The following is a 144,179-nucleotide window of genomic DNA, read 5'->3' on the forward strand; positions in this document are numbered from 1 at the left end:
TTAGTAAAACCAAGTATTATATCCTAAAGTCTTCTTTCAGAACTTCAGCCATATTGAAATAAGAGTTTTTGAAAAAAAAACTCGAAACATAGATAACATGAAACATACGTTACCTAGATTTCAAAGTCGGACACAAAAAAAGTATTCTTTTTTAATCTAACAAAATATTAATTACAAGTTTCAGCTGAACAAACAAGATCATTACTTAATACCGCTATAAATTATAAAACTACTTACTTTTTAAAATGAAATTCTATGACTCCGCTATATGACAGCACTACCTCGATAATAGTAAATTGAAACTAAACAAAAAAGTAGGATAGACTTGCAAAATTCAAGGAAAAGATACTATTAGCCTAATCCATTACAGGCTCGTAACGAGGCCGGGCGGCCATTATTTATTATAACAGTGAGCGATTCGTCGAAAACGAATTTAAATTGAACATCGAAGTTTAAAAGATACGCATACTTTGTTTACGTTTGAAAGTTTTTCGCTGAAATATCCAGTTTATATAGATACCGGGTTATTTCCTAATTCACGCTCGGGAACTCCAAAACATATTACTCATGTATTTTATTTTTGACGATAAAATAATTAACTTAAAACACAGAGCGTTTTAAAAAAAAACGTTTTATACATCATTTTGAAATATTCTAAATAAAAGTAGGTTGAGGTCAATTTTAATGGGCAATTAGCGATAATATGAAACCGGAAGTACTAATGTCATGAATAATATTATATTCACAGAAATCCAATTAATATTACTTTACTAGTTATAGTAATGCTTTACAGAGAACTGTATTTGCAATTTTCATAGCTAATAATAAGTATTAGCGACACAAAATGCATATGCATCATTTTATTCTAAATAATAAAACATAATTTACTTTAAACCATAAGAAGTGCCAAAAATAATTTAAAAAATCTTATGAAGTAGAATAAACATAATTCTAAATATATTTTATTAATAAAATTAATATTAAACTTGGTAATATTTTTAAAATAGTCTTTTTGAAAGATAATATTATCAAATCGGATAATTGTGCAATCATTAAAATAAATACCATCCCTATTAATTGATTTAAAATTATTCAGTGGTTTTAATAAATTAAAAGCAGTTTTGAAAAGAAACTTATTTATTCTATGCTCTCAAAATCAGCTGTGACATTATAATGAAGTCGCAGAAAAAAGGGCACAGAATATAGAATATGTGATTAAAATAAAAATATAAGAATGTACCAAATTAAAATTCTATGACTCGTCAACTTCATGTACAAATGAAAACAATGTAATGTATATATTATAAGCGAAAACAACTATACATTATAACGTTGTTATCGGAATAAATAATCCTAAAGACGAAAATTTCAATCTGAAATTTATATGAGTCTTCTATGGATTTTAAAAATAAGATGAAAGAAAAAATATTTTTTCGCATATTTAAATTAAAGATACTAAAAAATATTAGTCTCAATTGTCTCCGGTTATTTATAATGTCAAATGAAATTTGCTTAATAGATGGCGCGAAATAACCTACATTCACAAACATAATTGACACTTCATATAATTTTGAGGCATTCTTTAAAGTTCAATCTTTAGAATTGTAAAATACACGTGGACAGCATCTGCTGGTATGTACAGACAAATTGAAAAGTTATTTATTATAAAAATTGAAAGAATTGTCATGGGATCGAAAACCATATTTTAAGATAGGGTAGTACTTTTAGTATCTTATCTTAAAATATGAGACTAGACATAATCAAGATTAGACATAAGCAGCGTTGATCTTTATCTACGCTGCTTATGTCTAGTCTTGATTAATTTAGACATCTGTTGTTACAGAGGAGGTTATAGAAAACTAGAAGGACTGATTTGATTTTGAAAGATGGGAGCTTTTAAAATTAAATCAGAGGAAATTTAGGACCTCTTCAACCACAATACGTCTGGAATCAACTATCGTTCTTGTAAAACGTGTAGAATTGACAAAATATTATATTTAAATCTTAGAAAGTGTAAATCAAGATTAAATTTAATAGTACTGCATTGCATCAGTCAACTCAATATCATATTAAAAGATTCGCGATCACGTTAGCTTTAGTTATGTATATTATGTTATATATATGTAGACCAACTTGTGTTGTTCAGTGTACACACAATGAAGAAACGTTCATTCGAAGAAGCGTGGCGCATGTCACACGCATCGCCTTTCATGGAATCGCGATTATCTTGAGTAGTATTGATTGTCCTCTTTATAAGATGTATGACTATTATTAAAAGAAAATTTTGCAAATTTATCTCAGTTTTATGTTAATGGATATGAAATATTGATTTTCTCTATTCATATAAAGACATAAACAAAGTATTTATTTGTTGCCTTATGTAAGTTCATTCTCACTATACAACTTTTCGCTAGTAAAAACTTCATGGTTACAGGCTATAAAATTTAATGGCTATTTTATGTTATGATTCATGTAAAATTTTATAAAAATTTTATCTAAATTTATATTTTATATTGAAGTTATAAACTGCAATACTAAAAGCTTAGGATACCGGCTGCCATAAATTTAATATAAAATTCCTATAACAAAGTTGGTAGTTAAAGATTTGAACATTTGCGACTTAAAATTTTAAGAGGTTTAAATCCACAGCAAACTTTGTAATCAAGCTGGTCCTTGTCTGTAGGGATTTAAAAACACGTTACTATGATATTAACTACCGTAATAGAATAATAATGTTTGTTATAGAAGATACTATAGTGGAAGGTATTATGTTTGAGCGAGTGTTGATTTAGAAAACTATTTTCGACGGCATTGAATGATTTAATCCATTAACGGATCATTTGGTGGCCGCTTTCAGAACACGCTCAACAGAAAATAGACCATGGAGTTGAATGACCTTTAACTTATTACCACAATTCATATGAAGCGTAGACAACTTAACATCTGTATATAGAATATATATCAATAATAGAAGGACCGACAACAATTATAATAGGCCAAAAAAATAGTATAACGCCACGCCAGCTGTGTGCAAGCTGGCGTGGTGTGGAGAATACATTTTATATAAATTAGTGACAATGCCTTGAGTTATTTCTCGGAAACACCAAGGTTGGTAATTCTGGGAAGTGCGGGCGCGAGTTACGTGTAGTGTAGGCGAACGACGCGCTAGAGTCGCGACTCTCGACTCGTGTGTTTACATCTGGTCTGCGAACAGCGCGCCGAATGTCGACTGCGGACGGCCGTAGCCCGTAACTCATCCGACGGCCGACAGTCGACTACGGTTCGCGTTAGAAGCACTACGTCGCGTCGGCCCTCACTGCCGAACTTTCACCTTTCGCGATATCTTAATCTGTAATAAAACCATCGGCATTGAGTGAAATTGAATGTGCCATTTCTTAGAAGAATTTCTTGCGGACGGACGCCCGCCGGCGTCGATTTCTGCAAATTAATTTCTCCAGTTCATTTCGCTTCTCCGAAGCCGCATATATAGTTTTACCAAGAAGCGATACAGTAGTAAAGTGCTGTTGAAGAAATATAAGTGAACTGTGTTTCCGTATATTGTTGGTATTCAAAGCGTTTACATTGGATCCCAATCACCCAATCACACCTTCAATGGTGGTCAAACTACCAGGTGAGCTTGACTTTAATATATAAATATCACCTTTCACACTTCGATAGAAACGATAAAATATGTCTGGTTGAAAAATAAAACAATCTCTAAAATGGCGCCAAACGCTATCTAAATAAGGTCTTCAGGTCATCATGTTGTTTCGTCACATATTTCATTCTACTTATTTAAAAAAAGGTTTGCCTTTTTCATTCATAGTAATATTGTTTAAACATTCCTTACACTCAACTTTATATAACTTTATTTACTTATTTTAAAACTAATGGAGAAGATTTATGTTCTTGTTTTAGGGATCACAAATACATCGAAATATTATTTAAAATAACAGAAATACGTTAAAATGAATTAATTTCTCATAATGTCGATGTTGTTGGCCCATGCTCTTATCATTATTTACATTTGCGATTGGATTGAGATAAATTTATGACAAATTTCGGAATACTTTTAATACTTTCAATACCAATAGTCCGTAGAGAAAGTATTTGAAGTGTTATTTGTATAAATCACTTTTGTATACTTTCTCTTTTGCACAATCAAAAATTCTATGTCTGTGTGATAAAAATTTCATTCTGGGAACATGAATGTTTAGAATTGAGCGCCTTAGTTACTTATCTGTACGGAGTTTAAAATACACAAAGTTGTCGACCTCAAACCTAGTAGTCAGGTCAAAATGCTTGGGTAATACTTAATTAGAAACACGCGTACCTATTCTCAAGTCGCGTGTGTATTATGTACACGTATGTATATTATGTAAACGTATGGCATACGCTTTGTTATTGAAATCGAAATATTATCAAACTTTTATCGCATGCTATTAAAATTTCTGTTTAATATTATAACACCGTTCAATGGGAACAAAACGATTGTGTCAAATAGAATTAATGAGGCTAAATACATTATGCATGTGCATAGTAAGTTATATTTGTAAATTATATGTTATTTTAAACGTTGTTATATACGTCTAAATAACTAATGAAGATATTCTCAATTATTTTAATTCAATACGAAATAAGCTGACGATATTTTATATTTCGGTTAGTTGTAAACCGGCAGATTAAATTGAGAATTTCTAACTTACATTACACATTGTTTTCATTCAAAACCTCCTTGCAGTAGAACCTCATTAGTGCTTCCATTAAATGCGAACTTGATCAAAGCCCACTGCTATCAAATGTATATGGGTATGTTATCAAAAGTTATATTCTGACTACTCACCCTTAATCCGAGCTCGATTCATAAAGGAACGTGCTTTAAAATATTGAAATTCTACTCCTTACTAATATTACAAATGCGAAAGTTTGTTAATATTTATGAAAATTTTGATTAAACTACAGTAATACAGCACAGACATCAGATTAAGGCAGGATGTTTTTTAGTCTTTATTCCATGTTACAGAATCAAGGAATGTAACAGTTGTATTTTATATGCAGTCACGTGACACAAGACGTTAGATAGATGGTTAGCATACCCTTTGTTAATACACATAAACATTTCTCTCTAATTCAAAAGACCATGTTAAAGAAGTCGCAGGCAAGAACTAGTAACCTAAAATTAATACCTATGTCTTATGCTCGAGAAATATATTAAATTATATTATATTGCTAATGTAATAATGTGTATAGTATTTGCGAAGCACGAATTATGTACTAAGTGCAGACATAATTAAATCATATTCAAATAGCGCTTAAGTTGGCTACCGGTTGGCTTTGAACAATTGCACATTGTTCTTGTTTTACCTGGAACATCAGAGGTAACTCGTCTACCGGGAACCATTTGTTTTTATTATGAATACAATGGCGTTTTTTAACAGCCATTTTTATTTTTTTTTTTAAGTGTCATCAACTCAATTACTATTTTCTTGTTCATTAAACATAATTGGGTTAAGGAAAACGGTTCTTGAAATGTTTAAGCAAAAAAAAAAATATAATTTCTTTTAAATTATCTCGTACAAATCGTTTTATCTTCTAAGAAAAGTGAATAGATTTTAATTTAATATATTTAAGCTTTACTCAAAGTTAAGTACAAGGTTTAATGTTTTTGTTTCACTTTTAAAAACAAAAAAATTAAATAACTTACGATAAAATAAAAATCCCATACATTCCTTAAACATATAACGAATTTCCTAGCTAGCACAATATTGCACTTGGAAATTGTACTGAATATTATATTAATAATGTGATTAAAGGCAACATTAAAATACAATATTGTAATCATCTTTACCATGGCTCTATGGAACCGCTTGCATAATATAGTAATTCCTGGAAATCGTCCATCGACAGAATTCATAGTACACCTATTTAATTCATGCATACTATTCCTCTTAATGTAGGCTTTTGTTCGTTTAAAATCTGATTATTATAAACAGTTAGTTTCAAGCTTGGATAATTGTGATAATTTATAATTTCCTTATGAAATAACATAACGTTTCAACGTGTATTAATAATAAATAAAATAATAACAAAAAAACTTCAAAATGAATCACATAAAAAAATAAAATAAATCTAATACATACAAACACGATGTGAACAACGGGAGGATGAAATAAAAGAATTAAATACAGACGCTACCGAAAAACAGATTAAAACTCACAGCGGATGTTACGGAAGGTATAAAAGATTATTTGGTTTTAGGAATGACATATTGAATAATTACTTACAGGTAGTTAAACAAGTGTCCTCTCATTGTATAAACTTTAAGCAACATAAATATATATATATAATTAATAAAAATTAATTAAACAAAAAAATGCTATTAAAACTCTTATGTTTTATTAGATTCAAGAGATTATAATTATGAAATTAACAGTGGAATGATTGAATAAAACAATTGTAGTGTACAGGAATATGAAAAAGATACATTCAAGTAGCAAGTACTTGGAAAATGTGAGTTGGATGAAACGTTGAAGGTAGGCTGGGTGCGCGGGCGCAGGCAGGTATGCGTGTTGTGTTCTCGGAACAAGACGAGTGCGTTTTTGCTTCTTTTTCGATTCGAGTTTACCGAGAAACGAATGGCCCGGTGGGTCTACTCGGAACACGTAATTAATCCATGGAAGCCTCCAGAGGGTTGTTATAAGAAAACGCCAGTATACTCTGTATTATTTTTTGCTTCTATATTGTTCCACTGACAAAAGAATTGACATGTTGCTCTTCTTCCCTTTGACCCGCTCGCGATACAAATCGTTGAAACATAGCTCTAATTACTTATCACACTCTTTCATTGGAACTTAGTCAGGTATATTCTGTTTATTAAATATATTGTGTATAAATACAATGTAATTTTACATAAACCATAGCATTATATATAGAATAAAGTAAATTATAAAAGTGACTTTATGACAAATATGATCCTATTTTATTTATAAAATTTTACTTTTAAATTTATTTTGTGCGAGCAGCGTATCATAACAGTTATACTATCTAGTGGGATCTATTTTTGGCACCCTATATATATTTTTAAATCTCTTAAAACATATGAAGGTAGTACAATATAATTAACATGTGTTTTGTTTTTCGACGAAGCGTGGGTGAGTTGTACGATTTATTGAAGATCGCGCTTATAGCTGGTAACAAATTATCATGTGGAAGTGTCGGTACTGTTACAAACCAAGATAAAAATCTACATTATAATCTTACATCGGATAATATTTATGCGGCGAGATATACAGATCAAATACGTGACATTGTAAAATAAAATTTAATTATTACCGTAACCTAATTTTATATTCATTTAGTTCGGCGGATTCCACGTCAATCGAAGCTAATGTTCACATATTCTTCTTAAAAACAAACAAAACAAACAGTTCATGGTGAATTCCAACAGGCGTCCCTAATGGTTGAACATAGATCGTGTCTCCCATATAACAAATGATGGTAATAACCTACCGCATGCTTCACGGGATAGCCTTAACGAATCGTCCAATTAAAAAAACCATTGATTTGAAACAATTCGTTATGCCAAGAATAGATAGTTCCGCACCTTTATTGTACTGTATAATATTATTGTATTGAATCTTAAATTATTCAAGTCATATTTTGTGCCTTATTGCAAGTAGTTAGGTTGGTTTATCTCTGAAGTCGGACACAATATAAGGCGTTGGCCTAGGACGGGGATAAACACAAAAAGAGACCGGTTCCCAGAAAATGAACTGCTTTATATTTATTAAACAGAATACTAAGAAGTCTGTCGTTTGATTAGTCTAACGAACAGATTGAAATACTGTTCCGATTTTAGTTATATGTATTGGGAAGTAATCTTTATTTTGCACAGCATTGAACCTCCTTTCGGATAACCTTCACTGAGGCTCGTATTTTCCTTAACTCGTTATTTCCCTCGGTCTCGAAATATAAGTTGAATAATTCATAAGAATGGAACGAAGTGGAAATAGTCGTACTTAAAATACGCTTTCCAATTAATATATTGTTCTTTTCATTTGACTGAATTTGAAACTGATTATTTTAACTATTATATAGGGTGTAGCAGAATATTAAATTAAATTTATAGTCAGTTATAACTGTAAATAACGGTTAGCAGACGGAACTACAAAAGCAATTAGCGAATACATTTAACTAATAAATCAGATTTCCCACGTAATGCAAACTAAGTGGGACGTCATACTGATAAAGATGGTAATGAATCATAGTGAATGTAACTATTATTGTCCGTAAACTACGATATTACAACACATTTTATACTTTATTACGTAAAACGTAGACTGGTTGCGGTTGAAAAAAAGCCTTGAATCGCGACAAATTTGTCATCCAGAAACCAGTTTGACGTCTCACGGAATCCCCTTTCACTAGGAAGCATTGGCGTGAAGTAAAAACAGTTTCTATGATAAAACGAAAACTATAAGTTGAATTATAACGGTACAAGTTTATTTAACAATATCAAAACGGCAGCGGGTCGTCGTTCCAAGAAACGCGTCAACTACCAACCGGTCGCCAAAGTTCCCAGAACAGTCGAAGGTTGCTTAACTAAACTAAACTTTTACATCGCACCGGTACGTTAAAACCGTCGTATAAGTGGAAACGGAATCGCAATCATTACAGTCTTTGTTATTTTAACGAACCAAATATAAAAAATTCGAACAATTAAGACGGCAACAAATTTGATACAAAAATAAAAATTGGCATGATTGCTCTACCTGATATCTTGTTTCCATGTTTTCGAAACGTTTTTTGTTGCCAAATTACTCAAATGTGGCCATTATATAAAATTATATAAAAATGTAAATGTAGTACTTTATTTTAATTAAATAATAACAATATTAATTCTTAGTTTTTATATTAAATTGCGTTTAGTGAAATTTAATACAAACATACAACTGCTCAAGATCTTTGATATAATGTAAAACAAACATCAATTTAGAGATGATTTTACCATTTTATTTAGTATTTGGTGGACATCATCGGTGTTATAAGAATCGGTGTTATTCCTCGAATACCAATAAAATCATATGATGAACGGTTGAAGATAAACAATTTTCATTTAACAATACGACGCCATAAGCGAGATTTTAATACCAAGAGAAATTTCTGTTCGGATGGCTTCTGACAGATAAATCTTTGTACAAATAAGAGGTAACTGAACCGAGTTCCAATAAAGTATTGTATTCTTCGATAACAACGATATGAAAAATATTGTAGTTTGCCATCAATACCCTTTCCTAGATTCCTCGTACTTTGTTACGTGGAAGCGACTTTTATTTGGTAAAGGTGTATTTCATGTATAAATAATATATAACCTATATTATAGTCGAAAGTTATAGCGGAGGCTTTTATTAAAAATGAGAGAAAAATGAGAAGATTCTTCTTTCAATGAAATGTTCGTCCTTAGTTTTTGGTACAATTTTTGCTCAGTCATTCTTTTTCAATTCATTATTTCTTTCAATCTCGTATCTTGAATCTTTTTGATATTGACAGATTTTATCGTTAAATTGGACCAATGTTATATATTTTGAGTTTCTTGATACCGTTACAACTGAAGGAAATAGATAATCATTACATTTTCATATTTTTACATCTTTTATAAATAAAATATATTTGATTTCTTTAACGTCCTGATTCGTGTATCGACGGCTCGGTAGTTGCAAAACTTTTATAATCAAAGTTGTGTTACTGTCACAAATTTTAAGAAATATAAGCAATGCTATTGAATATTGAGTCTTTGAACGCGTCGTAACCTTTATATTACAATGCGGCTACAAAATATAGACTTCAATCAAAAATTTCATGTATTTCTCAATGTATCGGCTACAGCTTGATACTTTGTAATTATATCTACGTGTCTAACTTCAAGGAAATACGCCGTTCTATTTATACATGAAGCTATTTCTGAAATCATAAAATCAAGGAAATAATGTATTAATCATGAATAATATTGCGAAGATAATTAAAATCTTTTCATACTTTGAGGTCTTTATTAATTATTGTATTGCACAGAGTAATAATAGAAACTTGAATCAGACACGAAGTATTTAAGCGTAGGGTAAGTGAGAAACATAACACTAAATGTCAATTCGTAACGTCGTCACCGAGTAAGACGTTAAAATTAAAACATTTTCCCAAGAAAACAATTCGATAATCGAAATAACATGGCCGTTCCCGAAATAAAATGCGTCCGACGAAAAATAGCGCCGACGCCGTGTGGGAACTTATTTGAAACGAACAACTATATTTCTTGTTCCCATCCGACAGCACACTTTGGAGGTGTTAAAACCGCTCTCATCTTGGAGATAAATCACACCACAGATGCGGTGAGACGTGCTAGGTATAAATTAAGGCAATTCTATTTTTCATTCTTCCTAAATTTTTCTTTCACACAAACTTTATGAACTGTACGTACGGTTGTCTATTCATAAGCTGACTATATAAGCGGCGATGATGCCTTACCTGTTAATTCTCACCTGTTATCAGATGACCGTCTTCGTAATTGGATTCGAACTCTAAGGTTTCTAAGCAATCAAGAGCCTAGATAAGCCTTGACTACGCAAGCAATGCATTATATATTGCATTTTTATTGTTTATGTATATCGCATAAATTCAAATTAATAATGATGATAAGTTTAAAAAAGGATGTATTGGCATTAAACCACTGAGATTATATCATGTAATTTCCGTGACAGCTTAATTCTAAAACTAATAGGACCATTGAACTTTCGTGAAGGGTGATCCAACCCTCACCCCAGAATAATTCACCAACGAAATATTGGTCCGACAATCATTATCGTTATCAAGGCAATATAAGTAGAACGTGAGTTAAAAGTTTAAGCAATATCGAGTTTATACACCGATTACAAATAAATAATTCTTTGCTCTTAATATTTCAGGCGAAAATCCTAATTCTCCATCTGTGATCGTTTTATATTATATGCAATATCAAAAGTACACTTATATTTCTTCTTCGATTATTATATTTAATAATTTAATATCATTAATTAAAACCACAATGTCACATAGTTTGTTATAATTTACCCAAAACGGTTATTTCGTATACCTCAATAATTTTAATCAAGCAATCAAATCAAAATAAAAAAACTGCCAAATATTTTAATCCGGTCCCATCTGTCATCACAGATGTAAATTAGTCGAAATGACAACTAAAATGTAATAAATTGCGCGCTAAATTAAATAGCTTAAATCTTATATAAAAAAGTTTCGCTTGAAATAAATCTTAACTGTCATTAGTTGTCATAATTATTTTATATTATAATTGGTATGCTTACATTGGGAATAAATTTTTTAGATTGGACCTCGATCTACTTTCGTATAAACGAGTGGTTTTTTTCTTTTTACTATGTTAACTAGGTATTGGGAAATATTGTAAATTTTTCATGTTTTTTGTTGCACTTGAAAGATAACAGCCATATCATATTTGTATGCATTCAGTTTTCTAGTTTTATACTATCATATTCATATAATCATATTTGGTAAATAAAAATTTTTAACACGAAATGTGAAACAATTTATATTATCAAGGCTATAAAACGATGTCTGATTTTTATCGACGCATAATTTATATATTAATGTAAACAATACATCGATTTTATTAATCAATAACTTAACTTATAAAAAATCAACTGTGGAAGAAAATAATCTCGAGATTTTAGACATTTTATTGTAAATTACAAGTTTGAAAATGTTTGGTTCAAGAATTATACACGCTTGTTAAATGCTTGTAGAGTTATGTGTATTTGTTTTTTTAAAAACCAAAAACTATTGAACTATTATTTATCAAACGTACTTAAAGTTACATACGTGTATACTTACTAAAACTAGCACGTAAATAATGAACCGATTACAAACGGTAGTCGAATAAATGTATCGAAATCGAAAAGATTAATTGAATCGATTCCACTACGTAATTATTTTTTTATATGCAAAATTTATTAGGCATCCTTCTACGAACGAGCTCATAAAAACATATATATATTGCTATAATGGCTTTAATATCGATACTGTCTTCTCGGAACATCTGAATTTGTTTCCACGTATCTACAGTTAATGTTGCCAGGTCTGATATCGCAATGTCATTACGGCTTTTCGCATAATGGCAAAATTTAATGCGTGTAATAAATTCTCAATTTTTAACCTAATTCGATTTTTTTTTATTATTTAAATTTAATTGCGGTTAAATTATTCAACCTTTCTGTTTAAGTTGCCATAGAGTGGTATTTTTTTTATGTTAGCACAATAATCTTAGACTATTAGATAATTTAACATAATTATAAAAAAGTAGAGCTCTGAATGGTACGAATTATACGAACTTTAGAAATGTATATCGTTGTCAAAATATAAAACGCAACATAAACTTGTTATAGAACATTACTTGGCCGCATGTTTTAAGCAAAGCTATCAATAATTAAATAAAATAAAGAAAAAATGAACAAGCCTCTACAACATGCCATAAATAAGAAAATCAGTGACAAAGAGCATAAAATTTTAATGTTTTAAATTTAAATCCTGCTTCAATATCCTGTTAAAAGGATTAATCGTAATAGTATACCTTTCACTTTTATACATTAACACTAGCTGTTTCTCGCGACATGCCCGCGCAAACGGAATTCATGGACAGATACAACTTTAACTCAGTCCTTATAAGATATATTTAAGATAGCATGATTCAGCTTCTTAAGAAAATGTTAATTGTTTTTGCCTGAAGTATAGAAAAAATCTAATTAAATTTCTCACAAGCTTGTTCACAAATTATTAAATATGAGGAAATGGCAACAAATTGAAATATATTTTTTTATCTCTCAGTGTACTATACAATAAAGTTGGTATGTAGAATGTCATGTAGCTTTCACAACAAGGCCGTTTAAAAATAAAACAAAGCTCCGACAATATTAGCCCTGTGAGTCAGTTTTAAGTATTATACTTGTAGGCAGTTCAAGAGAAACCGCGGTAATTGTATGACGCGTATTTTCCTAGTATTGTGCCATTAATACACGAGCTCATTGCGTTTCTTTTCACGCAACTAACAACTAACCTTTTTAGAATGCTTTCGTTCTAAGAACTTATGGAGAAACGTTCAAAACAAACGGAATGTTTAACTTTTAATCTGTGTTTTAATTGTTTTAAATTTTACGATTTGTACTTGTAATTCTTATATTTATTTTAATATAAATTCATATACACAGTTCGAAAACATATTAATGTTTCTAAGCTAGAAATATTTTTAATGGTTTTTTAGTTTTCATGTTAAAATTAATAATGAAAATTATTCATAGATACTTTAATTAGAAAATGTATAACAAAAATAAATTAATTCAAACACCCAAGCAGTTCTATGGAATTGTAGATGACAATTGATAATTTGTATGCAAAATTTATTAAAACCTTTATTATTTATTAAGAAGAGATTATTACAGTCAATGCATTATCAAAGTGATATTTTATAGATAAGACAATCGACATTTATAAAATGGCACCGTAATCACATTTCTGAGTATATAAATTAGCGGCACAAAAACAAGACAAAACGTGTTCTCGGAATGATAACGTCATTGAAGAATTTCAAGAAAACTTCTTAGCAACAATAACAGAATGGTCGCAAAACAATGTGGGCGTATCCTTTTGTGGAATTAGTATTGCTTTGAGAAACTTATCAGTAATAGAATTTTCATTGTAACGACAATAAACTACAGTTTATATTTCCATGTAATAATGCATTATAATTAATGCTTATATGTAAAAACTAGTCATTTATAAAGCAAATTTCTCTTCATGGTACGTTTGTTTAAATTTGATTCGTTATATTTATAATATTATGAAATAGTTACCAAAGATTCAAAATATTTGATGTTTTATCACTGAAATCGAGAAAAAAAATTTTGTTGATTTAATTTTAAATTGGCGTTTATCGAAGAATATAACTAATTGTAAGACTTGACAGATTTTGTACTAATCATTACTTTTGTTTTATAAAATATAAATATATTATTTTATGTAACGAATCATAATAATTTCATATTCTATGTATTATCTACGCTATATTTATACTCTAAAAATCACTAAAACTAATTATTACAAATTACTCTTGCAAATGTATATGATTTCTTTATTAACAAAGTCAACATCTTAAACAATAAAAAAACTGAGTGTCTATGATTTAGGTTGAAAGCTAGTACTTTAGAGAAAATAGGTTAATAAAAATATATAACAAACGTCAAAATGACAGACAAACTTTTTTCAATTCGATGTGTATAACGAATGTTATCAGGACAGATTAGAATGGCGCCTCCAGTAGCTGGTAAATATATTATCTTAGATTAAATAATCTCTATACAATTAAATGAAAGATAAAAAATATATATTTAAGATGCACTCCTTGCGTGTAAATATCTTTTTAAATTCTATACTACATACATTATTATTACGGATCTCTATATAAGTTATTCTGTGCTTAATTCTGAGAATAGATATATCAATTATTAATTGATTAATTAACCTACTGAGAAACGGTGTTCAGAAATGTTAAAAGTGTGCCCAGTACCGCAAATGATAGTGACCTTCACAAACTGAACAAAATGATATGTTTGCAATAAAAGTGATTACAAAGGAAAAAAAAGCACGCTTCAATGATAAAATACAGCTATCATTAAGTGGAATATTCAAGTCTTTTGTACGTTAACAGTTTGATATATGATGATAAATCGTATGAGGATTTTTCCGTGCGACAGATGTGACGTACTCATCCATGGTTTCTATAGATATTAATTCGTTATAAACATTTGAACCCAAATAACAATACGTGTATAGGCAGCTGCGTATGAAATGGGTGCAACTGCGCGCGCGGCAGATGGCTCATCGCTGTGAAAGCTGCGCAGGTAGGGGATTCCGAGAACGCCAAATATAATCGCGCTACGGGGAACTGGCTTTCTATGGCGCGTTCGAATTTCGAATACGAATTGAAAACTAAAACACCTGCATGTTCTAAGATTGCATTTATTTTAATAATCAGAACGGAATTTTACGTTGGCTTTATTCTGTGATACTTTCGATTTGTGCAACATTTAATTCATGTCCATTTTCTATTTACTGTACCGAACCATAATATAATTTTGTATATTGAAACAACATAGAATTTATATAAAAAATATATTATGTTATCCTATCGCTTGCGTCAAGGTCAACTGACGTGTTCTTATTATAATATCTATAGTACGGAATTGAATTAATAAACTGATAACGATTGCTTAACATATTGTATAAGGAAAAACTATGATGTGTTGTATCTTTGGAATAAGTCACGAATTGTATGTCAAAGAATTATATTTTTTGTTTGGTGATTAAGTTTTCCAGATAATATGATAATTATTCGTTCTTATGATGTTATATTAAAAACTATATTATGAAAAAAGTAACCAGTCAAACAAAAATTTCACATTGAAAGTAAATTATTCAATAAAGCTCTTTTTGATCTGCCTTATTATAATTTTTCGTTTATTCTTAATGCCTTAATAATATCCAGAGATAATAAACACTAAACAGTATATACTGTGGTGCTAGAATAATATTCTATATATACCTAGTTATATATATAAATATTAAAGTAAGTAAAATATTGGTCTATAAATTGTCTTTTATGAAAAAATATTCGCTTGTTTCCATGAATCAGGTTATCACAGATAATTGTAAATTTTAAAATCGTAATGATTTCTCGTAAGCGAATCTTATTAGTTAGAATATCAATTCCTAAAAAAACATTAGCGTTTATCGTGTCTCGTTATAAATTCATTTGTATTGATTGGTATGATTTAAATAGACATGTATGTTAGATTACGTAGAATTGCGTGCCATGTATAAATAATGCCGAACGATAACCAGATGATTTTATTGTTGGTTGGTGATGGTGAATGAATTCTCGGAAGTAGTGAACGTTTCATATCAGTTGTATGTAGCTTGCTTCCATCTCGCTCGCTCATGGTCGACGACGTCCGCACATATATCCCCACTTTTCATAGTTTATGCGAGGTTCGGAAATCGCGGTTGAGACTTGAGAATCTCAGTTAAGTTGTTGGTCGTTACTCGTTGTTCTCTTTACTCAGTTTCCACACGTTCATTGCGGAACGAAATTTAAAATTAATAATATTTTATTTCGTTTTCAATTTAAGTTGTAAATTTTTACAAGTTTCTGGTTTACAGTTTGTTCTGCCAACAAAAGTCCGTCACGGCTAGATGGATGTGACCAGTTTTGCGACGCCAACGTAATTTTGCTTAGAATCAATTAATACTTGGGAAGTTATCACCCAATTTTTAGGACTACCTATTCGTACAGTAAATTCTCAGACTTAGTGTGTGTGGTTATTTCTGTTCGTTTTTACGATACGTAATAAAATCGTGGCCTCGGAAAACGCGTCTAGTGAAACAAATAACTATCCACCAAAAAGGGAACGCCAAATGTGCCTTATTGAAAGACGTGATAAAAAATTGTATCCTTTAAATATGACAATAGCAACGAGAGTTTTGCCACAAAGTGAGTTGAGAAGGATTTTTTTAAAATATGTTCATTATTTTTATTCGCTAAAACCCAAAATACGTATTCATATAATAAATACTATAATGTTTTATATTGAAATTTGTCGTTATCTATATGAAATAACAATATTTGTGCCTGTTATTATCATCATGCCATTTGCGTATATCACTATCATATGATAAGAAATGGTTTTACTTGGTTCTGAAAATACGTTTATCTCTCATGAGAAATACATGTTTATCACTTGACACTATGATGGTTATATCTCCCTAGTAATTTAAAGTTTATTGTAGAAAGGTATTCATGCCATTCATTAAATTTTATATTTAAGTTATAGCTTTAAATTGTGTATTGTATGTATAATATTATTATTATTATATAGGAAAGCCTATGAATTTGATGTATGAAATCTACATGGAATATTTTTCACAAATAAATTGGTTATTAAAAATAAATTTAGATCAATATTTTACAAATTTATGATTGAAATCTGTTGGCCCTTTTTCGTTAATCAATTTCAGTGTTTTAAATTTAAATTTCATTATTTCAGATGCATGTGTGGAGGTGGGAGGGGTGCTCAATAATTGGTCAACAGGCATTGCTTGTCCCAACTGCCGGCATCAATTACGTGTGTCACTGGCACATACCAAGACCACACAGAACCCAATCAGCCCTCTGACACCACCATTCACAATTCAGCCCTCATTCTTGCCACATTCACCACTGTATGCAGCACCATCACCTCCAGTTATATCCTCACCATATAATGATGAGCTCCGACGGTTAGCTGACACTCTCAGAGCTCTGAGGCTTTCTGGATGGTATTATGGAAATCTAGATTGGCAGGTTTGTTTGTTATATATTGCATATAAAAGAATTAATGGATAGTTCATATGTTTAAATATATTTTAAAATCTGATATCATATAATAATGAATGTTGTTTTTTTTAGGGGGCTCGAAGTTTATTGAAAGATGCCAGTATAGGTGCCTTTGTAATACGGGATTCTGGAGATAGAAATTTTATATTCTCGCTTTCTGTTCAGACTGAAAGAGGGCCAACTTCTGTAAGATTACATTATGAACAAGGTTCCTTTAGGTAAGCACAATATATAATCTTCTCTACAACAAATCTATTCAGATAATCTTAAATTAATTATATTATGTTAGATAAATTTTAAAAACGAGGAATATAATCAATATATCACATTTCACCTTCAATATACTGTTACCATGACTTAGCTTTAATTATTGTAATTTTTAATGTGACTTAAAACCCAATGAAGTCATTAAGTAAATCATACTTATTCAATACTATGCATATTAAATTATTATATTCTGTGATAACTATATGATTTGGTTACATACCTACTGCAATTATAATAAACATATATATAAATCAAATATTATGTGGTTTCCATTGTACATAGTTGTTTACCACACAAGTAACAAGTGATACTATTTATATTGAATATTCCATTCTTTTATACTTTGTTTACTTTATAAAGAAGTGTCATTGCTCTCTCCATTGTTGTTTAAATTGTAATGTAATTAAGCATTACTTTACAATAACAGCGTTAACAATAGTACATATATGTAAAAAATATAAATAAAAAATTCTTACTTAAATGAAACTAATATTTTTTCGGATTACTATGCCAATTTTATTATTTTAAAATCTACATACTCCCGATGTTTCAGTAACTTTGCAGCAAACATGATCACAGGCAGACGAGATGTGAATAGTAATTGGAAAAATATTAGTTTCATTTAAAAGAATACTCGCAAAAGTCTCCGATCTCATTGTAAAAAATCTTTCTTTTTATTTCAGGTTAGATTGTGATAGACCTCTTGCCAGGTATATGCCTAGATTCAGATGTGTTGTGGAATTGGTGCAGCATTACACCCAAGTAGGAGAAAGAGGACCAGCTGGTACTGTGTGGGTGGATCGAGAAGGATGTCCACACTCACCTGTACTTCTGAAAACACCATTAAGGAAATCACCGCCTTCTCTCCTCCACTGTGCACGGTTAGCAGTTCACAAGGGACTGGACTCCAATCCTCTAACACCCAAATTGTGGTGTGCCCCTAAACATAGGTTGTTACCTCTTCCCTCAACACTCATAGACTACCTTGGGGAGTATCCATACTCAATCTAACTCCAGATCTGTACTTTGTTTAGTCCAATAGCGTCTCTATGATGCCTAGTGAAGATATTAGCCTATTAGTAAAATATATCACCTTAACAATATTGAATTAATGATAGATAATGTAGTGTTCATAAGCGATTGCATTATGACTAAAAAAATAATCTCTTTATTATTTTTAATCTGTTTTCTAGTACAGGGTGCTAGATAAAGGGCGGGCACCTTTAAATACTAACTGTCATAAAAGTTATACTAGTAAAATTGTAAATTCTGTATTACTTTTAAGTATTGAATATGGGACTCAACTATGGTATTTAGCTAAATGTGTATACAGATGCTATCGTTAGGTATAACTCATGTCTGTATATAGAGATGTTTTGAATGTAATGCAAGACTGAATCCAATCATCTATGGAAGCATGTGCTATTTCACTTAAGTTATTGTCAACATTTTCTTTTAAGTCAAACTAACCTGTCATTATAAATATTATTCATTAATGCCTCATCTTGTCCATAATATTAAGTATTCATCACACTATTTTATAGAGATATATTATTATTTATTACATAACTAATGATATAGGATAGATACTGATACTTTCACATGTTTATTTTGTTCCTATCTGGAGTTGATCCTTTTGTTACAATTATTATTAAGAAACACATATACTAAACCTATAGTTTGAACATAAAACACGTATAAGTATTACTATGAAATAGTAAAAGTTGTCAGAAAGCCAGGAGATAATGTTCATGGACTAGAATTGTACTGATGTGCCATTAACATTATGACACGAACAATATTTATTTAAGGGAGGTATTTTTGAGGCTGAGTTTGTATATAGTTTGTTTTGTTTTCCTATTTATTTTTAAATAGTTAGTTTAGTAAATTTTTATTCGTCAAGTGGTGGCCATTTAATGGTTTTTTTAGACTAGTGTGGGTTTGGCTAGTGATGTTCACTAATCTAGAATACATTATGTACCTTGAATAATCTCAATTAGATTAATTTTTGCTGCTTTGAAGTTTATTTGCATGAGCTATTTTGTAACTATGCAAAATTTTTTTGGTATGTCAGCCTCAAATTTATTGCATTTCTATTACTTTGTGTAACATACTTAAATTGTACCATTTCTATAAGGATAAGAACACCAATTTAATAAGTATGACATAATAGAGAAATGTGTTATAATGTACACTATTGTATGAAAAGAACTGCAATTTTATATACAAAAAATATATACATTCTGCCTATAATTTGCTGTTTTATTACAGTGTCTAGCCATAAAACCTCGATAGAAAGATTAAATACATCATCCAATTGTTTCATCTTATTTCAACCAAAGATCAACCAAGTTTTGTATTAGCTAAATTAATGATGACATAAATCAATAAAAATGAATACAATGTTCTTTTGTTTAGGATTCACACTTGTGACATTGAAAATTAACGACCGCTTTATTCACCCAGCAATGTCAGAAATTTAAATGAGTAAAACTCGCGAAAGTCTTAGATCTCATAATGTCAAAAATGTTTGTGTAATTCAACACTGAAAATCGAGAAACAACTTTGTTTTAGTGACATAAAATTTAAACCTTAAAGCAATGTCGTCTTTATCATATGGAGCATGGGTCACACATTATAAGGTGTAAAATTTAAAATTGTTATTCTTGCGGGAATGACTACCGTCCTATTTCAATTAAGATCCAGCGGTAAGGTCTGTTTCCACTTTGTTGAATGATAGGTAGATATTTATACAGACATTAGTTTATATGCCGGTAAAGTGTCAGAATCTGAAGTTTAAAAGCAAGATTATGTAGTATTTGTATTTCCAATTAATTTCTTGATTAAGAATGGAGGAAGATAAGGAGTCTAACAATATATACGAAAAGGATATTTAAATGTCCATAAGTTTTTATTTTTGTTTAAGTTAACCTAAACTAAATTACTACTAATATAATACGATCACTTATTTTAAATGTTTTTATTCTTTAATCAAATTAAAAAGACTTGTGTTCCCGCCAACTCGTTACTGAAGACTAAAAATATTTGAAGTAATCAAAAATTTGCAGATTAAAAATATTTTTAATACCTTTGATCACCATTCGTATTAAGACAAATATTAGTATATAATTAGAGAGTGGTAAATATATACATATTTGTCGATTTAAGTAAAGCTTTAGAATTACTGCTAAATTAGCCTTATATTACTGTAATTATTACTTATAAGGCTAATTTAAAAATGGTAAATTTTCATATAATTTCTTATTTAAAATATAATTATTCCTAAATTTATAACAATAGTTCAAATATTATTTTGTTTTAAATGTCTTGTTTGTAAAATAGATATTGTCTTAATAAGTCAAATATGAATTATATCAAAATTCTATTACTATGATAATTGAAAGTTTTTATTTTCAATACAATTTTTGAATATTTCACACTGAATTGCTGATTATCAAAATATTCTGAAGATAATTTTATAAGTATTTACAATTTCACGTGTTAACAATCTAAATATCTTTTCATTATTAAGTATTCAAATTGACACTTGACATTTAGTGTTTCGTTTGTCTAATTTTTGTAGTTAATTGAGGCATCATCCAATAAGGTCAGTTAAACTGACAGCTGACTAAGTTTACAACAGTTTGGGTATTTTCAGGTTAGGTACATGAGCCCTATGTTCTTATAAGTTATAACAATAAAATTCCTTTGAAACATTTAAGTGAGCTTTTATTAAAAAATGTCTAACAAACAGAACCTTGAAAAACTAGCATTAGATCTATTTAATATAAATGCAGTTAAATTTGGAGAATTTATGACGAAAAGTGGAATAAAGTCACCGGTCTACTTTGATTTAAGGGTCATTGTTAGTTACCCGGAAGTTATGGTACGAAATGTCTTTTTAATATATATCATTTTGAATAAAATAATTCTATTTAATAAATTTTCATTTTGCAGGAGTTAATTACCGATTTACTTTACGATTTAGCTCTCAAAGATGATCAGTATGACCATGTGTGTGGAGTTCCATATACAGCTTTACCAATAGCAACATTGTTAGGGGTTAAAGCGAGAAAATCTATGTTAATGAGAAGGAAGGAAGCAAAGGCTTATGGAACAAAAAAGATGATAGAAGGACATTTTAAAAAAGGAGATTCATGCTTAATAATAGAAGATGTTGTAACCTCTGGATCAAGCATACTAGAAACTGTAAGTGATTTAAAAAGAGAAGGACTAGTTGCAAATCAGGCTGTTATAATATTAGATAGAGAACAAAACGGGAAACAGAATTTAGCAGCCAATGGTGTTTACATAAAATCACTTTTCACTATGTCAGAGATACTAAAAATTCTGGTTGATAACGAGAAAATAACAAAGCAAATGGGCATTGATGTTATTAACTATTTGAATGATGTTAAAGCGCCTGCATCAGGTAAATATAATGATATATTTATAATTGCTATTCTTTGTAATATTCCATTAATATGAAATTTTTCATTTTAGTTCCAGTTGTAGACAGAATAATACTTCCATACGAGGAAAGAGCGAAGTTAGCAGTGAATCCTGTTGCAAAACAATTGTTTTCGATCATGGCCACAAAAAAATCTAACCTGTGTCTATCTGTTGACCTGACTTCGGCAGTTGATATACTTGATTTATTGGAAAAAGTTGGTGAACATGTATGCTTAGTGAAGACCCACATTGATATTATTGAAGATTTCTCTGATAATTTTGTAACGCAACTAAAACAGTTAGCACAAAGATTTAATTTCCTAATTCTGGAAGACAGAAAGTTTGCGGACATCGGGCATACAGTATCATTGCAATATTCAAAGGGTGTATATAAAATAGGAGAATGGGCTGATTGTGTGACATCACACTCTCTACCTGGAGATGGTATCCTGAAAGCTCTAAACAATGTAATGGATTGTGCTAATAGGGGTGTATTTCTGCTAGCTGAAATGAGTAGTGCAGTAAGTTTTTTTCTTCGACTTTTTACAGAAAGTATTTCATAATAGCATAACTGATGTATCATTTCATTTCAGGGTAATCTCATTTCTTCAGACTATACTGAGGCAACAGTTAAAATGGCTGCCAAATATCCCGAGGCTATAGTTGGATTTGTTTGTCAAAATAAGAAAACATTTAATGAACCTGGTTTCATCCAACTCACTCCAGGAGTTCAGCTCGAAAGTTCAAAAGATGAGCTTGGACAAGTCTATAACACTCCAGAAAAAGTTATATTAGAAAACGGTGCTGATGTTGTGGTAGTGGGGAGGGGGATAGTAGCTGCTAAAAGTCCTGAAACTCAAGCGGTAATCTATAAGGATACTCTATGGAAATGTTACATGAAAAGAATTTCTGGCAAATTGGAGTAGAGGAATAAGTTACAGAATTCCAAGTTTAAATGTTATTCTAAGTTTAAGTATTTTTATATTGTTCATATTTTATTCTTATATAAGACTCCTGTATGGTTGTCAGCCTTACTGTTTTTTATAATCAACTAAAAGATCAATGGGTGCTAGATGAAATCGTTATTTAAGGTACAGAGTCTTGTTGACTTCTATTTACAAGTTAAGTAAAAGTTTAGTATTTTACATTCCATATTTTGGTAAATATGTTCTGAAGCTAATAAACAATTTATAGAATTTTATTTTACTTAGCTTATTTTTTTTATTTTAGTGATCCTGATTAAATGAATATTTGTATATATGTCCTACATATCGAGGGAGATATTAGTATGAAACAATAAAATAAACTTTCAGTTAATGCATATATAAACTTCTCTACTATATAATTTAAAATTAAACAAATACTCTATAAAAAAGATAAAACCTCGTTTTTGGATGTGATTTGCGTATTTTATATTACATTTAAATAATATCTATATACAAGTTTACTAACTCCTGAAAATCTTGGGAATCAGTAATAAAATGTATCGATTTAATTTACAAAATAATTAATAATTATTCCATAAAATTTTACTTAGCAGTACTTACACTATTCTGATTTTTTTTAAAGACCCAACACATTTTTTTCCTTTGTCCGTGAAATGATTGTGTACAATACTTTTCCTTTTTTTTTTGTGATTTAAGTATTTTCAACAAGAATTTTATCTGTAAAAATATTACTTACCCTGAGGAAGTTTTAAGTGCTTAATATAGAATTTTAGTAAATGAAAAGAATTTTAAAATAAAAAGAAAAGTACGTAATTTTCGTTTAATTAAAATACACATATTAGAAAAATAAAATTGTTTCTGAACTTTTATCTCTGATCGAAGGTATCTGTCAAATGGATAACACTAAAATGTCAAACTATATTGATAACTTCTACTAAACAAAACAAAGAACATAAATGCAAATAGCAATGGAAGACATAAGTAAGGAATTAAATATAAATAGCAGAAATATATTTACCACAGCATCATCAAACTTATTTGCCGTCGTTGTTCATAACACTTGGTTAAGAAAGTGGTTAAAAAATGTAGAAATAGATGCTTGTGTAAATAATTTAGATTTTACATTGCAACCTGGTGAAAGTGTTCCTTATCCATGGAAAAAAATATTTATTAAGGTATGTCAATAACAGTTATTTTGTTTTACGAAATTTAACTATACATTTCGTCCGTTTTGTATGATGGTTTTGCTTTAGGTGTTAAAAAAACGACCTTCTAAAGTGTTACCGTTACCGAGGTATAAATTAAATGAGAACATTGTGGAAACACCACTAACCTTCGCCCAGCTGCTCCAGTATGTATCACAAAGTAACCAGAGGAATTTATGGAAGGAGTCTTATAAGAAATATTGTCAAAATAATGACACAGTAAAAGAGAGTACTATAGTCAATCTGCTAGAGCATGACCAGTTATTATCAGAAATAATACTTAGATTGTATGGCTGTAATATAATAAAATTAAAATCAGATACACCATATAAAATTAATGACTACAAGGATATTGGTAATAAACATGCTACCAAAACTTATGAGACACATGTTAATCTTTTAGCAGCAATGTTCACTTTAGAAACTGACAATAATTATTTTATTGTATACAGATGTAATTACGAGAACAATCTATTAGACTGCCTAAATTTTAGTCCAAATTTAATTGATAAGACATATTCAAGGGGCTTGTTTATTGTATACCAATTATTGAATGTGTCCAAGGCATTATGTGATAGGGGCCTTAGCTTAGGTAAATTGACACTGCATGATATTTATTTATCCGAAGATCTGTGGCTGCAAATAATACCACCTATGACAAATAACATCCACTGCTTGGATTCCGCATTGATTTGTGAACAGAGTAGGTATAAACAGACACAACAGAATAGTATTGTCAGTCAGAGCTGTCATAAAAGGGGCGAGGAATGGTGTTGGCGTAGTGATGCTGTACAGTTGGAAAAACTCTGTATGTTATGGGTGAGAGGCAGAATATCAAACTTGGACTATTTGTTGCATTTAAATGTCTTGGCTGGAAGATCAGCCAGTGATCCACAAGCTCATTTCATGGTGCCCTGGGTAACTGATTTTACTTATAGATGTGGTGAGACTTCCTTATGATTTTTATCTTTTCTTCTGGTACAAATATATTAAGTAAATTTCAATTGGTTTTTTTACCATAAGAAAAATATGCAATTGTATAAAATCATTCATTTTACATATTATTAGTAAAAATGCTGATTTTGTTCATAATACCAGAATAAATTTATATTTTAATTGCATATACTGTAGAATCAAAGAACATGGTTTTAAAATTATTAATCCATCTGTTTTGATATTATGTTCATATGATAAGGCTGATATTAAATAAATATACAAGGTCAATTATTAGGATAAACAAGCATATTGTATTTCATTAAAGTATTGAGAAATATTATAATTATAAAATTATTTGTAGGTCGTAACTGGCGTGATCTCAGCAAGTCCAAGTACCGTCTCAACAAAGGTGACCGTCAGTTGGATATGACATACGATGTGACTGGCTGCGATGGACAGATTCCACATCATGTTACTGATGCACTCTCCGATATCACCTGTTACGTTTACTTAGCTCGGAGGTCAGTCTTAGTTAGTCAGTTATGAGATTGTAGTACATATTGTATTACTCGAACATGGGTTCGACTGGGGAAGTACCACCATCTCACAGAAAATCGGCGTGAAGTAGTCTTTAATGGCTGTGTTTCGTCCGATGAGTCCGAGAGACCCGGTTGCCCTTTAGCTGTTCCCACCCTTTCCTGCCATCTCCCTATTCCCTCCCCTTCCTCCTCAACAACAAAGGTCGGTAACATTTCGTATGTTGCGGATGTTCATGGGCGACGGTGACTACTTCCTATCAAGTAGGCCATCTGCTCGTTTGCCACCTTTCTCATAAAAAAAGTTATAGTAGTGGATTTTGACTTAAATTAGAGGTAAAAAATATTGAAAGATAGTTATCGATAGATCTTTTGTTCAATAAATTTGTGATGTCAATTAGGCATTTATACTGTGTTATGTATTCTTTGCATTAATTTTTGCATGTAATTTTCCAAAAAGTTTAACTGATTTTTTTTTAAATTTATCTTGAAAAGTATTGAATAATAATCAAATAATATCATAATATCATATCATATATAAGGTGTCAAACATCTGTCAAAAACACAGGCAATATTAGTAAGATCTAATGTACTAAAAGGTGTTATCATATACATTTTTTTAGGACTCCAAAAGACATACTGTGTAAGTACGTCCGCAACAAGTGGGTCCCAGCTGAGTATCCAGCTTCTATACAGAGGATGCAGGAGTGGACACCAGATGAATGCATACCCGAGTTCTACACAGACCCTACAGTCTTTAAGAGTATACATGAAGATCTGCCGGTGAGTTTCATTATTCATATAGGGGTTGGTTTTAGGTTTAATACTCAACGCTTATAGTAAGTTAGGTGCAAATCTATAATTATGGTCTTGAGATATCTGTTCTTTAATATATAATACGGTGGAGTTTATTTGAGCATCTGTTTGATTATACAGATAAAGATTATACAGATACAGATACAGATTATACAACATACAATAGAAATGTATTTAAATAATATGATAATTTATACTTACTATTAAGTTATTGTTATTTGTTCGGCTATGTAATGAAACATTCATATAAAACCATCGTTATTCCTGTGACTCACTTATATATCTCATAATATTCTATTTAGAAATGGCCTTTTTTCCCATTACACTTTGACGGGAAAATATCACAGCAGTTTGCTACATAATTTTATACAAAATTAAAATACTTTAGTCAATTGAGTTAAAAAAAATGCTATGTCATTCATACTGAACTGAGTACTAAATAACGTCTGTAGAAAATACATGTTTTATTCGACTCACAATAGGGAGGAGGTTTTGATCTCTGTTAATTTTTTTAGGATCTAAGTATACCGTCGTGGGCTACCTGTGTGGAAGATTTCATAACGAAGCACAGAGAGGCGTTGGAGAGTGCGCATGTATCAGACAACCTTCATCACTGGATCGATATTACCTTTGGTTACAAGTAAATAAATATTATAAGACATATATTCTGCCATTTATTGTATACGTTGTTGAATTGTCCTACTTATTGTAGAGAATCTAAGGGAAGTATAATCATTTCAAAAACCTGTTGACTATATCCGTGTGTATTTGTATGAAATCAATGTAAAATTCGCCTTAAAAGGACAAAACGGAGTAATTTTTCTACAAATTAGGTTCTCAAATTCATATGCTAATCAAATATATGAAGAGCTAATAGTAATAATAATAATAGTCTATTCAAGATTATATACCAAATGTCCATAGATTATCCGGTTCATCGGCAGTGAAGGCTAAGAACGTGTGCCTCTCGCTTGTGGACGGTCACTGCCGCACTCGGCGTGGCGGCACCGTGCAGCTGCTGTGCGCTCCCCACCCTCCCCGCCGCCCGCGCGCCCCCCCTCCACTGCCGCTCAGGATGAGGTGGACCACACCAAGGGACCCACGTGAGTATATATATTTATAGGTTCAGAAGAATAAAAAAATACTAATTACAAAAAAAATAATAATTCTTAAATTAAAGAAATAAGAAAAGCAATAAGGTTTATTAATCACAGTAATACACAATGATGTTTGAAACCTCACAGAATCTAACAATGTGATTATAAAACGACTCCCGCTGCCGAATTTACCTACACAGCTCCGACTGTTGCGACCGTTCACAAGTAATTGAAAGACTACAGATCTTTTAAAAAAATAATTAGTGGGTACTTTGGTAAATCAAAGAGGGGGGTTGCTTATAGTATTATATTTTTTTTACCTTTCTTCCAGCATTTAAACCTTATTTATTTGTTTCTCATGATTTATCACATCTTTTAAGTCTTAACAGTCCATAACTTTCAAAACTATTTTACCATCAATATGGCAATAAAAGTTTTATATTAACGTGAGGAGGGTGCCTTATGGCGGTCTTGGCGCTGTAACGAGTGTAACTCATAAAAAAACGCACTTGTACTGTCCAATATCTTATTAGTCGATTTCTTTATAACAGTATTTAAAATCACACTCAAATAGTAAGATGAAAATGGATTACGAGCCAATCGGTGAGACTTGTGCACTTCGTTTGACGGCTGCCAGTAGTATGACCCCGTCCTCGCTCTTAGGGACACTAACAACCCTATTCGGTACTGACCGCTCATAATCATGATATTAACCATCTAATCGACTGAATTTCTTATTACATTTAAAGATTACTCACAATACTGACAAAACCTAAACAACGTTATTATAATCAACAATAAATTGTAAGGCAATGATTGCAAACTTGATTATTAAAGTAATTTATAATCGGCGCGCTGTCATATATATATAAACATTAAATACGCTATACATATACATAGATACCTTCGTTTTGATAGCTAAATAATTTTTAAAGGAAACTGAGTCAATTCGAACCTAGGCTATGAATGGGCTGCAGTAACTATATTTGCTTGGAAAAATGCTATTTACGCTATTATAAACTGACATTCAATACAGATGTGTTTTTACTTTGGTGGTTTATATAACATTTCGACTGTTACGTGCTTTACTAGACATAATGCAATGTGTTAGCTTGCAATATTCGATGGATGTGACACAGATTATATTAATGAGCATTTTATATAATTTAAACAGGAATTGACTTCTCTTACCCATTTATTGTTAATGCTTCGCTTATATTGCTGTAGGAAAATCCGTCCATGATAGTTCAGATGAAGTTACTGATGAGGAGGACGAATCGAGCAGTCTACCTCAGCACGTTTCCCGTTTGGCAGTCCCTTCTCAAAGACCCCGAAGACAGAAAAGCAGCAGTCGAGGGCGGTCCTTAGGCAAGGGACAAGAAGAAGATGGTCATAACGAAGGTAGAGCACCTTCCAGCTCGAGGCATTATAGAGTGCAGCGTTCCGAACTCGGCAAAGGAGTTATATACCTACCAAAGGAATTCAACCCTGCAGCATCAATACAGGCTCTGGAGGCTTTAGACAATTTCCGCTTAAGATGTTTCTTCAGCGCCGCAGAGAGCAGCGAAAAGGAAAAAGATAACATCACATTAAATTTATGTGCAGTGCAGCAAGAGTCTAAATCGAATTCAACAACGAGTAATAAAGATGGCTCAGAGGAAACTGCCTTCACAAATCATATGTTTCAAGCGTCCTATGATCAGGGTTATTTGAAGAAATTCAGTCAAAATAATTTAGAAAGCGTTCTCAAGGAGCGGAAGAATAGAATGTTCAACGCTCGTTATACAACGGATGCTGCGATTTACAAGCAATTTATAACTGAATGTAGGAAACAGGATATGCTAGTGATCGGGTGCCTTATAGTCGAGATCTTCCTGCACACTCTCATGCGTCCATTAAGATTAAGTAATGGCAACTTCGTTGAAAGGTATAATAGCTGTCGCACTATTCTCAGGTACAATTTTAATGCTATGCCTAAATGCGTTAGCTATATTGCGTCCATTCTACTTAACGTAGAACCGCCATATTTAAGTTTCAAAAGTGAGTTAGGTGTTAAAAGAGAAGATTTTGTAAAAAACGTCGTAACCGACAAAGGTTTGCCACCAGCTACGGCATCACAGTTACTCCAGCCTCTATTAATGCAGAACTTGATACCTTTCCCACAAAGTTTTAGTATTCTATACAGCCTTCTGAGCACTTTACATGAATACGAGTTGACCAGTAACGAATTGGACATATTGTATACGTATGAATGTGATGGTACAGAATGTGAGAAATATCAAAATGTTGATAAAACAAAACTATACTTCACGCAGAAAACGGCTGAAGGGAAAATCCAGGCTTGCATCACACATCTGGGATTGCTGCTCAATCAAGTCACATACGATAACCAGTTTAACGTTCTTGATATATTTCTCCAGCACTACATACAGCTATTGGAGAACAAGGATACCTCAGTGTTAGCTGCTTGGCACTTATTTGACGTGGTCAGTAAGGCCCTGGGTCCGGAGGAGACGAAAAACAAACTCTTGAAACACATTCTTAATCTATACGAGGACGACGACTATGCTTACGAGCGGTCCGAACACAAAATGACGGACGTTGATGCTATAACCAATGCCCGGTATGTCAGCAAGCAGAAGTATGTAAAGCTGTATCATCATATATTTCTGCTGCAATTGATGGTCAGGCTTGGGCTGCAATGTTTCTTGGACACTTTCACTCAGCACTTGGTCGAAGCGGTTGGCGGCTATAAGGATATGTCTCCTGAAAGCGGATCTCCGGGACACGTTTGTTTAAATCGTGTTGTTATGAACAAAAAGCCGAGGTACTCTGACGACAACCTGAAAAACGCTTTAACCTCCACGAGCGATATATTCTCACCCGACACGTCCTATGGTTCAGAAAACGTCGCTACGCCGAGTGTAGAAAAAAGTATACTAGAAGTGAATGACGCCATGAAAGACAAAGACCAGGACAGTAGAAGCGAGAACGAGCTGTTTCATTTCGAGTCGGATAAAGACAGAAATCCTAGTATCAGTAGTAGAAGCAAGTCCCCGACCGGATCCATGGATTCAAACACTGTCGTCAAGGACACAAACGCGTCACAGACGCCGTCACCTTCCGCAGATATTACATCACCTGGTAATTCTAGATTCTTCACAAACATTAAGTCACCGAATTCCAAAGATACGATTATAATAACAAAAGACGACAGCCAGAATGTATTAAATAAAAAATTGCCAACGTCCCCCACCATAGACATACCGAGACCGATGTTCACGAGCTACTTGCATTTCGCTGACGATGTGTCACGATCAGAAGGAGATGAAAATATGACTGAGTATAACGTTCGTCAAATCAAGAGTCTGGAACTGACTCGCAATAATGTAGGGAAGAATTACAGTGCGCTTGACATTAGCGAGGAAGATAATGATTTCGGCAAAGATAGAGATAATAAAATTTCCGATATGAGTTCGGAGAGCCTCATCTGGCTGGCGCATCGACTGGGCCCGGTTCTTACATGTAGATACATAACAAGGAACTTGCTCAAAATGCTCACCTTGTGTTACATCGGCAAAGAGAACCTGTCGTCATGGGACAGCGATGACAAAGACGAATTCGACAAGATGTCCATTGTCAATAGCAAAGTGGTTGGTGACAAAAATGCTATAAAGGTTATAAAATGTCTCACGACCATTGTTGGTGAGTGTAATTACTTGTTAACTTTAATATTAAATTAATAATTGTTATTGAATAAGTAATTTAATATTTCAGCTATGTACGGCGAGCATTTGATAATTTTTCAATATTTACCCCACATGGGTGAACTGATAGCGTCTTGCAGGAGACGATTGTCGACGCCGCTAGAGGGAGGTGTTGTTGCGTGCTTACAACTTATCAAATATTTAATGCCTTTTATATCTGACGTTAAGGTTATGGAACAGTTACAGGTAGGGAAATGACCTGATTGACATGATTGTTTAACGTTACTTCAAGGTTTCAAACATTTTGATAAAAATGTTTTTGTTTAATTTAACCATTTATATTATATATTAGTCAGGCAATTCGATTGTTTTGTAGCTTTTCCCACGGCTAGGATGACCTTAGAGTATAAAATATAACTATTTTGATTTATTTCATAACAAATTAAGATTAATTTAGTAACATACTATTGAAAATACATCAATGATCGGATTCGAACCCGCAAGGAGTGGGATCTTACGTTCAAGATCATGTGACTTATAACTTTCACTAATTTTCATTAGATGGGTAGCATATTCTGTATACCAATACAAAAGTTAAGACATATGTATTTCGATAAGTATGAAATAACATTGTAAAGAAACCGCAACATAATTATATCTTCCAGGATACATTTTTGAAATCAATTCTCCAACCTGCGTTGCGGTTGGCGTCTACCACGCGCTGTTCCTATCCTAGCGGCGCGGCCGCACGTTGCGCTCTCACTAGGAAGCTATTAGACGCCATGTACGTGGTCGCGGTGAGGATTGGACCGGAAATGACCAGGAAACATCTATGCGTACCAGCGTTACAGAGGTACAGTCGGTCCTTATGGGATATCAATGGTCCTATGGGATTTTGGTGTACTAAAGATCGCTATTTTGCAGATTTTTCCTAGCCTTCGATAAAGCTACCGGCAAAACCGACAACTGGCCAAAGCAGGACGAGAGTAGCATAGATAAGGTGCGTATTATTCCGAGTTGAGATTTCAAATATTATAATCATTCGAAATATATTTGACTTCCGTTACACACATATATCTTGGATACATCTTATCAAAATCAACACCCTTCACCACGCCCACACTCTGACTCATAAATAATTTACCTGAGCGTGGATTATGGATAATTTCAAATCACTAAACTCCATTAAAATTCCTTCTAATCCTATAAAATAAACTCACAATTTTATTAAGGAATAACTTGGACTCTGTATATATGTGATGTTTTTATAGTCCTCAGAGCAGGATTCGTCCGATCCAAAGATGGAGGGTTTCTTGGAGATATGTCGCGATGGCAGTACGGCGGAGTGGACGGTGAGGGATGGTCGCGTGGTGAGAGCAGACTTACCCGAGTTGGCTTGTACTCCACCATCCTTACCCGATAGACAGGACGCCACCGCGCTCACAGTAAGTAACGGATCTTCAGATTTGGTTGACAATTTATATCTCCGATATTAATTGCAATTCTTCTAATCATCACCCTTAGCCTTAAAAATTTTGCAATTATATTTAAAGCGTTGTGAATCCTTCAGGCCTTGGCGCTATACTTCTTAGGTGGCATCTATAGCGCTCCTATGAAACCCTACCTTTTATTTGCTCCAATTTCCTTGCTAAATGAAAAATATTTTTCGCGCAGACTTGTAAGCCCATCCCTTTACTGTACGGTAAACTTTATATCATTGCTCCAGGCGCAAGAAGAGCTTCTGATGGTCTTCGATGAGGAGTTCGCATATCATTCGTACAATACTTTTTCTAAGTTGATCGGCAGTGAGACATTGGAGAGGTGTCTCAAGAACAGCGAAACAATTCGTGCCCTGTGTTCTAAGTACAGACAAAATCATTACATTAGGTACGTATATCAAGATAACGTGCGGTAAGGTTTTTATATTTCATTTAAATTTTGACCAGAATAACAAAGTTATTAGTTTTTGTTCATTTAAAAACTTTAATTCCTCTGACTCGAGTCCAAGTTTTAATTTTTAAACCTCACATTATGAATTTTACGTTTCACTTTGTATGCAATCATGCAAACTAGGGTCTCAGCAAATATCGAAGGTATAATGCACTTTCCAGTCCACCGCTAAATATACATCAAGACCAACGGGTCCAATCATCGCAGAGCGACGAACCCCTGAACACTAGGACAAAGGACATCACTCCGACGAGAGGGGATGTTGTCATGGACCATTTATCGAGTTCCAATAGTTTCGGCTCCAACGTTACTCTGGTGGGCAATAGGATAGACGTGTCTAATGTCTGTGAGGCCCGACAGGTTGATGGGTTTGACGTGGTGGCGTATAAAATGGATGGCATTAAAAATGACAGGTGATATAATTGTTAAATATATAATGAATAGCCAGACGTAGTTGTCGTTTCCTCAGTGAGAAATGATATGAAAAAAAAATCAGGTTTGTTACAACTAAACTTGTATCATGCGATTTTGTTGCAGACACCTCCGCGGAGACTGGCTTATTTACTGGGAACATGAAATCGGCCGCGCTGACAAGGACACCAGGTTCAATCTCAAACAGATCAAACTTCAGTCGTTCGTGGGTCACACGCATTCAGTTAAATCAATACACTGTCTTGACAACGAGAACAGTTTTATGAGCGGCTCCAAGGATAAGACTGTGAGGCTGTGGTCCTTGAGGAATCAGGTTGGACTTTAATTACAATACGATCAGGATTTAAGTCAATAGTGTAGGAAATATCTTATTGAAAAATATTAATAGAGAAAAAATATATATCAATTTATATTGATTTTTTTTTAATGTCATTGAATCCCCTGTATGTCTGTTATTAATAAACAAACAAGAAAAAAAATTGTTTAAATATAATCACCCTTTATATATGTTGTGTTATACAGGGTGAGGGCAAGGCTACCACTCAGTGTATCTGGACGTACACTGGACACAAGAAGGGCGTGTTGTCGCTCACCTTCCTCGAGTCATTAAGACTGGCCGTGTCCACCGACTCCGTGGTGCATTTATGGGATCCCTTCATGGAAACTGTTGTTTCACAGGTTTCCTTGATTATATTTTTTCCATTCGATCATAAACACATATATAATAGACCCATTCTCATTCACTCACTCCTCACACAAATTGTAATGGGTAATTTACATACGGGTGTCACCCGCATTCGCGATTGGTAGTAAATTTATTGTTTGAAATTTTTGATTTTTTATACCTTTGTTATCATAATGCGGTATACTTATAAATAGAGAAGTGTTAATTATATTTTATAGAATATTTTTTTTATACTGAATACGGAATAGATTTAAGAATAATTAATGAAGATTTTTTTTTCCATCCGTAAATATCTTAACATATTGCTATTGTTCTATAGTACAGAACAAAATATCTTTACATAGATAGACATATTACAAAGATAGACATTAATTGCAGTTGGATAACATAAAGTCTCCAGTGAGTATAGTCCGCACGCTCCCGGGACCCTCGTGTTCAGTGTTGGCAGCGACCACGGACGCTACGCTCAGGGTCATCGACGCCCGCGCCGCCAACCACTCGTACGACTTGAAGGTACTCACGAAATATATAAACAGGAATGTGATTTGGTAGTAGTAGTTGACATTGACTGGCTAGGTATTAAGACCTATTGTAATGCGACATGCGATAGATAGATCAAAAACATTGAGGCTATGTAATGATTTCAACTTTTGTCTTCTATAAGTTAAATAGTATATAATAGATTTGGTGATGTAGTTTTTGTCTCTTGTTTTAGGTGTTAGGCGGAGGTACGTCGTTCATCCGCTGTATGTGCGTGAGTCCTGACGGCGCCTGGGCCTGTGTGGGTCTGGCCAGCGGGTACGCGGCCGTCATAGACACGCGCACAGGCACGCACAGGGCTACTTGGCGTGCTCACGACGGGGAGGTTCGATATACACACTCACAAACTCACTAGCACACACAACCACAAATATACATAATATATCCTCTGTCATATGTCCCAGGTGCTCCGCCTGGCCGCCGTAGATGACCACCGCGTGCTGAGCTCAGGCCTGGACCAGGTCACAGCGATGTGGAGCGCTGACGACGGCGAACTCATAGCACATCTCAAGTAATCCTACTTACATACTATGTTTATTACATAGAAGACTACGTTCTCTACTATTATCTTATTTATCGGCATCTTATATGTCCTGTATTCGTTAACGAGCCAACGAAAATAGTTTAATGATTTTTAGCTAATTTTGTTATATGAACTAGTTTTTGCTCGCGCAATCGTCCGCGTTGATTTAGGAATTGGACTCAGAAGGAAAAGTATAGTGTGTTATCTACAGATGTGGTGACCAATCAGCAGCGACATCTATATATAATTAGTAACAGGTGACGTCATACACAATGAAGATATCCTATTATCCCGTGGGAATTTCCTACGAGATTTTAGCCTATGCCTTCTTCGGATATCTAAGCTGCATTACTGTAAAAGAAAATGGTTCATTAACATAGATTAATATTCCCCAGAGGCAGCACGGAGCCGGTGCACTGTATATCCGTCTACTACAACGAGCTTATATCGGGAACAACCAACAATAGGATCGGTGTCCACACGTCCTTGGGACAGGACGCGTCGTTCTCCAGCACGAAGCTCCGGTCAGACACCTTCAAGGGTATAATGACGTGTATGTCCGTGCTGCCCCTCAACAGACTCCTGCTGCTCGGCAGCGACAACGGTACAATTAGCTTACTATGTTGATCTCCATAGTGTATACAAGTGAAACGCATTCCATAGTTTTGTATCCGCATTTATATAAGGCAACTTTGTTTTTTTTTACTTATATTTGTATTTTATTCGCTAGATATCTAAGTGTAGTTATTTCAATGAAGACTTATCGTATCGATACACCATTCCGGATGCATAATGAAAAATACTTACATATAGTTGTGATGCATAATACGAGGCGTGATAGTACAAATAGATTGTTACCAAAGAGGTGATAACGGATCGCGTGTGAAATGATATTATATAACGTAAATATTTGTTACAGATATGATATTAATATTATATGATATTGAATATTTATTATTTATAGAACCTGTGTTAATATATTAATTACGTAGATAATAGTATTCCGTTTAAATTACACGGAATATCTGTTCGTGTGACCTGTAGTTACTTATACTGTGTTTTTATAAGTAAAAATACATACAAAATATAAATATATAGAATATTTAAAAAACCGTCTTTTTTTAAGGTTTTTCTTTTTTAGTTTAATTTTAATAAGTACACAACATTTTAATCATGTACCTCAGGATGAAATCGAGATAAATAAAGATAAAATGATTTAAAAACAAATGTTTAAAATATGTACGAATCTTTAAACAGATGTTAATCCTAAGTACGAGTTATATGAGTAACGAAAACCATAAAAGTATTTGTTTTGAATGAAGTTCTACAGTTTTAATAACAAGTCACTCAAAAGCGCTGTAGAGACGAAACCTCTCAGCATTCCATGGATTCGCCGTGCGGGTGCCGGGTCCATCGTTGCAGGGAGAGGAGCTTCAACAGCGCCTGGGACTTGCGACCCAGGTGTAGGTTAAGGGGCAGTTCACCTCCACCGTCCAAGCTCCTCTCTCTGCTGAGTCGTTTATATATTAAGTGATATCAAAAGATGTATGTATATTAAGACTAGATAAGTTAATTTTGCACATCGAAATTATTAATTTTTTTTTCACTCAATAATTAATTTTTCATTATATTGTCATTCAATTTTCTGTGCCAAAAAAGTGAGCCCTTAAGATATGTACAATTCACTAATATCAAAGGCTTCAACCCCGTTACTTGCTTTCTATGCATTTTTTTCCATAAATAATCTTTGTACGTACATTTTACAAACTTCTTATGTTATTTTGTTAAATGGAAAGCAGTAAATCGAAAATGAATGAACAGAATCAACTCGAAGTTGACTTTGTATGCGAGTGGAATAATAATGTTGTTTTATTAAATTACTTAAAAAATGTTCCTTCACTGTCTGGTTTTTGGCGCGACGCTGCCAACGCCGTAGACATTAAAGCGGAACCCTTACAAAGAAAAAAAATAAAAAGGTCCTTTTACAATCCAACGATGATTGAGTCTGCTGTTTTATTTGAATTGATTCCTTGATTGATTCCTTGCTTACGACCGTCCTCTTTTTGATATTTAATGTCATTGGTCCCATACAAATATTATTGTTATCGGACTAATTGACATTAAAAACTAAAATCTCTTTAATATCTATTTTCTGAAATAGAATGAAACACAAATGCACGTGGCGCTATCCTGATGCTTATCCTCAGTGCTTTGCTAGAGATTTGGCAGTTTTAACGATCATAACTAATTTTTTTTTGTTTGTCTTTGAAAATATCGAATACGTTTTAACATTTTGTTCACAAAAAAAATCTACATTGATTTTGTAAATACTTTGACTATAACAGGACCGCAAGAAAATACTTACCGTCAAGTGACATAAAACAAAGTTTTTGGAATTTGTGAGCTTCTAAAAATGGCCGATGGATTTTAGCTGTAATTTCTATTTCTATATTACTACAAAAGGAATAAAACAAATCCCACTTTATTTCTTTAGGCTAGTTACCATTAACTAGAAAATTATGTCAAAAAGAACTATTGATTGACCTAAGTGGTACTTAAGGTGTATTTATTTATTCTGTCATACAATTTCCATACTAAGGTAGATAAATCCGCACCTTAGACTAGCCAGAGACGTTTCTAGACTATTCTATAACATAAGCGCCGTTTAGTAAGAATGACATCTTCTACCTTATATCCGATGGTGGGAAAAAGTTTGACAGAAAAAGTATTGTTGACTAAGCTGTTAGCTGTTAACAGTAAAAGTTGTAAAAGAACGTAATTTTCGTATTAATCTGATCGGGTTGAAGAGTAAATTTGAATGGGAGGTGTCGTTTTTAAGTACAATTTCTATTTGTTGATATATTGGAAAAGATGTTACTATGAAAATCTCGTCTGCCCGTGATCACGGTTGCCGAAAAGTAACCGAAACGTTGGGATTATGTAGTTTTTTAAAATAATAAAAATCCGCGTAGTTTATCCAAAAAACATTAGTTTCATTTAAATGAATAAAACTCGCGAATATCTTAGATCTCACTACTATGAAAAGTCTTTGTGGAGTGCCTTACTCTGCTACCAGAGTAAAAGAGCTTTTGATGCTCCAAATAGTATGAACAAAACGATGCCCTATTAAGTATCGTGGTTGCTGGTGACGGTACATACCCGCCGGCCGCCATATATAATAAAGCCTCTGCAGATAATGTTATAGGTACAAAGAAAAGCAAATATGTGGCAACTTGTAGCTATAGAACAACAGCTAAATACATGGCCCAGTTATATTTTGATACAACAATTTAACATTCTAATGTAAAGGTCAATAGGTTTCTATAAAACTTGTGTTTTTGGTATCTAAATGATATTTTAAAAAAGCAATAAAATATATTGTATGTATCAAAGTTAATTAAAATCGAACTATTCATATAAAGTCTCTGACGCTATCAACAATTTAATTCTATATTTTTTGTATTTTTTAACATTATGTACTTATGTTTCATTACCTCTTATTTAATTTTTCTTGCAGACAAGAATGAAAACGTGGATTGTTTATAAAAAGTGTTATTATTATATTTACTGTTACACTGTAAGTTCAGAGTAAGTATAAAAACAGTCAAGAGCACTCTTGTTTGAGGATTGTGAAATTCCGTCAGAACGTCACGATCCCCTAGCTATCTGCTAAGGCGATTGGGGTAACCGTTGGGAATTAGGGTGTAGTTGCGTGTCTTTGGTGGGGAGTCGTGAATACCTTACCGGCTCCCCTTCAGGGTCGGAGGTAAGTAATAAATTACATTCATAACGTCAAAAAACATATAGGAAGTCACGAGATAAGGGCAAAGTTGGAAAATGTTTATTCATATATATAAGACATTTTGAAATCTGTCAGACGACGTTTTGCGCTAATCATACCACTTCATCAATTAGCGTAAACAAATATCCATAATGTTATAACGCAATAGAATATCTAGGTAACGAGTTAAACTTCATTATAGTTCTAGACTTGCTTTTCGAATTGGATTAGGACACAGATTTCGAAACACCACCCGGTATTTATGACGACAAATTTTACTGACGTGAAATAAACGCTTCTCTGATAGCGTTTATTTACTTTGATTCAGGTTCTATACTGAATAATAACGAAAACAACTAACTAAAAGCTCATTTAATTTATATTTAACTCATACAAAAATTAAAAATATACGCAATGAATTATAGCAATAGCGCGGTGAATTTCTTAAAGCTCATTAGCACAAATTATACGTGTAACACATGAATGGGCGCGGCCCTTATATATGAAATTGAAACTAGTTCGCACATGGGCGCTGCACAAGTATGCAGCATAGATAGTGGCAACCTACCTACACTCTAGATATCCATAGATCTATGTGACCCACATTACTTATTGGGCCGATCGTAAACATTTGATCTTTAAAGACTACAAAACGTTAATATTCACATTTAATTTATTTTTATACACAAAATAAAATTAATGTACATTTTAAATATAATATTATTTTGTTTATTTCATCTTACATCATGTATTTTTGCTTTGGAAAAGTAATCAAATTTAATTATAGGTACCTACAACTTAGAATCCTTATCGAAATATCTCACAAAGGCACCAACATTATTAAAACTGATCTGATCTTCTGTAATTAAAATTTAATTTGTTATAAACCAAGATAATATATTTAACAAAAAAGTCTCTGCCTAAAAAATAATCGTGTATAGTTAACCTAAGTCTTTATTTTTTCCATCGACCTCTGAGCCTAAGCTTGTATGTGATTTGTGGTTATACAATGTTATTGTTAGTAATGTATTAATTAGAACGACCTTATCATATATATTTTATTTCAAAAAAATTCAAGTCCAGGCCGGTCATAAATCATTCGTCCGTTCTTTTAATAAAACGAATCATAGATAATTCTGTTTATATTATATATATTAATGTTTGTCAGTGTGGATATGTGTGTTAATAATATTTTGGTTAAACTCATCCGAAATTACATATACCTCTCGCTGGATCACATCATAACAGATTTAATTTTAATGAAGTGACGATAAATGTCTTTAGCGATGGCTTTTGTAGCCAAAGCATTTTTGTGGTTGTTTATCTGTGGTGGCGATCCGTAGTTATAATGTTCTGGATAACATTTCTAATTCATTTATTTTCCAACAAAGAAATTATATAAGCAATTTAACACTTATATTCAGGCTGATAATACAAGGCAACAATTTCGACGTATTTTTTTTTATTAACACAGAGTTGTTTGGTTTTTGCCGTTCTATATAATGTTAACTTGTCTATTAATATTAATTTAAGTTAAGATATCAGTCTTAAATGTGTGTCGCATAGCAACATGTCGCCGGTAGCGAGCTGACCAGTTGTGGTTCCGGCGAAAGATTACCAAGCGCAATCAAATGTCACATTGCGTCAGAAAAATGTTAACTATTATATGTTTATAATCTCATAATAAGATAACTGATAACTGGAGAAGCAAGTGCAGTATATATTTAAGTTAATAAATATTAAAGAAATAAATTAAGATGAGCATTTTAATAATTGTACGAACTACCGATTCCTAGAACCGAACTTACACAACAGTTGTATTAGAAGATTTGATCGATTAAAGTTTCATTCAAATAATATAAAAGATATTTATAAAGTTTATAAGAAATTGGAACTGCAGTTTAAAACACGATAGAATAAAGTGATAATTGACAAATTTATATCATTAACTAATTAGAACTTTACGCAATCAATACCAATGCGGGTCAAAAACGGAAAGCTCTTTTTGGACTTTACGAAGGCTTAAAAAAATCGGAATCTTTAATACCTCAGAGGAAAATTGTCGAGGCATACCTATCCTACGGTTAAACAATTATAGACGATTTATGACAACTTTTTGAATTCCTACAGACATAGTTAGATCTAAGACTTTCGAGAGTATTCATTTAATTGAAACTAATATTTTTCGGATTACTACGCGTATTTTATTATTAAAAAAAAAAATATATACTCCCGAAGTTTCGGTAACTTTGCAGCAACCGTGATCACTTGCAGACAATACGCGTGTTTCGCCTTTGACATCTCGTCTGCCCGTGATCACGGTTGCTGCAAGTTACCGAAACGTTGGGAGTATGCAGTTTATAAAATAATAAAATACGCGTAGTAATTCGAGAAATATTTGTTCCGACGAACGTATTCTATAGTTTTAGACTTAAATTAACATGGTCGGTAACTTTTCATAATTTTGTTTTTAATTTATCGTAAATTTACATAAAGATGGTACATAAGTTTTCGTAAGTCTTTTGTTTTAAGTCGTAAGTAAGTCGTAAAACTTTTTGTAATATTTATAGACATTGGATACAATAGTATCTGCAAACAATAGTAGCAGGTCATTTTAGTACTGTTACTCGTGGTCTAAAAAGGTCAACTAATGGTTTAAGTATTAATTTGCAATTTTACTATCTAAAAATAAATTCCGTTAGGTATTATCAATGAGTAAATAAGCTCGCAACTAAATTTCTCACACGGAGTTCCGAATAAGAAAGTACGATATCATAAGAGCTAATGATATTATAATAAAAGTACTTAAAACTTATTTTTTGCTTGGAAACGTCGGTGAACGGAGCCTCACTATCATCGTGACCGGAGATGCCGTTTAAGCCTACTTTAAACATACATAAATCAAATAATTGCAATAGTTTTTGTGATAATTGCGAAAATAAAATTCATAAAATAAATTGGAGAAAATTGAATTAATGTCATCGAATTGTTACCGATTTAGAAATTCAATATATTAATGATCCTCTTGAATGTTGTCCATACTTATTTAGTTTGCGTACATACAATTTTGTTCTTGTTTTCAATTAAAATATTTGACGGTAGAACATCTTTTTGTTTTCCAGAACATAAATAAATTTTAAGTTTATTAGGTACTAAGGTAAGTTATACTTAACAAAAACAAGTGTAGGTGAATACAAAATATTTCTAGTTTTCAAAAACCACATATTTCTTATCAGTATACGTATGTGAGAATTGATTATTACATGTACTTATTACTTTTAGACAGATCTAGATTCAATAGACTCAACTTAGTAATGTATTCTATATATGTTCAAACGAGTATCGGTCCAATATTACTAAATACACCCCTAATCCATATATTATACTTTCATGCTGGGGCCTAACGTAGGGCAAGTGTGTCGTATCCTTGGTTGCGAAAGTGTATCAAGTGTCCAATCCCGCGCAGATTTATATACGCGCTCAGGACACAAAACGCCACAGTGCTTTAGACCACACGATAAGCGCACGCGACAGTCATGTACGCCAAGGTATTGGACTATGTTTAAAACACAATTTGTCACAATTTAGTTATTTTTATAATTTTGATTATATTGCCTAATAATAATTTACTCTCCTGTTTATTTCCAGCATATTTGTGTCATGTATCGAAGTAATAGCTGCTTTTTTTAACAGTTATTTATCTTATGCTGCGCGTGCGCCGTGGCGACAGCAGCACCCGGTATTCTGGATGGTGGCTATGGTGGTCTATCTTACGGATCCCTGGGATCTTTAGGACTGGGACTGGGACACTCCATCGCTGCTGCCCCAGTAGCTGTGGCTGCACCAGTCATCAAGACCTACGCTGCACCAGTCGTTAAAGCTGTTGCAGCTCCGGTAAGTTGTCAAAATCCGCAGAATAACTATATTGGAATTATTGTTGTTATGAAAAACAAATCCAAATAAAGTTAAAACCTTGTAATATATGTCCTACGTAGGTGGTACAGGCAGAACCTATTGACCCGAACCCCGCCTACAGCTACGCTTATGGTGTAGCTGACCCCTCAACTGGTGACCAAAAGGAAGCCAAGGAGACCCTCCAGAATGGTGTGGTTCACGGATCCTACAGTCTGGTGGAGCCCGACGGTCACGTCAGGAAAGTTACATATACTGCCGACAAAATAAACGGCTTCAACGCCGTCGTTGAAAGAAGTGGTGCCAGCCACGCTGTAAGTACCTTATTACTATAATATCTCAAAATTTAGCTTTCGCTTAAAAATCGCATTGGTTTATTTTCATTAAGTCAATTTAATATTTTTTATATAAAATTCTGTTTATAAAACAGTATGGCTTATACAAAATTATTGAAGTATATAATTTGAATGAACTAAAATATATCAGTTTGCGGGCGAAATTGTCGAGACTTTTAATTAATTTTTATAAGTAAGTGTTTTGTGTATTTTATTTTCAGGCACCCGTCGCCATTGCTGCCCACGCGCCTGTAGCCTTGGCCGCTCCCGTCGCTGTTGCTGCGCCTGTTGCCAAACTCAGTCTGGGCTCAATCGGCCACCCATGGCGCTAGTCATTAACTTAAAAACTCTCTTGCTGCTTCGCTGACTGACAAACGGCCTGACACTTCTGCTCTTTAGACGGGTTGAGTTAGGAGACTGGGTTTTACCAGTACATCACTATTTCAAACTTTAGTTTAGAGACGAAGGTGAAGCTGATAAGGCACACAGTAAAAAATATGAATGTAGTTTTTTTATCGGAATGGGATAGACAAACTGATTGCTACCATTTTCTGCTGTGTAGGATTGGTTCAAATAAGTTTTGTGTTTTGGTTTAGTATTTTTAATGGCAATGGTTTTGTAAAATGGTTTAAGGGTATGTTCCCACATGTAATGTGTTTGTTAAGACAGCGATTCAGTAAGGTCGACCTCGCCCGTGCGCCGAATGTAACTCTCCTATTGTTTATTTATTTAGTTCTACTTTGACTGTTGCTACGGACTTGATCTTGACGCGTTGTATTACATAAATGTAAATATAATGTGTACTTTAGTTGATAAATAAAAAAACCATTTTACGGTATACATTTTTTTATTTGAACATTATCTTTTGTCTACGGATCCTGATTAATTATAATAGCATTCGTTTCGAAGCAAAATTTCTCTAATAAAATGTTTTATATCGTGCATAGAATTTTTTTTTCTAAATTTCATGAAAACCATTATTATTTTGTACAAAACTAGAAAAATAATAAGTAAACCACTCGTACTTGGCCAATCTCCATACTTTTTACAGCCGTCGTATGATCTGGATTGCAAAATGAACACCCATTATCGGAAAAGTATGCCTGTTTTTTTTTTAAATATATATTTATAAAAAAGTGAACACGTATATATGGACATTGGCACTTAAATACTTCTTACATAAATTAGCTTTGGCACAGTTTCATAAATCTATTTATAGAATAAATATATCGATCACAATATTATTAGACTAGACAAAATGATAGAATTGTTAGCAAATACCAGTACTTTTACGGCAGGGCTCCCAATATTTTTTTTATATTTATATAAAAATTCCATAGTTTGAAAGTTTATAATATTTTAATTTGAAATGAAGCAACGCTTTCAACCAGCATAGCATCGTATGGATATCGCAATAGGAATTTGCGTCGCCTTATCGTAAATCAAATCTGTTAAGAACTACATGAAATATTTTAAGAAAATTACTGTGTAATGTCAACTCGTTTCCGTTATGTGCTCGATACTTAGGGTATGTGGGTTAATTGTATACCATTATAGTATGTATGTAAACGTTATATAAACTGGATAAGGGCTTGGATCGCGATCGTTTGTTGGAAACATACAGGATAGGAATAATTAGTAGGTATTGGTCTAAAATAAAAGTCTCTCATTATTTGAGTAATTTGTTGCTTGGTAATTTTTGAGTGATTTATGAATAAAATAATTTAAAACGCTATATTTTAAATTTAAAGTAAAAATAAACAGTACTCAGTGAAAGTTATTATAAAAATATGTCTAAATATTAAATTAGTCTTGGACATTGTTACAAATAATTCTTCACATACATTCTGCTTGCTTAATTGCTATATTTAAACAAAATAAAAATTTGCGTCACGTCCTCTAGGGAAAGGGATAGCAAATACAAATAAAATGACAACATTTCTTGAACCAATAAGCTATTTAGAAGACTTTCAACGACAAATACTATACTTTTGACCTGAGGCTGTTAAAGAGTATTCTAAAACAACATAAAGTATTAAAGATCTGCTTATTCACACTAAACTACGTCCATAACAAAAAATCTATTGATTTTTAACTTATGTATATAGAAGAAAAAAGTCGTCACAAAGATTTAGAACAAAAAACAACGTGATTTATATTTGGAAAACATATTACAATATGATGAAAACGAAAAAAAAATAAATTTAAATATAAAATTGTCCTGCCATGAAGCTTAGATTTGCGTAGACATTAGTAAAATTACAATATAACTATCAACATACAAATCACATTTGAAACTTGCACCATAGGTTAAAACGTTTTTTATAGGCAAACATTTTAAGAGAAATATAGTCTAAGAGACATGTATACGTCTTAAAATCTGTTTTAAATATATTTATGTAGGTATGTTAGGGACTATATTATTTACGTATATTAATTCTTCTCCAATTGCAGTGAAGTCAAAAAGGAGTATTATGATTTTAAAATGTACGTGTGTATGCATTTAAAACAATAATTTAAACTTAATCACTTAATGTGATACAGCGTTTTTGTCAAAACGCATATAAATTTTTTTGTAGGTACATCATTACTTGATAAATTAAATAATACATTAGAGTAATTTTTTATCGGCGCAATAGGCTTTATTTTATAAAAATCATTTAATAGAAGTCAAAATATAAGATAAAAAATCTAAATCAGAATAAAACACTTTTAAGGCATTAAAAAAATTATGACACGATTAGGTTGAAAGGTGAGAAATAAGAAAAAATAAAAAATGCTTAGAATAAAAAAGACAGCTGAAAGTTACAGATATGTTCGCAAAAACCAACAAAAACGGGTTACTACGGAAAACTTAGTGATTCAACGAAAGCTTGTTAAATTTAATCAAAAGGAATTTGTAACAACTACATGACCATTTTCTGAGACAAGGGAAAAACATATATCAACGTTAGTTATGTTTCAATTACTAGCCTAACTAATGTTGTGGAGAGTATCACATATACCAAGATTATTAACGTTTGTTGATCATCTTATATATAAAATTCTCTTGTCACGATGTTCGTTCCCGTACTCCTCCGAAACGGCTTGACCATATTGATTATATGATTGAACATATTGAGTAGCTCTGAGAATCGGCCAACATCTATTTTTCATACCCCTTAGTGATAAGGGTTGTTCACTCTTAAACTTTCTTTTTTTGATTTTTGAACGAAATGTAAACACAATGTGAGTGTATGTTTGTTTCGGCTAATTTCTAAAATGGCTGAACCGCGTTTAACGGGACTTATTGGCTGGTAACTGATGTAATAAAAAGTAACTTAGGGAGGCAGGGCGCTTACGGGGCTTTAAAGTTTTGTCATAGTTTCTTATTATTTTTCTTACGCAGACGGAGTCGCGGGTAACAGCTAGTGGTATGTATATTTCAGCCTTGTAACATTTTTGGCACTGTCGCGGGTATTTGTCATTTTAGTCCATCATTCAGTTTCACACTGAAAAGATACAATTTTTCTGTTTTCCCTATTATGAATTTATCAAAGGACCTATGTCGAACAAGACGATATTTATAAAAAAATCATATTATTATATGCTAGTATTGGACCGCTTTCTATGTACTTATTTTTTTCTACAAGCAAATAATACCTACCAAGGTTTTTTATTTCTTTTTTATTTCCGAGGTGGGTAATGTTTTTTTTATCGGTAATGGTTTAATCATGGTGTTGTCATTATTTATATTATTAGTTTATTTGCTCACGCATCATTATCATTACGGTTTACGAGCACTTTTAAAACGATTTGATATTTTGGCACACATGTTGGGAATTAAGTAGAAGGTTGTAGATTTTTTAAAAATTATGGAAACAAGGGAAATAATACGAAGGACTTTGGAAGTTCAATTTGCTTTTAGCACTATATTTCTTTACCTTGATTTTACAGGTTATTTATTTCCACCACAGGCCATCGTGAAGGGTGAGTCTGAATACTGTCTTTTTGTACCTAGGTACGTAAATAAAAACTTAAAATAAAGACTATTTAGTCGTGCTATATATATGCTATATACGTAAATAAGCATTTCACAATAGGTAAAGTTTTGCGAAACAAATGAATAAATTGGGCAACTTTAAAAGCACACAAAACAAGCACTTTCATCTTTAGTTGCATTTTTGTGTCTATTAATCACACTAAAGGATTTCGTATCAATTGTAGTTTCTTTAGCTTAGTCTGAAATTAAAAAATCATATTAATTCAGTCTTCTTTCCAGTTTCTCTCCATAAATACAACAATATAGTAGGAACAGCTTTATTTGATTTGCACAAAAAATAATGAAGGGTATTAAAAACTTTAGGATATAATACAAGAAGTAAATTTTTGATGTTTTCCGATAATATCCGAAATTTCGGCACAATTTATTTACTGTTTGAATATAAAATAAAAGAATGTTTGTAATTAAAAATAAATAATGTATTAGAAATAAGATTTGAAGCCTACACAATCGGGAGAAAAATAGATAAAGTAAATTTGCGGAATATGTATAAAAGATTTGTCTATTTCTTTTTTCATCTCTTTTTCTTTTACTAGTAGGATGGATTTAATTAGTAGTTATAATTTTATTGTTTAAAAATAAGTACGTAAGTCAGTGGACTTATATATCTACTTATTTCACTGGCACTGAATGATTTCATACTAATTTCTAATATGTTGTTTTATTTTAAAATGCTTATATTTTGAACTATTCCAAAAAGATATAGACATATGTTTAACCATATTCTTACTAATTAATGAGATCTAAGACTTTCGTGAGTATTCATTGGAATAAAATTTATATTTTTCGGATTTACTATGCGTTTCTCGTCTGCCTGTGATACTCCCGATATTTCGGTTTAAAGGAGACGAAACCTCTTAGTATTCAATGGATTCACCGTGCGGGTGCCGGGTCCATCACGTGGTAGGAAAAGGAGCTTCAACAGTGCCTAGGACTTACGACCCAGGTGTAGGTTTAGAGGGCCCCTATCTAATGAATGCTAAACACTCACCTCCACCGTCCAAGATCTTTTCTATACCTAACCAAATTTAAAAACAACCTGCCAGGGCTGCCTTCGAAGTACGTTTCGAGATTTAATTGATATTGGTTCTGGACAAGCCAAGACCAAGTCATTTAGTAGGTTGTAGAGAGATTTAGCCGTTATACCTCTCGCTCCTATTTCTACCGCGTACAAATCTACGACGAACATATTCCTAGTGAGTATTAACGCGTAGTAAATCCGAAAAATATTAGTTTGATTACGTACTTATTATTTTAAGAATATTTTGCATTTTTACGTTCAGACCGTAACGTCTATGATTTCATTGTGGTGGGAGGGGGAACAGCTGGCAGCGTTATAGCGTCGAGACTTACTGAAGTCAAGGAATTCAATGTTCTACTGATTGAAGCTGGTTCTGTCTCTCCACTCCAATGTTTAGTCAGTATTTTTTAAACATGTTTCTTAAATATTTATTATTACAAACGTTCTTATTAAAATTGTTCACTCTTTTAAGATTCCCGGATTGGTCCAGTATAACCCGAATTCCATAGTTGACTGGAACCATACCGCTCAAAACGATGGTTATGCAGCACAATGTCACAAAAATGGTGTGATGAGGCTGCCGCAAGGCAAATGTTTAGGAGGGACCAGTTGTTTTAATTACATGTTTTACAACCGTGGTAGCAAATACGACTACGATAGTTGGGCAGAAATCGCTAAAGACAGCACTTGGAATTGGGATAATGTGCTACCATATTTTATAAAAAGCGAAAATTTATTGGACAATGATATACTAAAGTCACCTGATAGAACCCTTCATGGTACAAAAGGTTACATTAACGTGACAAGGGAATTAAGCGATAGAGCACTCGAATACCTTAAAGCCCTCGAAGAAGTCGGAGAGTCTTCAGTTGAAGACGTTAATGGGCAAGAATTTATTGGTTATACTCAGCCAATGTTAACATTATCAGGCGGCGTAAGGCAAAGTACGAGTGTTTGCTATATTACACCTGCCAAAGACCGCCAAAATTTGAAATTCATGAAGAATTCTCTAGTATCAAAAATTACAATTGATGAAAATGGGAGGGCGCGTGGTGTCGAAATAATAACAAAAGATAATAAAAAAATATCTGCGTACGCCAAAAATGAAATAATTGTTACTGCCGGAGTTATAAACAGCCCGAAGCTTCTTATGTTGTCAGGCATTGGTCCTAAAAGACACCTTAAGTCGTTAAACATAAAAGTTATTTCAGATTTACCAGTAGGCCGCAATTTGCAGGACCATAATTTAGTACCATTGTATATTGAAATGGAAGAATCTAAAGAGCCCCTTATACCTCGCAACCCTCACAAACATCCCTTTGATATGGTCAATGGCTTCGCATCTTTAAATAAGGATAAACCATATTATGCAGATTATCAAACACAAATATTTATAGTACCACACGGTTCACAAATGCCTGTACAGTATTTTACTAATGATTTTATGTACGAGGAAGATGTCTCCGAAAGGTTAAATGAAGGTAGCAACAGAGGAAATGCTGCCGTAGCCTTGATTGTCAACCTCCATCCAAAATCTAAAGGACAGATTCTTTTAAAAACCACAGACCCAAATGACAGCCCTCTAATTTATTCAGGAATCTTTTCTAATAGAAGAGACTTAGATAATACCGTTAAATATGTGAAAGATTTTGTAAAAGTTATGAATTCAGAACACTTTAAAAAAAATAACGCTAGTGTGGTGGACTTGTCAAATAAGCGTTGTGGACCTTTTGACCTTAATAGCACCGTTTTTTGGGAATGCTACAGCCGTTGTATGACAAACATTGCTTTTGATATGATTGGCACGTGTGCCATCAGCAAAGTTGTAGATAGTCAATTAAAAGTTATTGGGGTGGATGGATTGCGAGTGGCAGACGCGAGCGTCATACCCTTACCGATCGGCGCAAATCTGTATGCTCCGGTCGTGATGGTTGCTGAAAAAGTGTCAGATATGATAAAAAACGAGTACCAGAGCCAAAATAAATAACTTCGTGAGCAATAAACTGCATTATCTTATGGTTACAAAAAGCCTCGTAAACAATTTTTGGGTTTATCTAATAATTTTATTAACAGATCTGTGTTGTAAGGTTTTAAAAAGAATACAATAAATCTTTAAAAAACAGCTTGTTATTATCTAAACTTGAATTCTATTCTGGTGGGCCCACCGCACTATGGGTCTTACTATATGTTCTGCCCGCGGATGTGCGCCCCTCAGGAGAGCGAGTGCCTCTCTCAGCTGTCCGGACCGAGCACCAGCGGCAGCACTTTGAGCACAGCCGCACACCGCCCCACGAAGACCCTCCCACATCTCTGGACCACCGTCTAATCTAGTATAATATAGATTTTGTTTCAACTTTATCACTTCGGATTACTTTACTATTTTAAGACTTTTTATAGAAATGTTTACAAAATAGTATTAAGGATAAAATATTACTTATGTTTAGTACACAATATCGCTTTGTGCGTAGTAAGTTCTTAAGTATAGTTTATGTAATATTGTACCTGTCCAACATATGGAAAGCCTTAGCGGCGACAAGAAACTGCCCCATTCGATAACTATCGTTGGCTACCAGTTGAAGAAGCGCGAAGCTGTCTGGGGTTCCGGCTGACTGTCGATATAATTTTGACAGTTCTTAACTTATACAAAATTAACAAAATTATCATAAATTTATGTTTACCTTGACACAAATTTCCCATGCAAGATGAGCCTCTTTATTCATTACATGACATCGACAAAGACAAGCAAGATAAGTAAAAGAGTTGCGGATGTTCTCATCTTGGATGGCTAGCAAGCTCTCCTCTGCTTCGCGATAAAAGCCAGTTGCTACTTTTGCCTGTTTCAACAATAAATTGATTCATAAGGCGCCAGGCATTTATGGACACAATTTGGATATTTCACAAAAGAAAATTTTAATAAGACAATAAAGTCATTTCATAATAATAAATACTTTCAACAGAATAAACATTGATTTATCTATAAGAGAAGATTCCAGGTATTCGTTTGGGCTAAGAAACTGTAGGTTACGATTTATTAGAGTACAATATATTTTTACTTTCAAATTAGTCTTTAGATCAGCTCCATAAATATTTATTACCTGTCCGTAGTTGAAGTTAAATGTGTCATCGTTAACAAAGAAGCTTTTAATTGAGTTAAGGTACACCAGCACTTCCTCAAACTGGCCAGCCAGAAAGTATGAGGATGCCATGCATTGACGTCCAGGAATTGTATCGCATTCTGAAGCCGAGCTGCCAACAATGTGGAAACTCTGTTGAGCCAACTTCATCTGCTCTTCCTAGAAATAAGCATAACAATGAAAATCTACATTCTGGCATAAATACAATCGCAACATTTTTCGTTTGTCAGTACATGTAGATAAAATCTTTATATAAATTATTAGTTTAAAACTATGAGTAATAAACGGTTACTCTATTCATATGTTACGTTGGTTGTTTTAAATATGGCCTTCATCCGTGCAAATACGTGCAAAGTATATTCTGCAAGTGTCGTGTAGAATGGAGGAGTCACGATCCGGGATTAACTTATGAGTGTAATAAAATTTAACAACTTCGACTGAAATGTATGTTAACTTATAAGACTGCCTAACAATTACTATGACTTTCTGTTGAAGACTTCCGAAACGATAAAGTTCATCTAAAAATAAGTATACAAGTGCGATTAATAAGACGATTCATTTTCCTTACATCATTGGTTTCGTTATATAGTCTTACAGCCACCACAGCCCTAAGTATATAGTGCAGAGGAGATGTCGGTTGCAGTGGTTCTAGTAACATCCTCGCCTCCAACGGCTCTCTGTGTCTAAGTTTGTAACCTGCTAGATTTAATCTTGCTTCCGGCACAACATCTACTAGTTCTGGTAGGACCTAAAAGTAAAATTATATAACGTAACTTTAACCAACTTACCTTATCTTTTAACTGTTCGATTACATTAATTATTCTGGCAAAATTACTTAAATATTATTATGTTAAAATTCGTAGTAAGAAAAGCATAGTCTTCAATACTCGATAGATATTAGCGTCTAAGCGTTTGTAACAAAATATTTTAAGTAAATACGTTTTTTTACTAAAGAAGGTATCTCATGGCGGCTCTATGCAGATATTTACTTTGATGATTTCTTAGGACAACCAAGATAGAGTGCTCAACTGTACTTTACCCTCACGGACACTCTACAAAGTAATGTTCTGGAACACATTCATAAATTTTTTTCAAAGCTTTAGCATTTGTACTTACTTTTAAAGCTCCTTCGCCATTTTTAAACACAACTAAATTATGTTTCACTAGATCTTGTCCGAATGTATGTTGTTCCGAAGATATTTGCTTCAATTCATTCTCAGCTGCTTTGCCGTTGTATAACCTGAATGATTGGATAATTTCAATTACAACGAACGAAAATAAAATAAGATACATAAATATATAAATATAATTACTTAAACAAATTGCAAGCCTTCAGATTTCCAGCAACGGTTGATGTCGGATACTGAGCTAAATATATACCCAAAACCTCTTGTGAGACATCGTAGTAGTCGAGTTTGTAATAACACAGCGCAACGTATACATTTAACGCCATGTATGTGCTGAAAAAACATGTTGAACTAATGAAACCGGGACAATTACTTTTATATGTAATTATTCTGATTACATCGACATTAACTAATCTTAAACTGGAATTTCAGTCATTATATACCTAGGCAGACTTGGCAATATCTTCAACCAATCTTTACCATCACTCTCGTATCTTTTAAAACTGCAAAATTTTTATAAATGTTTAAGAACCGTTTCATGATTATTTATAATATTTTAACGAACCGTCTGTCTAAAAGAAGTTTTTTATAAACATCAATAGCCTCTTGGTAGTGAGCACGCAGGTAATGGACTGAGGCTAGGCTAAGCTGGTCCTCGGGAACGTCTCTCAAGGTCGCGTGAACTTGCATCAGAGCATCCTCATCCCCGAGCTTGTGGGAAAGATGAAACTGAAGGCGATTCTACAAGAATTGCTTTGTTTAATGCAACACCATTGAATCTCGATTACAGAAAATATCATGTTAAAAGAGAACCTTCAAAGGGCAGCTGGGCGCCTTCTCGACGGCTGTCTGAGATTCTGGATACATCCCTGCAAAGTATTTTTTTTTGTTTTACATTTTCAGTTTGTGTACTTATATAATTGATGTTCAGTTTGAGGTTAGCTCAGCTGATTTATACCTCAATTTTACATAGCTACCTAAATACTTTAGTCTGCGTTCGATCTATATATAATTTAAAACCGATTATTTCGTTGAGTTTTATGAGCACTTTATGCGTATATGTCATACATATGTAAGCTAGTTCTCATAATATTATGAAGACTAGGAGGATATTAAGTATCATTATATCTACTTGTTTAATTGCAATTAAAAATGTACCTAAATAAAAGTAGCAAACAGCTAAATCCAGTGCTATGTTATCTGCCACGGAGTCTTCAAGATTATTACGGGCTTCGACTTCCAGGTAAAGATCCAGAGCCCGTTTATATTCACCGAGATGGAACCAACACCACGCTGACCAAACAACCACCCAAACATCTGTATTACCATCGTGTCTCAAGAACTAAAAAACAAATTTCCTTTTTGTGTAACAATCATATTTAAGAACACATTGAAGGTATTTAAAGAAATAATAGATGTGGGAAATTTAAAAGGATACGATAGACCTAAGTATCAAGATCATTCTAAACATATTGTGTTTATGTGTTTATCACCTCCAGCATGGTAATGGCCCCCAAATAATCCCTTTTCAAGATAAAGTCTTCTAGTTCTGGGAATGACCTTTTGGATGAATTGCTGCTTTCACTTCTTTCGTTTGCTGGTTTTGATCGACTTAAAATCTAAAGATTTGTCCATAGGTTATTTAAGAAAAATATGCTAAGAGACATTGCTGTTGAAAACAAACATTTTCAGGATGTGTGAATGCTACTTACCATTTTTATAATCGCTACTCTTTGATATATTATTAACTTTAATTTTCAGTATATGTTTCCATACACTCACTTTCTCATTTAGAAATATATACGTTATGAGTACTGCTGACAATCTTTGCTCTGAATTAAACACGTTTTGGTAACCATAGTTACGTACAAACAAAGCTATATTCGGGCTTAGCTTTAATAAGGGAGCCAGTGGTGCAAAATCGTAGTTTAGTAGCGTGACGTTTGTATTTTAAACATTTTGAAAAAAGTTATGAAATGAATAAATATTTTATTTTTTTTTCTTGTGAGGGTTATATTGTGAAAAATCTTTTTCTTTTTTTTTCATATCTCTTAATTCCAAGTACCTAAATTTTGAAAAAACCGTTTATTATTTAATTCTAGTATTAGCTTAACATTGATTTAAGTTTTAAAATTCAATAGCAATATAAAAAAATACATTGATGTAGGAATGATGCAAGACATACGGATATAAATGAAGCATATAGAGGAGAGAAACTGAATGATGTATGTTCTCTCGTGGCCCGCAGCACGCGGCATACAGCCAATTATGAAATTATATTGATAAATAAATAGGCTCATGGAAATTAAATGATTCTTCAGAGTGGAGTATATGTCTGTATGGAAACATTACAATATGCAACAATTATGTTTTCTTATCATTCTGAAGTACTACCAGAAGCTGGACTTTTATATGTGTTATGATAAGATTAAGTTACCCAATGTGGAAGGTTATATTGATAATTTAAAATTCTAAGACTCATTACGTATTAACGCTATAACTTTAATATATTTTATCTTGATATTATTAACATTACAAGATCATTTCAAATAAAGAATTTTTCATATATCTACCTACGAATAGAATATGAAACATATCCCAACTGCGTTTTAATAAAATTAAACTCAATTTTTTAATGCACTACAATCGTAATACAGATTAAATTTTTTCGCAGGTCTTCACAATTACGCCATCAGACAGAACCACAGGTTAACCTCGATTGATTCTTAAATTTTCTGGCTTTATTATTGTTTATTTTAATGCACCATGCACTTCTTTAATGAAATCAGAGACCTTTTCACCAAGCATCATGGTAGGGGCATTTGTATTTCCACTAACAATGTATGGCATTATACTAGTATCGGTGACTCTCAAACCTTTGACGCCTCGGACTAGTAATCGACTGTCTACAACGGACCCAAGCGCACATGTCCCTGAGTAATGGGTCATGTTATTCAATGTACACTGTATATAGCACGTCCAGTAATCTTTACTGCCAAATTTGAAACCCTTACACATATTACCAACTATGTCTATCATTTGCGCATTATTTTTCTTAAAGTAAGAAGTGTGTGTTAGGCGGAGATAGTCTTCGATGTATCTTATTGTGTTAACGAGATCTTCTTCTTCCGATAAATAACCTGTGTAAACTAAGGGATGATCAAATGGATTGACACTACGTAACAAAATTTCTCCGCGAGATTTCGGATGAAGGTCTGTTATTAATGTCTCAATAACCGTGCTTTCTTTAGCATAATTATAAATACTATCACTTACATTATCAGAATACTGATACACAAAAGAGTAAAGTTGAAGTAAGTCTTTAGCTCCGTCATCTATAATATTAATTGTTGATTCATAATCCGGGTATGACTGTGATTTGTTTAGAGCAACGAAGCCGACTATGTTTGAGTACGGATAAACATGTGGGTTGAAAGGTTTGGGAAAAGATTTTTTTTTATTTTTTTGCAATGTATGTAATATTGGTATGGCAAGATGATCTTGAAGATTTTTTCCAACCGGTAAGTTAGCAATAACATCGATATTTAACGTCCGTAAATGATCTTTAGGACCAATACCTGACAGCATCAACAATTGTGGAGATTTCAAGGCGCCTGCTGATACAATTATTTCTTTAGTTGCTTTTAGAGTCACTTTTTTTATTTTATTCTCTGCAACTACCTCTACAGCATAAGCTCTTTTATCGTCGTTGAATAATATTTTTGTTGCTACGGTATTTTTTAATATATATAAGTTAGGTCTATTTCTAGCGAGCCCTAAAAATCTGTATCCTGTACTTTGACGATAGCCATCTGCAATCGTAAAAAATACATCGCTATAGCCTAACGTTTTATTGGCATTGTAATCCATAGTAACGGGGATACCGTCTTCCTTTAAGGAACGTAGAAATCTTCTTGTGTTGTTATCTATACTTCTTGTGATGCCAATTTCACCGTGTCTTCCATGAAGCTTCCCAGTAGCAGATTTCAAGACATCCTTGTCAAGCATTCTTTCACTTTTAATGAAGTAAGGGAGGACATTTTCCCATTTCCAAGTTTCATCATCGACCAACTGCGCCCAGCGATTGTAATCGTAGGGATTGCCTCGCACGTAATACATGCAATTGATGGAGCTACTTCCTCCAAGCACGCGACCACTAAACTGAGGTATGACTTTGTCTTTTCTGCATTGGGCCGTTGTGCCATCGTATTGTGAAGTTATATTCCAATCTAAACGAGAGTGATATGTATACGATGACAGCCCTGGATACTGAAACAGTTATTAACAGTTATCTAGTTGTTTAGTCTTTTATCATAAAGAAGTTATTTTACTATTATTTATGATCGTTATTAAAATATTTCGACTGTTAGTTATTTCAGGTTAATTGTAATTATTTTTGTACAAAAGTATTGGTCTCATTAAAATATATTTGGAACAAAATTAATTATAGTGGCTCGTATAAAACAAAAGTATAGTGATTTTTCAACTATTTTACCATAACTTCCAAGGGTGGATCACCACCAGCTTCTATAATAAGAACTTTGAAGTATTCAATTTCTGAGAGCCGATTAGCAATAACACTTCCAGCGGATCCAGCTCCAATTATAATAAAATCAAATGTATCGTCGTCTATACATAAAAAATATTTACATATGAAATACAACATAGGTAATATGATTTAATTTTTCGATAACGTATGTATGTATTCAATAAATATATATTTTTTTATTTAGTGAAAACCAACCGTTCACATCACATTGTTTTGGAAAAAGATAAGCAGTGAGATCCAATGTGAGAGCAATCACTTTCAATGCTAATTGTACAGTTACGGCATTTGATACAGCTGTTTCCGGGTCCATTCTGAAACAAAATTTGAATCCAGTCAATAAACTTGACAAAATTATGAATTGTCGATGCCGGATTATAAAAAGCTACGGTTGCTTAGCAACAACAAACAGCTTTAAACCGTTTTGCAGAGTTTACACATTGTTTAATAGAATATATAACTTTTGAGAGTATATTAATAAAATGGAAGAAATGGGGAAATCCTTAGAGCCTTGTGCATGCGAGGAGGACAGAGAAATCGAGGAGAAAGTGTTGGTACCCGATTGCAGATGTCCAAGAAATGTCCATGATGTTGTTCTACATGACGAAACATGCTTGCTTTACAAGAACGAGAAGATGATATATCCGAGGGTAAATAAAGACATTACTTAAGTATGTATTCTACTAAGATGTTAAAGTATTAATTTATAGGATGACGCCTGTGAATGTACCAGCCTGGCGAGCGGTCCACGTGAATGCGAGTGCTGCAGATGCCCTCTGGACCAATGCACTTGCAACAGAGCTGGGAGAGAAGCTTTTGATCAGTAAAATCTTTTTATAGTTGTATTACGGATTCAACGATTTGTGTTAGCCCAGTTACAGTTGGATATAAGACAAATATTTTTAATGAAGGCATACATTTATAAAGGTGGCGTAGTAAGAGGGACATTGGAGCAATGCCAGCTGTGTTGGAGTCGACTCACCCCCTGATGAAGCGGTTCCAGGAAACTTTGAAGAGATTTTTAGAAAAAGAGAATGCGATTGCCGAAGACGAAATCACTAGATTGGTAAAAATTATATTAAAATATCAAATTCATTATATTTCAGCTTACGCTGTTTCAAAGACAGTGTTTAATGATTCCAAAATTGTGAAATAATAAATGTAGAAATAGTGCTTACTATTAATACGGTAAACGTGAATGTCAAATCAGTTGGAAATCACGAATTTTAAAATTACTACTGTAATAAAAAAATACATAATTTCAGCGCGACGAACTACGGCTCAGCAAACAGAAGTATGATCAGGATCTTGGTTCTATTTATAGGAATGATCATGACACAAACGCACAAAGAGTAAGATTTTATTCCTAGCCCTGACAATATATGAATTTGTGAGTTTCTATGAGTTAGTAACTGCTGTAAGAACTTAATTGAAACGCAACACAAAGATAGCCTAGCTTATCTCTTGAACCCGCTTAACAATATATCATACTTATCTAAAATAATCAACTGCATAAATCAATGACGATAATAAAACCAGTGGAAGACATGTCTACGATTTTTGACTTATACCTATTTTTGATTCATTTCAGTCGTTAATTGAAGAGTATGAAGCGACATTGGCCAAGAAAACAAAAGAGCGCCTGGATGAGGAACACCGAGCCCGGGAATCTAATGATAAATATAAAATAGCCAAAGAAAAGGTTGAAAAAAGTATAATAACTGGTGAGAAAATTAAAATAACACCACAATATTATGTATAGTTTTTTTTTTATAAATTACAACTAGCGAAATAATAATGTGATATTACAACATAAAGATAGTGTCTTTTATGATTCTAAAATAACTACTATTTTTTAAACGTTTTCTCCCTATCTGTCCTACACGAAAAAAATTTTAAATGGTAAAGCTCTTTGTAGGATGATATTAAATTTATTCCATGTAACAAAAATTTAAGGCCAAAACACCCGTATTAACGTACCCAAGGAAGAATAGATATAAAGACAGAATTAATATAAAATATTTAATTATTTTAAGTCAAGTACATTCAGAAAATAGTGAAAAATCAAGGTATAAGATAGGCTAAATATTATATATAGGCAAGCCTGAAAACATTTGAGAGCAAAATCCAGTCCGGATTGCTAAATGTTCCTATAGTCAACATTTTTAAGGCATTTATTTTTATATGTAACTTTCTCTTAAAGAACAAATAATTTTTAAAACTTTATTATACATATTATTATTTTAATTGACTAAACATTCTTTATGGATATTGGATTTATGAAAGTTTTTAACATGCAAGCCACATATGTACATATTTATGGCCCATATCTTCTACACATCGGTTGATGACCATATTACTTCTGAAGTTATCAAAAGGAGCGATGTATTCTTCACAGACAAACTTTTGGAACCGATGAAAAAATATAAATTGTACCTAACTGTATTCTTTTTGCTAGAACGAGAAGCAACAGAAGAGTTAGAAGCACTCACTACATTATGTCGGCAGCTTGAAGCGTGGCGTGAGGAGACCGAATCAGATCTCACCGTTAGCCAGCGCATGTCGGACAAAATGAGGGCTGAGAAAAAGTCATTGGCAGACGAGAAAAGACAACTTGTATGATCATTTTACAATAACTCTATATTTTTTAATATTGTTTATTTTTAGCAAATTGAATTCTAAGCGGATTAATTTTTTTTAATTACCTACATAGATTACATAGGATCTGAAGGTATTCTTATGTCACGTTTAATTTAAATCCCTACAGGATGTCATCATTTATAGTCTCAGTAATGAAGTTTGGAAGTTGGAATCCAAACTGGAGATGTTCCAGAAGCAGATGGAAGTTAAGAATGTTGAAATGGAAAAAGTTAATGATAAGGTAACAATAATTGGTTAATCTTTATATCGTGATAGCATTTTTATGACAGTTAATGGATGCTTAACGTTTAGGTGACTGCTTATGCGGCAGAGCTAGAGGATCTCGAACTCGAGAAACGTAGGCTTGTTAGTTTGTGGAACTCAGTTCTTGTTAATATACAACAACGGGATAGGGTTTACGATTCTGTGCGGGATGATTACAGGTGAAATATTTTATATAAAAATTAATTTATGTTTTATTCCTACAAACAATGCACATACAATTATGTTTTTAGAGCTCTGCAAGAGAATTACCGAACGCTGTTGAACAATTTAGAGATCACAAAAAAAGTAGCAATGGAGGAGATGAATAAAGGAAAAGAATTGGCAATGAACAAGGATAAACTAACATATGACGTCAACAACGCAACGAAAATGTGTTAGTATTACCTGTTTCCCGGTATTTGTTATATTTTATCTATGTAAACTAGTTGGTTGCTGATAATTTAATAACATTCGGCCACTAATCTGAAATCTCCAGTGAAGCTATTTATCAACATCTCTTTAAATATCGAACAAATAAGAATAATCTCACTCTATTGCAGATGAAGCCGAGGACGCTAAACGTCTTTTCCTAGAAACTCAAATTTCCGAATTAGCTGAATCAATCGAAATGACCGAGCGCGATGAGGAGCTTATCAAATCAGTAAGATGTTAATATATTACTGACATTGAATACAAAAATGTGATATTAAAAGACACTGACACATTACAATACATATAATAATACTAATAATTGTTTTACTAGGAAAATCAAACAATGCAAAATATTCTTAAAAGTACTACTAAAGAAATATGCCGTAGAAATGAACAAAAAGTGAAACTAGAAAATGAAATTTTAACAAATCTTCAAGAATGTCTTCTAAATGATAAAGCCGTGGAATCAATGGCGAATGGAATAAAAAAATTAAGAGAAATGTCGAGAAAACAGGTGAGATAAGAAATATATATTAATATTTTATATGTGGTGGCTGTTGCTCGTTAACTTTATGAGACATTAAAAAAATAAAACATTTGTAAAGTGGCACAATCGTCTATCTGAATTAATTTTTGCAGGAAATATCTTTAATGTCCATGGAGAATCAGCATGCGAAGATAATGCTGGATATAGAAATGCACCGTAACAGACAAGCACGGAATAATGCACTCTTGGAAGAAAATCTCGGGAAAGTGAGAGAAAGAGAAAGGGAAATCGAGCAGTTGGAAGACAAGTACGAAAAAAAGATGCTGGTTATTACAAGAAAGCAGCGAGAGCTTGATATTACTATAAAAAAGTATAACGCGCTTAAAGAAATATTTGATGTGAGCGACAATTCAAATTACTTCTATTGTTTGTGTCATTGTAGAAAAGAAATTGTAATCTAATAGTTATTTCAATTGAACGGGTACTTATAGATGAAGTCTCCACAAGAGCGTCGCATAGAAGAATTGGAGCAGCAGATACGAGGGATGAGGGAGCGTACAGAACAACTGCAGCACGAATGGCTCCGACTACAGGGACACGTTGTGAAATTGACAGCACATCATCATAAGATCGTTTCGGATATCAATCTTATAAATAAACGTTAGTATATCTTGTAAATATAAAACAATTATCAAAATGACACCGAAAGAAATGTAAGCGTGGTGCATTCAGAAATCGGGATAAAAGGAGAGGAAAATTGTAAAAGCATGTCATTGTTATAAAATAATATAAAAAAGTATATCATTCTACAAAAAGAGATGCATGTAAAGTCTTTGAAAATTTGCGATTGCTTTATATATTTAATATAATAATAAAACCTCAGAAATTCAAATTTGCGAGCAAAAAACGATGCGTATCGAGGCGGAGGGCGAACGTGTGTTATTGGAGCAGGCGCGTACGGAAAGGAACCTTCGTGAACTGCGCGGTCGTCTGGAGTTGTTGGAGCGAACACGCAAAGAGGCAACAGAGAAGAATCAGAGTGCCCAACGAGCTAACTTAGCCATTACTCATGAATATTCTGCAAATCTTAAGGTTAGTTAACTATAATCAAGTACATAATTCTTTGCCAGACATGTTTTATTTCTAGGTCGTGTCATTATATTGGTTTGATATAGAATATAATAGTTTGAGGTTGGAAAGAACTTTGGCGACAAAATAATTCTTAGTAGTAAATTTGTTCCGTTAATTATCTGTTATTACGTTTAACTACTATTACATCTAAATGAATAGAATTGGTGAAATATAAAAAGCCATAAAAATGAATACTGATTTGATAATACAGGACGCTGAAATGGAAATAATTCAAATTGAAGAGGAAATTGAAGCCTTTGAAAAAGAAAAGATGAATCTCGCTCAGGAGTTGGATCGCATTCAAAGAGAAGCACTCATATGGCAGAGGAAGGCATGCGAGTTATTCATGTCTTTATCAATTGCCGTATACTCTTTTTTCTAAACCTTTTGTACATTACAGGGCATTTTAGCAGTAGAGTTGAAGAAAAACATTCAAAATGCTAAATCTGCGGCTGGAGAAATCGGTCAGATGAGGGCTGAAATTCATAGAATGGAAGTCAGTTGTTTAATAAGGGTTATACTAAATTGAAGAACTATTTTTGGATACACAGCAAAATTCAAACTGTTTATTGTTACGTAGGTGCGCCGTGAACAATTACGAAAAACAGGAGAAAAGTTATCAGAGGACTTGGCTTTGTATGTGACGCGTCGTGAAACAGCAATGGAAAAGAGCCGTGCATCAGCAGCCGTAGAGAAGGCGCATGGAAACGCTGGTCACACTTCCCAGTCAAATTACCATCACAAGCTCAGGCTGGCTAAAGCTGACGTGGCTAGAGTTACGAAGGTAATATATATTTATGTAAATATTTTTATCACATGTTCATTATTGACAAAATATTTCCGGTAGGATTTAGCGGAAGCTAAGGCTCATATGGAGAAACTGCAAATAGAGCAAGATCGGCTTGAGCGTGAAGTAGCGGAAACTAGCGCCGCCAACGCTAGACTTGAAGAACACGTGGCCAAGTTGTTGAAGGAATATGGAGAGGCAGAAAGGCAGAAACAATATGTAACATGGAATGATTAGTATATAACGACTGATAAAAATATCTTAACATTTATTAAATTATTATATATTGTTCTAGCTTCTAGAGCGTGTTGTCCGCAGCCAACGTCTTGGAAGCGAATTGGCTACTGTTATAAAAAGGCAATCCCTTCGCGTGAAGAAACCCAGGTCAGCTGTACTACTGGAATATAAACAGAGTCGGGAGTTAAATAAACATCTAAAGAGTATTGTTGATACCCTGGTTGAGGACTATCCACATCTAGCTGACAAGCTGGAAGCCGTGTCTAACACATTGAATATCCACTCGCCAGACGACTCACCAAGACTAATAGACGATCCCTGTCTCTGTTTAGAAGTAAAAGAAGAAGATCCCAATATACCAGAAAAGCTCGAAAAAACTGCTGAGGAATAGTCGCAGTCGGTATATGGCAACTATTTTATGTATTTGGAAATGAAATAACTTGTTCGCCATTGCAATTTATTTATTTAAACTCAATAAAATTTTATTTTCCTAATTAGTTTTAAAAATATTTAAGATACTTTCTAGATTATTAACAAATACGCTATTTGGTCCACAAATATAAATAACGAAGCGGCAACAATATAAAATGTTTCATAAAACATTAATTCTAAAACTTCAGACATAAACGGAAATAAAATGTCCTTTTGGCTTTACAATAATTTCAAGCCATTCCCTTCACCTTAACAATTTATTACCTAAAACTTATCACATTAATCTAGACCTTGGTACTATACATATATAGTCTGTTTTTGTTTGTCAGGCTGTATTTGTAATGAGTTTCTCATGAGCGGTCCTCTGATGCCTCAAACAATGGTCCGAACGCCCGAAGCGCACTCCGCAGTACTTACAGGCATATTTCTTCTCCTTTGTGTGGCTTATCATGTGATTTTTCAAATACCTTAAAAAATATATACGTTTCATTTAATAGACAGCAGTATAGTATCATATATTCAGAGACATAATATAACATAAAGATAAAAATATATTCAGAAACTTTTTCTAAATTAGCTCGCATTTTATTTATTCTCAGAACTATCTTTAGTGACAAAATTTGCAATCAAATTTTTTTTTTTAAATTATAACGGACATTCCCTTACCCAGGTTTTGAAAACGTCATATCACACACTTGACACGCGAACATCTTCACTTCGCTATGAATTAGTCTATGGTTTTTCAATACTGAAGTTGAAGAGAAGAATTTACCACAGTCCGGACACTCATATGGCTTTTCTTTTGAATGACTTCTACAAGAATATATATATATATTTAATTAAAGTCAATTAAATATCCATTATTCTAAAACCATCTGTCACAGAACTTATAAATAGTCTCCCAATAAGTAATGACCCAGTTCCTATTTGATATTTATAAAAATTACATTTTTTTACCTTAAATGTACCTGTAGATGATATTTTTTAAAAAACCTCTTCGAGCAAAACTGGCAGAGATGTGATTTTTCCTTATCATGAACTTGTCTTCTGCAAAGAAATATTAATTGCTATAAAAATATATATATATTGCAAAATACATACTAGCAAAAGCTTTCATCTTGTAATTATGAATTTTGTATACCTGTGCTGCATCAAGGTATAATTACTTTTAAATGTCTTCTCGCACTGATCACAGGGATGCGGTCTATTTTTAGTGTGTGTCAACATATGATGATCTCTCAACGACCGGGATATGAACCTCCGACCGCAGGATACACATTCGTATGGTAGTGATTCTGTATTGTGAATTACCATTCTGTGTGCTGAGAGACTTACTACATCTGTAATAAGAATATGAATATTATTATTGATCTTTTATTATTAAAATTAATGTCAATAGTTCCATGTAATATCTATATAAAACTTTAGAATTTCCAAATTATGTGAGAGTATATATATACATACTAATATACGGAAATAATAAATGCAATCACATGCTTCATCGTATAAGCCACAGTATATTTTAACAAACAATATTTTATCCATAATGTAAATATAAGAGAATCAGTTTGATCACTGGAATGTTTAATTTTACTTTTAAGTTACCTAAACTACCAAGCAATTCTTTGAGGTAGCTGGAAAGAAGTCATCATTACTTCTAAGCAACTGCTATCAGAAACTTTGATCAGTTTCCACACAGACATTATTTTAATTTTATTGTGTGTGAGATTTGCAAGCATTTCATTATAAATTATACACAAAACAATATTGTGTTTGTAAAACCATAACTTACCTTTATTACATTCGTTACAGTGTTGTTTGATGCCCAAGTGTTTTGTTTTATAATGTTTGTACCTGGCGCTGCAACTTGAGAACATTTTCTCGCACACTTTGCATTTGTATCTCTTCCTAGTAAGCAGTGGCTGATGAAGGTACATGTGTTCCTTCAGGTTACGAACTGTTCTACCACACTCTTCACATACTTGGTGGGTTGTTTCCTGTTTTTTCTTGAGCTTCTTCAATTTTTTTGATTTCATTGGCTTGTTGTCTGCAAAATCAGTAATTAAAATACTTCTTAGACATATTGTAGATATGATTGAGTGAATAAAAAAAAATTGTTAAAGGAATATTACCGTTTTCTTTAGATTCTTCATCTTTAACATTTTCATATTTTATTCTTTGTATGACACTTAACAGTTCATCATCAGACTGCAACTCCTCCGTGTCATTTTCTTCTTTGACTTCAAAATCTAACTCCATATCCATATTACTTTGCTGTTCGTTGGAGATATTATAAGGTTCTTCAGATTTAATGTCTTTTGTAACAAAAACACCATTTTTGCTATCTATATTTTGGTCAAGAGATCTTAAGTATTTATCGCTCTTTAATGCTAATGACTTAAATCTATAATATGATATAATGTTTGAATAACATTTAAAACAAAGTTTTGTTGTGATTTTTGAATCTGGTGTGATCTGTAAAGATGGTATAATGTATAGTAATCGTGTTTTATTTTCGGTGAAATATAATATAAGCTTTCTTTTGTACCTGTAAATTTAAGCAAAACATCATAATATCGAGATAAGATTTAGTATCCTCGCATAAACCATCAGGTAAATCACTCATATTTTTTTCAGTTGCTATCGACAGGCAAGTTCTACAGACGCCAATATGAGAACCCGAAGTCGTGTTTAAGTTATTGTTAATATTTTCTAATTCAAGTGTATTCATTATTTTAATTGTTTATTGTTCCTTAAATATTAGTGCTATGTGTGAAAAAAGACATTTAAGCTGTCAAAGTCATAATATGACATTAGAGTAATAAATTATAGAGATAATATTGTATAGGTAAATGGTGTGGCTACGTGTAATATTGTTTTATTATTTTTAAAGCAAATTTGTACTAACCACATTAAATAAATTATCAAAAAGTCTTTAAATAGATGACTTACGATATAGTTGTAATAGAGTTAGGATTATAATTGGAAAAAATGGTAAAAAATTTAATTGTACATGGGTCCAAAAGAAGTTAAAAAAGTATTAAAGATTATTTACAAGATAGTTTGATATACTTGACATAGGTCAACTGAAAATCGTTTTTTTTTGCCATTGTTTTTATATTATCAGATTTGCAGTGATTTAACATTTATAAAATATGGCTAAAAAAGATAAAATTGCAGGTTGTTTCATTTCTGAAAAAACATATACTTTCCAGTTAATAAATAAAACATCATTAATTAAAAAGAAAATTCAATAGTAGCATTTATTTCCATTTAAATATGTTAAATACAAATTGCAACTTTCAGTATCAAATTTAAAATACCAAAATAGTATGAAGGTAATTAAATGGTAAATAAAACAAAGGATTCTGTACTTAACTTAAAAATATAAAAGTACTGTGGTTTGGACTAATATAAAAAGCATCTTGATTATGTAGACGGGCACATACAACTTAAATATTAAAACAAAATTATAATTTCTAATACAAAATATATCCCCTGAAGTCATAAAATTGTGATGTACTGCATTGAGTGAAAGCAATGTTGCAATCGAATACTGTTAACAATACACTATGTACATAAAAAATATTCTTAATTCGAAAAAAAGGACAAGGCATGAACATTATAGCTGCCGTTGTGTAAATAAAAATGCAAGTATAAAAAAATAAAACTTAATTTTAGAGAATTACTTTAAATAAAACAACAGTGCGACATATTGCATAACATTCACACATCCTTTAATATAATTTATTAAATTATTATTTACTGCATATACAATTCAATCTGCAATGATAGTGGTATAAAACGTATATAATAAAATGGCAGTACCGTGTTCTGGTTCGCCGGTAAAAATACTACTTTTACCTACCTTATACACTATATTATCTATGTATTAATGATTGTCAAAAACTCCTAAACAACTATTATCCTCAATAAAAAATAAATAGGCACATTACATTCATTTAGAATGTTTCAATTTCAACTTAAGTGTCGTTATTTTTTTTTTATTAAAAAAATAAAATAGCCATCTGCAATTACATTGCACGTTAGCTAGATATAATGTTATGGCTCTCAATTTGTACTAATTAAAAACTGGCTGGAAACATTTTAAAAATTAAATTAAGTACCGCTAGAAATTTAGGTTGAGGTTACATTGATTTTTTATAAAATACAAACATTACACTTGATAGTTAAGGCGAATCTAATAATTATAAAATGCATTTAATTTTTTCTTATAGTAAGTGGCTTAAAATATGAATTAAATGTACAAAACTAAATGATAAATCGTTTCAAGTCGATATAAAATATTCAATTACCAGAAGTAATGTTTATGAATGTAATGTAGAGGGTGGAATAGGAAACTTCAAAAACGTCGTACAAAACTTATACATTGAAGGCCGGATTTATTTAAAAATCTTGGCTAAATATATCAGTATGCCCCAAAGCTAGAAATGACGATCGTCTAGCGAATAACGAAAAAGATATTTGTGTAAACATTTTTCTTTGCTGTCAATCTTAAAATGGAACTTGTTATAAGTCCGGCATCCGCTAGGCGGTCGACATAGACGTTTTTGAATTTGGAATCCAATGTGTCGGCGAGTGGACGTTTTTCTGCGAATGTTTCGGCGAGTGGAGGCATGAGGGTGATTATTTCGGCTATGTGTCGGCGGGGGTGGGCACGGCGAGCGGCGACCGCTGTCGGTCAAACATCTCCAGTATCAGCTTGGGGTCGGTGCCGGCTGGGACCGTCACGGTGCCCGTCTGTGGAGTCACTCATGAGTACCAACGAACGCTCTTCTCCGCTACGCGTGACGACCGCTGGTGCTTCTCATCTAACGAGATCAAATATCTATTCGTCTAGTTCAGCGTTCCCACTTAAGGTTACTGTCACGTTCGCTAACTATCGTGTTACATAATGGTCGTTCGATTTTCTTTTGTTCTTTTACTTTACAATACAACCACGTGTTGGATATTAAGTATACATGTTCGCAGGTTATTAACTCACAAAATTTTATATTAGAAATCGGGAAACGCTGATCTAGAACTCCCTCCCCCCCAACCTTACCCCTTACACGGGACACTAGCGGACGTCACAACATAGCGGAGTTAGCACAAATGGTTATTCTTGTTAGTTAGATGGATGTTGTTTAAAAATTCCTCGTTGAATCGAGCCTAAAATAAACTTAGGTTTACAATAAGGGTATTACCATGCGGGAATAAGTCTTATGTATATGATAAATAAGGTATATATTAAAGCAAAGAATGGGATACCTCGATACGGGTGATGACTCCTTCCTCGCGACTGTGCTCTAGGACTACAAACAAAAACACAAAGCGCCCGTCAAACATACAAACATACGTACATTTAACATAAACATATATAAATCATGTGTAAAGCGATATTTATTTCTCTTTATTCATGTATTAATGAGTACTCGAAAGATAACCGATCTTAATAATTTAGAATAATAAAGTGTCATATTTTCATAATTGCCTATTTGAGAAGCTCATTCCTTCTTTGCTTTCATGCTTTGAAATACATTTATGGTAAAGCAATATGAGGGTAGAATAGGATTTAAAAAAAATTGCATTACTTGCCAAAGTGAGGTAGAAGCAAAAATAAACTCACCAAACCTCAGCCAAACTCTATTGTAATTTGTATATCGTTCTTTTTATCTACAAGGGACTAACTACTTCTTCAGTGCATATATTTATTGTGGTGTTGTATTGTCTATGGCATTTTGACTTTGTATCCAAAGTCTGGGTGGTGGGCGGTAGACTTACTGTTCTCGTTCGTGGAGTTTGTGGTGGTGGTGGTGGTGGTGGTGACCGCCTGTCCGTCCGCGTTGTTTTCGTTGACGGTAGTCCGCGTGGTCGTCTTAACAACCATAGACGTTGTGTTCACTTGAGAATTCTATAACAAACGTAATCCGCGGTCAGGTCTTACTATTTTGGATGACTTTGTCATAATCAATGTTTAATCAAAATCTGTTAAGTAATCCGCAAACGCTACACCGGCTACATCAAAACTATTATACATTGTTGCATTCTCAAACTAACTCCTGTATAGACAGTTTGTTAATTAAATATTTAATAGACCGATGTGCTCCGCTCTCACTTTTTGTTTATAACGTAGTATAATATTAGTACGAGTTAAGGCGTACCTGCAAGTTAATATTCAAGTCCCCCGTGGCGTTGTCCTGTGACGTGTGATCTCTGACAGAGTCGACGGTGATGTCCGCCGAAGCTGCTGTCACATCGTGGGGCGCTTCAGACGGTTCTTCCTGATCAAAATAAGATTATCTATATAGAATAATCAGTGAATATAACTAGGGATTAGTGGAGAGCTTCATTAATATTAAATATACTACATCTTACAGACTTCGTATTAAATGCAATTGTTCTGAAACTAATTATTAATTGTTTTAGATTTTAACGTCGTCTTTTGTTGTCAGTATTTTCTTTCAAATTTCGAAGACACAATACCTCTGTGCTTCTATTCTTAACAATGGACTTTTTTTGAGGGTCCTATATAAAATTTTCTATTGCAAAATATAAAAAAATATGTAGATATAGAGTTATGCTTGAATTACTGAACAGATTTCTTTGAAACTTTAACAAGTTTATATTATTGTATGCTATATGAGTAACTCACTTTGTGTTCGCCGTTAGTGAGCGGCGCCTCGTCCGCCGGCCCGCGGAGGGCGGCGGCCCATGGAGACAGCAACACGTGGCATTGAGCTATGGTCACCTTAACAAAAATAACCATTGCGTACAAACACACTAAGATAATACATTACAACAGAAACATTATTACTTTACATAATAAAGGAAAAATATATTTTGGGAGTTTTTATTATTATAAGTATTCATAGTTATTTACAGAAACAAAAATAATTACATCTACATAAGAATACTTATATTAATATAAATACTTTTTTTTATCTCTGGACTGATTTTGATGAGACGTTTACGGGAAGCAAGCTTGTGCGATAGAAGTAAGTTAATCTCCTTTTCTTATAGATTTTTTATCAATACAAATACTCACAAATATCGTCAAAATCAGTTCAGTTAGTTCCAAATATAAAAGTCAAGATCCGTGTAGATTTTTTAAAACATTTTAATGTACCTTAGTCGCGGAGAGCGTTATCCTCTGCAACTCGGACGAGGAGTGCAAGTAGAGAGCCTCGCCTCGCTTAGAGAAGCACAGACTGGAAATACCACTGCAACAACAAAAACTTACTATGACTGGTGTATGTGCGTGTGTCGCCAAACCACTCAACAATCTACAGAATCGATTCGAATCGAAATGTAATTGAAGGAAAACCGGGAGTTTTGTTAATTGGTCGCATTTTAATTTGTTTTCACTATTGAACCGACGGAACATGTTTGAAACTTTTAATAAAATCGAAAAAAGAAAATAAGGTAGGATGAAAATTCAAACCCACGGGAAAAAGAAGAGAATGCAAAGAAAACGAAAGGCAAAATAATTTAATTTTTACAATGGAAAACGCTGAGGTCGCAAAGGATAAGACATAGTGTTTGGTACATAAAAAGAAATTATAAGGAATATCGAAGGAAACAGTAAAAATAAAGACTCAAAAACTTGATTATTTCCAACGATTATTTCGAATATATTTGGGAGCTATGTGAAGGTCAACAACACTACTTGTATGTTCTTATTGCCGTAACATTTACATTACATTTTTCTTCTTAGTGCTAGTAGTTTTCCCGGCACTGTTTTTTTTACACTTAATACTCACCCCCCCACTTCCCCCTTTATAAGTATCCATATAATGTTTGGTCTATTAGTATTGCAATATGATCCATCCTATTGTCTCTTTTTTAACTGCTCACTATTTTCTAAAGCTTCTCTGTTTTAATATTAGCCAGTGTCTAACTTGTCTTTAAATATTCTTTCTTCTGTGATGTATAAGTTCCTATATGTTAAAATTCATATAAGGCCGTGTCCATACTTAATGTCTTCCTTGCGCACGGCGGCCGCGTTCAGTTGTCTCCTGAGGTCAGGAGATAGCACGAGACAGTCTCCCAGGTTGGTGAGACACAGCAGACACCACTCCCGGTGCCGCTCCGACCCTCCGCCGCACTCGAACCACGCGAACGCTGTGCGCCGCACCTGCACATAGATTCCATAGATTAACTTCAATTCTGGGACTTGCGCGCCAGGTTTAGCTTTAAGCGCACCCTAATGAGATCTCAGACCTTCGCGAGTATTCATTTAAATCAAACTAATATTTTTCGAATTACTACGCGTATTTTATTATTTTATTAATCTACATACTCCCGATGTTTCGATTACTTTTCAGTAACCGTAATCACAAGCAGACGAGATGTGATCACGGTTGCTGCAAAGTAACCGAAACGTCGGGAGTATGTAGTTTTAAAAATAATAAAATACGCGTAGTAATCCGAAAAATATTAGTTTAATTTAAGGGGACCCTATCAAACGCGCGTTAAACGCACACCTCAACCGTCCCAGCTCCTCCCTCTATCTAACTAACCTACTATTGCAGCCTTCGAAGCACGATAAAAGAATGAATTGATGTACTTGTGTTATAAATACGAAAGTCTATAATGATTTTCCATTTCAAGCAAAACTATTTAAGCTATTATTATGAAACTACTTGGTGAAGTAGCTCAGACATCATATGAACATGTGCCCTATAATTTACTAAGGAATTTCGTGTTTCTTCCTAGCAGCGTCACAGAGTATATATATATAGATGTCGCTGGCGTCTGCTTACAAAACCTATTTCATTTTATACATCTTAACGTTAAACTGTCGGCATATAAAAAAAAACTAGTTTTAAACAATATACATTATTTTCCCATGTTGTTACAAAAAACATAACCAAGAAGAGTATCTCCAGAATGTAGTAATTTATGTTCTATGTATTTAGAGTTGCTGGCAAACCACAAATAAAGTGTGGAGTGACAATAATAATACTATATTTGTCAAATTAATATTTTATATAACCGTGGACTATACATATATATGCCTGGGGACGTTTCGTACAAAATGATAGCTAATTGATTATGACATATCAATATAACTCTAGTATATACCCTGGCGCCCTCGTGTGCTGTCAGCTTGTATTTGTTGTGCGGCTTCAGTGACGGCAGCGTGAACACTTTGAACTGCTCCTCCGACGTGATGAGGACTCGCTGAGGCCCGGCCTCCGGCAGAGGTGCCACGCCACGCTCCACCTGTTACATAAGTGTTAGATTAATTGATATAACTATCAGTGCTTCAGTAAAATTACTACAAATCTGTATTGTTGCACGAAATACAGAACGTATTTAGTTTTTGCTTCATAAACCTATATTGGCACTATAATGTCGAAGATGGATGGATAAATGAACTGGTAACGCTACGTGTGTAGTGTAACGATGGAAACTTATTGTAAGATCATAGCTTAAAGTTCATCAACACCGCTCCCGAACCTCCCGGGGCATGTTCTGTGTACACATACATATACTTTACAGGTTTGTGAACATTTACACGTATTAAAGTTATACTCGTGAAATTTTGTATTGGTTGTAATTTTAACACATTTGAAGCCGTGGAATCAGACATGTATCGTGATAAAACCCATATAACTGGAAATTATATCACGTATTGGATGAAAAAAAATTGTCATATAAATGTTTAGGTTGAAAGTTACCTCCAAAGGATCCGGTAGCGGCACGGACGCTCCGTCCAGCACTGTTATACCTATCACAGGGGCTCTATGCTTCAGCTGGATCTCCTTAGCTAGTTGACATGTTACCTGCAAATATATATATTATATTAAAATATTAAGCAAAATAAAAAAGCGTCATGGCGAAAGCACATTTCGAGGGCGTTTCACGCGTGTTATATGAGATATAGCGTGTATTACATACTGTATATATATAAGTAAACTCACGGGTTCCTCTTTCCTCTTGTTGGTATTGGGTACGTGTATCGTGAATGCGTAAACCGTGCCATTGTTAGTGCCGGCCCATAATGTGGGCGTCGAGTTCTGAGCTGCAAAATTAATTTTAATACTTTAGCTGTCAATGTTGTTATTTTATAATGCTACCGGAAGATATGTATTGTAAACGGAGAATTCTAGTCTGTTATTACATGTTAAAGAGGAATTATTGCTATTTACTTTTAGTAGGCTTAGTACATAAAAGGTTGTAAGTAGATAAAAAAAATAATTACAGTAAGAAGAAAATTATAGATAAGATATTATCGATAGACGAAAAACTATATAACAATCTTAAATATCTTTGTTTGTCCTCTATTACCTGTATTGTTTTTCGATAGCAATAAAAATAACATGTGTAAAAATAATTACTTTTTAAATCTCTTCGTAACGTTTTATATATGATACGCCAGAATATAACATAGGAATTATTCTTGGAGACATATACTTACTGCTGACAAGGAAGGTCCTCGCGAAGTAGAGACAGCGCACCATGGTGCCGAAGGCGTCGTCAGTGGACCTCGCTTCCACGGCTCTTTCGATGGGTTTGACGTCAGCGTCCGCTTCATTTATCTTTTCCGTTATCTTTTTTGAAGCTGGCTGTGTTGGCAGTTTATAGAACTTTAATACAACGTACATCAGAAAATATATTCGAATTTAATTCATCGTCATGTCAGTAGTAAAGTAATATTTTTGTTTGATGTGTTTGCTTTCATGTAGTTAGTCCATAGAAATTATATAATGGACGAAGAAAAAACGATCCCTCGAGGATCATTTGAGTTTTGTTGACTGGAGTTTATAAAAGGTACATAAATACATAATAATACAACGGTGACGTTAGAAACAGAAATTTTTGTTGAATTTTAGTAACCGGAAAATTATATTTGTTTTAGTCTTATTTATAGTTAGTTAGTGTACATTAATTTAGTTAATTATTAACCTGCGTGGGTGATGTGGGACTGGCTGAAGTAGTTGTCTGCCGTCTCTGGGATCTCCCCTTCCTGAGTCTTCGGAAGGATTCTCTGAGTGATTTCTTGAATGATTTCCTTCTTGAAATAGGAGTATCGCCCGCCCCGGAGTGGCCTGTTTACAAGGTATTTTAATTTTATCATGCTTATTCATGGCATAAAATATGTTTTTAAAGTGGTTTTCTATAGGGAAATTTTTTAATGATGTTATAACTAAATCTTAGAAAAAAATTGTTTATTTCAAAACGGTTTGAAGAGAGAATAAACTTTTAAGGTGGTCTATTATGACATTATCAGCGCTTTCACAAATATTATTCAGGTTCTTATCTTCTTTGTAAACAAATATAATGAAAACTTTAAACTAATTATACATATTGTAAGATCTTCGTTAGCTTTTGTCTTGATGCCTAAGTACTTTTGGGAATTTCTTTAAACTAAATACCGTCGATACTGTCGTGTGTAAAGACTTAGTTTGTAAAATCGTTAAAGTACTAATTTTAAAGAAGCACACTCTCGACAGATGTACTGGTTAAACTGTGTTAGTAGTACCGCTTACATCACAACAGCAGCACTATTAAAGATAAAGATACTATATGTTACAAATTGAGAATTAATTTTAAAATAAGAATACCAATGTATGTCTGTGTAAGTTGTATCAATGTCTAATAGACCGTGTGTCTGTGTGTGTGTGTGTTTACCGTGTGCGTTGAGGGTGCACTTGTGTGTGAGAGGCGCGGGTTTGAGCGCGTCGATGAGTGCCAGGCCGTGCGCCGTGCCCGCCACCACCACCCCCCACTCCCACTGCGCGGACAGGGCTGTCACCGCGGCCGGTGGGGACAGCTGGCACACAGCGCTCGCCTGGAACGATAGAACATTTATATTATATACACATATATTACAATAACGTGATACATCATTATTGATAATTCGTGGTAATGATTTACACGCTTCAAATAATGGAAGCATTTTTTGATATGTATTTCGAGATCTATGAATGCCGCGTATCGTTGAGTTGCATACATACTTGATAGCCGGCGGGGAACGTGAGCGGTCCGGAACGGAGGTTTAGCTGATCGTGACCCTTCCATACGAAGCCGTCTCTGTCAGACACGATGTTCACGGATACGGACTGAAATAAAATTAATGAAATTGAATATTTTACTAGAAAAATAGATTCGTTTGTTGTTCGTTACCTTAGCATCAACTTACTTTGACTTCCGCCGTGCTTGGTGTGGACTTCAGACTCGCTATAACAATGTGGCCAGCCGCGCCACCGATAGTTAGCATACCAGACAGCGGACAGAGCAGGACCTTCAAAGATATATAACAATTATAAATGATTAAGGTTTATCATTCCCAGACATCATCAGTTCCCACGGTCATTATAATAACTTGTATGTTATTTTTCTTTATGTTTTGATGTTATAAAAATAGTTTTAAGAGTGAAGGTATATCAAACTGATTTTCATCTTATTTCAGTTACCGATCCGACCAAGTATTACTCGGATATTATCTTTTAATATTATAAATATTTCTTATTGTCCACTATATTATTATAATGAGTGATTTTACTAACTCTTTTCACAGCCAGTCGCGGGTCGTCACTGTACGGGTCAAATGTGCCGACTCTCCTGAACGGCGGCCACTCTTCCTCGTCGTTTTGACTGTCGTTATTTTCACATATCTCTTCGCCGCTACAAAATAAAATATAATTAAGTATATATACACAAAATATATTAAAAATATTGTATATTTCTGCGTACATAACATATTAATATCAATTCACTCGCATTACTGAATTTAACTTTCCTTTATATGCCAGTCGCGGTCTACATTATATTAACTCACACTAAGTATATTTTATATTTATATATAACATGATCGGAGCATGTCCGTCCACGGAGTCGGGGCTTCCCATGCATGTAACTACAATGATACTACGCCATCATAAATAATAAAATTCAAATTATATTTTACCTCGCAGTCGACCTTTTCAGCCCGCTTCAAATATAGTAAGCAATAAGCAAAAGATGATACGATTAGCTAATGTTCAAGCCGTACACTAGCCTGACTGATTCACGAATGTCTTTAATAACTAATGCTTAAATCAAAATAACACTGTAGTATTAAAGTCTTATGTTATATAACAATATGATTGTCGCAGATGATTTTGTCTTATTATGTTAACATGCCTCTTACTCGTTAAATCGCATTATTAGAACATCTTTAACTTAAAGTTATCTCTGTATTTAACATTGCTACTGATTCGATTTACCCGAACGTTGCCCAATCTTTTCTTTTCCCCAATGTATTTCATGTAAATAATGGATTTTTGTTAATCACCTGAAGAGTGGGGCGGTTGTGTATTTATATAGAGGCGTCATGACGACGCCGGTCACGTCCCAGAAGCGGACCGAGCCGTCTTCGTGACCGGTGAGCAGGATCTGTTTGTCTGTCTGTTCGGCCGTTTCTACTATCCCTCCGGAGATAGGCCACTGGCTCTCGGAGTAAATGTTTTCGGTTTGTTGTTGGCCTGTGGATAGTTAATCTCATATTAACTAAAATTTATCAACAAAACCTTCAAGGTTAGAACTTGTTGTGAGAGCCACTCTTTGTATTTATGAGAATCGATTCACTTTATTGTATATTAGCTGCGGTCGATTTAAACGACAGATACATAAGATGAAGAGATGATACATAAGAATCGAACCTACGATCTCCGGAACATCTGTTTCCAGTCGTTTTGCCAATCAAGCTGTCGTACTAGACACGAATTCGTACGTTAAAATGTATATTGTATGTATAGTAAAATTTTTTGAAGGTGCACCAAGTCTCAGTAACTCACACTTTGTTACAGATGACCATAAACAATCAGAGGGTCTGTTTGTTCGTCTGTCAATGGTAAGTAAATATATAAGAAATGTCTAGCGAAGTATATACCCGCTTGCACAATGTTATCGTAAACATTGTCGGCGACGTTATCGACGAGGTAAGCGGTTGTGATGGCGGAGGCGTGTACCGACACCAGGTACGGCAGTCTTAGCGGACGCCATCTCTCATCACACAGATCTAACACCACCAGCTCCTCTTCAGCTAACACCACCTGCGACATACAGATTTATAAATGGGTATTAGAATGAAATTGATTTTGCACATAAAGTTCAAGTTAATAAATTCTTTGACACACATAAAATACCTAAGTAAGATTAAAATTTAAAATTTTACAAATAATTTTTAAACAAGTAAATAAAAGTGGTCTAATATGGTATAAAAATCACGTGATGTGATTGGTGTGACGTCATTGCGCATATGGTTCCGTGTTTATAAAAACATTCTGTGAGAGGATCGGCGCGAACTAAACTGAATGGAATATGCACTATGACGTCACATGCGCAAGATACGCTGCCTATTCGTTTAAATTTCAACATTTTTTTTATTGTTAGATGGTTTAAATGTTTATGAATACAATTCTTTTGCAAAAAAAAAAATTATAATCATGGAACATAACTATTTAATGAATTGAAAAATCATGCAAATAACCAATTACTGTAAACTTGCTCTTGTCAAATATATTGTACATAATTTTTATATGATCATCATTTGTTATTTAGCCGATATTGGATCAGACAGAACGAGATTTTGCTTTTGAATGACATTCAAAAATAAATTACGAATAATGTTGCCGTATTTCTAACAGTTTTGTTTAAATAAAACAAAGTTTAACTCTTATATAACATATTTTAGTATGTGTGTCGATTTGTTTCTGATATTTTTTGTTATACACCACAGACGACCCTCCCAATATAATATATACATATGTTTATGGTTATGAGGATCTTATCTCTTATTAAACATATTAAACGGTATACTGACCAGAGTAGCGGCAACTTGGTTCACTGCCTGTCCTTGTATGACGGCGGGGATGGTAGGGCGCTCCTCCTGTAGAGGGACGCCGTCGGGCGGCACGGGAGTTGTTGTAAAGAAGTCTATCACCTGAAGAACATATGCTTTATATTTAATGTGTATAATTGTATGACTTGTATTAGAAATAATATATATATATATAGGGTATATTATAAAATAAGGATTCAGTTTTAAGTTTAAATGTAGGAATTTTATATATTGATATTGAGTACTTGTCAAGATTTTCTTTAGAATCTTAAACACTAGTATTTTTGTTTATGGTATATCCTGCCTGTTTAATTTTAATTTATTTTCTATAAGCAAAATACATATAGGTCATAACCTCGTGTAATTGGATACTGATGCAGAGATATATATCTGCTGTAGTAAGGTTCGCTATACACAGTACTAAGTCTACGTACACGGCTGGTAAAGTCGAAAGCGACGTGTTTTTCTCCTTGCTGAACGGTCACTGTGTACTTGTCCGAATATGAAGCTCTCGGCATACCACCTGCCGGACAAAAGTATTGATAAACGATTATGTCAACTTTAATAAACAGAATAATTCATGTTAGTGTACACATTAGTTATTGAAAACTTAACCAGCTTTAATTAGTATGAGTTGAAATTATTTCAATACTAATTTGCTATACTGTATACAAATACGAAAAACTCCAGTGTCATGTAAATGATAACTACTATTTAGTTAGCGAAATATATTATATCTCATATGTACATACCTCATAATAAAACTGACAAATTAAAGATTTTTGGTCACCTGCAAATATGATAAGCTCGTCTCCTCCCACGCTGGTCCTATTCAGTATTTTGGAGATGGCCTTACAGGGGTAAGGTCCATAAGGAGTCACGGGTTCCTTCAGCGGGCGATCACTGGCGGCGCCCGCCACCTCCCACGTCACATACGAACCGTCGTTGTGAGACGACGTGAAGTGTTCTCCTGGAACATCAGATTATATCAATATAAATGGAAATTATGCTTAAATGTGATTTAATTCTCTATACTAGAAGTAATAATTCATGTTTAATATTATTTTTATAGTATAGTATATGTAGACCGATCAAAAGTTATTGCGATAAAGAAAAAATACTTTTATAATGAAAAGTTTTATTTAGTATAAAAAATATTATCGTCAATTTCTATACAGTTCGATGAGATTTAATTATTTTTCTTAAAACCGATTGCTACAAACATACACTGTATTATGATAATATATTATTTTTTATGTAATTTAAATATACTGAGCTCTCTTGTTATTATGAACTGTTAAAGCAAATAAGAAGTAACTCGTGATGTTGTGTGCTATATAACATCTGTAACCATAATCACCTTCATCGTTCCAGCACAAGCTCTCCAGCTGTTGGTTTGAGACGAAGGTGTGTGAGGGCGCTGAGGTCGCTCGGTCCCATAACACCACAAGCCCTCGGTTGTATCCTATTAGTAATCGACTTGGCGTCTTCGGGTGTTCGCATATAGATTCCACTGCACCTGGATTGACCTTGAAGTCTTCTGGACAGCTGTAAATTTGTATAACATGCATTTTTAGACAGCTGGAATTTCATTATAGATTTATCTAAGATGATTAGAATTTATTTTTTGATGCATGTTGTAAATGGGACTGGTTATAAATGGAATTCGCTATTAGCGCAATATAATACCTAAAGCTTTAAGAGGAAAAAATATATAAATTGTACGACTTGAATACTTGTTAATCAAGTTGTATATGTATATAATTGTTATAATGTTTTGAGATTTATGTAGTTTCATATAACAGGCGACTTTCATATAATATGCGACCTTAAATTATAATAATTATTTTTTTATTCCAATATATTCCATGTTTATTGCTCACTTCTGCATAACAGTGTCCTGATAAATAACGTCTTCGTGTATTGTGAAAGCGTTGCAGTCTAAGGAGTATATATTTCCGCCCTCGGTTCCAAGCAGGAGGTTGTTTCCAGAAGATTCGACGCATATTGATGATATTTTCTTATTTTTTCCTTCGAAGGAATGTGATTTGAGTTCCACTAGAGATTTCTCGTTTATCTCCCACAAATGGAGACTGTTATCATCGCAGAGTGATATGAGCCGTCCTGTTCCTGAAATGACAACAAATATATTTAAATCTCGATATCTAACTGACGATATAAACACGAAAGTAGAGGAATGTTGGTTACTTTTTCACGGTAACAGTATTGAACTACTCTTAACGTGACTTTCCAGTAACGTATCTTAGACGTCAAAAATAACACAAGGCAAAGAATTTATATCAAAATGCCGTATAATTAAAGGAATATGCAGTTTAAGTAATATTCGGTATGAAATCACCTACCGCTGACGACAGATGGCGCTGTTACTCGGTAAATGTAATTTTTGAGCTGACTTTTTCTGACCAATTCAGATGACCATGCGGGCAGATTTTCGAGCAAAACCTAGTATGATATAATAATAACAATGACGTTTTCGAAGTCGTCCGACAAGTCGTTTATTATCTCCGATATTCTAGTTGGACGTGATCGACAAACCAAGCGTATCCTTAACGGTAGGTGCGGTTACAACAATAATATGATATAATGTTCCGGTCCAATGGTTTGCTAGTAATTATTTTAATATACTTATTTGTGTGAGTAACTGTATAATTCTATATGAGTAAGAAATTATGTAATTTCTTTGAATTTTAAATAATGTTTCTATTTGTGGGCTTCATAGAAGTAGGTCATTCTATAGATAAATACAATTTCCTTGGTTTTTTTTTTTTATATACTTAACAAACATATTTATATTATATTTATTACTATCTTGAAAACATACAGTTTTGCATACAAATAGCAATAAAAACGTTGTTGTTTTAGTTTTATTATTAGTCATTCCCCTGTTTAATGTTCGTTTCAATCTATTTCGGTAAATTCAATATTATTCTTAGAACTATTGTGAAATCAAATTTTATTTAGTTACTAAGGTTACAGCTTGAGCAATGAAGTTATTTTGTGTATTGTGTGACAAATCTTTTTTTGTGTTCATCGGTTTATTTTGTCCGCTATAATGACAGTTTATTATATAACCCGTTTGCTAACACTCGTAAATGTGCTAACTGAGTGTTCGTATAGTTAGACACAGACACTTTTAAGTTATTTTTTATATACAGAGGTTTAAGGTTTTCGCGAGTATTAATTTAAATGTGACTAGTATTTTTCGGATTACTACGTTTATTTTAATATTTTATAAACTGCATACTCCCGGCGTTTCGGTTATTTTCCAGCGATCGTGATCACGGACAGACGAGATGTGTGTAGTTTTTAAAATAATAAAATACGCGTAGTGATCCGAAAAATATTAGTTACATTTATTATATATATTCGTATGTCGATACGTGTGGAGTTTTATTAATTGAAAACTAGATGCACGTTTAGTTTTATGGTACTAATTCATCGTAAGTGTTCTGATAATGTTTTGGACGTAAATAAACTTTAGTGGTGATGTCCTGTTCACACATTGACTTCACTAAAAAGGTGTTACTTGACAGCTAGTTAGGATTGTGATTTATCGAAAACTGAGTTTACTTTTCCATTCCATATAATCAATATCTGTATGATATTCATAAGCGCTTTTTACTTACTAGGTGTATATTTATTTCTAGAGATCCGAACCTTAATGACAAGATCTTAATAGTAGTCATAGAATAAAATTATGAATGGCATATTATTCAGATGACGTCACGTTAAAGAGCCGTTTCCCAATAAAGCATGATAGTATGGAGTAAAAATTAAAACAATATACTTGGTTGACTTTAGAGATGGACACTAGTGTTTTTTTTTTGCAAATTTCTGTCTAGCAAAGTGATCAGGATCAAGTTGCAAGATGCTTTGATGCAAAAAAATACGATATCTTTAATAACCAAAGCATTATTGGTGAAATTAATTTTTTTTTATATCAAAAATACTTCAATTTGGAATATAGTTACTGTTACTTGTCATACATTAAAGTGTCAGTAATGTTAGGTGTTTTGAACTCTTCTGAAAAAAAATTATTCACACATAATGACTAAGCGGCTTCTGTAAATTTGCTACGTTGTAATTGGATGTCAAACATCTGATCGGCTTACGGTATATAAACGAGTTGTGTGATATATACCGTACCTGGTATGAAATGTATCTGGGTGACTACAACTTCCGGATTGGTGTGCTGTCCGTAGAGCTCGACGCCTGGTCTTCCGTACACTTTCAATGCTCCCGTCGCTGTGCCGAGGGCTGCCAGGCGGAGTAACGGGTCCCAGGCTAGCGCCGACGCCCTGTGAGGGAAGCCATGTTGGACTGTCTGTTGACAAGACATAGGTACTTACTTTATATAGTACAAGTTTGCGTTTAAGATAATAAGAAACTGAGATTGAGTAGTTCATACAGGTTAATACAAATATTAACCTGTTTTTCTAACAAACTAGAAAACTCTAACGGGGCGTCATATTGATATTTACTACGCACTGATGTTACTAAAATATCAAAATTGTTCTAATGTTTAAATGCAACCAGAACTCGTAATAATATACCATCTATATAATTGATGATGATGTATCAATTCGGGCTTAAAATATAACTAGGACAATAATTTTATGAATATAATATTTTGTCATAACAGCCTTCTGAGAAACCCTTGTAAATATTTGGTCTACTTTCAACGACAGACGGATGGCGCGAAAACAGTTTGCATTGATCGATATAAATAAAATACGGCATTGATTATATGCTGGAAATGTATTTAGGCGATGATTCCGTCAGTCATAAAAATAAATTAATTACATACACTATATGATCTGAAAGATTTTTATAAAAATAATAGTTCACGTAAATACTATATTATAATTAAGTTTTATATTCCGGTTTAATATAAAAAAAACTTTCTAGTATATACCAGTTTGTACGTTTAAAATATATAGTATATATTTATTATACAAACAAATCATATAATTATAAATTAATTCGTATCACATTTTTTTTTTGTATTTATGTAATATTTAAATGTTGTGGTTCATACTGATAATTTAAAACACAATAAACCGATTTTCGAATCAGGTTTTTTCAATTTCTTCACGAATTACTTAATCACATTGCGTTTATGAGAACAAGAGTCAAAAAAAATTACTATAATATGAGTCATATAAAGTTATTTAGCACACAGGCATATTATACAAGGGAAAACGTGGGATATTTTTTTATGTGACACAGTTTAATAATCAGCAGAGTGTTATTCTGCGAAATATATTAAAATTTTAATCAAACCGGTATTATTTATTTGTAAACAGAAATGTATTTTAATGCATTCAGCTATTAGCTGGAGTGGTCTACTGTACGTTATCAACTAATTAACATTTTTAAACAAAAATATTCATTCAGTGTCTTTATATATATATATATATATATGTATGTATGTATGTATATATGGCGCAAGGCAATTATGAAACAAGATTTATAGTAGGTATCATAGATTATGAACAAAAAAGTATTGATAGTGTACTGAGATCGCGTGGTGTACCAACATAACCGCCAGAGCGATGGACCGGTTTTATACCGTTATGGTGCGAACCAGTAACATCGGATTCTGTATCTATTTTCAGTGTTACCAACGTTGTAGAACAATTGTTTTAAAACATTCCACATATAGAAGCTACTGCTTCTTGTTTCTGACGTATTTGAAACAAAGTTGTGGATGAATACTCCTGTATTTATGTATATTTCTTTGTCTATTTGTTTAAGTTTATAGCAAGGCATCAATAAACTGTAGAATGGATTCAATTTAACTTTGATGAGATATCTCAGGGAAATATAACTTAGTTTCTTCAACATAAAACGATACATCATAATGTATTATGCTTTATTTAAAAAGTCTAAGCATATTAATAAGATGTTTTAGGTAAATGATGATTTTATCAATAAGAGCTATATATTGTTAAAAGCACTGGGACTATGTTTTATAATGTATACATCCTGTAGTATTTCTTTAAGCAGAAGTACTTAAGTGTCCAGTTTTTTGACTGCTTTGTTTTGCATTGTTATCTGGAACAGCCTGTATATAAGCCTTCCTCGACCAAAAAGCTGTATAACAATGAATGGAATTCTTAAAATCAGTCAGGTAGTTACTGAGATAAGTGCGTTTAAACAAAATAAAACAAACTTAATCTTCCGATAAATAATTTTCTGTACAGTTTGTATAAATAATAAACGGACCAGTTTCTCGACGTGTTGATTAGACAATGAAATAACGCCTCATTCATTCGTATGACACATGGCAATGTTCAATCAACGCCGCATCAGTCAGTTAGACCATCGAATAAATGAAGTACGCTTAGTCTAAGTTTGCATTCACGCTACATACGGAGCGTTAAAAGTTTTTTTTTTTTTAATTTTCGTACATAGTAGAAGGCTATGGAATGGTAAACGCGAAGAGCTTCGTATGTAATGTAACGATGCGAAACTAGGTAAACATACAGACCAATTACTTCTTTAACACACCTTCGAAATTTATTTGTTGGCTAGTGATTGTTATCTCTCGAATTCCAATTAATTGTAGGGGACCGTATAAAAGGTACATACTTTAGTTTTAAACTGAGAATTCGCTTGCATTCATATTTACTTAATCGTCTTCCTTCCTAGCATCAACTATCAATACGTCTGTCAACGTTCGGATATTAAAACACATGCCTCTATGTCTGTTTGTTGTTATTTATCTCCGAAACGCTAATATTACTATTGAACGAATCAAATTTAGTGATCTGAACTAAATAACTCTGATTTTGTAAACGAATCAGTGTGCTTTGTAACAATTAACATTAACGGAGGTCAGCGTGGGTACTATGATGTCACAATAGCTTTCGTTGCCAAATGACATCATTTTATAGCGTGCATAATACGTACCAGCTTTATATTCGTTCGATTGCTCCGTATATACTCGTTATTAATTTGCATTAACATACATGAGAATCATGCAACTTCTCAGAATGTACGAAATATATATTATATCGTTTTTAAATAATTACGTTAATGTATTTAAGAATTTAAATGAAACTAAAAAATTAATGGCCAGGATATAAACATGTGTGCTTGTTAGTGACAGGCACACCTTTTAATTACTTTGTTTTTTTCTATATATTTCAGGGCTTCATTTTGTGGCTGCCCCTTGAGAAACCAACTAAGGACAAATTAATAGGGGGAAAATTCATTAAACAAAATAATTATTGATAACCTAAATTAGGTTAGTTAAACATCACTTCTGGTATTAGAATAGTACTTCACTTGTGGTAAAAAGTAGCTTTAGATTGTAGTGTAAAATTATAAAGATATATTTATATTTTTTATAGCAATTATTTGTGAGACATATGTATATATTTATATATATAAGCCTGTTTCATGCGAGCTAGGCTTGTTTTCGAGGCACGCGCTATACGCACAGACGACTTCCTGCGCTACTTCCTGCCGTTACCATACCAATGGTCACAGTTTTATAATCATCAGGTGATAGTATCTTTATGCTACACATACAACCTCACTGTTTGTATTCGTCAAGTTAATCAGGGCTGAACACAAGGCTAGCTAGGCTTTTCAAAACATCAAAGGATATAAAAATTAATTTGAATATTATCCTCGTATGAGTAATTCAGTAACGGGATATGAAAGGTGACTTCATGTAACAAGAATCGATAATGCTCTTGATAAATATACTATCAGTCAAAATGATCGATAAACATGAAATTCATGAAGATAGATAATAGTTGTGTTAAGAAGAAACGTCACTTGGTTACTTTTACTCGACTCTGTTGTGACAAATCGTATGAATCACAGTATTACGTACAAATATAACAAGAGCAATACATTTCACGTTAGTAGTGGTTTAATCATAACGCCGGTAGCTAACCTTCAATGTATAACGTATTGAGTAAATTCATTGTTTTAAAGCGAATAGTTTTAGCGACCCGCAGGTGATTACTATGAAGGCATTCCAATGACTCATAAAAACCGTTTACGGTGGAGCGCCATTCGAACTAATTTTTAAAACCCAAGAGAGATGTGAGACAATTTGCTTATAATATAAGCAGATAACAAAAGCTAAGTTATTATTACTGTATAGTTATAGTTTTCATTAATCGATTATTATTCCATCGTGTTCAACAAATATCATTTCCCTGTCAAAATTTGCGTAAAATGTCTGTTAGATATAGTCATCATTTATTTATAAATGTACTGATAAAGTTATTTAAAACAATGATTATCTTTTGACAGCAAAATATTATTATTTTTTCAAAAAAATATTATTCAACATCAAAGCGATTGAGTAATTTAGTATTAAAAATACATTATTGCCAATCTGGAATTAAAAAAAGAAAGCAAATTTATGTGTATTACTATAAATTATTGTAGTATAGTGACAAAAGAGTTTTTACTTTGATGTGGTGACAGAGGCATCACTTAGATTCAAATAACACAATACAAAATACACAAACAAAGAATGGTATTCGTAAATCTCAGCAGCGTCTTATCAAGTATAAGAAGCTCGAAAAAGTACGGTTAATACAAGGCAGAATTGCCTGAGGAACAGAAAACCTTTGCAAATCACAAAACCCATCTCACGTTTAGAAGAAATACCGCAGAGAACAAGCAAATTGGTCAAGGCTGTTGCATCGCTGGGAAACAAGTTTAAAACAATCAAAACTCTACTAAGACCTATCTGCACTGTACATACATTCAAATATTAAGCTATAAACGCATTATCTTTGACATACATTGTATAATTTTCCCGTATAGTCATTCTTTATATGCAATGTTATAGTGTAAACACGACCTTATGACATCATAATTATATAATACATTGTCTATTGTATGAGGTGAAAGTAAAAATCAATTCTCTCATGCGATCTGATTATGCAACATAAGGAAATATGGTTAGTTCTAGTAACAGAAGACGAAACTGGATACGTTTAAGAATAGATCGATGCGACTTACTTTATATGGAACAATATATTGAGCGCTTTATTATTAATTTTATTAGCTTATAATGAATTTTATATCAGTTACGATTTGGTGCAAGTGCTTTAAAAGGCACCAGTAAACACTATTTTACTGTCTTGTTGTAAAAGTTAGAATAACTTAGTGGCTATAACAGAATACATAGCAATTATATTAATGCACATTTTTTCATTATTAAACTCAATGACATTACAATATTTTTAGTGATAATTGTTTTTAAGCATGAATGTTTGAAATTTTCTGTATCTTGATCACCGCTTCGATAGTCTTTTTAAGATCCGAGCAGTTATAAAATGTGACAATATTAAGTTAATGCAAATATGTAGACTTATTAGGGTTGTACATAACTCTAAATGAGAGTTAATAAGAACTCAAAGTCTTTCAACTTATAAATTATATATGTATAGTAAAAAATATATTATATATCGGCATCTAAGCGACGCAGACTTTATCTTGATGCATACCTGAGCGTCCTGAACTACACGAACTGCTTGACGGTAAAATATTTTTTAAAGCAATCAAAGTTATATATATATTATTAAATGTTCCGAATCAAGTTTTAGAAAACTTAATTTATGTCTGTTATAAGTAAAAATAATAGTCAAAATGAAACCTCTTTTTTTTACCTTTGTTTTATAATAAGTCGTTTTAAAACGTGGCATTTTTTTAGTCAGAGCGATAGATAATATTTAACAAATTCCTTTTAGGGAAGGTCAAGTTCGTACATTTCCTAATAATAAATTTAGGTGCAGTGACTACCCTACAAATATTCGAAGGAACGTATGATGTTACTAGAACTGATAATGTTATCGGAATAATCGATAATATGCAACAACATACACTAAATTTATATATGTACATATAAACCTAGTATACACTAGGGTAAACCTTCACAATTTTATAAGATATGGATATAATATGTCTATCAAACCACCCAATGGTAAGTGTAGATGTATCCTTAAACGGTGAGCACACTATCTCAGTATGTACAATAATATGAATTTTGTTGTAGTAATTTCTATTCTATATTAAAGATACCTTGCTTTTGTTACAAAACTTATATTACATTCTACATAATATAACAACTACAACTTTATTATTGTAAAAGGTTTGCACATTATCTGACTGCTCGGTTACCATTCAATGTTTGCACCGTAAAGTAGTTACGACCCCATGATATTTACGATCTAAAGCCAATCTCGTAAACGTAAATGTAACATAAAAAACCTGTATCACACCCTAAATTTGTGGAACTGTTACGATTTTGTTTATATAAAAAAAACATAATTTCTAGTAACAGTGCAACAAGAAATAAAAGAGCAACACTTTAAAACGCACTGTATTAAGTCCGTTTAAATAACCTACATTCTATGCCTGACATGTAATTTTTTTTATAGAAAAACAATGAGTCAACTGTTGTTCGTACTAAGGATGTCCACATCTATTGATGAATATGATAGTACAGCCAACCTTCCACAGTACGGCTTCTAATTATCCTATGCAGGTATGAGATCTGTATGATATCAAACTATGGCTTCAATGTGAGCTTCGTTTTAGCTTATTTAATTTATATCCGCTGTATTGCCAGTTACCGATAGTTTTATGTTTAAGAAACAGATATGTTTATCTGTTTTAATATATTTAAAACATTCTGCCAACACTGCGGATCTCATTACGAGAGATTTACTTTGTTTATGACCATAATCTGTAAAGTAGCTTCTAGCATATAATAAAAAAAAAAATGTTCACCTTATAACATTTCTCCTCTCCTTCTTCGAAAACATTTTGTGAATTTCGAAAACGATTATGTATATTCAAATTAAGAGTAAATTTTTTTTAATGGCCACTTATAAAATATGCAGTTAAGGTTTTGGCCGACCTTCACAGAGGTTAGTGTACGGTTACAAAAGAACCCATCTATATAGAAAGGAATGTGTATACTTCCATTAATCATAAAGTAAAAAGTGTTTATAAAAAGTGACAGAACGTTCTGTTAGAGCGTATCAAAGTATTGTAAAGAACAAACTGACATAGTTTTGTTATTAAATTACTCTCAAGATTTATAATATATTTAGAAACGTGATTCGGCATTCATCCTGTGATCCTATGTATTGGATGTTCGATCACGTATAGGACATTTAATTAAAGTCAAAATACATAAATAAATTTACAGGAAAGTTTTAAGTATCGAAATATAATATAGAAAATTAATATGATATATAATTTGCAATTTGATATTTTCATACTTTTCGGTTGTAAAAAAATCCCTTAAAGTAATTGTTATCAATGTAGTTTAGCGACCTTACTAAATATTAGTGAAGGCAGATAAGCTGTTTCTTAAACGTGTCAGTACGCAAGTGAATGAACTTCTCCATATTTAAGGTTCATACTTACATACATTATTCTATTATTAAAAAACAATGAATTTATTTCAAGTTTATTAAAGATTAATTTGAAATAAAATCTGCAATGAAAACATAATTTTTTTAAGGATGTATAGTTTAGACGAATTGATATAAACAGGTCGAATATAACAAGCTAAGCGGACAGCTAATGCTATAAAATATAATGAAGTCAGAGTGAATGGTCTGAATTGGACAATTCGCACAAACAAGAGGAGCTCGCAACCAGTGGGCTGGATTAAATTAGGACGAACTAAAATAGGAAATTCCACCCTCAGCAATAGCCCGAATACATCATCATCATATAAATTGGTGATGCCAGGAGTAGGAAACCGTGGGAGATGGACCGCTCCCACAAATGACAGCCTAATGGAGGTTAAGATGTTTGGCCCCTGGTAATGAGCCGCACGCCTTGTTTGACGCAACTATTCCACAGACATTTAATGACTTGCCACAGACTACTTTATTTGTTGTTATACAAAGGATTTTTGAAGTTGTTATTGGTTTTATAGTGAAAATATAAACATAATAAGAGGCAATTCAAAAATTCTCTTAGCCATAACATTCAAAGCGTTTTTATTTTTATATGTTGATGTGAAAATATTCGTTGTTTTATTAATTAATCTAGATTTAATCTCAAAATAGGTGACGCCTGGTATTGAAAGAGTTGGTTCATACATATTATTAAAAAATCGGTAATAAACTATTCCAAGTAATAAATTCGAAGCGTACACATCAGTTTTTATTATATCTGTTTCTATTAAGAAATAATGAAAAATGGCATCTGTTCTGTATCGGCTGATACTAGAGTCGGATAGTATCATGATTGGTTTCATCATACGTGGGGCCATCGACTTTTATTATAGCTCATATCTAAAAAAAAAACTCTATGGAACACACGACAAGATAAAATTATTAAAAAAATAATAATGCACAGAATAAAACTAATCTTTTAATAGAGATACCCGCTAGAAACCTTTTTAATGAAGGAAATAGTTGTATATGTACATATACAGACAAAAAAAAATGTATTTCAAAGAACGTACACCTCTACATTTTATTGTTCAAAAAAAAAAAAATTACAAAGATTCGGATTTTTTTTTTTGATAGTTTAATTAATATAAAAGAAACTAAGATTAAACTAGCAGAGTGTTAAGGAATGCGGTCGAGTTAGTTGATAAAATAGTAACAAGCCTTCGAAGATAGCGTTAGTGAGATTGAAGTAATTGTATGTTGTTAAGATAAAAAGCCTGTGATTCATGTGTCATTAGATGTAAATTTTATGAATTAGTATACTATACAAAGAACTCTAAATCCTATGGGATTTTTAGGAAAAAAAAACCTACCAGTTTGTTATCTTAGCACTTAAGCAGGTAGACTATTTGTACCAAGTTAATAATTTTATTCAATTAATGACGTTAGTTCAAACGTTATCTATTCAGACCTTGCTTTAATACTTATACTTAAATATCGTCTAAATTTGCAAATCTGAATATGCCACCGTTTTACTGTTTTAATAGAAAGCACTAAAAGAATCGATAATAAAATTAAAATTTTAAATATTTTTTTTACATTTTTTCCTCATTATTTAATTAACCATCTTACTATAAACCTTAATACATAGAGTATAAGATAATTCCTGCGTATCTTCGGTAGTAAGAAACGTGTTTGATGGACCTGAATTATCATAACATAGCCTCATATTATAACTAACAGAAGCTACACTTAGAGAAAATAAAAATGTTTTTAAAACAATGCCCTCTCGTCATTATATTACGTGAAACGATTTAATGTTCTGCTTTGTAACAATTATTAACTTTTTATAGAATAGCAAACGAATATCGACAATTACAGGAAAATTACATAAGGTCGTCTAGAATTTTTTTAGAGCATTTTTACTTAACTAAGAATGTTTTAAAAAACGTACAAGAGCTCTACCCTCTATGATATATTTCGTGTATTTGGTGTTTAACTTGAATTAATCCATTTACCTATATAACCTGGGAATTGAAACTAATAAAAAAGGATTCAAACACTTATGTATACTGAACATAATATATATATATTTATACTAGGGACCAACCCCGGCTTCGCACGGGCTCTTTACAAAAAATATAAAATAGCCTATTTAATTTTGAGAATTATTACGTACTGAGAATTATTAATGTTACTTATGATAACTTTCCAATGGTATGCCCGATTTAAATGATTTAAAAAGTAATTTACAGATATTGATGTACGCTGGAAAAAAAAAATTGTTTTGATATGACTTCGTACCGTATTTATGTAAATAGCTTTCAAATAAACGCTTTAGGAATGCCTATTTTTAAAAGTTGTAAAATGGATATAGTATGTTATCCTTAAGGTTAGGACATGCACCGCGGACTTTTCTGTAGACCTATATAAGATACACAATTCTGTCATATATTGTTTTGTTATATCACAAAGTCTTTAGGCAGCGTTTTCGTTAAAAGCTCTCAGACGGCTCATGTTTTCCTGACATCTTTAACAAATATAGTTAATGTACACACAAATACGAAAACTTAACAAATTATATACAAAAACTTTCCCCGAGAATCACGCTATAGAGTGGTGATAACTGTTTGATAATCGGTGCAGTAGTTTTTCGGTTTATCGAGAACAGACAGACGCGGCGAGGGACTTTGTTTTATAGTACGTATTGATATATATAATTTAATGTAATTGATGAAGTATAATTTTTATATTACATAATTTATTTTCGAGTAATAAAAAAAAAATTCACCATAATAAAGATGATCATTTCCAAAGACGAAACATTTCCTACTTTTGTTTATATATTTATATTTTTATAATAAAATGCCATTGCATAAAATATAACTCCATCGTTAAGAGGAAAATGATTTTTGAAGTGTAAAAAAATGTTTAAATATAGCAGCGTGTTTTAAACTTATTGTGAAGGCTGTTTTGCATGTTGTATGTATGAATGTCTTGTTATATGATTACTCTAATACTACAATAAAAATATATATATTTTTAATGGAAGCATCTAGCGATTAATAATGTTAATCAATAATGGATATAGTAACTAAATCTATTGGCTTCAAGTTAACACACATTTAGGAATTTTTTTAGGAAACGGAAATGGATTATTAGAGGCATTAATTCCAGATTCATATTTGCTGTGGTTCTTGGTAAATCTATCACATAGCGAAGAAAAAAGAAGATCTATATTGTTAAACAAAATTGGATATTAAAATGTTGAAGAAATCGATTAAATAGATTTAGACAATTTAAATTAAACGAATACTACTTACAAGGAGAATAAATATATTTTTAAAATTATAAATAAATGTCTTAATTCGAGATTAAAATAAATATCTGTACCTAAAATTAAGTACATCGTAAGCTTACGAATTGTCAACAGCACGGGCGGGGTCGGGTGTGGCGATTAATAGTCTTAATGATAACAATGCGATAAATTTTAACTACACTTTTTCTTTGTAACGGGCTGTACAAATATATAATATTATAGATTATTTGTTAAAAAATATTAATCTATATAATTTGTTCCTTTGGTTCACTTGTTTGGTTGAAGGCTTTAATCTGATGAACGAACAGTGGTATTTGAATTTATTTTTCGGCGTGTAGCTCATTCGTATTGCAAAGCTATGATTTGCGTAGCGTACAGCAGCGAAGTTTCAATAAAAATAATAGAAAAAAATTAACTAATCCCTTTATAAAAATGTAGACTCGAACGAAACTGTCGAACAAAGGATAGTTTAATATAAAACCAAACATTTAAAAACACCTAAAAATTATCAGACTCTGAATCGATTGACTGATATGATATCGTTATCAGCGGCGACCGATAAGCTATGTACCGAACACTTCAAAATCGATTCAATTTATACAATGTTTGGACAAAATTCATTGCATATTATGAATTAAAATACTCAGGTTATTCCGTGTGTGATAAGTATGGCCATTTCTCACTGCTCCAAGGACTGCACAGCGTCAAACAGTTCACACTTTTTATGAAGTACATATCATTAAAATCTTGGTCACGTCCGAGACTCGAACCCAAGAACCGTAGATACAATGACAAACCTTTGAAACCTTGCAATACGTTTGCTGGGATTAAAGTGTATGGAATATTTAATATTCAATGCAAGTATAATTTTACTAGAAATTCTGTTTCGCACGCGTGATAATAAAATCGAAGATGAAGGACAGATATGGTCTTTGTTGAATGGTTTTGTATGTACATATGCAATACATTTATTATATGAAATCAATCAATATTATACGAAAGATTAACCGCCTTCATATAACTATAATAATAATCTCTTTCTCACTCTATTAAACACTAGCAAGATCTATTTAGGTTTGAAGGTGATTTTGATATAAACACGGATTCAGTTCAGAAACTTTAGAATCGTAATTGTGTATTTGAATTGCAAAAAAAAAACGCTTTAATTTTTTTTTTCTCTAAATGTGCGCTCGGCACCTAGACAGTCTTGTAGGAATATTTTTTAAATGATTTGTTTTTAATACTACCAATATACATATATAATATAATTTTAACTCTATCACAAAAAAAAAATGAGAATTTTATTTGCATGAGTCTAGAATGGAAACCGCAGTTCAATATTTCCGATCTTGGTTCAATATCATCAGAATGCTTAGCACAAGTTCCTGTTTTCTGATTCAATAACCTTTCTTGAGAATATGAAAAACTGTAAACGCTCCGTATGTAGTGCGACGAAAGAGAAATTTTCTTAAGCGAATGTAAAAATGCTAATTTAAAATGATTCATCGAAACATCTTTGAATAGTGCTTCAAATAAGAATTTTCATTCATAAATGCACTGAGACTAAATATAAAAAAATACCACAGATATTTATTATATCTGAAACATGAAATAGCGATTGAAGAGCTGAAGTTACTTTATTTATAAAGGCTTCTCATAGTTTCGATTCATCCACTTGTAGTTCGTTAAATTATTGACAAATTGAAGCTGTGGCGACCTTGCTTGCAATCTATATGGATCGGTGGCATCACGCTCAGACGCGTCCCGTGGGCGAGCCAGAGATATTCTTATAAAAAAACCAATTGAAAATTATCTGGAGATGCTAAATAAGACGCAAATGCTACATAACATAAATTGTTCCGACTTCCATATGCTTGTGATTGAAAGGAAATTCTCTTTAACAATATGTATAGGACTAAATGATTTGTGAATGTCATTTGCTCTAGCATACATATACATATAATTAAGGTTTTTAAAATTTTAATTATGTAGCAAGAAAATTGTTTTTTTTTTTCCTTTACTTGTAAATACTTGTTTGTTTATACTGCCATAAGCCACAGATTATTTAGGAATCAATTGCAATTTTAAATTTATGCATAGATTATGCTGAGCTTTGTAAGATTAAGTTGATAAAATGATGAAATACTTGCTTTTGTTACACTATGTGACTGTGACATATATGGAGGACAATCCAATTAAAAATAATCAAAGTAATGCATAATAAAAAACAGTCAAATTTTTTTTTGGAGAAAGAAGAAAAGAATTATTCTAGAATACAGAAATGACATTGATTCAAATTCAATTATCTAAAAAAAAATGGTCTTCTTTTGATCAGAAAGTACTTATTTTCAGTATATATTTTTAAATTATTTGGATAAATAGATTTCGTCTTTCATTCAAGAAATGTGTCAGACAAATATTTTTAAGTGCAAAATCTGGCAATGTGTGGTGAAATCAAAATAATCTTAAAATAAAAGGTAAATATATAAAGTTATCAATATATTTCAGAGTATAAATAATACAGAGTATAAATAATGTTATGTCTTTCACTAATTTCATCCATTTATTCAGACATATAATGATTTAGTTATAAACAAAACTATTTAGAGTTTTAAATATTGTTTACTTGTTTATTTTTTAAAATACAAACTTTGCTGGCTTACATAATACTACCTAATGTCCAATGATCGCTTCATATTGGACCTTATATATAATGGCTTTAGATAATAATCCTACAATTCTGGTTATATCGAGACATATATATAAACAAGACAGATTTTTGTAGAAACTGCATAGATTAGTTACATTAAGTCGAACAAATTATTAAAAGCTAGGGCTAGTTAACCAATACTTGCAAACACTCTATGACCATGATCCAATTTTTAAGAAATAATAAACCGGTACTGAAAAGCAACCAATCTAATCTCAAAGTAAATACACAGGGCTCGACATGATAAGATAGCGGTCAGCTATCCAGGTTAATTATTTTAATAAACTAAAATATTATTCTACATTATATATAAATATACATAGTTATCAATTTATGTCCAGTCAATAATTTTGATAATATATAATTCCATTTTTAAAATCAATAATCATGAAACAAAAAAAAAAAACAATGAATACATGAGTATAATGTTACTACAGCCCTAATATATAAATATATGGCTGTAATATTAAGCATTAATAATTAAAATGTACTTTACATTAATCAATAATAGATTATATGCCTTGTATGTAATCTATTACTGAACGATAGAGAACATTAAGTATCGTAGTCGTCTTATTTTGAAATGAATGAACAATGAGCTGAATATAGCAATGTTTATTATTAATATATAAAATTATATTCATGTGCTACTTTAAATTACAGAAATTGATACCATTTTCATATGCTAAATGCACAATATGTGTACAAGTATGTAACTTGCATAATAATTGCATTTATCTAGTATTTGTTGATTATGAACTATACTGAGTGTTTATAAAAAGTAATGAGTGTAATAATCTTGCTGTTTGTTATTATAAAATATTAACAACATCATCACTTACCTTACGGAAGGCGAATAGTTCATTTTGCAGTTTCTGTCTCTCTGCAGAGGGCTGCTGGCCCTTCCCTCGTATAAACTTTAGCATTCTGCCGGCCTGCAACAAAATAATCACTTAGCGCACTTCACACACCACGAAACAAGGGAAGAGACGCAATCCTACCATTTTATCATATTATTTGAATAGACACTAGCGCACAAACCGGCACCGGAAAGCCGACTGACTGAGTAGCTACGACCAAACCCTAACAGCGTTGTCACCGTCTATCCCAGCAACGAGACATATGCATTATTCATAGAAATCACTTGATAAGAATCTTAAAGATAACAGCCAGTTATAGAGAGCTAGTCATTAAACATATTATTCAAATTTATCTACATGCACAATATAGATCGTTGTAAGGATTCAAGACAACGCCTGTCAAACAGGTTAAGGGGACAACTAAATACTATGTGTCGAAATTTCGAAGAAATATTCTATAAAAAGACAGTTGCACTGCATTAAACGTACCTGAAGACGACAGTTTGATATTTTTTAGTTATAAAATCCAAAATTAGAGAAATGTCAGACAACTCACAACGGCGTCAGATATACATACAAACACTACAATATACAGCCATAGTAATCATAGACGTACGCACACGAAAAGCACTCACACTACCTAAGTCATGACGTGCACTTTTACTGTGTTGCTATAATAAAAATTAAAGTATGACTTTTCTATAAAAGGTAAATATATTCAATATTATATTTTTATTATTTAAAATGGAAAAATAATTTTATTATTTAACTTTTGTATACAGTTCATACTACTACAGTTCATCATACAGTTAATCTTTAATAAAATAAGTGTCAGAGTGGCAATTTCCATATGCATTGGACTTTAGTAGGAATCCAAGGATAAAAAAAAAAGTATATATATGGCGGGAATGTTTAAAAATGAGACATTATCTTACAACAGCTTTACATTAAAATAGTATTCATCTTTCAATCTTATTTAAAGAAATAATTTCTTCCTTTTTAATTAATTCATAGCTTGAAGTTATTTTCACATGAATGGATTTTATTTGAATCCGAAAAGAATGCTTTTGTTTAATTTATTTCTGAAAGAGTAAGAAAATAATTAGTTTGATTTTGTAGCTTTATCGTTGAAACGGCAAATAATAATAATTATAACAATAATTTCTTATATCAATAAATGTTTGTTCATATTACTAATTGTCGGCAGTATTAATAAATTGTCGTGACTTTTAAAAGGTGTATGTCGCCTGTATTTTTTTTCAGTCTCAAAAGCCTTTGGTCATCTCATTTTTATCATTAGTCTGCCCCTCGGCCCTCCCGCATAATAATTACGCTGTCCTATTTACTGTCCACATTCAATAGAAATCCTAAAATTTTTATATTATATATTTTAACATTAAATTAATAAAAACACATTATAAGAAACATTTTATAAGCAATTCAATTAACTATTTGTAAAGATACGGACTGAAGTCTAACTGGGTGATATAAATATCTCTCCCGGAAGGTTGCCATGGTAACATCGATTGACGCTCGGTGCTTGCATCGTGAACATCAAGCTAATAAACTGTCTGCGGCGAAGGTGAAAAGAACCTCGGTTTATCGAAAACTTGAAACCCTATGTAATAAATTGGAAAATTAATATATTTTTTTGGGAAAACATAGCAATTTTATTACGTATTTATAAATAAAAACGTATTTCGTATTAACAGATTTCGTAGCTTCTAATATAATAATAAGTCGATGTTGTCATTCAGTGATTTTGGACGAAAAATTTAGATTAAGATTTGTTCAGAGTTCTCTTGACTCGAGGACTGAAATTAAATTCCACCCCTGTTATACTTGAGGTGGAATTATTTTGAAAAATTGTAACAGTTCATATGTTGAAAATCTTACCGTTATATTATTTATACTTATATTAAGAGGGGTTTGTGTATGAAGTGGCTTTTTATAAGAATTTTTGTGAGGCTCTGTTCTTCTTATAAATATTCTAAATTATAGACGATAATGGAAACAAGCTATTGGTTGGATAGAGATGCGATTTTCAAGAACAAATATTTGTCATATATAAGATTTCCTTTATCCATAGATTATAGTGTTGATTCTCACAAAAATATAGTCACTATGACTATCTATACCATTTGTAAATATTTTTAATTTTCTCACAGTCTAAAACTTTTTTTCTCAGAACCAAAGTATCTGAAGAAATTTAAGTTAAATACAGATTAGGTATTCTAATTTAGTATTTTTTAGTCAATTACATGTGAGTTTTCACAAAAAAAGTAATATGTACACAGAAATATTTACTTTCAAAAGATTGTAATTAAGTTTTATTCTATTATATTATTGAGTTATTGATGTTATATAGCTTGTCATTCAAATTAATTCGACACGCTTGATTCACATCTACATCAGGGCTATCATTGATCAATTGCGACCAACCGAGTCCTTGGGAAAAACTCCTAGTTATTAGGACCAGTAGTTATATTAATGATTAGATGTTCATTTTTCGAAAAGAAATTGTGTATTGTGAGAACAATATTGTATAATAGAATTTTTCATATGAACTAAAGAATACACATAAAAAAGAATGATTTTTTTTTAAATACTAATGTCATTTTAAATACACCTAAAAAAAAGGGTTGCACAAATATAACTTAAGCAAACGACTTCTTTGATAATTTATGAGATAATATTATTGGAAAAATTCATTGCCAGCCAATACCCATAATCTAATGAAATTTCTAACTACGACTTTTAGTAACTACGATTTTAATTATTAACTTAAAATTTTCGTATGGGAAACAACAACAAAGAAGTACCCTATAAAATATTTCCGAACATTATTCGATAATCTATTTAAGTAGCAAACACAACTTAATCGATTTTATTACATCGAACCAATACCTGTTATGATATAGTCAACCCCTACAACCTTCACCCTAATGGCTCACATAACTAATACCTCTAAGTCATTGTGACTCAGCAGCATATTTAAGTCGAATATTGTATTGCATTTGCGTTCAACAATTTACCCACAACCAGTAATATTATTCATCGCAAATTCAACGAAACATTTAGTATTACTACAACAAGTTTTACTAAAATCATCGACGTTATGGAATGTCAAATCAATAAGTTTTAAAATATATTCTCAACTGGACTTGATTGATATCCGTTGGAAATAAATTAAAAGATAGGTAGGTTTGTGTTTTTGGCAGAATGAGTTGGACTTATGTAATGTGGAGAAATAATTATAAAAAAAATGTACTTGTATTATGATTTAGCAAATTAGCTTGTATTTTTATTGTTAAGATTCTATGTCTTAGTTTTATTAAAGTTATTGTTGTGTGAATTTATTTAGGTTGGAAAATGTAAGGTTCGATTGAACTAATAATCTAAGTCACTGACTGATATAATTAGGTGACTTGCTACAAACATAAACACGTTTGAAGTCAGATAGATAGTATACCGTAGTAATTAATAATATTCTCTTTCAACCTCTAGGTATATTATGAGTCGGTCTTCCAAAGATTGAGTCCTCTTACTTGATAAGTGTATTTAAAGATCAATATCGAAGTAAAACCACGTAAAAGATGTGAGCGACAAAACAATATTAATTCACTCGAAACAAATCGGAAAAGTGTATTTGCCCGAGAATTGGCTAAAGCATGAAGTACATTAAATATAAATTAACACTACAATTTGTAATGTCTAAAAAAATAATGTCGTGAAGTTTATGTTTGAAGTGTTGATATCATATACAACATCTTCATAAATCATAATGTTTTCCAGATCTGAATAGACAATAACTATAAATTAAAGCGATTCTCCAATTAATCGAGATTGGTTTATTCATATTATTTAATATTGTCTCGTAACAACTCAAAACTCATAATTCACTAAGGTCGTTAAATTAGAAGATCTGGGATTAGAATGTCTTATACAAACATTGACCCACTTACCCAGACCATCGTCCAACAGTACTTAATATGATTAAATATACATATTATTAAAAAGTCGTTATATTTTTCTCAATTACAAACAAAGTTAACGAGGACATAAGTAAGGACGTTATATATAAAGTTAATGTTGGTTCAAACTACCCTATCAACGAAGTGTACCTTACGATCGAATGCGATAAGAGTTACGGCTGGTTTGTAATCCTTTATCGGGTGTGGTTAGGGAAGATACGGCTCTAAATTTTATTTCAGTACTTTAATATATACATATACACTGCCGGTCAAAAGTTTGAGACCACTAATAAAGAACTTTTGTTATTAGTAAATATTTTCAAAACATTGGTGATAAAAAGTAATCTGCACACCTGCATATTCTATTGTTTATAAAGATCACCTAAAAGCTTATTCTTTTGTATTTAAGATAAGAAAAAGGCAATAAACAACCATTGTTTCCAAACCTCAATGTGAGCCCAGGAAGAGTCCGATGATAATTGCCTGTCAAAAAAATTATTACCTCGTTGCAGCAACTGACAATTATTTTATTTTACTTTAACTTACAATGCGATTGTTTTAAATTCTTAAAATATTTTAGAATTTTTATTTTAACCCCATATTTTCATGGTTATCTACGAATATCTGCAGGTAATCTGATTTCGTTGTTCCTACAGTGAAGACGTCTCTAAAATGGGTAAAGTTCGCGAAATTAGTATTGAAACGCGAGCTGCCATCGTTGTTCTCCATAAAGAAGGCAAATCTGAACGTGAGATTGCATCTCAACTCAAGTTATCGAAGACTTGTGTTCATCGCAGTATTGTGCGGTACAAAGAAACTGGCAGTAATCAAGGTCGTCCGCGCTCCGGAAGACCAAGAGCTACTACTTCTAGTGAAGACAAGTTTATTGTGGTAACCAGCAAGCGAAATAGACGCCTAACGGCCCCACAAATTCGTGTTGAAGTCAACAGGTCTCGGGAAAAACCTGTGTCAGTGTCAGTGTCAGTATCTACAGTGAAAAGACGGTTGCGAGACGCCAACTTGTTTGGTCGCGTTGCTGTTCGAAAACCTCTTCTAAAACCGCAGAATAAGAAAAAACGGATGCAATGGGCCCTAGCCCATCGAGACTGGACTTAAGAAGATTTCAAAAAAGTACTTTGGAGTGACGAATCTAAATTTGAAATATTCGGTTCAAAAAGAAGAATTTTCGTTCGACGTTCTGCCGAAGAAAAGATGATGCCACAGTGTGTAGTCCCGACTGTCAAGCATGGTGGCGGATCTGTTATGATCTGGGGTTGCTTCTCAGGCTATGGAACTGGAAATCTGGTGCAAATTAAAGGAATTATGAAAAAGGAGCAGTATAAAGAAATTTTGGAGAAAAATGCTATTCCCTCCGGGCTTAGGTTAATCGGCAAAGGATTTATTTTTCAACAAGACAATGATCCTAAGCATAGTTCAAAATTATGTAGGGGCTATTTAGACAATAAACAATCAGAAAAGGTGTTGAAAAATATGACATGGCCACCCCAAAGCCCCGATCTTAACCCTATAGAGCTTTTGTGGGAAGAGCTGGACCGAAACGTCCGGGAACAATGTCCTTCTTCACAGCAGGCCATGTGGAAAGCATTAGAAGAAAGCTGGAGTAATATCTCGCAAGAAACCATAATTAAATTAATTGCTCGCATGCCAAGGTTGGTTAAACAGGTCATTAAATGTAAAGGAGGCTATTTTGATGAAAAATGTGTATAAAAACACTTGTGTATTTTTTCAAACATAGTATTTTTCAAGACTTCATGTAATATAATTTTAATTTTGAATCTTGTGAGCAACATGAAAATAAAAACTATTTTTCAAAAAGTATTAAAAATATTGACTTTTATTTCTTTTTCTCCACTTTTTTATAGTGGTCTCAAACTTTTGACCGGTAGTGTATATGAACAAACATAATTGAAAATATAAAAAATATATATTCACTTTGTATTTGTTGTTATTGATAAAAAAAAAAACAAAATATGTATATTTTTTTTTATTTGTTTATTAGCTTTTTATTATTTTAATGAATATTGTATATAATGATGTTTAATTATTATCGTTTTTTGTCGAAATTGTCTATTTTTGCACTAAATTAGTATCAATGAAAAGGTATGCTGAGAACAAGATGAATATCACCATTTTCTTTTTATTTTTTAAAATCTTTTGTAATTTCATTTTGAATAAAATGAGAAATATTGCTAATAAAATATTCCTTAGAGGCAATCTCAACCGACTCCGTATCCACTCACTGCAAATACACACTTCGAATATTTTTATTGCAATAAAAGCATATGATTAATATTTATTTAACATAAAAAAAAAACACACTAACGTTGCCGAAAAATGCATATCAATCAATTGTATATAGTGTTTTATTGTTGGCTTGAAACAGTTAATCGAAAAAGCAATCTATACAACCTATAAATATAAGACCTTTTTAAATACTGATACTCCATAAAAAAAAAAAAAACCTTACTAAACCAATAAATGTCTTACTTCTTCTTGTTTAAAAATAAATATATAAGCAAGAGCACATGGTGTAAGGTGCATCCAATTTTGCCAGCGACTGTAAAAGGATCCATTGGAAGGTAGGAAATGCTTCGAAAGAGTCTGAGCTAAACGTCAGGGACAGATATTGAGTGAACTATAGAATTTGATTAACTTTGCAGCTATTGAATTCAGAAAATAAATTTCATGCAGATTAAATGCTTCTATAATATGGGGCTTTACATTTTTATATCAGTTTTATTATACTTTTTATCATTGTGATTAGGACAGTCAGTAAAAAAAAATAGTTACCACTCTGACTCTATCCGAAATAGGAGTCGTGAAACCGGCAAACATCGAAAAGAGTCTTAACTTAATTTTTTTGTTATTAAAGAAGTCATTACTTATATAATTAATATTTTTTGGAGCGATCGATTAATGAGAGAAACGAAACGTAAAAATTTTAATACTTCAATATCTCGAGATCCAATATATCATATCACGATAAAATTAGTTATACATGCGGTGTAACATAAATTTATACCAACGTAAAATAAATGTATATTAACTGCGTTACAACAGAACTTCCTAAGACAAATAACCAGCTAGAATACGTATATTCGTCGTTTTGTATGCAACGACCATCGATCACGAAGATAACCTCAAACAAGTATTGATTAAAACATTTTCCCGTCAGCGCCTGAAGAGTGTCGCTCTCATGCAAGCCTCGTTAAAAATAGAGCATCCTCACTATCGCAACCATTTACACATCTGCTGGAAAATGTTACAGTAAAGGAGATAAATCTTCAATATTCTTTTAATTACACCCGTTGAATGGAACTAGTTTATTCAAAAAGTAGTCACTGCTGCAAGTCACGTCTTTATATTTCATATGTTTGAGAATTAAGGAAAGATTCGCGATCGTAATGCGAAATTCTTAAAGAGAAAACTTTAAAATTTGCAGTTGAGAAGGTAATCATACAGTAGATGCTTTTATGCGAATATTCAAAAGATATTTACTTTCATAATTTTAGAAGATTTTGCAACTTCATTTAAAAAGAAAAGTGGATTCCGTTTTATGGTCCGTCTGAATAAAATGTTTATATATTTTTTGTTCAAAAAAATTATGCTTCTTTCGTATTTAAATACTTTTTGTATTTTATGAAAACATTTTATAGGAATTAAAATGTACAATTTTCTACGACTCTTAGCTCTACCTGATAGTTAAGCTTAAATTTCAGAAGACTTAATTAAATTTTAAGTAATTCACTAAAGTTATATTCTCATTTTGTTTGTCTAATGTTCGATAATATAACCGTTCCGTTTTTGCTTTATTAAAAGTAATTAAATTAATGAGTAGATGTATCGATTTGACCAGCAGTCTCTGTGATTGGTCCGAGTGTCGTTATGGTAGCTCCACTTACATAATTCCTAAGCGGAAATATTGCAGGGAGGAATGATAAATTATGACGGAGGGAAAAAGTCGTAATTTGAGCTTTGAACCTAAAGCTGAATAAGACGGGAAACAGCTTTGGTATTTGGCAAACAATTTAAATAATATAATTTACATATTTCACTGACGCTATTAAATCAAAGGCACAAGTATAAGAGAGGAGCATACGTAATTAAAGAGGCTATAATTTGAAGTTATAATAAAATAATAATTTTATCGAATTTTAGATTTGCTTGCAAACTTAAATATAAGGGAAAAACTTCTTTTACATAGATGTGAGATAACAAAGTATAGGAACATCATTGTGCTACGTACGCAAAATATATACTGAATATTAAACGCCGGCCAACAATCAACGGTATTGATAAAATATTATATAACGAGTGTCAATGCTGACTCCAAGGAATCTAATCCTGACAATCTGAACCAGAAGATGCCTGAACCTATACAAGAGATGGGATGATGTTTATCCTAAAATGGGGGACATCATGTATTCTTAGATATAGTTTTAAAAATTTATTTTGTCAAGAAGCTGTAAAGTTTTCCAAAAACATCCGCGGTCTAGTACTATACCAAAATTGTATGTAATGATAATAATTATAAGAAAAAACTGTGTCCTTTGTTAATTGTTAATGACCACTGCAGACTTTCGTCATGGAATCAATAATAGCTATAGTTTATAGGATATTTTGGGACATGGGAACTGTACTAGAACTGTTAAAACATGAAGGAAAGTGGAATAAATATTATTGACGTTAATAGAAAAAAGTCAAGGAATATTAAATTAATTATGATTGATTGTGATTTATTATGATTTTAGTTTTATATGGTCTAAAGTTGACGAAGAAAAGTGCCGGTCTTAACCATAGTGACCTTACGTATTTATAAATCCATGGATTTTACGATCTATTCTTTATTTATTGTTAGAAATTAGGCCGTGAAAGAGGTTTGGAACAGCGATAGAAAGACGTAAATTTTAAGGAATCTAAACTAAGATCTATTGAGAACCTTAAAAATTACAAGTAAAATGCTACATATATTTTCTAACATACTATGATAACCTTTTTAAAAATAATATCATAATTTACTATAATTAGAGAATTTATAACTAATTAATATATGTTTTGGTTTCGTGTTCCAAGAATTCAACCGTATACAGCACGGGGAGTTAAATTCTGACTTTTTAATAATGAATGCATTACAACATCACATTAAATTGCTACGTGTGTCCGAAAGCAGTGCATTTCAAAAACAATATGATGTTCATTACGCGTTTGTATATCTCCTCTTGTTCGTTGCTATTTCCCACGTGGAATATGATATGTGAACGTTTTGATATATTGCTGTTCGCTTTCACGTTACAAGTAGATATGCTTTAGAACGAATAATATGTTTTTACCCTTATCATTATTTAACTACATTCTATATTAAAAAGAAACATTGTGAATCAGACATTGTTAAGCAAAAGTGACATTTATTTAGACTATAGTTATAAAGACAGGAAATTTACTTGTTTACCTACAAATATAATTTTATGAAAGGATTATTCAGAAGAACGAATTGGAGGACGGTTAGGATCAATTTAAAGTATAACTCATGGGTTAATTAGCTCACTCATAGGTTTAGGGGATTATAAATGAAAAAAAAAAACAGTCTAATTAAGAGTGATCGTTTATTTTTATAACGGATCGCATTTACAAAAAAAAGTTGCTGCGAATCTGAATTTGAAGTTAAAAATCCTGTTCGAAATATTTCTATTTAATTATTTAATGAATAAAATATATTATTATTTATTATCTCCATCATTCAAGCGGCCATTCATCAGGTAACGATAAAAGAGATGAAAGCTGTAATCACGAAATGATCGCACTTGGCAAAACAAAGGTTCAGAAAGGGCGAACGTTTCCGTGTGGCTCGCGCAGTATCGAATACCACCCGCCCTCAGCGACGCGCATAGACTAACATGCAGAACTGCCGCTTTATACTAAGTGTATTTTAAGTTAAAAAATTAACATATATTTTTATATTTATAAGATTTTAATTCAACTATCTTTTTTCAATAAACTGAAGAATACGTTATACATCTTTTTCAGTTACGTACCTATGTTTCAGAGATTGTTTAATATTCCCATATGGATGGAGTGACGTGAAAACGATTTGTTCTGTTGAAACCATTTTATGTAAGACGTAATTCAAAATGAATTGTCAATTTGAGAGGCTGAATTTCAGGTTTCAGATTTCAGTTTAATAATCTTTGCAGCGGGAGGGAGGGCCGTCGGCTTGGTCAGTGCCCCGCGCGCCGCCGGCTCGTTGTATCGTGTCTCTGGCGGGTTAACAAATAATAACATACCCTTGCAATATTGTCAAAACAATTGCAATTTGAATAACTGATTTTATACACAATGCATATGAAGTTAGGCTAGATAAGGAGACGTCTTGAAGGTAATGTTTCAAATTTTCATGCTATCTTAATTTTTGACATTATATTTTTTTATTATGTTCAGTTTTCATGTCCAATATATTTTCCATTATGCCCGGTTACAATGGTCGTGAACACTGAAGGTTTTCTTTGTAATAAATCTATTATCCATACAATTTTCGTTACATTACTTGTTAATTATATATTTTTTTATTTAAAGAAACTTACATAAATATCAATGTATAAACGTCCGTATGCATTTCCATTGTGAAAAATAGTAATCAAAGCAGAAGCTATACCATTGTAGTGTGACAATGGTAGATTTGAACAATGACGAGTTTAAAAATGATATAAAGATTTCCTCTTTGACAAACACTGACAGTCGTCTACGAAAAATATATTCTATGGCACGTATCGGGAAATATTTAAGACAAGTAAACCACTTTGTTCCTATCATCATGAACAGAATAAATGAATTTCATCAAAACCATGGGCGTCATTAAATTCATTTTATATTTTATTTCTAATTCATCTTTGTTAGTTATCGTACATTTTCTTCTTAATGGTAATTGGTAATCCTTAACATTTGTATAAATTTTATTTATGGCTTTTTTTTAAATAATATATAATTAATGCACATTACGACTTTTTAAATCGATGTATAAGATTTTGTGCTAAATCTATAATAAAGCGACGAACACAACAAAAACGAGCCACAGGAAAACAAAGAAATACAAATCATGGAGATTATGGTTAAAATAGAATAATATTAATATTCATTTCTTTATAAGCAGAGCTAATAATAGAACATTCATTAAAATAAATTCAGCTAAAGAGTTTTCTTCAACGAGTTTTCCCGTTTTCAGACGAGGTTTGAGAACGCAACGACTCATTAAACACCAATTCGATTATCGCTCGTCTTGAGTTTATGCCTATTAGATTTAACTTCGCTACAGAGTTATTACAATTGCTTGATTATTTTTTTTTTATAAAATAGTTAATGGAAAAGAGTTTCTCATACGGCTGTTATTTTTATATATTCATGTGAATTAAAAAAAGTTACTTTAATTTTATTATGTATTTTTATTAAATTGATACAAATTAGAATCCTTCATTTTAATGTTATTTTATCAATTATTTTATTTATTATTTTATCAATCAAGTACAATTTTTTTACATGAAAAAATATAGATGTAATTAAATACTTTTCCTCACTTGTAAATTGTAACTTAAATTTTATATACACACTTGATAAGTCTTTACTTGTCATATAAAACAGACTCTTTAACAATGGTTTAATAAAGAGTGCATTGGGCTTTGTGTACGTTGTCTTGGTCCGAGCTACGTTTATTGCAACTTCAAAGCAAATATTTACATTGAATTTGAACGAAACAGTCTTTTGTTGAGGTTGTAACACGGATATTATTATTCAAAATGACCTCACGTGATTACCTTAACATAAATGATAACATGGAAAGCTGAGATGAGGTTGCTATGACTTGCTTAGAAGAAAAAAAGGATGGTTCTTAACATTGTGGCAATTTTGATGTATTTTTGATAAATAAAAAAAAAACAACCGAGTCTTAAAAGATAATTGAGATCAAATGAATATTATTTTGTTAAATTCATCAAAATATAGTTTCACTAGAGTGAATCTTTTTTTTTAAATATGTCAAAAATTATGAAAATATTGAATTTTTTAACATAAGAAAATAAGATAAAATTGTTGATTCTACATTCTTAACATTGAAATCGTTTATGTAGTAATAGTGTTACCATAGTTTGCATGCTGTTAATAAACTGAAAAATATGTTTACTGTAAGATTGTACACAATTTGCAGTCAACCAACAAACCTATTAGGCAGTAAGTGAATTACTGATGGATGTTGGTGCTCCGACGGAGCTTCTACTGTCGAGTCGCCACTGCAACATGTGCAACATGTTATTTAAAGTACTTATCATATTTATTACTTGTATTAAACAAATAGGCAACCAAAAAATATTAAAGTTTAATTCATTGTTAAGTGTAATTAATATATATTTAGGTATTTTGTTATTCTTTGAACTTTCTTAAAATTTAAACTATCCGTTTTCACTTACTTCTGTTCTAAGCTTATCATGTTATTATCCTACCTTAAGGGATATATATAAAAATTAGTATTTTGAATAATTTAGTAATTTGTAATTTTCTTAAAGCACTAGGTTAGTAATTTTTTTTATCTAAATATGTGTTAACGTAAGAAGATCTAAGATTTTCGCGAGTTTTATTCATTTAAATGAAACTAATATTTTTCTGATAGTGTCCTGCACACTCACATCTCGTCTGCCCGTGATCATGGTTGCTGAAAAATAACCGAAACGTCGGGAGTATGTAGTTTTTTACAAAAATAAATCACGCGTAGTTTATCCTAAAAATATTAGTTTCGTTTAACTAAAAATATTTCTAAGTAGATACCACGTTTCTGAACTGAAATTGCGGAATAAGTGAGAATATAAATGCTATTCGGTCATTTGATGAGAGCCACTGGTGCCGCCATGTTTTTTAGACTGCACTTTAAAGACCCTTTAACTGTACCACTACTCCGCGGCCGGCTTTAATGCGACATGCAATAAATAGACGAAAAAAATTTAAGGGATATAATAATACAGTTATCTTAAAATTATTTTATTAAAATAAATATCTACTTTCAATGAATCATGTAACAAAGTATCATTTTTGTATAATATAACCCAACATTTGGACTGTTTATCTTAACCATAAAAAATGTCGTTTATTAGATAAAGTAGCAAAAATAAAAATATTTAGTGTTTATTCAATGTTAACTTTTCGATAAGCAAATAAAATCAAATATTTAATAAAAACAATTTATTCAACACGTAATCCGTATGATATAAAAATCGTAATCGTTAACGATCGAAGCTGTCAATTAATACAAATGGCATTTCAAATGTTGGTGCGTGTGTCCAAGCACTCTCAAACGTGAAGCAGATCAGCCCTTTCTGCGGCCATTCATCGCATCTAGACTGACACTCGACCCGACTCGCAAATTAGACCCTGAAGTACTAACTCGACCCCGTTGACAAATTAAAAACGTACTATTAGAAACACGGCCTCGAGATCTGAACGCCCGAGCCACGAACATAATTAGGGTGTAAGCATTGTCACGAGCCCTTATCATGATGGGATCATTAACATTTTTAGTTTCAAGCGTATGATGTAACCTACTATTATATCTGGTCCTTCTGGTTTTATTTATAACTACATATTTATGTTATTACTACTTTTATATTTGTCTGGACATTTCTATTGTTTTTGTAACGAATAATGTAGGTCTTTATCCATTTCTAAAGATAAAACAATATGAAAATTCTTAATCGAATGCGCCTATTAATTTGTTTGTCTCGTCATCGATTGATCGTTGTATTTCCATTTATCACATATCAGGACCTTCCCGGATATAACTCGGATTATATATAAAAACATTGAATAAGAAAAAACTTATAATGTCTCACTAACTATAGATGCTACAAACAAATCGATAAACAAGTTTTATTTTTTGTGTGAGTCCATTGTGAACTTTTACATTAAGGCCTTCACAGATATGAGTTTGACAAAGAATTTTCGTGAAACCGGGTTTCTGATAAAAATATATCTCAAAAACGAAATGTAATGGAAAAGGTTTTATCTCGCTTCTATTCTTGTCACGTATTTGTCAATGAAAAAACTTTGTTCATGCAAAAAAGGTAATCCATCTCGGAATTACGTTTGTAACAATTCGTGTATAATTTTAAAAGTAGATAGGTACTACGAATGAAACAAATGAATAGCGCAGAATCTGTTACACATATAATAATCATTAATAACAGTGCGATATCAGAGAATTTGACGCCACATACACAACGATTTCGTCTTTTTTAATTTTTTTAGTCTTTTTTGTAACTAAGCCAGCAGAGCGCTGTGCATAAAACTACAATTGCTATGGACAAGAAAAGTAAACATGAACAATAAAACTATTCGTTTTATGGTTTACATTCAGACTAAAAGCTTTTTGTTTAAATTGTAACTTTTATTTACGGCACAAGGAATTTTTATATTCTATTTTCATTTGAAACAGAACGCTGCTAAAGCTGTTATGACTGGGACGCTAAATAATTGAGTTATGGCGGCCTACGCGACCCTAATAGACAATTTCTATTTGCCTCCCTTGGTTTGCACGCTTTCAAGTTACAATTATTAAAAACGGTTTAATATTGTTTAATATTCAATATTTAATCTTCTTTCAGTGGAATCTTTTTTTATAATCCAATAGAATTTTTATCACCGCTTCTTCGTCCCGTTATACAAGAGATGTTTACATTAATGCTTTGTAGGGGAGAAATCAATATAAACAGAATAGCCACAAAATGTGTGATATTTTCAACGTGAAAACAATATTTTGCTATCGCACTTCCTGGACTGATATGAAACGGTACACAATAAGCCGTGTTGGAGCGCTCTCCCTATTGTCTAGTTGATATGGCTGCGCGCCATTTTGTTGAAGCAGTCCAAAGATAAAACGAATCTGAATTGGATTTTATTGGTTTGAACCACAGCGTTCTTGTTATATTTAATACTTTACGAACAAAAGCAATCATTATAAACGATCAATAATGAATAATACATAGAAAAGAAGGAACCAAATGTTAAGCGATTGAAGAACTTTCTAAGAGTACCAAGAGCGGTAAAGCAGTTATTTCATTACGTTTAATACATATAATATATATTTATAACGTCTATACATATATATATATATATAATAATTTTAATCTATGTATAGTTATTTACTGGATACTAACGATTTAAAAAAAAACAATGAAAACTCCTGCTATCCTCTTATTAGAATTCCAATTTTGTATTCCCAATCCCAACGTACTTCATGTCCAATAGATCCTTATAACAAAATAATACCATGTACGATAGAAGTTTATGAAACTATATATATACATTGCTTATATTAAAAATAAGCAGTTGTTATATTATGTAGAGACAAATTTAAACTTATATACGTACACTCTTCAGAAGTAAGCTTAGTATTTATAACAACCTTAGTTCCAGTAACATTATTATCAAATAGTACAATACAAAGAACTTTAGTAGTACATTAACTTGGAATAGTTCACTTAATGCGATTCTATTTATAAGTAAGTTTCGGATTCCTCCTCAACGAAATTCCTTAATTCACAGAGACAAACTTTGTTTCGTTTACATTGTTTTAAGTCTTTCTGTTGTTCTTTATTAGATAAAAACCCGTAAACAAGACTTGAACTTTGAGATCGAATGAATATTTATTTCTGTTTAGCCAAATAAATAATATTATTTTGCTAATACTTAAAACCGTTAATATGATTTTAAAATTTTCTTTTACACAGTGTATCCGAAATTTAATAATGAAATTCTGGCTTTAACTAACATGTAACGGGATCTGTCTAAACATCTACTTTCACTGAAACAAAGAGCTCCCGAACAAGGCTTAATCTGTTTGCTGTGCACTTTTGATACTATCCGATCCTTATCTGTTACAAACGGCTTATAATTACTTCTAGACAATTATTTGTATTGTATTGGCTTCATTTACATTACAATATTCTTGTGGCGTACTCACAAAATGAGCAATTCTTATTTCGCCTTCATGTAGTCATTCAAGACGACATCTTTGAAAATCGTGAGTAATATTTGATTATTATTTGTCTTAGAAGCTTTAAATCTCTGTTTAACTTATTATGACATAAAAAATAAATTTTATTAATACTGGGACCAAAAATATGCTCTCGTTTTTGTCTTAGACTTAAAAGCAATTAAATTTTTTGTGAAAGATCATAAAACTTTATTAAACTTAGGTTAAGTTTTGCGTAAAAGAGTAACTTAAATGTACATATTCATTCATCATTACAAAATAATAAGTAAGATTACATATATTGCACAATATATATGGACTGATTTTTACGTAGACGGATTTATTTTCCTGTATGTAATAGACATGAAAGACCTTATTATCCTCCATATTTATTGCACTTAATATTCAATATGTAATTTCTATCAAAATTAATAATTAAATCATAATAAGACGATTTATCTTATCTCAATTAAGTACAAAAGGTTTGTACGAGTTGTACTCTCATAGTGTCATTGTCTTAAAAGAACCCAGCGATGTTTGCAATTCATTGTCATTGTGTAATGGCTGCCTCGTTTAAAGTACCGACTGCATTCTGAATGTTTAATATTTAAAAACTCCACTCGTACCGGGAACGAAATTGGGTTAAAGATGAAAACGAGCATATTTCACCGGCTTCGTAACTACAGGCGTAATCGTAGGACTGAACTGTTGTTCAACGCCCCTTTTCCCGAGCTCATTGTTTCGCCAACACTGCTTTGGAGTGAAGTCGAGCACCATCGTAAACTGCCGACTTCATTATCAGGAGTTCTGCCCCGCTGAATCTTTGAGGAACACTCAGTACGTCTCACTCGTACGGAAAACTGATTGCGGTTTATTGAAAGTGTTGTGACATCGGAGGAGCGGAATCTAATCATATGAATACGACGATCCGAGATGTTCACTACATTTATACTATCAGGAATAATGCTTTTAAATCACTATGTGAAGTATAAACCATATTTTTTTATTTTGTTTTTTATTTTTATGTTAAGAAAAATCTTCTAGTAAAACTGTTTCACGTCACCTTATTCAAAATATCAAAAATAAATATGAACACAAATTTCAGTTCAAAATGTTACTCGAAATTTGTGGGCAGTAGCTTTGTGGTGACGTTTTTCCTTTTTTAACGTCCTGACTGTCAGTGTGAAGTAATTTAAAAGTTCTGTGTGGATAAAACGAATGCCAAGAGTAATAAAGTGGTTGTGGTAATAAATCCAAGAGACGTTCTTTTACAAAAAGGAAACTAAACTTTTGCTTTTGCTATTCAATAATTAGGTATTGTTACTTTTACCTTTATAGCAATTATATAGTGCGAAATAAAAGTAAGCTTAAGTAATTATTCTCTGAACTGTTTTCTCAGATTTCTCCTTACTATTTAGGGGCCTACTTTGTACATTTAAATATAAAGGCGAATTACGTGTTTTGTTTTCAAAATCAAAAAGTAGAACTAAATAGGGCAATTTCGTGGTAATATTAGTAGTTTTGTAAAGTTACATTGGTTCAAACGTAATGACGACTTAGTTTTTACTGTTAAAGAGTTATAGGGTTTCATAAATCTGTATATAAATATGAATATTTTTGGTTATATTTATTACATTCATGGTGAATTTTGTGCCCTTATTTAGCGTCATTTTTAATATCGACACTGACAATGGCAGCTTCTGTGTGCGTATTAATTTTCATAATGGAGCGGAACCTCAATCTCTGGATCTTATCTGAAAAGCCCGATCGTACATTGTTCGTCGATGCCCAATGAAACGCCGTTCCTACATTTCGATAAGCCGCTAGCGATTATCGCTCCAATGTAAACGACGATGGGAAACGTGATTTCTATTTGACTATAAGTAAGGGATAAAGAAATTTTCAGTAACAAGAGTGTGACCACTGAGCATCAGTACCTTATAGTTAATTAAAATTATTAATTGGTTGTTCATCTCTTGTTTTATGCTTCTAAGCATTATCGAAAAGAAAATATTGCTTATGTTAAATGCAGAAAATGGGTTGATATTATCAATTTCTAAAACAATTCCAATGTAGCTTTAATAATGTAAATTGTATTTTTCTAAGCAATACATTATGGTATTTATTTTGACAAAGATAATTTAATTTATCTAAAATTTTTAGCATTAGTTCTTCAGTGACATTAATTTTCATTCCTTTTGGCTTACAACGATCGTTTTGAAGATATAATAAATAATATAATAAGGGAAGTTACACATTGACATCGCCGTCACATGAAAACTAACAGTTTAGGAATGATTCGGCTCCAAAGTAATGCGGAGCCAAGTTAGAAAGATCTGATAACCTTCTAGATGCGAAATCAATTCTCATTACTCAAAACTTCTCAATTAAGTTTCGTTCAAAACGGAGCAACTGAAATCGTTTAAAGTTAAAAGTACATACACCAAAACTATAACCTTCCTCTTTTCTTACTTAGAATTTAAAAATTTACAAAATCATCGCCCGTATGCATTCAATAGAATTACATTACTGATGAAATAATATTAAAATTTCATCAAATCATTGACAATTATATAATATATAACCGTTGCATGTTATATATAACAACAGAACCAGTTTTAATTAACTTCTTGTACGTACTAACAATGTACGGATTGCAACATCAATATTAGCATAACTGATTACACTTCCAAACTAACCCTCGCTCGGTAAATTTCCTGCAAATGTGAACTAAACTTAGATCCCAATCTATGATGATTAATGTGCTATCAAAGTTAAAGATAGAGAGGGAAGTATCGAGCTATTGTAGAGCATCCAGTGGAAACTATCATCTCGGCCTTAGAACAATACCTGGTTCACTTTTCCCTAGTAATTAAATATACCCATCAGAGGATTCTTTGTTTATCATTATTATGTGATCCAATTAACTTCTACATAAGTACGTGTACGTTATCTTTTATGAATGTGACTAACAATATAATGTAGAGTCATTAAAAAAGCTATAATTAGAGTTAATATTTCTAAATTAACATATTTTAATGATTACTTACTGTATATAGATGTGAGTTATTGCATTTTCTACTGCATACATAACGAAAAGTCCAAGAACGTGATCATTTAGCAAAATATAGAGCTTCATTAATTACTAACCGCGCTCCGAGACTGAGAACAAGCGAATTTAATTAAAAGCAAACATTCGTGACAATACTGTCTGCCTCTACAACGGTGAAAAAGTTCGACTTTCATTTTCCATTACTCTCCCTTTTCCGTCCTCAGACAAGATCGAGCCAGTTTAATAACAGCCAGTACAAGTTTAAAATCTCTTGATTGTTATAAACCGAAGCTGGAATGACTGAAATAAAAAAAAAACGCAATTTCTTTGATCTTTATTATTACAATCATAGCGCATTACTCAAATATTCATGCTTAGGTCACTTTGATTGAATATAACAATGAATTTTCCGATATAAAATAAAATATTTGTATAAATTTTAGATATTATAATTGAGATAACCGTTGCCAAATAGTTTCGTAATCCTGATACACACGCGAATGGAGAAAGTTGCTAATGAAAATTTAATTAAACTCGGTCTGATTGGATTCGAAATACTAGGAACACACAAATTTATATTTTAAACACAAAACCCATAACCCAAATCAGGCTTTCATTGTTTTATTTGTTTAATATGTTTACTTAATTCGCAACTTTTAATAACTATTCAGTACATTTATAACAGATATTTAAATATCAATTGAATTATTTTATCCACGATTTTAATTGCTAACAGAAATTAAGCTAAAGTTGATAAGCTTTTGAAACAAATATAAATTAATTTTGGAAGTTCCGCAATATGTGAGATAATAAAGTTCGATGGAAACCTATATTCAAATAACAACGGAGTTGATCAACTAAGAGGATTAAAATTAACTATGTATACTCGATACTTAATAAGCACAAAATTAATTAAGAAACAGTTGTTTAAAAACATGTCACCATAAGTAAGTAATTCACAAATAACGATTATGAATCTCCTTCAGACCCATTTTATTTATGTATAGTTGACATTTCGCCTCCGTATAATTGAATGAAGCCATTGGGATTTGGCACAGAGGTAGTTTCACCCTTACAGACGTGTTGATGAGGTCGTCGACCTGATGTTCATATTTCAAGTCGTTATTATAAAGAGACACCTGCCACGTTATTTGTCATTTATTATAATAACGAACTGGCATAATAGATATCACATTTCGCTGGTCTGAAAATATTTAATCAACGCTTTGGCTTCAATTTCTCTTCTATTATCCTGTTTGTGTTATGAATTATGCTATGAAGGTATTTATTTTCAAGAATTAACGTTTCACTCACATATATGTAATAAAAATGTAATATAAATACAAATTTAAGAATCAATTAAAACTTCCAAAGCAGCTAGACTAGATAATAGCATTAAAAGGACACATCGATGTCGTCAATCAAGACAACAACGTGACCCGCTTAGTAATGTTCTTTTGCAAACATAGATTTGAGTGTATAGATAAAAATGTATCTTCTTAACATAAAAGATGGCCTCCCTTGCGACCGCTCCCTCTCCCAGTCACAATGCGAGCTATTTGAAACTAGGGTGACATCAAAAGCGCTAAGAAGTCTCCACATCGTGTTGAAATATAAAGAATTCATATTCAGCCGAAAAATAAAAATGAATGGCAACACTTTTATTCTTTTTATTCATTTCTATCTTCATGTTTATGTTTTATTATTAATTTTATTTCCGAAAATAGTTTTGACAGAGTCCTCACTGCTCTTGATTAGCAGGTTGAATTAAATTTTCATTGAAAGTGTTGCCACTTAATATACATATACATATATAGTGTATTATTAAATTTCGAGCTGTTTTCGAAAGTATATTATCGTATTCCATTGTTAATATTATCCTTCTCTTCACACCCTTTGTATTTTTAATGCGGTTCGAGGACATGCATTGAGAGAGGCTTTTAAATACCGACATGAGTTTTTGAAAGGAAATATTATATTACGCTTATGTAATACACTGATCGATATTAGCTAAAAATGTGATATCATATTTAAGAAACGCGTATCACAATTCAAAAATTATCTTATCAACACATTAAAATATGCTTATACAGTAGTCGTGTAAGGTTTTTAGATGACAAAAAAGACAAAGTTTTTTGGGTGAATGTATAAAACGAATTGTGAGTCAGAGTTATTACAGCTCCGCAAGCATTTCGGATCGTTTCGAAATTGACAAACTTTCAGTGTAACTTTTCATGGTATGTACAAAAACGGCCATGCTCATCAGTTACGTAAGGATGAAATATGTGAACATTTTTGTATTATTCACATACAAACGATGTTGTAAATTATTTCACATAACTTTAAAATTTCTCCATAAAATTTCTTTTGTAAATGAACGGTGACATTAGAACGAAAAACGGTACTATAGACACTTATGTACATATACGTATATATATTTATATATACTTATACATACTTAATACAAAACATCTTGTATAGCTTTGTAATAATAGTTTTTATGTCACTATTAGGTTAGTTTTTTAGATAACTTATAAAGAAAAAAACAAAGAAAAAATATATATATTTTTCTACTTAGGTACATTATTTGAAAATTGAAATTTGTTTTTCAATGAAATGCAAAACGATAACATGTCTTTCTCCTCAACAGATGCATACATTAGTGATATTGCTGCTTGCAGCGGCAGTTGCAGCTGATGAAGTTACCGACCCAAACAGCCTTCTAGATCCGGCTCCAGGTATACTATTACAACAACATTGTAAGATGCTTTAAAATTATATAAATTACTTGTAGAAATTCCGGTATTTAAAATTAATTTACATTATATGCAGTTTGTGAAGTAATTAAAATTCAGCATCATTTAAACGCATAGAAATATTTTCCATTTACAAATTTGAAATCAAATATTCGTCTTACTAAAATTAAATAAATTATGTTAGAAAAAATTATAAATGCCTGTTTTAGGTCTCGAAGTATTTCTATTCAATGTGTTTTTAAGATTTTTATTTTCAATTCAAGAATAGCTTTTAAAAACTCAATCTTATAAGAATTTTTATTGTTAGTTATGAGTTTAATAAGACTTCTGCCGGTGCTATAATTGACTCAGACACTTTTAAACCTATTAAGGAATTAACGAAAGTCCACAAAATAAAAGTTGCTTCATAATTGTAAACCACGCTTTTTTATTTTTAGTTACTGTTTAATATTTTACTGCTTTTGTAAACTGGAATGATTATTTTTGTATCACTCATCGATATCCGTCTTGTACAATGAATGTGTGTGTGTGTGTAGGTGTGTGGGTGTGTGTGTTTTTGTGAAGTCATTGTATCTAACTTCATCCAAAGGCTTAAGGTCTGGAAAAAAATTATAATGATTCGTAAATATCAATAAATGACCGACAAATTAATAAACATAAAAGAAGAAAAATTTTTAGGAAAAAAAAAATTTGAAATGTAATATATTTTGCCAATATCTATTAAACTTTGAGGGTAAGACGTTTTTAATGTTTAAAATATATCCAATGACAACGTGATTACGTACATTCAATGTATTTTTGTTAATTGCATTCCAAGTATCCTAAGCATTTCTTTGAAACACGCTCAAAAAACAGATTTATGATAAATCTTTATTTACTTGACATCGAATAAACACAATATTCAACACTTTGGTATTTAGATCACTGCCATTCAAATTTCATAACCGTTGGTGTGACGGAACTGTCTCCAGGAGCTACTTTATAGTCAGAGAATTTGACAAATTTGGTTAATTAAAATTCATTAACGGAATTTCAGAAATTCAAATCAGCTTAAACTCCGCGTGCTTGACAAATGGCAAACTTAAAAAACATTATAATTTATTAAATAAAAGATATAATGAGATCTAAGATTTTCGCGAGTATTCATTTAAATGAAACTAGTATTATTCGGATTTACTACGCGGATTTTATTATTTCAAAACTACATAATCCGAATAATACTAGTTTCATTTAAATGATATAATGTATAAATATTTAAATTACTTTTATGTATGTCGGCTCGCGATTGGAGTATGGGCGAGCTATGTGGCTCTGAATTCTCACGGTTGAGAGAATTATCCTCCACTTTATAGTACTTATTAAAATAAGTAGATGATTCAGGCGGATCCCTTGACCACAATTATGAGTTGTGAACAGGACGGCTGCCGAACCACTACTGGCTCATCGACGATTAGCCCTGCTTATATAGGAGCCGTCCCCTCCCTTCACAACTCACCTGATTCACTGATTGGTGGATGAAGTCTGAGTCGTTTTACTTCTAAATAAAACTAAAATTAGTATTTACAATCAAAAGTTATTTAACGAAACCAACAAATCAATTGAGTAATAATTAGTATTATTTTAATTATTACATATTTATCATTAACGCCGACACGGCCATTCTGCACAAAGGTCGCCCTCGACCTATTAAAAAATCTATTCAACAAAATTTGGAGGTTCCTCTGCTCAGCTGCTCAACTTTGCTTCTAAAATCTTGAAACCGGCTTTCCTCAGTAAAATTTATTTAAGTCATATTGTTGGAGGTCCCTGTCCTCAAAAAAATCTATTTAACCCATAATTTTGGAGGCCCCTGTCCTCAACGAAATTTATACAACCCATGATTTCAACCCATGATTTAAATTTATACAACCCATGATTTTGGAGGCCCCTGTCCTCAACAAAATCTATACAAAACATTATTTTGGAGGCCCCTGTCCTCAACAAAACCTGTCCTCAACAAAATCTATACAACCCATGATTTTGGAGGCCCCTGTCCTCAACAAAATCTATTCAAAACATTATTTTGGAGGCCCCTGTCCTCAACAAAACCTGTCCTCAACAAAATCTATACAACCCATGATTTTGGAGGACCCTGTCCTCAACAAAATTTAAAAGCGTAAAACTGCAAACTTTTAATCTTTTGATGAATTGATAGAATTAGTATTTTGTGTGAAACTTTGATCACCAACTTCTACGCAACTTCTACTCGAGTTAAGCTTGATCCAACAACTGACAAACCTTCCAACGCCGACACGGAACCCTGTAATTATCGCATTTTCATCTGGTATTGGAGCTAACCGTAGTTGTTCGTGAGAAACCCCTTTTTTTTTTCTATTCCAACTATCTCAATTTGATATCGATCGTTAGGCAATATATTTTTTTTTTTTTTTTGATTTCATATGCATCAGGGTATTTAAAATCTAATCCAATTTCACCCTTTTCCAATCTTATATCTTTAACCTTTCCTTTACTTTAGCCTTTCCTTTGTCCAACCTTAATTTATCTTGAGTTCTCCTAACGTTAATTTTCTTCTTAATGTAATCATCGAGTTGACTTCAATTTACTATCCTTTCATCTTCGTTTATTAACGTAAGTAGTTCTACAGGTACTGCGCACTGTCATCCAGTTAGAGCTTTGATAGGACATATATTCGTAGTTTTGTGCTTAGTGCAATTAATTGCTAGTTCGAGAGAATTCAAACCTTTCTTCCAATCCTTAGTTCCGTAGTTTCGTATAATCGTTAACCCATTTTTGATTACTGCCATTACACGTTCAATTTGTCCATTATTGCGACTTACGCCAGGGGCTATGTAATGTTGATAAATACCATGAAATTTACAAAATTCAAATTTGACTTTAAAAGCTGTATCTTGATCACTAATTATTTGTCTAGGTGTCCTAAATAACGAAACCACGTATTCCAGTGCACGAAGCGCCATGGTTGCTGTCATATTAGTTGCGTCAGTCAAGGTTACGTATTTTGTATAAGCATCGATTATTACGATTACATATTCATTTTTATCATGTTTCTTAGTGAGGCACCCCGTCGCATCTAGGTGAATCGTATCAAATGGGATAGATTTCTTCTCAATAGGATACATTTGTATCTGTTTGGCTCCTGATCATCTTTTGCTCGTTTTGCAAATGGCACAATTATCAATAAATCGCCTTACGGTTGTGGACATTTCAAGAAACCAATAAATTTCACGAATTTTTGACAAGTTTTCTCCTACCCGAAGTGTTCCAGAGCAGTATGATAGCAATTAATAATGCTCCACTGATATTATTTGGGAACTACATGCTTCCATTTTTTGGATCCTGGTTCTTCATTCTGGTATTTACGCTCCAAAACAAGGTCATGAAGACGTAAAGCGGTCATCGTGTCGCCACTTCCAAATTTTTTTTTAATTAACACGTCAAGATCAGCATCACGTCGCTGTTCGACCTTAAGCCATGGATCTATGTTTTGAATTAAGTTAATACACATAATACGATTTCTGCTGAAAAATCTTGTCGATATTCAATTTAGAAATTGTAATGTTTTAAAAATAACCACCACCTGTGAATTCTTGGTAAAAGTTCATGAGATAAAGATTTTATGGCATTACAGTCAGTGACTATACTAAAATATCTTCCATAAAGGTACTGTCTGAAGTGTTTTACGGCGTGTACTTTTGCAAGAGCTTCTAATTCATAAGCATGGTAGTGACTTTCTAGAATCGTTATTCTCATACTCGTATATGCTATTTGATGTTGCTTACCCTCGTTTATTTGGATAAGGATAGCGCCAAGACCTGTACTGCTTGCATCCGTATATAGTTCGTTTAGTCAATCTTCAAAATGGTTAGTATTGGTGCCAAGGTTAGACGCTGAACTACGTCAAGTCTGGTATTTCCACATTCAGCTGTCATTTCGAATTTATCATCCTTCTTGGTCAAATTATAAAGTGGTAATACACGTTCGGAAAATGATGGTATAAAACATATAAAGTAACCTGCTAATCCACAAAATTGACGTACTTACCTAACACGGGCTGGCACAGGAGACCTCTAGAGCGCTTCGACCCCTCTCGGACCCGGGCGCACAGCACCATTTGATATCAGGTCACCGAGACAATTAATTGCTGTTCTAAAGAAGGAACACCTTCCCGCGTTTTATTTTGAAAATCCAACCTCTGTCAAAGCAGCCAAAACCCCTTCAAGAGCTTGCAAACCCTCTGACATTTTATCAAGACGTCATCCATATAGACCAAAATATTATCCAGTAACAACCGCAGAGCAGCCATGACTGCCCGTTGGAACACTTCCGGAGCGCCAGTTAGTCCAAAAGGCATTCCCGTATATTCGTAGAGTCCATCCAGGGCAATGAAAGCTTGATAGAAATAGTGTTTACATTAAGTTCACGGTTACCCGTGCACATCCTATCCTCGCCACTCCCCTTCCTGACGAGAACCACAGGACTTGCGAAATTAGAAGCACTTTCACGGATCACACCACTGGCAATTAAATCTACAATAATAGTTTCAACCCTCCTTCGCTCCATTGGTGTCATCCTATAAGGTCGTCTTGAAACCACTCCAAGTGGGTCCCTGAGTTGTATGTGTCAATCTCCTGTCCCCACTTTGGCTTTTGGTATTCCGGTAGCAAATGTAGCACAATATTTGGCCAAAAGACTCTTCAACTCCCTAATCTCCGCCTCGCTGGCCAAATCGGTGTCAATATCTGGAAAGGGTATTTCAAAGGTTAACGCTGTATCAATAGTAGAATGTCTTACCACAGCAGCACCCTCCTCCGCAATGAGCACAGTCAGTCCTGTTCCTACAACCAAATTTGCACCAATTAAAACGTCACAAAGAGTTTCATGATCTTCAACAATTGCACAAAGTCTTAACCCGTTGACACGACAATATTGGAACGCTCCCCCTACCCACCCCTTGAACATCAATAGACATTACTCTCGTTTTTGTGGAAAGGAAGAGCCCAGAGACCGTCTTACCAAAAACCGGGAAGCACCGCTGTCGTAGAATGCCACGCAGTTAAAGTTGCCCACGCTTATATTCATTGGAGTCAACATTCCGCTATGTTCCCTCAATAAGTCGACCTTGTTTAAAACTTCACTAACCTTTTCCGAAACATGTAGATTCTACATACCCAATTTTGCCACGGTAATTGCACGTGGTTTTGGATCCTTCCGCTCTGTCGAAACTAGAACTCAACAATGGTTGAGAATCACTCACAATATCAGTTATTATGTTACAGTTTGTCTGAATATGCCCAGCTTTTCCACACCTCAAACAAACCACAGACTCTCACGATTTGTTCGTAATCTGGGACGCTTTATTGGTGGTTCACTTGATCTAAATTCTCGAGGTCTTATAGTAGATGGTTGTATATTTACTTGACAAAAGACGAAGCCGCAAGTATTCATTATCTACACCGCCAATTACTGCTTCAACACCATCCTTCTCCTTATCGCTGTTTATTACACGTTTCCAGATCTGCCACGCCTTTTTTTTTATGGGTTTGACTGGATGCGCTGTGTCCAACCTGAAATCCTTAGTTTTAATATGTCATTAGAGTATCTCGCTTCAGGTTCAAATGTTTATATTAAAGGTTCTCGCGTGTCTTTTCACACTGATGACTTGACAGGCCATGTATCCCCAATGGTTTTAGCTCAGCCTTCTAACAATCTAGCTATTTTGGTACAAATTTCAGAGTCACTTATATTCCAGTGATTTTTTGCTTGGTCAACATGGAGCACCAGTCCCTTATAGGCACGTTCCCGTCTGGGGTAAACGATGCGATATAGATGTCACTTAACCTTGGCCTTTGTGTTGTTGAAATCAAAATGAAAAGTAAACCTGCAAGGAAATCGTCATTTGCTTGCATACTGGCCTGTTGTTGTTTAGATAATGTTTCCAGAAAGCTGATCAGTGCCCGAAGGGTATCCGAGTTCTTTGGCACATTTCCTCCTTTTGCGTGAGAGGATGGACCTGCTGGATCCATCCCACTTCTGATGTCGGCTCGCGATTGGAGTATGGGCGAGCTATGTGGCTCTGAATTCTCACGGTTGAGAGAATTATCCTCCACTTTATAGTACTTATTAAAATAAGTAGATGATTCAGGCGGATCCCTTGACCACAATTATGAGTTGTGAACAGGACGGCTGCCGAACCACTACTGGCTCATCGACGATTAGCCCTGCTTATATAGGAGCCGTCCCCTCCCTTCACAACTCACCTGATTCACTGATTGGTGGATGAAGTCTGAGTCGTTTTACTTCTAAATAAAACTAAAATTAGTATTTACAATCAAAAGTTATTTAACGAAACCAACAAATCAATTGAGTAATAATTAGTATTATTTTAATTATTACATATTTATCATTAACGCCGACATGTATAAGAAATTTCGTGTTTATTTTTTTGTTTAAACCAATAATATATATTCTACTGAGAAATAGATCCGTATATATGTATGTATTAGAATTGTACATATTACACACTGTTATGTCACGAAGAGGCAGCTTTCACGCTAATACGAGAAATAATAGCAAACCCAAGAGCTTCTAACGCGTCGTGACGCTCTAGTGAAAAATTCATTGCGTCTCCAGGCGACTTTAGTGGCGTGAGATGACTACTCTTGAATTACGTCCTTAGTCACACATGACTCATTCAAGTGAATTGTTATTATACAAAAATATTTCGTACATGAATACCGAAAGAAAAAAGATAAAGAGAAGTTTCAAACTCAATTACTATATTGAAAGTATGAGATGTGATTTCAAAGATCTTCTTAAAATTATTCGTATTTCACATTCGAAAAAGGAACTTTCTATTTTGTTTATTTATTCAAAGCTTTAAGAGTTCGTGATCCTGATTATATAGACAGGTACTACGTCTCATTTTAATATATTAAACCATACACTCTCGTCTACACATCATGTAGGATAGTAATAAATCTAAACTTAATTTAGTAATAACTGTGCCAAATATTCAACAGTTCAAGCAAACAAATCTACGTCATGCAGCGTTACGGAGTTGAGAGTGTAAAGTGTAGTAGGCAACGCTCACAGGTAATTTCCCTCGCGCCTTCCCTTTGATCGTATCCAAGGGGTGGAAACTAATACTTCCACCTGTACCCTAACGAACCGTGATACCTGTCGCGAATTTTTAATTTCTTTACCCCTTTAAAAACCATAAATTAAAAATATTGACATTTCAAACAACAAACTGTTTATTTATCCGGCCCTTAATTAAAAATTATTACATGCTTTAAATCGTTTGTGTTGCGCCGAAGTTATAGCTGTTAAAATAAATGATAAGGCTGCTATGTTTCATATTATAAAAGCTTCGGTAAGAATAAATATTTATTATTATATTTAAAGTCTATAATAGATTATTGGAAGACATTTTTAATTTATCTAACAAATGGCGACACAACAAACAGTTGTTTCCGTAAAAAAAGAACTAAATAAAACCACCACGTACAAAAAGCTTAATATCGCGAAGTTATTAACTGAGAATAAAAAGATATTCGCTAGCTACATTTAAGCAAAGCGAAACTCAAACAGGATATTGTGTAATATGTACAAAATGTAAGCCTGCACGCGGCGATAAGAACCGTCGACAACATCCCCCTTTTCATAAGAGTTCCACTTGCAAATTATAACGATAATATATTTAACTGATATTACACAAGTTTATCTGGAATTTTATGTCTTTAGTTCGGGAACGAGAGCAGGATACAATTAAAATGTATTCTAATGAATACTTAATTGTTTTTTTGTTGTCAAATTCATAAATATTCGTATTAGAGACGACTTATTACCACCAAGTTAATTAGTACATTATATATTAAAATAGGGAAGAAAACAAAAACTGAATCTAGTTTTTGGATTTTGTGCTTTGTTCCATAAATAAACTCATAAAAAAATGCATAAAGCTTTATTTTCAAAACATAATTGGCATATTTGGCTGCATATAGGAGTGTAAGCGGATTACGTCTATAAGCCTCTTGGCTGGTTTATAGTAAAGAAAATATAGTGTTAAAAAGCGTTTCATGTTTGTTGTTTTACGTTTAGGATATTCCGATTTAAGGGTTGATATTAGTTTCTGCACTGGCGTATGTGAATGTGCCTTGAAGATTCGTGAAAATGAATATTTTACATATACAGTGTATATTATTATTTCAGTTCAGTTCACACATGAAGGGTTTATTCAAAAATATGTTTAAAATTAATATTAAAAAAAATATATAATATCTCAAATAGATCACGTGGTTAATTGTTGAGTAAAATGGTATCACGATTTTAATATACGAATTCGCTATAGTATATATATATTAATATATTTTTTGTATGTTTTCAAGTGAGCGCCATTTTAAGTAGCCGCTTGACAGGTTCCAAACGGAAACCTCGGAAATTAAGAGGCTGTCGCAACACCCACCATTTCCGATGAACTGGTTATATAACAGTTTTCAATTCAATATCCTCAACAAAAAATATCGTAAATATCACCACTTTATTACTTAAACTCTATATGAAATGGATCTTATCTTTAATTTAAGTTTGAAGCACTTCTTTATAATAATTCAACTGATAAACTAGATGCTACATGGACGGAATGACGCACTTTACTCCGGCTGAGAGCTTACAAGAAAAGTGTTTTAAACATTGAGCTCGGTTACTACAGTTAAGTAGAGGTTACCGAGGAAGATTTTCAAACACATTTTTCACTTCCAACAATATTAAAATCACGTAACATTTTTATGAGAACTGCTTTACAGAATTTAACCAGTCAAATTAAAATATATCTCATAATTATTTGGGAGAAATCTTGTCATGATGAGAAGATGGTGACGATAAAGTCTCAAGTTCTTTACGTTTAGTTTAAACAGTACAGTGTTATGTTAAAGGTACTAGTGATTCTGGTATCACATGGCGGTAAGCGGTTTCGTCGATAAAAACATATTACAGGCGACCGAGGGTGAGGCGCTTAGCGACAAAGCGACCGTTCTCAAAACACGCCAAATTGGTTCCATTAGCGCGCATTAAGGGACGTGGAACGCTGACAGCCTGTTGTATAATATACAGTCTGTTTATACTCGATGGTTATTAACATGGTTATGGGAAAACAAAGCGTATTAATGAAACAGAATTATCAAATTCGTTTGGCTTCCCACTCGAGCCAATGGGCGTGTGTGACGCCGTATTATAATTTATTAAGCAAACATACAGTTGAATTTTCAGTAAGACATAATTTTGTTGTGACTAAAGGCTTATTAAATTGATGTGAAGGCTTACGTTTCCCTAAAAATTTATAATATAAATTTTTTTTCTAAATTCTGAATTGATAAACCGATTTTTACATTTTCAAATTAAGTCTCAAGAAGTATATTTATTAGGTTTTACAATATTACAAAAAATACTGTTTTTGTTTTTCATCTTACTATGTACGTTCTTTAAGACTCCTTGTTAATCATTCTATTGTATTATATGGCGTATTGTATAATTTTGCTTCCGTTCATATTTTGTTAAGATTTCATGGACATAAACACGTTCGTGTATACACACACATATATTGTATGTATGTGTATATACTCAAGAGATATAAAAAACTCTCCAATAATAACTTGGATGCGATAGATAGCTATTTAATTTCCATCGGATTTTAACTAAATTCGACTATTTTCGTGTTCTTACAAACAAAGTATTTTCTAACTATATACGAATGCAACTTGTTTATTTCCGAATAAAATATGAATTCAGGTCAGAAACCGACAAAACGTAGTTACGCAAATTGCCAAGATTATAAAGTTTATTCAGAGGTTGCGTCTGACAGAAAATAATGGAAGACGCATAGCGTTAATAATTGGGTATTACGGTCATTTGAGTTGTATTTATAATTGATATTATTATTCTTAAACACAATCTATTGTTTTATTCTTTATCAGTTACATTAAAATAAAAAAATAAAATTAAAAAATAATGTTTTTTTAAATGCTACACCATTGAGTTTTAGTCTCGTAAGGACAGACGTAAAGGATTCGTTTGATGTGTAGCAATCAAGGCAGAGCGAGCTCAATCATTTAAGCTGTACGTGCATTGAAATTTTTCTAGCAACGCTTACAGTTTTGTGATGAAAGGTAATCAGGTAATCAGGTAATCACGAGAATATCATACCATGTGACGGATGTGACGGAGAGTGATGATGAGACATATCAGTGACGCTATATCAAACAATTCCTACTAAATCCCATTGTACAGACGATCAAACAAATTGAGTTCATATCCTTTCAGAGGTTATGGGATTTGGAGCATTTTGTGAGCATAGGATTTGCCATAAAACATACATTTCCTGAAGCCATGAAGAACTTCATTTTCCTGTTCGCCAGACCACAGCGGAGAACAATACTCCTTATTGATACAATTTTGTGCTTTGTAAAAATCTTTAGGCCTTATAATTTGTCTTTGTGTCATAATAATTTAAACCAAGGTATTATTGTTTTTTTTTTTATATTCGTTGATAACAAAGAAATATTAAATGTAATTTTTGATCTCAATCAGATTACTAAAGAATTTGCGAGCGTATCGGAGACTTTGTACAAAATATTTCGTACTATGACATCGTTCACTAGTTTTGTAAGTGTACATGCAATAAATTTCAATACAACAATATATACAAACAAAAAAATTCTTAACAAAAATTTAAAGAAAATAATTAAAACTAATTTAATCTATAAATCTTTGTACTCGACATACATATGTGATACTTTTTTTAACTATGCTTTAAGTATGTAGATTCTAATGCCAATATTTTTTCTAGGTTACACGCGAGAACTCAACTATAATGCTTTCACGTTTTATACATGCGTCTTCGTTACTTCTTATGCTGAAATAGAAAAATGTTTTTTATCGTGACTGACTGACCTACTGGCTGCGACAAATTCGAATAGTGTTATATTTTCTCCACGATTTATTCAAAATTATATTATAATTCGTTTAATTAATAAAAAAAGTTGACTTTGGCAAAATATACAACATTCCTGTGTGAATGAAGCCATAGCATAAAAGAAAAAGAATTTCACGAATTTAATAAAGAAATATTAACCAATCTAACAATCAGTAAACATAACATTCGAAAATAATTTGATTTTATTTTTTTCTTTAATATCAATTACCTGTCTATTATTTATACAATAATACGAATAATGTTTCAAAAATAAAACTGATTACATGCTTATCGACTTGAAACTAATTTGTATTTGCAAGTGATGTTTGTTTAACTCAATTCATTTTAATGAAATAAAATGTTAATTTATAACAAATATATGAATGTTTGGTGTGTTAAATATGTCATTATAAACACATATTATAATACTATATTATATTGAAACTGCTGTATTGCTCTGTCTTCCCTCGGCTGTTAACCCCGACCGGCTCTCAATCGATCGATAGCAACGCAATTCTATCCCGCTATAAAAACATTTGTTGCTTTCATCCCAAAGGTTTAATTTGCTTGCTTTATTAGAATCCGTTGCATAATATTATTTTTATTGTCACAGTGGCTAAGTGGCGTCAACATTATTCAAACTCTTTAAGCTGAATGATCTTCGTTTTGTTTAAAGGATTCCAGTAAGCATGTACATATGTTGAAATTTGTATGAAGACATGTTTAATATTAAAATTAAAATTGACTGTGCGTATTATAATGATAATATCTATATATTTTAAATCATAAAAGAAAGATTTACATTTTATTGAAACATATAACATGTTTTAAAAATACTTTCTATGCTAAGGGTAAAATTGACGTCATTTGGAGGGTTATATGATATAACATAAGTTATACATTTATAACCAAAGTAACATTTAGAACAGAAATACAAAAAAATATGTACAATACTTATATAAAGAAGTTGTTCTCTCTGATATAAATAATAAAATAGCTCCCGGCAAAGACTCTACAATCAGTTTGAGCGTTTTCAACTTACGTTAATAATTCAGACAAAAACTTGTCTTATACTTTTCAGTACTATGTGTATAATATAGATTATATTATAAGTAAGACTTTTCCTATTAAACTTCTTCACAAACTTAAAATCTCCGTCTAGCACAATGACTATATCTTAATAAAAATCTCAGCGAGTGCTTTCAAGCGAAGCCTTGCTCCGGTATCAGTGGCCTTGCTGAAACATTATTTGTCAGTGTCAGAAGTTGACATTGAGCGTCGTAGCACCATAGCGGTTTATAACTACAAGCTTGTAGAAGTGCTACGAGAGCTACGAGAGCTACGAGAGCTAAGTCCTATTTAGTCTATATAGATATATATTTTAATGAAAGAAGGCTTAATTATGTCTTATTAAAATTATAAGATAATTATATGATATTTATAATTTTTTATCCGAACTTTGTTATTATTTACAGTGTATTCTTTGATACCTCACGTGTAGGTGTCATGTAATACGCTTAGTTTGAAAAACCTTTTGAAATTTAAACAACATCGAGAGAATTTATGTTACGAGATAATGGCAAATGAATATTGATGGGTTGTCGTATTGAACGTTGATAAATGATTATTATTTTCTGTTTCGCGAAACAATGCCCTTAAAAAATATTATTTCACAGAGATACATTCTAATGTACGTTTTAATATATCGGTATAACGCGCAAAATCTCTGGTAAAATAATTAAGAATTCTCATTAGCGTCAAAAATACTTTTTTTTTTAAATATTATAATGATTATTTGGAAGTTTAATTAAAACTAATATTTTCGGATGTACTACGCGTTATTTTTATTATTTTAAAACCACGTACTCCCGACGTTTCGGTTACTTTGCAGCAACCGTGATCATCTAAACGTCGTGCAAAGTAACTGAAACGTCACGAGTATGTAGTTTAAAAATAATAATAAAAAAAACCGCGTGGCAGATTAAAAAACCTTAGTTTCATTTAAATGAATACTCGCGAAAACCTTAGATATCATTATCTGGAAGCTTCTAGAATTTACTTTCTTTTTTTTATGACTACATGAAAAATATATATATGTATGCTTAATATAGTTTGATTTGATATATTTCAAAAGTTTTCCCCCGGTTTTCCAGGATTTGCGTTCATACTAATCCAATATCAAAAACCATTGTCTGGATTCCAAATGCACATTCGTTACCTCTGGTTCCAGCTTATGAAGAGCATGTGATGTGGTCTGTGATGTTATTTGGCGCTGGTAGTCGCATCACGTTCAGAACATTCGCGTGGTTTCAGTCTCTTCCCTGATTTATATACCTAATTTGTTACGTGATATTACCTATTTCATGTGACGATCCAAGGAAATGTAATGAATCGGAAAGTTAATACTCCTAACTAATAATATTTTATGAATACTGCATGTTTAAATTGATTAATTATAATTAAAATAATTTGAAAGGACACACATTCCGAAGTCATACGTTGGTTGCAGTGATCCACTGTAACCTCTCTGAGTATCGTTGTGAAAAGTCTTTGTGTCATGAAATATGGGGTCGGAAATAAAAATGGCCGCGAAGGGGTCACGACCCCTGTTGGGATAACAATGAGAAATATTGCTTCCGCAAATAAGCCACTCGAATTACATTAACCTACATAGAATTTAATTTTTATCGCGGATGAATAATAACTTTGTACTTAAATTTTAACTTTTATATAAAATATGTATAGACATATAACATAAGACCGATATTTATATGATTAATGATGTAAGTAATTTAGTATTTAGCGTAGTTAAATTATTAAGTTAATGCTTCGTTCACATGAACGAGGTCAAAACGTAAAGTTCAATAACCGATTAGTCTCAACTAAATACTTTTTGTTTAAAGGATCTATATCGTAAACCTATTTCTATATAGATCAATTTTTATACGAACAAATCATAACACGGCGCTTATAAAAATGATAGCTTCTTAAAACTTTAGCAACTCTATATTAAATCTAGATATCACGATTTTTTTATAATAGGGTTTATCAAATAAAACATAAATTTAGTCGTGGTGGCCGGGAGGTTAAAGGCCCGCCTCTCATAAGTGAGGGCGCGGGTTCGAAACCTGGCAAACCTGGCCAGCACCACCAATGTGAACTTTTCGGGGAGTCATATGTACTTTCTAAGAGTATTTAGACTCCAATGACGGACGGTAAAGGAAAACATCGTGAGGAAACCTGGTCTTATAATTTCAAATTATAAGATTGAAATCGCCAACCCGTCTTGAGCAAGCGTGATTAATGCTCTAACCTTCTCCATGTGAGAAGATGCCTTTGCTCAGCTGTAGGCTCCGATAGGCTGATGATGATGATCAGCCATGATGATGATGATTATGATCAGTATATTGACGCTATTTTATATCCAAACAGCTATCATTGCTACAATTATTTTATTTAAAGTACCTAAGGGTACTACAAAATATCTTTTAACGACAACATACTTAAAATGACTTTGTCATATTTTTGACATTTTTCTTATTCTGTTAGCTTGACATTTTCGCCTCCAAGTTACAATCTAACCTTTATTTATGTCTGAAAAATTTAAAAACTTTTTAATTTATTTGATTTATCTTTAATTTTTTTTAATGTATCAAAGAAATTCAGATTATTAGGTATAGAATTGATATTACAAGATTTTAGACGACAAATATTGACCAACGCTTATCTTATCAATTCAAAGCATGAATTATATACAAATATTCTTATATTCCAAAGTATATTAAATGCTACCTGAGTAGCGAGTTCATCCGCTTGGAAAATATATATTTTTTATTTATTTACACAAATAAAAATTATTTAATCTCAAATATAAATAGACTTAGAAGTAGTAGCCTTCTTATCGCATTAATAAAAGGATAGTGAAAATCCAGTCATTGGTCCAATCGTTTCAAGATTAGCCAGAACAAACAGATATATGAAAATTTTAATTTACTTTAACGCAAATATAAGAATATGTAATACTGTTTCTAATATATAGAATTCTTATATCACAAACACGTAACAAATTTTCTAAAACACAAAAGCATTGTTTCTCGTTATTTCAAGAGCCGAGACAGCGTGGTATCGATATGGCTTAGACTATAAAATATATCAAGGCGGGAACATAAAAGTTCGTCCTAATATATTTACCGTGAAGGTTCATGAATGTAGATTTAAAAATTTATTTAAACCGTTTTTAAACTCCTGTAGCTATAATGAAAGAGGAACGTAAAATAATACTGCCAAGGTTTTATTATAATCAACATTTAACTGGTGTTATAATTATTTTTAAATACAGACAAATTTGTGAACGAATGTGCTGTTAGTCGATGTAACTCTCGTGTAAAAATAAAACTTTGAACGAAACCGTTTTATATTTTTAGTATATTGTTATTGAAGTTTATTCCTTTGGCAAAATTTATACTTGGTTAGCTATGAAATAGGCTGAGCGTCAACATGATTGGCACGTATAATGGGTGTGTGCCATTTGCAGTTGACTGACATCGCTTGCATCTGTTCGCAATACCGCCATATTTGTACATTAAACCACCATATTATGTATTATATTCACACGACAAAATAAACTGGGAGATTAAATAACATTATGGAATCATTAGCAACCACATAATAGAGATTTCATAGATATACTGGAATTAATTATTTTTTTATATAATAGTAATGTACTTAATGATTTCAATTCTTTCACGCTATCTACTCAAACTTTTAATCGCTTATTTCTCGTTAGAATCCTCACCTTAATATCCATAGATAATAAATAAATAAAAAAAAAGTACTTATAAATTTTACTTGCTTTGATTAATAACACTGTTAGTAGTTTTATTACAAGTCAAATAATTTATGTAAATAAGATTATGACAATGAAAAACTACGTTCTGCAAAAATGTATTTAAATAAGAAACAGATAAACAAAAGCATGTTCATTCATTAATAATATAAAAATAACAACAAATAAATTTACTAACTCGTCTTGTTAATTAGTTTAGTCTAGTTGTAGTACAACGATAGTTACCAGGACTTGAAGAACATTGACAGCTGGCAAGTTCATTATAAACTTTAAATATGTGTTAACATATGTATATACGTTTTCGTAAATACAGCTAATTGTTGCTAAGATCATACTAATTTGATAAGATCCTTACGAATCTCAATGTCTTGTTGGAACGCTCCGTTCATTCATAACTCTAAGCTATCTAACTTTATCACGGATTCAAATCCGACATTACCATAAAATATTACGAGATTGTCCATGACTTACCGTCGTTTGACCTTCCGTTAGCAATGATTAGCACTTGCCTTGAAAATGTGTCCTTGTCATGCTTGGCTCTGTAAAATGTATGTTACGTTATATACGATTTTCATAAAACTACGACAAAGCTAAAAAGTAGGGTTATGTTTTTTAACTCTCATACTTGATTATAGTTAACGAAGCATCCTAATTTTTTTATTTATACAAAGAGTTTAATTGTGCACATTCGCAAATTAATCTGTTTAAAAACGATTTTAACATAATATGTTACGTTTAAAAGGAATTCAAAATGATAAATGGCCATGAGACAAGCGTTCTAAATTATCAAATTAAGGCGGCACGGACAATACTAAGAAGTGGATTTGTTTGAATTATATTCACATTTTATCTCTCAACAACAACCGTTTGCTAAATAACAAGAAACGTTCTAGCATCTGATGAGAAATATAAATAAGCTTATATAATAATTTTTATAGTTACAGTAACATTATATATAATTATATGCATAAAAATAAATCTGGGCTTAATATTCTTTTGTAAGTTAATAGACACGGATTGAATATAGCAATCCGATGAAACACTCGTAAGCATTAAGCCATCGGAGTTGTAACATTTCCTTTACGTGACCTAACCTCAATTCCTTTTGCGGGGACGGTAAACGGGCTACTATAGCCAACGAGACGGAAAAGGGGAGCCATTTCAGGGGCTAAGTCCTAAATCTAATAGTAAATAATGCCGAGACACAACCATATTCAACCTGATTGCATTATGTCATGAAAACATTACAAATGAAATATACCTGAGTCATTTAAATGGAAACGTATTGGGAATTATATCGTAAAAAATAAAATCGTGTTCTCATTATCAAATATCCTGGTATAGTATATAATTTGTTAGGCCGATAATGCTATTATGTTATATTATTAAAATTGCTCATACATATATATATATATATATATATATATATATATATATATTCCATGTAGTATTCGGATGATTGTTCATTGAAATTCCCGACATAACGTGTTCCATTTAACATTATTCTGACATATTTTCACAGTTGATTGAACAAAGGCACTCCGAACAATCGGCTCATATCATTGGATGAGTATAACTGACACGATCGTTTTAAGATTATTACGGAGTGCCTGTAATCTCAATTCTTGTTACATTTGACATATTGTTTAAATCAAGTGAGTTATGGAGTCTATGGTTTAAACGTACGTTTTTACGTCGCCATGCAACTAAAAATATTCCATCGGATTGTCGGTATTTAACTGAAATTTATTGTTAGGAATTATAACGCTGATCATTAAATCTTAACGTTGTTATTGTAAAACGAATGCTATGTTTAATATTTAATCATGCTGAATTCTACCCAATTCTTTCCATTGTAACCACGATATGATTTTCATTGAGACAAGCAATAGACCTCAAAAGAAAATTAGGGCCCTGTAAACATGTAAAAAGGTTTTACTCTAGTAATATTTTCAACGCATTATTTTTAATTTAATAAACAGAAATTATTGAGGATCGAGTCATTAAAAGCTATCGACCATTAATACCGCTGGTTGAAAATATATAAATATATGAATACTAATACAAACATTTCCAACGATTATAAAACGATTCAATAATGAAGCTTCTCATTTACATAATTAGATTTAAAATCGCATGCATAGTGCTACACAAATTAAGATCAATACTAATTGCGCCGGCACTCCGGCAATCTACACAGAGCTATTAACATGTAAATTTTAACTGGTTGGGTTATCGCGAAGATATATACTCTCGGATTGTAACAAGACAGACAATAAAAATGTCACGCAAGGGTCATTTAATTTGAAGTGCCCAAGAGCAGAGGAAAAGACCGCCAACCGATGAAAAATAAAGTTATTCCATCATCAGAGATAAACACGTATTTTATAGTCATGACAAACAAGAAGTTGTTACATTGCAAGATATAATTTAATACGTCCTTGGGAAGTTTAGACAATTTGTAACAGGAGGGCGGCACCCACACTCCATCACTACATAATGTGAGCCGCAAACAAATGAACCTGATGTATTGCTTTATGTTACATACGCAACAATTATTTAGTTATAATTAAACAAGTTTTTCCCCGGGGTTTACCCGCAACCGACGTGTGAACAAAAATTATTCAAGTTTTCACAAGAATTCGTTTAAGTTCATACCAAAATTGTATACCAATCGCTTCAGTATTTTCGATCGCTACTATTGTTATTCTTATGGTATTATTATTGTTATTGTTATGATTATATCTATAGAATCCTATCTTGATAATTTTACGATTGGATAATTCTGAAAACGTTTACATAATTTGCAAAATGCTGGAATATAATCACTTTCAACAAATTTAAATCTCATTCCAATCAAGTATTATTTATTTTCAACAAATGTCAGCAAACAGCTAAAGTTAAGTCCACGTAAAGGAAATGTAATCTGAAGGAAACTCTACAAACGATCTCTTAATTTCCTCTCAGATTTATAGGGCTTTTGTTACAGTTTTCCTTTAATTAAATTTTGTTATTCATCTATAAAGACATTGATCTCGATATTTCTTTCAGGTTTTTATATAATATCGGGTTTGTTCGTGTAAATGGTTTTGCTAATTTTTTTTTTATTTGTGCTATAAGCTTCATTAATTTTAAGTGGCTTTTCGCATACAGTTCGGTCTTTTTACTTCGTTTTTTCTGTTGATTCTTATTCTTACTCTTTTGTGCTACGAGCTTTTTCCTCTCATTTCACTAATCTAAATTAAATGTTATTGACGTTTTAATTTAAATCATTCAATACAAATTTAATAATATACTTATGGTTTTAATAAGTTAATTTATCTTTTATTCCTTAGAAGTGTCTGAGTTATGTGTTCTGATAAATATTTTAAAATACAGGAAATACCTTTTCACACTCATACGAATGTGTATTCCTCTCCATAATGTATTCTAGGCTATTTTTAATTATTAAATGTTACCAAACACAGTTAAGATAACCTAATTATTTGGAAGCGTCTTCGACGATGTTATGTCAGCAATGGAAGCGCACACGTTAAATTGACTAATTACTTTAGAAACATAAACTCAATCAAGTTATGCTCCGACCATCCATTTATTCATTAAGGTGTGACTTGTTTGAGGAACTAATTACAATCTGTGGCGTCTAAGTGTACAGTATAATCTTCTATTCAACCTCCTTTGATTACAACCTTTTTTAAAATTATTTGTTCTGAATTTTATGTGAATAAGTGAAATCTTATACACATATTCTTTTTAATCCGTAATTTGGCATGAAAGAAAATTGTATGACAATATTTTTTTTACTCCAGTTTGAATATTTTATTCAATTTTTTTTTTTGTTATAACCTGTTCATGGAACAAATAAATAGCTATTTATATTATTAGCGCAAGTATAAATAAATTTTGATAGCAGCCAAAAAGCTAATTAAGTATAATATACATACATTAAATAACGATCGTCCGACAATTTAATATATAGAGATGTTTATCTGTGTTAATACAGCGAGTAGTCTGATTCGAATCGATGTCTGTGAGGCGTAAGTAATGTTAATACACAACACTACACACAAACCTCACCGCAGATTTCAATTAGTGGTTACAAATTATTTAATATTACATTTTGAACTAATTGTATTGAAATTTTTTTATCATTAAGCTTACACAAATTAGATTGAACCTTAGCTGTAAATTGTGGTATAATATTAAATTTTTTAAATTAATTGTGCATCTGTTACAAAATATTAATCGTTATTTATTTCTTGCAGAGCCGGTGGTCATTGAAGGAGAGTACACGGTGTATGTGGGCACATGGACAGAATGTAGTACTGGCGACGGAGATCAAGCTAAGTCTTTCGACAGGTAAATATATAATTACAGGTTTTTATTTAAATAACAATGTCCTACAGACATATTCGTAGTTAAATTTTCAATTGAAAATTAAAGTTGTCCTCAAACGATTACAATGTAACTCGTCGACAACTTTAAACGTCATCTATGAAAGTCTGGCGGCACAGTTATTTTTACAACGTTTTATTCAACTCACAATGCATGCATGTTTATTTGAGTGAAATTTTGCGAATAAGATTTTGACCAGACACCTTCAAGCGTTCATTTAAACCGAAGTCTTTAACAGATTTAAATGACATTTTGTTTAGCAATTGGATGAGAATACATAGTAACTTTGTAGTGTCATTCTTAGTCCAACATGGAGGTGTACTCATAATCTCGGGCTAGTTATTTTTGATGCACCCTTATAATACGCGGATCAAATTAAATGACTCGCTGAGAATATACGAAATAAGTCCAATTATATTTAATGTGATTTGTACTATATACAATTTTGTTTATCTACACAATTAAATTTGAGGACAACCTTTAACGTACATTGTTAATGTTCGATGTTTTAAAGGTTCCGTTATAGCGCATTCAAATAAAATTTTGGTTTCTAAAAAGGAGTTTTTAACTTTTAATTTATTTAAATCTCCCAGACGAGGGGATCAAATAAATGAGTTCACAGAAAACAAAAATTAATTCCTTAACTCTGAAACTAATAAGTCCTAACAATTGTTTTAATGAACTTCCACGGTAATCCATGTGAAGTGATACTAAACCCAAATAAGTAATAATTCTAAGCGAGATTTTTATAGGCGATCTAAATTTGATCTTAACATTTAAAAATTGAAATTACTTAATAAAAAATAGAATGGTTATCAAAGCCACATTGTGTCTTTTTTATATAGTTATAGGTCGTTATAGTTATTAATTTTTACAAAATCACAGAATTCATCAAGCGAACTCAGTCAGGAGCATTGCACAGAAATATGTATCTGAATTAACTCTCAATTATTCCCATCATTTATTAACAGTAGAGTATACAATTATAAGTTATCTCAACTCACTATTTCTTGTAGATATAACGCTCGTCTGGAATCCGATTCTCTGGTGCACACTCCACGTCTGGGACTTCAGAGACGTCAAGTGCAATGTCGGAGAAAAGATGGCAGATTTGTAGAAGCTCTGTGAGTGTTTAACAAAGAGAAAAATAAATTATTTCAATTCAAATAAATTCTATATTGCTCAATGTACATTGTTTGTTATTGTTTTTGTATGGATATTCTACTACTAGTTAAAATGCATATAATCTGTGATGTATAGTGTTCTTAGCTTAACCTTGCAAAGTCTACCGAACCGATTAAATCATATTAAGCTACTGCAATAACACAGACATTTATATTGAGTTTCAGACACGAAGATATTATAGCTTCATAATAATATTTTAACAAAAAAGAATATAAAAGTGATTATTACTTTATAATTATACTTTCCGCATGAGATAATGAACTTATTGGTTCTGTCATTCTAATGGCTTTATTTATGACTATCTCACCACTCGGAAGCCAAACTATCAAACTTTACCATTCGAAGTTCAGCCCCATGGATGGTTAAAGTTTTAAGTGAACCGTCCCTTCTGAGAAAACAAATATCCCAGTTTTATCGCAATAAAGCTTAGTTATTCCAAAGAGGTGTTGAAGTAGAATATCTATCAGTTATAAGATATACAGTGAGTGAATGTGTTGATATATTTAAACCCACGCTGTTAAGATTACAAAGATGTCTCAGAGAATATGTGTAAATGTTTAAAATTCACGTGAACGCTTACTAAACAGGTAAGCACGTCCCTCTCTTGCATTTTAAGTGACATTTCTCCTGAAGTATCCTCGCCGAGGGATATTGATTGATTGCCACTTCTATCCCTTTTTCATAGCACTATTACGAACAACGTTGTATTTTGTAAGAGATGATCTCATTCTGAGCACAATGTTTAAACAGATGTAATTGTGAAATTCAGTCTCGATTCATTTTAGCTATACTTTTCATGTATATTATTACACATATACTTTTAAAAGACTTATATTCACTTTGACGCCTTTGTGCAAAGAAACCTTCTCGTTTCTTTATTTTATTCACCATCATGTTCTATGAGAATTAATTAAACGCTCTACTATTTCAACTTATTGTCTGTATTCTATCAACATGAGTACTGGTTACTACAACGTATTAAAGATTTAAGAAGTAAAAAATATTATTATGGAACCGGATATCACGGTTGCTGTAAAGGAATCGAGACGTTGTGATTATTTACATATAAAATTTAAAAAAACGCAAAGTATCCGTAAAACTGAGTTTTATTCATAATAGATTTCTTAGATATGTACTATTTCTAGGTACTGCGGGATTGCCATAGCAAACATCGGCACAACTCGCGTGTGCGTGATGCGTGAGGACTGTTCCTTGGCTGAGTGGTTGCCATGGCGACCAAGATCTGATGGAGCTCTAGTAAGAACAAGACGTTTACGAAGACTGTCACAAGGTCAGTGTATTTACAGCAAGAAAAATTATTCTTAAATATTCAATAATCTTTTAGTACACTATTTGCGAGTACATTTTGACTTAAAGCAAATAAATTGATGGTACTGTTTAAGTTTATTGGAAAATAAAACCATTTTCACATAACAATACATTTTTAATCATCAATTTTTCCTGCTGATGGCGCAAAAATAATATCAACAAAACGAAAATGCTTTAATTTTATTTACTTTGCTCGATTCTGCTCAGAAGCGGAATCAAAACTAATATTATTCATAGGCATTTATTTGAATAACCTCATAAAGTGAAATACATCCATATCCCATATATTCTGTACAAGATGTCAATGAGTTAATGAATGAAGTAAGCTGTAGACCGCGTTCCTGGAAACGATAAGACACGATGTCACATAATAAAACTGAAAAATACGATGAAACAGAAGAAAACTAAAAATAATTGGGTCATTCCAACCATTCATTAAGTCTAGATAAATCTTTTAAAATTCTTATCTTAATTAGTTTACGCTCTATTTCTGGGGGAGTGAAAAATAAAAGATAATTTTAACCGTTATCCAAAAACTAAGAGGTTGTAAGTTCGATCCACACATTTTTTATGGTTTGTGTATTATCTTAAAAATTTTATATAAACCTACTTGGTTATTGTAAAATTTATATTATAAAATGTTATTTAGGACACCAAAAAGAGAAAATCCAGGCAATAACTATACAAACTGAGACACTCCAACATCCCGATGTTTGTCAAATAAAGCTTTCCGAGAATACGCTTATTTATTTATGTATAGCGATGTTTTCCCAAATCGTATTCTTCGGAAATACAGCAAACAGTTAAATAATATTAACAGTCAGATATATCTTGAATATCATTCAGTCATATATAATATAATCATTATTGTTTTCCTGTATATGATAACAGCAATACGTAATTAAGTTAGTTTACAATAAGCTAAATCACATAGAGCCAGCTTTAGTACATTTATAGTCAACGTTCTTGCCTTCATAACCAGAATATTCTCATCACAACCAAAAACATCCACATGCAATCCCAGCTAAGATCCTAGATCCATTTTCTAGAGTATAAGTTTCAAATCAGATATACGAGTATATAAAATCCGGTATATTCTGCAGTCTATGAAAATAAGAGCAGCATCAAAAGTGAAGCAAAATATCAATATATATACTACAAAGTTCCTTCCCATCTCATCACTATGCAATTGCAATTTCACAGATACGAAATAGAAAAATAGTCCCACTTTAAATAATATTATTAAAATATTAAACAATAGAGATGAACTTAATTACGTTGGATATTATGTTTTTAAATATTTTAATCATGGAATCAATTAGAACCCTTTTTCACTAATGGATAGGTGAAAACTATCGATATTCTATTTAAGTCGTTACTAGAACTCGTAGCTAAACTAGAATAGACGGATTCATAAATTTTAAAAGCAATATCAACCTTCTATACGCCAAAGATGTTTAAATCGTTTTTTTCTGGTCGCTCATTGTAAGACTCAACTGTACTCGAGGAAGTCGACTCAAGATTGAGTTACAGATGCTTTTTGAAAGAAGATTGCATTTCCTCGATACAGTAGTTTCAAACCCCGCGTACATTATTAAATTTTTTGAATATTTCGTTATACTTTTTTATATCATCATTTTAACAATCCGAAAAAAATTGTTTAGGTAAAAAAAAATTCCTGATGAAGTCCTGCTTTGCGTTGAAAGACATACTTCGTAATTACAACAGTTTAAAACAGCTATATCATATATGCATATAATGCACGTAGCAATATTCCAATGTCGCAATTTATAAAATGTCTTTTAATGAGTTGATATTCTTTTAAGTTATGAAAATCTAATTCATTGCGTTGCACCAATATCTTTATTTTGAAGGCGGAGGCAAAGAATGCGACGTGGTTGAAGAAGTACGACCTACTGTTTTGGAGACTACGGCACATTGGACTCCGGGTCCTTGGGGACCATGCCGTGTTGCTGTGGAACAAGCGGCCACTGCTGCACCAAGTTAGATATAAACATTATTGTATATCGTTATAATATAGTCGCATATTTGTTTATTATTTAACCTACATCAAACCACATGCATTTCAATCCCATTCAAGTTATTAGTTCATTGATTGGCATTTTATTACAAAATAATTCATTTATCACCTGGAGAAAATCATTTTTATAAAGTCCCTCTAAAAACTTACGGCTCGAATAGCATGTATATGTTGATATGTTTAATCGTTACCACATTTTTATCAATTATTAGATTAAAAAATAATTATTAATTCTTCCTCTCACTGTTTTGGACACACTGATTGTATGAAAGCTGACTTTGTTTTATTATATGACTTTGTGGTAATATTGATCAAAAAATGCAATCAATCAGCTGATGATGACGATGACGCGGATGACAATGACGCGATTTACGACGAGGATGACGAGAGTGACGAAAGCGAGCAGTCAAGCTGTGGGGGCGGAGTGCAGCGACGTGCTGCGACCTGCGTCCGGGCAGACGGGCGAGCGTTGCACGACGCGCAGTGTGCTCATGCAGTTATGCCCACACTCGTGCAACCTTGCGAGGTTATTTGAACAACCTATATTTTTTATGGACATAG

General features: G+C 32.3%; 11 protein-coding genes across 20 annotated transcripts in view; 7 read left to right on the plus strand and 4 right to left on the minus strand.

Annotated features, from left to right (window-relative positions):
- The first annotated feature begins 3,274 nt into the window (after window positions 1–3,274).
- Window positions 3,275–20,005, plus strand: LOC116773356 (suppressor of cytokine signaling 2-like). Of its 2 annotated transcripts, none has more exons than XM_032665806.2 (4): window positions 3,275–3,631; window positions 17,157–17,452; window positions 17,558–17,703; window positions 18,436–20,005. In XM_032665806.2, the coding sequence occupies exons 1-4, from the start codon at window positions 3,613–3,615 to the stop codon at window positions 18,761–18,763; spliced, it is 789 nt and encodes a 262-aa protein (XP_032521697.2). In that variant the 5' UTR covers window positions 3,275–3,612; the 3' UTR covers window positions 18,764–20,005. The 2 variants fall into 2 exon arrangements, with proteins under 2 accessions (XP_032521697.2, XP_032521691.2); XM_032665800.2 differs by lacking the exon at window positions 3,275–3,631 and adding an exon at window positions 16,038–16,603.
- A 1,338-nt stretch (window positions 20,006–21,343) lies between these two features.
- Window positions 21,344–23,410, plus strand: LOC116775566 (uridine 5'-monophosphate synthase). The gene is made up of 4 exons (XM_032668446.2): window positions 21,344–21,638; window positions 21,710–22,184; window positions 22,256–22,725; window positions 22,798–23,410. Exons 1-4 carry the CDS (start codon window positions 21,492–21,494, stop codon window positions 23,128–23,130), a joined length of 1,425 nt encoding a protein of 474 aa, XP_032524337.2. The 5' UTR covers window positions 21,344–21,491; the 3' UTR covers window positions 23,131–23,410.
- A 649-nt stretch (window positions 23,411–24,059) lies between these two features.
- On the plus strand, window positions 24,060–37,581 carry LOC116771724 (WD repeat-containing protein 81). The gene is made up of 19 exons (XM_061521254.1): window positions 24,060–24,326; window positions 24,405–25,299; window positions 25,654–25,813; window positions 26,452–26,611; window positions 27,160–27,284; window positions 27,569–27,747; window positions 28,969–31,446; window positions 31,519–31,694; window positions 32,114–32,301; window positions 32,373–32,448; window positions 32,720–32,893; window positions 33,175–33,335; window positions 33,560–33,811; window positions 33,936–34,143; window positions 34,353–34,508; window positions 34,894–35,028; window positions 35,231–35,380; window positions 35,460–35,566; window positions 35,974–37,581. Exons 1-19 carry the CDS (start codon window positions 24,108–24,110, stop codon window positions 36,203–36,205), a joined length of 6,231 nt encoding a protein of 2,076 aa, XP_061377238.1. The 5' UTR covers window positions 24,060–24,107; the 3' UTR covers window positions 36,206–37,581.
- Window positions 37,582–42,687: 5,106 nt separating this feature from the next.
- LOC116774147 (cuticle protein 21-like) lies at window positions 42,688–44,444 on the plus strand. Its single transcript, XM_032666808.2, has 4 exons — window positions 42,688–42,907; window positions 43,053–43,253; window positions 43,355–43,585; window positions 43,828–44,444. The coding sequence occupies exons 1-4, from the start codon at window positions 42,896–42,898 to the stop codon at window positions 43,936–43,938; spliced, it is 555 nt and encodes a 184-aa protein (XP_032522699.1). The 5' UTR covers window positions 42,688–42,895; the 3' UTR covers window positions 43,939–44,444.
- Window positions 44,445–47,359: 2,915 nt separating this feature from the next.
- On the plus strand, window positions 47,360–50,656 carry LOC116774027 (ecdysone oxidase-like). Its single transcript, XM_032666637.2, has 3 exons — window positions 47,360–47,575; window positions 48,932–49,065; window positions 49,142–50,656. Exons 1-3 carry the CDS (start codon window positions 47,461–47,463, stop codon window positions 50,654–50,656), a joined length of 1,764 nt encoding a protein of 587 aa, XP_032522528.2. The 5' UTR covers window positions 47,360–47,460.
- A 54-nt stretch (window positions 50,657–50,710) lies between these two features.
- On the minus strand, window positions 50,711–54,998 carry LOC116776836 (intraflagellar transport protein 56). 2 transcript variants are annotated; one of them, XM_061521279.1, is made up of 12 exons: window positions 54,643–54,998; window positions 54,424–54,549; window positions 54,089–54,272; window positions 53,744–53,799; window positions 53,496–53,671; window positions 53,117–53,263; window positions 52,920–53,043; window positions 52,372–52,551; window positions 51,765–51,962; window positions 51,348–51,503; window positions 51,172–51,278; window positions 50,711–50,991 (listed from the first exon to the last, which is right to left on the minus strand). In XM_061521279.1, the coding sequence occupies exons 1-12, from the start codon at window positions 54,643–54,645 to the stop codon at window positions 50,817–50,819; spliced, it is 1,632 nt and encodes a 543-aa protein (XP_061377263.1). In that variant the 5' UTR covers window positions 54,646–54,998; the 3' UTR covers window positions 50,711–50,816. The 2 variants fall into 2 exon arrangements, with proteins under 2 accessions (XP_061377263.1, XP_032525997.2); XM_032670106.2 differs by having other exon boundaries at window positions 50,711–50,996; window positions 54,643–54,996.
- Window positions 54,999–55,407: 409 nt separating this feature from the next.
- Window positions 55,408–59,027, minus strand: LOC116774018 (ecdysone oxidase-like). 4 transcript variants are annotated; one of them, XM_061521277.1, is made up of 4 exons: window positions 58,968–59,027; window positions 57,675–57,790; window positions 57,426–57,559; window positions 55,408–57,199 (listed from the first exon to the last, which is right to left on the minus strand). In XM_061521277.1, the coding sequence occupies exons 1-4, from the start codon at window positions 58,988–58,990 to the stop codon at window positions 55,682–55,684; spliced, it is 1,791 nt and encodes a 596-aa protein (XP_061377261.1). In that variant the 5' UTR covers window positions 58,991–59,027; the 3' UTR covers window positions 55,408–55,681. The 4 variants fall into 4 exon arrangements, with proteins under 4 accessions (XP_061377261.1, XP_032522516.2, XP_061377262.1 ...); XM_032666625.2 differs by lacking the exon at window positions 58,968–59,027 and adding an exon at window positions 58,459–58,595; XM_061521278.1 differs by lacking the exon at window positions 58,968–59,027 and adding an exon at window positions 58,394–58,533.
- Window positions 57,773–63,948, plus strand: LOC116775908 (coiled-coil domain-containing protein 40). Its single transcript, XM_061521275.1, has 19 exons — window positions 57,773–58,126; window positions 58,187–58,299; window positions 58,404–58,542; window positions 58,742–58,828; window positions 59,068–59,200; window positions 59,935–60,092; window positions 60,244–60,357; window positions 60,429–60,559; window positions 60,632–60,774; window positions 60,941–61,041; window positions 61,144–61,326; window positions 61,452–61,697; window positions 61,791–61,959; window positions 62,183–62,391; window positions 62,642–62,761; window positions 62,831–62,926; window positions 63,011–63,214; window positions 63,278–63,436; window positions 63,513–63,948. Exons 1-19 carry the CDS (start codon window positions 57,959–57,961, stop codon window positions 63,843–63,845), a joined length of 3,006 nt encoding a protein of 1,001 aa, XP_061377259.1. The 5' UTR covers window positions 57,773–57,958; the 3' UTR covers window positions 63,846–63,948.
- On the minus strand, window positions 63,895–66,673 carry LOC116775911 (zinc finger protein 436-like). The gene is made up of 7 exons (XM_061521280.1): window positions 66,435–66,673; window positions 66,019–66,361; window positions 65,679–65,933; window positions 65,028–65,226; window positions 64,844–64,933; window positions 64,553–64,699; window positions 63,895–64,353 (listed from the first exon to the last, which is right to left on the minus strand). The coding sequence occupies exons 1-7, from the start codon at window positions 66,615–66,617 to the stop codon at window positions 64,212–64,214; spliced, it is 1,359 nt and encodes a 452-aa protein (XP_061377264.1). The 5' UTR covers window positions 66,618–66,673; the 3' UTR covers window positions 63,895–64,211.
- A 450-nt stretch (window positions 66,674–67,123) lies between these two features.
- Window positions 67,124–97,668, minus strand: LOC116776930 (lethal(2) giant larvae protein). Of its 5 annotated transcripts, none has more exons than XM_061521165.1 (26): window positions 97,515–97,668; window positions 97,008–97,100; window positions 82,887–83,064; window positions 80,603–80,849; window positions 80,080–80,267; window positions 79,510–79,689; window positions 79,154–79,242; window positions 78,702–78,821; window positions 77,769–77,931; window positions 77,172–77,361; window positions 76,405–76,522; window positions 76,038–76,139; window positions 75,853–75,957; window positions 75,527–75,686; window positions 74,801–74,943; window positions 74,313–74,460; window positions 73,816–73,916; window positions 73,573–73,677; window positions 72,974–73,114; window positions 71,863–72,023; window positions 71,016–71,109; window positions 70,542–70,637; window positions 70,051–70,170; window positions 69,671–69,800; window positions 69,158–69,201; window positions 67,124–68,647 (listed from the first exon to the last, which is right to left on the minus strand). In XM_061521165.1, exons 2-26 carry the CDS (start codon window positions 97,089–97,091, stop codon window positions 68,543–68,545), a joined length of 3,312 nt encoding a protein of 1,103 aa, XP_061377149.1. In that variant the 5' UTR covers window positions 97,092–97,100; window positions 97,515–97,668; the 3' UTR covers window positions 67,124–68,542. The 5 variants fall into 5 exon arrangements, with proteins under 5 accessions (XP_061377149.1, XP_061377148.1, XP_061377150.1 ...); XM_061521164.1 differs by lacking the exon at window positions 97,515–97,668 and adding an exon at window positions 97,167–97,325; XM_061521166.1 differs by lacking the exon at window positions 97,515–97,668 and adding an exon at window positions 97,167–97,325 and having other exon boundaries at window positions 67,124–68,718.
- Window positions 97,669–107,243: 9,575 nt separating this feature from the next.
- LOC116771513 (thrombospondin type-1 domain-containing protein 7A-like) overlaps window positions 107,244–144,179 on the plus strand; it is a 48,133-nt gene continuing 11,197 nt past the window's right edge. The window contains exons 1-7 of the mRNA XM_032663387.2: window positions 107,244–107,393; window positions 118,727–118,814; window positions 138,934–139,027; window positions 140,080–140,187; window positions 141,394–141,539; window positions 143,452–143,580; window positions 143,951–144,144. Of these exons, the coding sequence (XP_032519278.2) occupies window positions 118,727–118,814; window positions 138,934–139,027; window positions 140,080–140,187; window positions 141,394–141,539; window positions 143,452–143,580; window positions 143,951–144,144 (759 nt within the window). The 5' untranslated portion in view covers window positions 107,244–107,393. The remainder of the gene's footprint in view (window positions 107,394–118,726; window positions 118,815–138,933; window positions 139,028–140,079; window positions 140,188–141,393; window positions 141,540–143,451; window positions 143,581–143,950; window positions 144,145–144,179) is intronic.

Source organism: Danaus plexippus, chromosome 8 (assembly GCF_018135715.1).
Source record: "Danaus plexippus chromosome 8, MEX_DaPlex, whole genome shotgun sequence".
Taxonomy (NCBI): Eukaryota; Metazoa; Arthropoda; class Insecta; order Lepidoptera; family Nymphalidae; genus Danaus; species Danaus plexippus.

Bases quoted from the DNA above. Each gene is read 5' to 3' on its own strand.
- LOC116774147 (XM_032666808.2), top strand. The intron at 43,254-43,354 runs GTAAGTTGTCAA...TGTCCTACGTAG, and splicing joins TTAAAGCTGTTGCAGCTCCG to GTGGTACAGGCAGAACCTAT. The intron at 43,586-43,827 runs GTAAGTACCTTA...TTTTATTTTCAG, and splicing joins GAAGTGGTGCCAGCCACGCT to GCACCCGTCGCCATTGCTGC.
- LOC116775911 (XM_061521280.1), bottom strand. From the start codon at position 66,617: ATGAATACACTTGAATTAGAAAATATTAACAATAACTTAAACACGACT. The intron at 65,227-65,678 runs GTAAGTTATGGT...TTCTTATTACAG, and splicing joins CTGTAACGAATGTAATAAAG to ATGTAGTAAGTCTCTCAGCA. The intron at 64,700-64,843 runs GTAAAAAAATGT...ATATTCTTGTAG, and splicing joins CATCTACAGGTACATTTAAG to AAGTCATTCAAAAGAAAAGC.
- LOC116773356 (XM_032665800.2), top strand. From the start codon at position 16,528: ATGTGCCTTATTGAAAGACGTGATAAAAAATTGTATCCTTTAAATATG. The intron at 16,604-17,156 runs GTGAGTTGAGAA...TCATTATTTCAG, and splicing joins AACGAGAGTTTTGCCACAAA to ATGCATGTGTGGAGGTGGGA. The intron at 17,453-17,557 runs GTTTGTTTGTTA...TGTTTTTTTTAG, and splicing joins ATGGAAATCTAGATTGGCAG to GGGGCTCGAAGTTTATTGAA.
- LOC116774018 (XM_061521276.1), bottom strand. From the start codon at position 58,063: ATGGACATTTCTTGGACATCTGCAATCGG. The intron at 57,560-57,674 runs GTTGGTTTTCAC...TTTTATGTATAG, and splicing joins AAAACAATGTGATGTGAACG to ACGACGATACATTTGATTTT. The intron at 57,200-57,425 runs GTAAAATAGTTG...TAACTGTTTCAG, and splicing joins ATCCACCCTTGGAAGTTATG to TATCCAGGGCTGTCATCGTA.
- LOC116776836 (XM_032670106.2), bottom strand. The intron at 53,044-53,116 runs GTAATTATATTT...CCAATCATTCAG, and splicing joins AAGGCTTGCAATTTGTTTAA to GTTATACAACGGCAAAGCAG. The intron at 51,963-52,371 runs GTAAGGAAAATG...GCTTATTTCTAG, and splicing joins TATATAACGAAACCAATGAT to GAAGAGCAGATGAAGTTGGC.
- LOC116776930 (XM_061521164.1), bottom strand. The intron at 80,850-82,886 runs GTACGGTATATA...TTGTCATTTCAG, and splicing joins CCAGATACATTTCATACCAG to GAACAGGACGGCTCATATCA. The intron at 69,801-70,050 runs GTACGCCTTAAC...CGTTTGTTATAG, and splicing joins ACTTGAATATTAACTTGCAG to AATTCTCAAGTGAACACAAC.
- LOC116775908 (XM_061521275.1), top strand. From the start codon at position 57,959: ATGGAAGAAATGGGGAAATCCTTAGAGCCTTGTGCATGCGAGGAGGAC. The intron at 59,201-59,934 runs GTGAGAAAATTA...TCTTTTTGCTAG, and splicing joins TGAAAAAAGTATAATAACTG to AACGAGAAGCAACAGAAGAG. The intron at 63,215-63,277 runs GTAATATATATT...TATTTCCGGTAG, and splicing joins ACGTGGCTAGAGTTACGAAG to GATTTAGCGGAAGCTAAGGC.
- LOC116775566 (XM_032668446.2), top strand. From the start codon at position 21,492: ATGTCTAACAAACAGAACCTTGAAAAACTAGCATTAGATCTATTTAAT. The intron at 21,639-21,709 runs GTACGAAATGTC...TTCATTTTGCAG, and splicing joins TTAGTTACCCGGAAGTTATG to GAGTTAATTACCGATTTACT. The intron at 22,185-22,255 runs GTAAATATAATG...TTTTCATTTTAG, and splicing joins TGTTAAAGCGCCTGCATCAG to TTCCAGTTGTAGACAGAATA.
- LOC116771724 (XM_061521254.1), top strand. From the start codon at position 24,108: ATGCAAATAGCAATGGAAGACATAAGTAAGGAATTAAATATAAATAGC. The intron at 27,285-27,568 runs GTAAATAAATAT...AAATGTCCATAG, and splicing joins GATATTACCTTTGGTTACAA to ATTATCCGGTTCATCGGCAG. The intron at 31,695-32,113 runs GTAGGGAAATGA...TATATCTTCCAG, and splicing joins AGGTTATGGAACAGTTACAG to GATACATTTTTGAAATCAAT.
- LOC116774027 (XM_032666637.2), top strand. From the start codon at position 47,461: ATGGAAACAAGGGAAATAATACGAAGGACTTTGGAAGTTCAATTTGCT. The intron at 47,576-48,931 runs GTGAGTCTGAAT...TTTTACGTTCAG, and splicing joins ACCACAGGCCATCGTGAAGG to ACCGTAACGTCTATGATTTC. The intron at 49,066-49,141 runs GTCAGTATTTTT...CACTCTTTTAAG, and splicing joins TCTCTCCACTCCAATGTTTA to ATTCCCGGATTGGTCCAGTA.